Source organism: Miniopterus natalensis, chromosome X (assembly GCF_054644295.1).
Source record: "Miniopterus natalensis isolate mMinNat1 chromosome X, mMinNat1.hap1, whole genome shotgun sequence".
In the NCBI taxonomy this organism is placed as follows: Eukaryota; Metazoa; Chordata; class Mammalia; order Chiroptera; family Miniopteridae; genus Miniopterus; species Miniopterus natalensis.
The window spans coordinates 70,824,691-70,968,869 of record NC_142103.1 but is presented as its reverse complement, the minus strand read 5'-3'; the positions used below and the strand labels follow the sequence as shown (position 1 = coordinate 70,968,869).

The following is a 144,179-nucleotide window of genomic DNA, read 5'->3' as shown; positions in this document are numbered from 1 at the left end:
TAATTTATATACATATATGGATAACTCATGAACACAGACAATAGTGTGGTGAAGGCCTGGGGCAGAGAGTGGGTGTGGGGTAAAAAGGGTTAATGGGGAAAAAAGGGGACATCTGTAGTATTTTCAACAATAAAGATAAATTTAAAATAATAACTAGAGTGTTTTAACATATTTCTCTCAGTAACTAATGAAACAATTAGTTAAGAAATATATAATGATATAGGATATTTGAATAACAACATTATGCAGTTTGACCTAAGTTATATCTATAGAACACTACCTCAAATGATAGCAGAATATACATTCTTTCTTGTTTTCCTTCGTTTGTTTATTTATTAATTAGAGTTTATATTCAATATTATTCTGTGTTAGTTTCACATGTACATCATAGAGGTTAGATGATCATGTACTTACAGAGTGGTCTCCCTGATATTTCAAGTACCCAACTGACCCCGTACATAGTTATTACAATATTATTGACTATATTCCCTATGCTGTTATTTACATCTCTGTAACTAATCTGTAACTATCAATTTGTATTTCTTAATACCTTCATCTTTTTCACCCAGCCTCCGCAACTTCCCTTTGGCAATCATCAATTTTTTCTCTGTATCTATGATTTTGTTTCTATTTTGATTGTTTCTTTATTTTGTTCTTTAGATTCTAAATATAAGTGAAATCATACGGTATTTGCCTTTCTCTGACTTATTTCACTTAACATAATACCCCCCAGGTCCATCCATGCTGTCGCAAAAGGTAAGATTTCATTCTTTTTTATGGCTGAGTAGTGTTCCAGTGTGTGTATGTACCACAACTTTCTTATCTACTTGTTTATTGATGGGTATTTGGGTTGATTCCATATCTTGGCTATTGTAAATAATGCTGCAATGAACATGGAGGTGCATATATTCTTTCAAATAAAATGTTTTGAGTTTCTTCAAATATATTCTCAGAAGTGGAATCACTGGGTCATAAGGCATTTTCTTTTTTAAAAAATATATCTTTATTGATTTCAGAGAGGAAAGGAGAGGGAGAGAGAGAGACAGAAACATCAATGATGAGAGAGTCACTGATCAAGCCTGCAAGCCGGGCATGTGCCCTGACCTGGAATTGAACCCTGATTGCCTGGATCCTAGGTCGACGCTTAACCACTGAGCCACTCCCGGCCGGGCGGCATTTTTATTTTTTGAAGAATCTCCACACTGTTTTCCATAGTGGTTACTCCAATCTGCATTCCCACCAACAGTGCATAAGGGTTCCCAGTTCTCCACATCCTCATCAATAGTTGTTTGAGGATTTATTGATGATAGCCATTCTGACAGAAGTTAGTGATATCTCATTGTGGTTTTAATTTGTAGCTATCTATGACTAATGACATTGAGTATCTTTTCATATGTCTATTGACCATTTATATGTCCTCTTTGGAGAAGTGTCCATTCAGGTCCTTTGCCCATTTTTTTAATTGGATTGTTTGTAGTTTTAGTATTGAGTTGTCAGACTTCTTTATAAATTTTGGATATTAACCCCTTATCAGATGTGTCATTGATGACTATCTTCTTCCATTAATTAGGTTGTATTTTCATTTTGTTGATGGTTGTCCTTGTGCAGAAACTTTGCAGTTTGATGTAGTCCCATTTGTTTATATTTATATTTTTTTAATTTATTGGGGTGACATTGGTTAAAAATATTATATAGTTTCAGGTGTAAAATTCTATAATATATCATCTGTATATTGTATTGTGTATTCACCATCCCAAGTCAAGTCTCCTTCCATCTTATTTATATTTCTTTTGTTTCCCATGCTCAAAGAGATATGTTAGAAAAAAAAATTACTAAGAGAAATGTCAGAGAATTTACTGCCTATGTTTTCTTCTAGAAAGTTATAGTTTCATGTCTTACACTTAAGACTTTATTTCATTTTGAGTTTGTTCCTGTATGTGGTGTAAGAAGGTGGTCTAGTGTCATTTTTTTGCCTGTATCCATTTAATTTTCCCAACACCATTTATTCAATAGACTGTCTTTACCCCACTGTATGTTCTTGCTTCCCGTCATAGACTAATTGGCCATATAAGCGTGTGTTGATCTCTGGGCTCTCTATTTGGTTCCATTGATCTATGTGTCTGTTTTTATGCCAGTACCATGTTGTTTTGATTACTATATCCTTATAGTATAGTTTGATATCAGGTAGTGTGATACCTCCCACTTTGTTCTTCTTTTTCAGGATTGCTATTTCTATTTGGGGTTTTGTGTTTCTATACAAAATTTCAGATTATTTGTTCTAGTTCTGTGAAATACATAGTTGATATTTTGATAGGAATTGTGTTGAATCTGTAGATTGCTTTGGGTAGTATGGACATTTTAATGATGTTAATTCTTCCTATCCAAGAGCACAGTATATGCTTACATTTATTGGTAGCTTCTTCTATTCCTTTCTTCAGTGTCTTATAATTTTCTGAGTACAGGTGTTTTACCTTCTTGGCCAAATTTTTTCCTGGGTATTTTATTTTTGTGATACAATTGTAAACGGGACTTTTTTCTTTAGTATGACTTTCTGATAGTTCATTATGGTGGGGGAAAAAATGCAACCAATTTCTGAATATTTACAGGGGTGGGCAAAAGTAGGTTTAGAGTTGTGAGAATGTGAAACACAGAATTTATTCTGGTATTATTATTTATTTATTCATTATTGTATTTATTATTATTAAACTAATTTTGCCCACCCCTGTATTTTGTATCGTGCTACTATGCTGAATTCAGTTATCAGTTCTAGTAGTTTTTGGTGGACTATTTAGGGTTACTATATACAGTATCATGTCATCTGCAAATAATGACAGTTTTATCTCTTCCTTTCCAATTTGAATACATTTTATTTCTTCTTCTTGTCTGATTGCTGTGGCTAGGACTTCCAATACTATGTTGAATAAGAGTGGTGAAAGTGAACATCCCTGTCTTGTTTCTGATCTTCAGGGAAACTCTTTTAGTTTTCCCCCACTGAGTATGATGTTGGCCGTGGGTTTGTCATATATGGCTTTTATTGTGTTATGTCCCCTCTATTGCCACTTTACTGAGAGTTTTTATCATAAATGGGTGCTGGATTTTGTCAAAAGCTTTTTCTGCATCTATTGATATGGTCATATGATTTTTATCTTTCATTTTGTTTATGTGGTGGATCACATTCATTGATTTGTGGATATTAAACTATCCTTGCAGTGTATGATTTTTTAAAATGTATTGCTGAATTTAGCTTGCTAATATTTTGTTGAGGATTTTTGCATCAGGAATATTGGACTATAATTGTCTTTCTTTTTAATGTCTTTATCTGCTTTGGGAATTAGGATTATGCTGGTCTTGTAAAATGAGCTTGGGAGTCTTTACTCCTCTTGTATTTACTGGAATAGTTTGAAAAGTATAGGTGTTAATTCTTCTTGAATTTTTGGTAAAATTCAGTTCTGAAGGCATCCATTCCCCGACTTTTGTTTGTTGAGAGATTTTGATTACTGCTTTTATTTTGTTGGATACAATTGGTCTGTTCAGATTTTCTGATTTCCCTTGACTTAGTCTTGGGAGCTTCTATGTTTCTAAGAATTTGTCCATTTCTTGCAGATTTTCCAATTTGGTGGCATATTATTTTTCATAGTATTTTCTCATAATCCTTTGTATTTATGTGGTGTCAGTTGTTACTTTTCCTCTTTCATTTCTGAGTTTATTTATTTGGGTTCTTTTTCTCTTTTTCTGGATGAGTTTGGTTAAAGGTTTATCAAACTTGCATATCTTTTCAAAGAACCAGCTCTTCTTTTCATTGATCTTTAGTATTTTTTAGATTCTACTCCATGAATTTCTGCTCTGATGTTAATTATTTCCTTCCTTCTACTCCCTTTGGTCTTTGTTCTTTTTAAACTTCCTTTAGGTGAAAGGTTAGACTGTCAATGTGAGGTTTTTCTTGTTTCTTGAGGTTAGCCCGTATTGCTCTGAATTTCCCTCTTACTGTGTTCCCTAGATTTCGGGATGTTGTGTTTTCATTTTCAGTTGTCTCATGGTATTTTTTATTTCTTTCTTGATCTCATTGTTAACTCCTTCATTGTTTACTATCATGTTACTTAGCTTCCATATGTTTGTGTGCTTTTCAGTTTTTCTTGTAATTGATTTCTAATTTAATAACATTGTGGTTGGAGAAGATGCTTGAAATGATTCCAGTCTTCTTAAATTCAATGTGGCTTGTTTTATGGCCTAATATGCTGCCTATCCTGTAAAAAGTTCCATGTGTACTTGAAAAATATATATATCCTGTTTTCGGGTATAATTCTCTGAAAATATCAATAAATCCATTTGGTCCAATGTATCCTTTAAGGCGAATGTTTCCTTGTAGATTTTTTTTTTTTTGGTCTGGAAGATCTATACATTGATGTCAATGGGCTATTAAAGTCCCCTGCTATGATTGTATTACTGTTAGTCTCTCCCTTTATGTCCATGAGTATTTGCTTTATATATTTATGTGCTCCTATGTTGGGTGCATAATTGTTTACAAGGGTTATTACCTGTTGTTAAATTGATCCCTGTATTAGTATGTAATGACCTACATTGCCTCTTGTTTTAAATAACCATTGTTTTAAAGTCTATTTTTGTTTCATTTGCATGAAATACTTTTTTCCATCCCTTTACTTTCAGTCTGTGTGTGTCTTTTGTTCTGAGATGGGTGTCTTGTAGACAAGACACTCATATATATGAATCTAGTTTTCTTATCCATTCAGCTACCCTTTTTTTTTTTTAAATAGGAGCATTAGATTCATTTACATTTAAAGTGTTTATTGATAGATACATGTTCATTGCTATTTTATTCTTTATAATTATGTTCCTTTCTTTTTTTCTTTTTCTTCTTATAGAAGCCCCTTTAACATTTCTTGTAATTCTGCTTTGTTGGTAATGAACTCTTCTAGCTTGTTCTTGTCTGGGGAGCCCTTTATTTCTCCTTCAATTTTAAATGATAGCTTGCTGGGTCGGGTAGTTTTGGTTGTAGGTCCTTGTTTTTCATCACTTTGAATATATCATGCCAGTGTCTCTGGCACAAAATGTTTCTGTTGAGAAATCAGGTGACAGTCTTATGGAAGCTCCCATGTAGGTAACTAACTGTCTTTCTCTTGCTACTTTTGAGATTCTTTCTTTATATTTAACCTTTGCCATTTTAATTATGATGTGTCTGCTGTGGGCCTCTTTGGATTTATCTTGTTTGGGACTCTCTGCACTTCTTGGACTTGTGTGTCTTTTTCTTTCACCAGGTTAAAGAAGTTTTCTGTCATTATTTCTTCCAATATGTTCTCAGTCCCTTGCTCTTTCTCTTGATCTTGTTTCAGAGGTCCCTTAGACTTCCCTTATTTAAAAAAATTTTTTTCTTCTTCCTGTTCTGATTGAGTGTTTTTTTGCCACCTTGCCATCTAAATTGCAGATTTGATCCTTTGCTTCATCTAACCTGCTGTAGATTCCTTCTAGTGTATTTTTCATTGCACAGATTGTATTCTTCATTTCTGAGTGGTTCTTTCTTATGGTTTCTATTTTCTTTTTTATGCTTGTAGTCTCTTTGTTGAAGTTTTCATGCATTCATTCATTCTTCCTCTAACTTCCCTGAGCACCCTTACAACCATTTTTTTTTTTTTTTAACTCTGTATCTTGTGTCTTGGTTGCCTCTATTTCATTTAGTTTTTTTCCTGAGGATTTCTCTTATCCATCCATTTGGGGCACATTTTTTGTCTCCTCATTTTGGCTGCTTCTTTGTATTTTTTTCTGTGTATTAAGTAGGTCTGCTATGTCTCCCAATCTTGGTATGTAGGGCCTATGTAGTATGTGTCTTGTGGGGTTCAGTGGTGCATTCTCACTGGTTACCTGAGCCACGTGCTCCAGGATTGTCCCTTATGTGTGTTATGTCAGCCCTCCTGTTGTAGTTGAGTCTTGATTGCTGTTAGCTCATTGTCAGTGGAGTTGACTCTCAGGCTGGCTAACTATGAGGACTGACCTTAACCACAGTGTACTATTTGCTGTGAGGGGGTTGACACCCTGAAGTGGAATTGGCCCCAGCAGGGTCTGGTGCCTGTGGGGATCTTTCTTTGGATGTGCCTCTTGTGTGGTGAATTAGGTTGTGCTCTGGTGTGCTCTGAAGCTTGCCACTAGTTGTATTGGTTCTGGGGCCTCTTAGGAGGGATTTCAGTGCAGGTTAATGTTAGACACTGCCTGTAACCAGCCTCAGGCTTCCTGTCTGGAGCTACCAAGCAATCTGCATTTATGGCTGCCTCTGTTGGGTCTGGGTGCATGTGGAAGCACCCAGCTGTGTACCAAAGTTGGCTTCCACTAGCTCCAAGCTTGCAATATCTTCTACAAGGCATGAGCTCAGCAGCATGATGCCACTGGGATTCGTGAGGACAGGAATAATGGATCTCCTGTGGGGCAGGAGGGCTGGTTAAGCATGCAGGGAGTGAAATGGTCTCTGTTTCAGAGCCAAACAACTCATTCTCTTCTGGATCAGTCTCTGAAAATCCCTGAGACTGCCCTGATCTCCTCAGGTGCTCCCTAAGAAAGATCATGCCATGAGCTCAAGAAGGGTGCAGCTAGCAGACTTTTCTGCAGGGCAGGAGCTCAGCAAGGTGGGGACACCTGGAGTCAGAAGGATGGGGTTAGTGCACTACCTCACGCTGATGTTGTATGGAGAGGGGTGCTCAGCCCAGGGAAGACGGTGTCTCTGGTCAATGTAGGATAGGGACTAAGCATAGGGACCTTGGCAGCTGACCGTGCAGTTCTATCCTTGGGGCTACACAACCCAGTTTTTCTCTGTATGGTTCCAGTTTGCTCTGAGTTGTATTCCATCTTTTGGCGCCTCAGGCAAATGGCTGAGAATGAGAGTTTGTGCACTGACCCTTTAAGAGGGTGCCTGGGTTTCTAGCAGACTCCTATCTCTCCCTGGCAGACAGAATCCCTGCTGATTTTCACAGTCAGATACTATGTGGGCTCTTCTTCCTGGCTCTGGTGCTCTGGGCTGGAGATCCTGGTGTGGGGCTGAGACCACTTGCTTTTAAGGGGGAACGTTTGCAGTTGAGATAGCCCTTTGGATTCTCAACCATTGCATGTGGGTGCAGGGCCAGCCTTTTCTGCATCTCTGCCCTTCTAACCAGTCTCTGTGAGACTTCTTCTGTAAATCGTTGGTTATAAGATATCTGTTCAGCTAGTCTTCAGTTGGTTATTCAGGTTGATTAAGCTATAATTTAGTTGTAATTCTCATTCGGCACTGGGAAGAGGTGAATGTAGCTTCCACTTACTCTGACACCATCTTGAATTTATTTTTTAAATATGTTTTATTGATTTTTAGAAAGAAAGGAAGAGGGAGAGAGATATAAAAACATCAATGATTAGAGTCATTGATTGGCTGCTTCCTGCATGCCCTCTGCCAGGGATTGAGCCTACAACCTGGGCATGTGCCCTGACCAGGAATCCAACCGTGATTCCCTGGATGTTAGGTCAACACTCAACCACTGAGCCACATCCGGCTCGGCCACCATCTTGGATTTTTTCCCAGCATACACATTCTACCAAAAGAGATAGCATTCTGGGATATGCTGTGTGTGTTTTTTAATTTTAAAAATGCACAATGCAATCATGAGATACAGTACACATTAAAATGTCTTAAAAAAGAAAAACACAGTTCATAATACTAAGTACTGGTGAGGCTACAAAACAAGAGAAACTCTCATATATTGTTCATGTGAATACAAAATATTATAGCCACTATGGAGAGTGGTTTGGGAGTTTCATATTAATTTAGAAATAAACTTTCCCTATAAGCCAGAAATGATATTCTTAAGATATTTTTTCCAGTGGAAAACAAAACTTAAATTCAGAAAAAAATTTGTGAAGGAATGTTTTCAGTAACTCTGTTCATAATTACCTATTAAAAGAAAACAACTCAAATGTCCTTCAACTGGTGAATGGTTAAATAAACAGTAGTACATTCCTCTAATGGAATGGCAGGTATTTACCCTAGAGAAATGAAAACTCATGTTCACGTGAAAACCTGTGAACATATATAGCAGGTTTATTCATAATTGCCAAAACCAGGATAAAACTCCAGTGTCTTTCAATTGGTGTATAAATAAATCAGCTATGATACAGCCATACAATAGAATATTACTCAATAACAAAAAGAAACAAACTACTAATACATGCAGCAACATTGATGAATCTCCAGTGTGCCATGCTAAAAGAAAAAGTTACATGTTAAAAAGGATAACTACTGTATTACTCCAAACATATGAGTTTGTGGAAAAGGCAGCATTATTGACAAACAGATCTGTTGTTGTCAGGATCTGAGAGGGGTGGAAAAGTTGATTTCAGTACAAGAGAGTGCTTTGAAGTGATGGAATTGTTCTGTATCCTTGTTTTGAGTTACATTACCATAGGTATCAAAGTTATAAAATTATACATTAAAAATAGTAACTTTTAACTAATTCTAATAAGGTAAGTAAATAAAAAGTACTCATTATGAACAACTTTATGCTGGTAGAACTTGGAACTTCAATGAAATGATCAAATTTCTTAAAAAATAGAATTTACCAAAAATCAGATTAAATTAAAGGTGTGAATAACCCTTTGTATGTTAAATAAATTGAATGTTTAACTGAATCCTTTTCTATCAAAAAAACTCAGATGTAGGTGGATGCACTGGTAAATTCTTTAAAACATTTAAGAAAAAATTATTTACCTATGTTACATAAACTCAGAGAATACAATAAAAATTAAACATCTTCCAATTTTAAAAAATATATCTTTATTGATTTTAGAGAGAGGAAGGGAGAGGGAGAGAGAGAAAGAAACATCAATGATGAGAGAGTCATTGATCGACTGCCTCCTGCACACCCACTACTGGGGATTGAGCCTGCAACCGGGTTTGTGCCCTGACCAGGAATTGAACTGCCATCTCCTGGATCCTAGGTCGATGCTCAACCACTGAGCCACACCTAGCCAGGCTCCAAATTGTTTTATAAGGCAAACTTACTCTGATACCAGAACATGAGGTTATTAACTGTTATGAACAAGCAAAAATTATAAATAAACTTTGCACATTGAATTCCATGATATATGGAAAAGATAATACATTATGACCAAGAGAATTTTATTCCAAGAATGCAAGTTAAGGAAACAATCAACAGAGTGAAGAGACAACCTACAAAATGTGAGAAAATATTTGCAAATCTTATGGGATTAACATCCAAAATATACAAGGAACTCCCACAACTCAACAGTAAAACACCTTAAAAACCCAATTAAAAATGATCTAAGAAATTAAATAGACATTTTTCCAAAGAAGACATCAAATGAGCAATAAACATATGAAAAAATGCTCAATATCACTAGTCATCAGGGAAACACAAATCAAAACCACAATGAGGTGTTACCTTACACTTGTCAGGCTGCCTATTATATGCATACACAAAAAGACAAGTGTTGGCTAAGATGTGGAGAAATCGAAACCTCTGTATAGTGTTGTTGGGAACACAAAATTGTGCAGCTGCTATGAAAAACAGTACAGAGATTCCTCAAAAATGAAAAATAGAACTAACATTTGATCCAGCAATCCCACTTCTGGGTATCTATTTGAAAAAATATCTACACTCTCATGTTCATTGCAACACTACTATGCACAATGATCATATTGGTATATACACACAATGGAATAATATTCAGTCTTAAAAGGAAGGAAATTCTGAAATATGTGACAACATGGATGAAACCTGAGGACGTTATGCTATTGAAATAAGCAGATTGCAAAAAGACAACTGCTGCATGATTTCACTTATATAAGTTATCTAAAATAGTCAAAAGTCATAGAATCAGAAAGTGGAATGGTGTTTGATAAGGGCTGGGGTCAAGGGGAACTGTGGAGTTACTAATCAAAGGGCATAAAGTTTCAGGTAAGCAAGATTAATAAGCTCTAGAGATCTGAGCTGTACAATATTGTATCTATAGTCAACAATAATGTATTGCACACTTACAAATTTCTTAAAAAGATAGATTTCTTGTTAAGTGTTCCTACCACAATAAAATACAAATTTTAAAATAATAATTGTTTAAAGACATTATAAAAAATGGAACTAAAAGAAGTAGAAAATATGTATACCTTATGTCTACTAAAAACTGAATTCATAATAAAATATCAAAGCCCAAAGAAAACTCCTGGCTTAGATATATTCATTGGTAAAATGATCAAACACTTAAGGTAGAAATAATACCAAACCTGCACAAACTTCAGAAAATCAGAAGAAGGAAATATTTCCAATTCATTTTATGAAGGTAACATTACAAAACTACATTAGAAAGTAGAGACTAATATTCCTCATTAACACTGACACAAAAATTCTTAATAAAACATTAAACATAATCTAGCAATATATAAAAATACCATGTCAATTCAAATGGGTTTTATCCCAACAATGTAAGTTTGGTTTAACATTCAAATTTGAACAATGTAATTTACTATATTAATATACTAAAAGCAAAAAAAATATGATCTTTTCAATAGATGCAGAAAAAGAACTTGTCAAAGTTCACCACTCATTCATGATGAAAATGTTCAACAAGCTAGGAATTTCCTCAACCTGATAAAGAATATCTACAATAAACTTACAGGTGACACCATACTTGACAGTAAAAAAACAGAATGTATTTTCCCTAAGATTAGAAACAAATTAAGGCTCTCCACTCTCATCACTTCTACTTAACATTGTTATATAAAACAAGAAAAATATGTACAAGTTATACAGCTTGGAATGTAAGAAATAACATTGTTCAGTCAAAGGTGAAAAGCTTATATATATACAGTCTTAAAAGAATATACAAAAAGCAACTAGAACTAATAAGTGAAATTTGCAATGTGGCAAGAAACCATATAACATACAAAATAAACTATTTCTATATACTAGCAAAAAGCCATTTAAAAACAAAATTTGAAAATACCATTTAGAACAACACCTTAAAACATGTTATTTATAGGGATAAATTTAACAAATACAGAAATATACCATGCTCATTGATTGAAAGCCTCAATGACAACTCTCCAAAAACTAATACATAGTTAAAATGACAACTCTCCAAAAACTAATACATAGATTTGATGCAGATTTAGTCAAAATTTCATTAGGCCTTTTAATAGAAATTGATAAACCTATTAAAATTTTATATGGAAATGCAAGACTCAGAACAATTTTGAAAAAGAACAAAGATGAAGAATTTACACTACATAATTTCAAAACTTAAGATAATCAAGTTACTATGTTATTCATGTATACATACAGATCAATTTGATTAGAATAGAATATTCCAAAATTAGATCCACACATATATATCATCAATTGATTTTCAAGAAAACCTCCAAGATAATTCAATTGGGGGAATAAGGAGGAATATTAGTCTCTAAAATATGGTTTCAGAACAACTGGATATCCACTTGGTAAAAAACAAACCTAGATCTTTATTTCGCTCTATCTACTGCACTGAACTTGAAGTGAATCACAGATTTAAAGGTAAAAGCTAAAATTCTAAAACATCTGTGCAGAAAGCACAAAAGAAAATCCTCAAGAACTTTGAGTAGACAAATGTTTATCAATACAAAAACAAAGCATGAATCATAAAAGGTAAACTTTATGAATGGACTTCATCAATATTACTAAGCTCTGTTCTTTGAACGACACTATTAATAAAATAAAAAGGCAAACCAGAGACTGGGAGGATATACTTGCAATATATATTGGATGAAAGATAGGTTCAGAATATATTTTTAAAAACTTTTTAAAAGCAAGAATAAGAAAACACAGAATCAATTAACATTTGGGATAAGCAATAATAAGTAAAGAATCCAGGCCCCAAGTCATACAATATGATATTTTCAGAAAACGAAACTATAGGATGAAGGACAGATTAGGGGTTGTTCAGGATTAATGGTGTGTGAAGGGTTTGATTGCAAAGGCATAGTATGAGAACATTTTTTTGGTTATGGAACTGTTCTGTATCTTGATCATGGGGGTGGTCATATGAATCTATGTTAAAATCCATAGATCTGTATACCAAAAAACAAAAATTTCCACATGTAAATTAAAAATAAGTAAAAAATTAGGCTAAATATTTGAACAAACCATTCACAAAAGAAGATGTACCAGTGTTCAGTAAGTATGTGAAAAACATTTAACATCACTACTTATCAGGTAAATAAAAATTAAAGCCACATTAATTAACCACTACACAACCACTGGATGAATAAAGTTAAAAGACTGAACATTCCAAGTGTTGGTGAGGATGTAGTGAAACTCTCATACATTGCTAGTGGTAGTGTAAAATGTTATAGCTACTCTTGCAAACAGTTTGGAAATATTTTAAGTTTAAACATACAGTTACCATATGACCCAACAACCTCCTTCTTAGGTAGTTACTCAAAAGAAATAAATACATATCCTCAAATGATGTGTAAATAGATGTTTATAGAAGCTTTATTCACAATGGCCCCCAAATTGGAAACAAGCCTAATACTTATTGACAGGTGAATGAATAGGCATATTATATTTATATAATGTTATATTACTAGGCAAGAAACAGAATGAACTTATGTGTGCAAAATCATGGAGAAATTGCAAATACATTATGATGAGTTTCAAAATCCACTCTCAAAAAAATGGATTAATTATCCACTCAAAAGAGTGTGTGATTCTATCTAAATGAAATTCTAGAAAAGACAAAAATAATCTTTTCTGAAAGAAAGCAGAAAAATTGTTGTTTAGGGCTTTGAGCTGGGGGGTTTGTCTGCTAAAATGCATGAAGAAACTTTTTTGGGTAATGGGAATATTAAATATCTTGGTGGTGGCTCTTTCATGGGTGAAATAAAAAAAAACTTATTAAACTGTAAATGTAAAATGGGTGCATTATTCTGTATGTAAATTACACCTCAAAGTTAATCTTAAGAACTAAATTCTTAAAATTACCAGAAAAAAGCAAAAATGGCAGTCTCAATAGATGCACCAAAAGCATTGATAAAGTTCAATACCAGTTCAGGATTAAAACTCTTGGCAAACTTATTTCAATCTGATAAAGGGTATACACAAACAACCTACAGATGATATCTTAATTTCTCACTTTGATTTCTTTCATCAGAGTATTGTAGTTATCTTCATATTTTGCACATATTTTGTTAAATTTATAGCTAAGTATTTCATTTATTTTGGTGCTAAGGTAAGTTATGTGTGCATTTAATTTCAAATTCCAGTTGTTTATTACAGGTATATAGGAAAGCAATTGACTTTTGTACATTAACCATGTATCCTGCAACCTTACTATAATAATTTATTATTTCTAGGAGAGTATTTTTGTTTATTCTTTGGGATTTTTTACATAGAGAGTTGTGCCACCAGCAAAAACAACAAACAAATTTAATTTAGACCTTTCATTCCAATATGTATACATTTATTTACTTGTCTTGTCTTATTGTATTATCTAGGACTTTCAGTATAATGTTATAGAGGAGTTGTGAGTGAAGACATTTTTGCCATGTTTCTGATTTTAGGGGGAAAGCATCTAATTTCTCATGGTTAAATATGATGTTAACTGTAGGTTAATTGAATTCCTTGGGGTAACATTGGCTCACAAAACCATACATGTTTCATGTGCACAACTCAACAAAACATCATCTGTACATTGCATCATGCACCCATTGCCCCAAGCAAAGTCTCCTTCTGTCCACATTCCACCCACCCCCCTTTGCCTACCTCCACCTACTCCCCAACCCCACTTTCCTCTGGCTATCACCACAGTGTTGTCTGTGTCTATGGGTTATACATATGTTAGTTTTTATCCAGCCCCTCAACTACCCTCCACTCTGACATCTGTCAGTCTGTTCCATGCATTCATGCCTCTGTTTCTATGTTCTTCGCTTTGTTTTGTTCATTAGATTCCACATATAAGTGAGATCATATGGTATTTTTCTTTCTCTGACTGTCTTATTTCACTTAGCATAATAATCTCCAGGTCCATCCATGGTGTCACAAAAGGTAAGAGTTCCTTCTTTTTTATGGCTGCATAGTATTCCATTATGTAAATGTATCACAGCTTTTTTTTTAATCCTCACCCAAGGATATTTTTTCCATTGATTTTTAGAGAGAATGGAAGGAAGAGAGGGAGGGAGGGAGAGAGAGAGAGAGAGAGAGAGATCAAGGTGAAAGGGATACATAGATTAGTTGCCTCCCAAACGAGCCCAACCAGGGCAGGGGATAAAACCTGCAATTCAGGTATCTGCCCTTGACTGAGAATCAAACCCAAGACCTTTTGTTTTGCAGCCCAATGCTCTAACCACTAGGCAAAACTGGCAAGGGCTACCACAGCTTTTAAATCCACATATTGGTGCACAGTTGAGCTGTTTCCAGATCTTGGCTATTTCAACTGAGTTTCCAATTTCCTCCTTTAAACAGGAGGAATCAGCTTAGCCTTTACCACATTTTAACCTGTCTGGGGCTATGTAAAGGACTGTTCTCTATTTTGCCCAACTTTGTTCTCAGGCAGGAGAAGCAGTCAGAACACCCTGGGAAAGCTGCAGGGACACTGAGAGTGGAGACACAAAAACCATCAAAGTCTTCAAGGAAAGACTCCTTCAGAAATTATAATATTTAAGAGCAACTGAGTATTTGGAGAAATTCAAAAAGCCACACAAATGCTCAGGCAAGACATGCTCAAAAGAGGCCTCAGATGATGATAAGCTTTCTCCTCATGCAGATCCTGAGGCTCAGAAACAAGGCCCAGCTAATTAGGACTTCCCCAGTACAGGGCCAGTGTGCAAAGAATAAGACAGTTGACAGTTTTTTCATATTCCCAATTTTCAACAACAACAAAATCACAAGGTATACAAAGAAACAGGAAAAACAGCTCATTCTAAGGGAGAAAATAAAGTGACTGAAACCATCCCTGATGACACACAGATATCAGACTGAGTAGGAAAAAAACTGACTTAAATATGTTCCAAAAGCTAAATAAAACAAAGACAAATAACTAAAGAAATCAGAACAATAATATATGATCAAAATAAGAATATCAACAAAGAACTAGAAATTACAAAACAGAAACAAACAAAAGTTTGGTGTTGAAAGAAATTAAATAACTGAATTTAAAAATCACTACAGAAGTTAACAGCAGACTTGAGCAGATAAAAGAGTCAGTGAACTTGAAAATAGGATATTTGAAATTAGTGAGTCTGAAGAGCAAAGATTAAACAGAATAAAAACAAGTGAAGAGAGTCCAAGGTACATATGGCACACAATAAGTAGGCCAATATATGACTTATGGGGGCCCAGAAGGGGAAGAGAGAGACAAAGAGATTATTTGAAGAAATAATAGCTAAAGTTTTGCCAAATTTGAGGAAAAGACATGACCCTAGAAATCCAAGAAGCTCAACAAACTTTTAAGTAGGATAAACACAAAGAAATCTATACCACAAAATATTTATAATTGAGTTGAGAGGTAAAGACAAAGAGAGAATTTTGAAAGTAGCAAGAGAAAAGAATTTCATCATATACAAGGAGTAATCAATAATATTATCAGCTGATTTCTCAGCAGAAACCTTGCAGATGAAAAGATAGTGCAATGACATGTTTAAAGTGCTGGAAAAAAAACCCCACCTGTCAACCGAGAATACTTTCTTTTCAGCTTTATTGAGGTAAAATTGACAAATGAAACTGTATATATTTAAAGTATACGACATGATGATCCACCGCCTTTAGAGGTAAAGGCCAACCTAGAAGATGCCTGAGTTGGCTACACCTCCTTGGACATTGATTTGGACATCTCACCAACCCCTGAAGGGGCCAGTCTTTCAACCTGATTAGTTCTCTACTTGTTCCCAGAGTCCTTCTCTCCCCCGCCAGATTGCTGCTGGAGCCTGGCAGCCAAATTGTTGACATTTCTTTTCTCCTATGCACCAGTTTTGCATAGTTGTCATTTTTCTTTAAAAATTGCAGCAGTCCCACAGATGTGTGCATTTGGACGAAAATACTAAAAACAAAACAAACAAAAACAGGCACTCAGCCCAGCTTCTCAATACTACCTGGAAAATGAACTTGCATTCTTATCAATAAATATCAAGCACTACGAAAAAAAAAGTATACAACATGATGAATTGATTTACATACATTGCAAAATGATTAACACAATCATGTTAATTAACACATCTATCACCTTTTTTTGTGATGTGAACACTTAAGATCTACTCTCTTGGTAAAATTTAAGTATGCAATACAATATTATTAACTATAGTCAACATGCTGTACATTAGATACCAGAACTTAGTACTTTTATAACTGAAAGCTTGTATCCATTGACTAGCATTCCCCATTTCCCAGGCCATCCAGCCCCTGATAATCATCATTCTACTCTCTGTTTCTCTGAATTTGACCTTTTTTTAAAAAAAAAAATTCTGCCTATAAATGAAGTCATACAGTATTTGTCTTTCTCTGGTTTATTTCACTTAGCATAATATGCTCCAGGTTCATCGATGTTGTCACAAATGGCAGAATTTCTTTCTTTCCCATGATTAAGATTCCAATATATATATATTTCACATCTTTATCCATTTACTTATTGATGAACACTTGTGTTGTTTCCATATCATGTCTATCATGAAAGATGCAGCAATTAATAACAGAGTGCAGATATCTTTTTGGGATAGTAATTTTGTTTCCTTTGAACATATACTTAGAAGTGGGATTGCTGGGTCATGTAGTAGTTCTATTTTTAATTTTTTGAGGAACCTCCAAACTATTTTCCATAATGGCTGTACTAATTTACATTCCAAGTGCATAAGGGTTCCCCTGTTTTCCACATCCTTGCCAACACTTATTATCTTTTGTCTTTTTGATAGAAGACATCCTAAGAGATGTGAGGTAATATCACCTTTTATTACCATCATCTTTGGAGGTTAGATTTCAATATATAAATTTTAGAGGGACACAAACATTCAGACCATAGCTCTCTCCATGCTACCTCACCCCACCCATACAGATGAGGTTGACTTACCGCATTCCATCAGGATTGACAAAGGAGAAACCTGTATCTGTATCATCTTCTACCCATCCCTGTGAGGCCAATCTGCTTAGGCCTCATGGCAGACTTCATGGTTCAATATAATGAGGTTATGGAGGATATCACTAGATGTGTATAGATCAGGGACCCAGAGAAGTAGAAAGAGCATGGGCTTTGGAGTTGATACCTGTTCTTCTATTTCCTAGCTGTGTAAGAGTAGCTCAGTTCCCGTATCTCCTTAAGTCTCAGTTTACTCTGATAATTGACTTCTTGTTAAGATGTTTGACTGAGTTGATGTGGGAAGCCCTCCTCTTGCACCCCCTTACATACTTCTGTGAGAAACTCTGGATATTTTCCTGTTCCCTAATCTTACAAGTAAATGGAGCACATAACATAAAAAGAAAGCATACACACGCATACACACATTAGACAGAGTAAAATTTAAACTTAAATTTACTAAATAAGATAAAGATGGTCATCAATAATAACACGTCATATTTTCTGAAGGAATCATAGCAATATAGGAGCTAAATAACTACCACCAAGATTAGTAGAGTGGGAAATGGAAACATACATTTATAGTACAGATTACAATTGTCTTATTTCAAAATTGGAGCATGTCTAGTAGAAAAATGTTAAAAGACATAAAACAATTAAGTAAAACCTTCTAAAATTGAATATGCGTATATATTTATACATCTTTCAGATAGAGGATACTGATTTTTTTCTCCATCTATACATGAAACTCATCATCAAATAGTTCCCAAGCTTTCATATTCTGTGTCTGCCCTCTGCTTTCTAATTTTGGGACTCCAAGTTTAGTCAGACCTACCTTCATGCCTTGTATGGGTTAAAAGTCCTACTAGGAAGCAGATATGTGAACAAATAACAGAACTTGGTCTATGTGACATGTAGACATATCTACCAAATTATTGGAACACAAATAAAGAAGAGGTTATTTTTACCTGTGTTGAGGGTGAGGGATCAGAGATGGGGGGACAAAAAAGGCTTTGTAGAGAAAGGAATATTTGAGTTGAAACATAAAACATAAATGAGACCATAAAAGGTGGACAAGATGCAGGGAAATATCGTGACAGCCAGAGGGGATGGTATGTGTGGAAATATGGGAATATGAAACATCATGACATGTAGGAAGAAAGCATTTCATCCATGCAAAACTGGAGGGAGCTTCTGCTCTAGAGTACACTGCCATCAGGTGGCAATAGGAGCCTTATTCTTGCATTCTGAGGCATAAATGTGGTTAGTTAAGGGAGAAATTTGTTAGATTTTCCCACTTATAACTGTTTCTAAACTTAACTATATTAATAGTGTAAACTAAGTCTACCAACTTAAGGGTGTAAGAAATTTTGCTTTTTTCTCTAACACTGATCTTTTCTTTTCTTTTTTAAAATTTCCATCATACCAGAATGTGGAAACTTAATTTCAGCTATTTAAGGACTCTTTTCCCTTTGACCCTCCACTTTTCACCAGGGTTGTATTTATATTCTGGAGGGAGGATACAATTAGGGTTTTAATACTCTGTGCTCTTATATATCCATGTTGGCATCACTTAGATATTTTCTTGTGTAACCTTTGGTCATTTGTGGATGCCAGTCACTGATACATCTTTCTTGTTCTAATCACAGAGTCACTTTGGTTTTCTTACCTGGGAAATGTTCCATTGTTCCTTTGCTGCTCTTGACCACAGCAAATAATGGGCTAGCCTACTTTCCTAGATACAACACAGCATTTCTTCTTTATTCTTGTATACTGTGATAAACTAGAAAACTCTGGGACCTTTGTCAGGTACCTGTCCTCTACACTAGGGAGGGAAAACAACATTTAATTCTTCTTTATATTCATATGAATGTGGGAGTTCTGGAGTCTTAGCCTCAGCTTTAGCAGGCTATCGGCTCCCATTTCAGAGTCCACAGTGTAATCCAAGCTGTCTTTGCTTGTCTTTGCGATTTCCCTCTTCTTCTTTTTTTTACTTTATTTTTATTGTTGACACTATTATAGATGTCCCCATCCCCTTTCCTTTGGGTTATGCATATACAGTATGTTCTTTGGCTAATCTCTTCCCCTTTTTTCATCCAGTCCCCCCTGCCCCTCCCCTCTGACAGCTGTCAATCTGTTCCATGCATCCAGGCCTCTGTTTCTATTTTGTTCATCAATTTATTTGTTTATTAGATTCCACATATAAGTGAGATCATATGGTTTTGTCTTTCTCTGACTGGCTTATTTCACTTAGCATAATAATCTCCAGGTCCACCCGTGCTGTCGCAAAGGGTAGATTTCAGTTGTTTTTTGTTTGTTTGGTGTTTTTTGTTTGTTTGTTTGTTTTTTATGGCTGAGTAGTATTCCACTGTGTAAATGTCCCACAGCTTTTTTATCCACTCATCTACTGGTGGACACGTGGGTTGTTTCCAGATCTTGGCTATTATAAATAGTGCTTTAGTGAACATAGGGGTGCATATATTCTTTCCAATTAGTGTTTCAGATTTCTTCAGATGTATTCCCAAAAGTGTGATTGCTGGGTCAAAAGGCAGTAATAAAAAAACTCCCAGCAAACAAAAGCCCTGGACCAGACGGCTTCACAGGTGAATTTTACAAAACAAAGAAGAACTAACACCTATCCTTCTCAAACTATTCCAAAAATTTCCAGAGGAGGGAAGACTTTCAAGCTCTTTTTAGGAGGGCAGCATTATCCAAAATTCAAGCTGACTGGAAACCAGGTCCTCAAACAGCAGATTTTAAAGTATGCGAATATACCTCTTTCAGGGGAAGACTGGGAGATGGGCATTTCTGTCTGCACCCTCTTCACTGAACCCTTGAATGATAGCCAGCTAAGAACTGTTTCTTTCTTTGCTACAGTCTTATTGAACTTGTGAATATGAGCTCCACTGGCCACCAGAGCCTGGCAACTAAGGGGATTCCCCTGGGTGACTGCCACAAAAACTGTCATCATACATAAAAACCAGGGTATAAGATGTGTGTACAATCTACCCATTGGGAGTTACTAGTGTTATAGAGCATGGCAGGGAAAGAGTATTAAGATAGTTACCACCCTCTGTGGTCTTTGGAGAGGATTACGGTTGGCCCTTACATGTGTGTTTAATCAGGCTGCAGCTATGAGAATAAGCTAATAGATTTCTTACACAATAGACTGGGTGCCTCAGACTGTTGGCTTTCTTCTGTGCCCTAGGGGTGGTAGCTGATTGAAGACTCTTTCTGAGAGTGACATCAGCATTATGGCAGAATGAGAAGGCTTCTTTGTATCTCTCTTTAAATCTACAAGTTAGACATCTATAACCCAACAAAGGTTTCTCTGTTTAACATACTAGCACAACTAATAGATCCACAAATTGGAAGTGTGCATAATGGAATACACAGGAGAGGCAGGAAGGGGGAAGGACAGAGACAGTGTCTGCAGATGTGGTTCCCAGCTCACAACAGCTGAGACCATGACACCAGCTAATGTGACAGCAGTGAAGAATTCAGGGTATGGACCTCTTACCACTGCCCAGTGGAGGGTTACAGGGGCAGAAGCAGCATTAGCACGTGAGAATCTGGCTCCCTCTCCCCACTTAGGCAGTGGTAACAGCAGTGGGGAAGTTTCTGTGGCCTCTCAGCTACAATGCAGCAGCCATAATGAACAACTAAACAGTACAGTGAGCTCACAAACCCAGCCTCCTCCCCCATATGTCACCTCCCCACCACCACCACAATGGTGGTGCCCCATGACTCAGGTGACCTGGACACCTACCATCCAAGTCATCCAGGCATTGACTCTCACTACCTTTCTGATGCCCCCCACCCCCAACACTGCAACCACAGTGGTGCACGTAGAAAAGGTAAGAGAAAACAAAACGAGCACTGTAGCACAATTTACTGGAAAACAAAAAGAAGGACCTCTAACTATCAACCTACTGAATTGTTAAAATCAAATGGGTATCAAAATAAGAAAAGTGTTCACTACTTCAAATGCTTCAACAGAGGAACGATACATCAAGCTCTATGAACAATCAAGGTAATATGGTAACACAGAATGAAAATGACAGTTCTCCAAAAACCAAACTCAAAGTCATGGAAGATTGTGATCCATGATAGAAAATTCTAAATAGCAGTCATAAAAAAACCCAACAAGAGAGAAGAAAACTCAGAAAGGAAGTTCAATGAGATTGAGGATAAAGTTAATGAACAGGAGGAGTACTTTACTAAAGAGATTGAAATTATTATTCAGGTTCTTCTCTATTCTATTTGTTCTATCAGTTATTGAGAAAGGAATGTTGAAGTCTCCAACTATTATTGTTGATTTATCTTTTTTTTTTTCCCAATTACATAAATCTTGTCTTATATTTTTGAAGCTATGTTGTTTGCATACACATTTCAGATTGTTATATCTTTTTGAAGAATTAATTTTTTACCATTATATAACATTCTTCTTTATCCCTGATAATATTCTAGTTCTGAACTCTGCTTTGCACCATTGTTCCAGCACCATTTGTTAAATAGGCTTCCTTTCTCTATTGAATTGTCTTTGTATCTTTGTCAAAAATTAATCGACCATAAATGTGTGGGTTAATTTATGGACTCTATTCTGTTTTATTAATTTATATTTTCTTTTTATTCCCCCAAATTTAAAACTATGGTGACTATTTTAGCTTCTTTTTTCCCCTTAAATATTTTTTATTGTTGACACTATTACAGATGTCGCCATTCCCCCTCTCTTTGCCCTCCCACCTCCACCCAGCCCCCAAACTCCTTCCCTCTGGCCATCACCACATTGTTGTCTGTGTCTATGGGTTATGCATATATGTTCTTTGGTTAATCCCTTCACCTTCTTTCATCCAGTTACTTTAGCTTCTTAGTAAGTCTTAAAACCAAGTTGCCTTCTGGTCCAATATGTAAGGATCTTGAAAATCATCACAATGACATCAAAGGAATGGAGGTGTGAAAGATCCTCTTGGTCTCTTCCCCTGAAATTTCAAAAAGTTGAACAGATATAACTCAACAAAGGATTCCATGCTCAACATACAGGCACACCTGAGAGATTTTCACATTGAAGCGTCTAAAAGGGAACAAATGGGAACAAACAGGGGAGGCGAGAAGGGAGGAGAGCTCAGACTGGCCACAAACGCAGTCCTGCAGCAGGGGGCTCACAGCAGGCTCAGCCCAGAGAAGGGAGGAAGCCTGCTGTAGCTGGTGCTTCCTTCAGCCAGGAAGAGCAGAGACTCAGTGGGCACTCCTGCAGGAGTGAGCAGTACAAACTGTGGCTGAGTTGAGAGACCTAGGAATAAACTTAACAAAGGATGTGAAAGACCTATATACTGAAAACTAGAAAGCATTATTAAAAGAAATTGAAAAAGACACAATGAAATGGAAAGATATTCCCTGTCTATGGATTGAAAGAATCAGCATAGTTAAAATGGCCAGATTACTCAAAGCAATATACAGATTTAATGCAATTCCCATCAAAATCCCAAAGTCATTTTTTAAAGAAATAGGACAAAAGTAATCAGATTGTATGGAACCACAAAAGATCTTGAATAGCCAAAGCAATCCTGATAAAAAAGAACTAATCCAGAGGTATCACCTTACCTGACTTTAAATTATATCTTGGAGCTATGATAACCAAAACAGCATGGTATTGGCAGATAAACAGACACACATGATCAATGGAACAGAACTGAGAGCCCAGAAATAAAACCACATGCATATGGGCAGATAATTTTCGACAAAAGAACCAGAAACACACAATAGAGAAAGCCTCTTCAATAAATGGTGCTGGGAAAATTGGAAAGCCACATGCAAAAGAATGAAACTATATTACAATTTGTCCCCGTGTACAAAGATTACTAAAAATATGGATCAAAGACCTAAATATAAGATCTGAAACATGTAACCCTTTTCTCCCACACATGCTCAGCCTCCTCCCATCCTCCACCACAATGGTATATTTGTTACAATTGATGATCCTACACGGGCATATTACAATCACCCAAAATCTACTGTTTACATTGCTGTTAATTCTTGATGTTGCACATTGTATGGGTTTGGAAAAATGCATAATGACATATTTCCACCATTGTAGGATCTGCCCTAAATATTTGTACTGATTTTTATTTAATTTGCTGAGGTTTTTTTTTTTTCATTCACTTGGTCTAGAGCCCAGGTGCAAGGAGAAAATACTGCAATAGGGTATGGTTTTCTCTTGGCTGTACTTTGAGATTTTACACAGTACAGGTGCTTAAAACTTAGTACCTTAATAAGTAAATTTTTTACATTGAATATTATTTTGTATTAGCTTCAGGTGTACGACATAGTGGTTAGATAATCATATACTTAAAGTAGAAGAAAACATAGGTACTAAACTTATCAACCTTGATCGTAGAGAACATTTTATGAATTTGACCCCAAAAGCAAGGGAAGTAAAGGCAAAAATAAATGAATGGGACTATATCAAACTAAAAAGCTTCTGCACAGCAAAAGAAAACCCCCAAAATAAAAAAGGTAACTGACTGAAAGGAGATGATATTTGCAAACAATAGCTCTGATAAAGGTTTAATATCCAAAATATATGAAGAACCCATAAAACTCAACACCAAACAAACAAACAAACAAACAAACAATCCAATTAAAAAATGGTTTGAGGACATGAACAGATACCTCTCACAAGAAGACATAAAATCAGCCAACAGATACATGAAAAGATGCTCAACTTCACTTGCTATTAGGGAAATGCAAATCAAAACTACAAAGTGATACCACCTCACACCTATTAGAGCGGCTGTTAGCAACAAGACAAGGAATAGCTAGTGTTGGAGAGGTTGTGGAGAAAAGGGAACCCTCATTCACTGTTGGTGGGAATGTAGACTAGTACAGTCACTATGGAAAACAGTTTGACGATTCCTCAAAAAATTAAGAATAGAGTTACCATACGACCCAGCAATCCCTCTTCTGGATATATACCCAAAAAACTAAAAACCATGGATTCACAAAGATATATGCACCCCTAAGTTTATTGCAGCATTATTTAGTGTGGCCAAGACTCAGAAACAACTGAAGTGTCCTATGATAGAGGACTGGCTAAAGGATATGTGGTACATGTACACAAGGGAATACTACTCAGCCATAAGAAAGGAGGAAATACTGCCATTTGTGACACTATGGATGGACCTTGAGAATATTATGCTAAGTGAAATAAGTCAGTCAGAAAAAGCTAAGAACCATATGATTTCACTCATAAGTGGGATATAAAACTGAAACTTGTGGACATGGAGAGCAGTGTGGTAATTACCAGAGGGAAGGGGGGGGGAGGTGGTGGGGATTGGAGGGGGCCTAATATATGGTGACAGAAGATGGTTTGACTTTGGGTGGTGGGCACACAGTGCAATACACAGATCCTGTATCATAGAAATTTATACCAGAAACTTATATGATCCTATTAACCAATGCCACCCCAATAAACTTAATTTAAAAATTTTTAAAAAAGAAATTGTCAGAGTTTCCATCAGAGTTTTAGCTACCTGTGCTGCTTCAATCCATGAGTGGGACACAATTTCATTGCAAGGCTGAGAAAGAAAAAAACCTGGATAAGTTACACTCAGGCAGGTGACTTGTCTATGTTTTAACTTTCCTCCATTACCTGCCTGCTTTTGGTCACTTCTCGGAGTCCTCAGGTAGAATTTATCTTTTTAAAATTTTGTTCCAAGTTTATAGGTGTAATTAATGGAGAAGGTTGTCTGTTGGAGGTTTACACTGCCGTTGCAAAATGCAGTCTCCCAAGGGCACTGTATTTTAAATCTCATTCTATTTCTTACTCTTTCATTTAACATTATGTTGCTAACTCTCCGTTATTATATGTAGATTTAATTGATTCTCTCTTTCCATTGCATAGAATTCTATCAAATGTTCATATAATATTTTACATATATATTCCATGATCATACATTCCTAGGTTGCCCTAACTTTTTGTCACCACAAATAATACTGTAATAAACATACAGTACATGTTACTTGGTAAGCCTGAGAGAGTGTCTCTGGAGTAGCACTGCTCAATTATAGTGTGAATGGATTCTACATTTCATTTAATACTGCCAGAGTGCTCTCTGAGATGATTTCACTGGTATACATTCTCAACTGAAGTAACTGAGGGTTCCCATTTCCCCATATCCTCACCATCAGCTGACATTATCTGATTTGGTAATTTTCCCCATTTGATAGATGTTGACAGAAGTCTTATTTTTTAAAATTTGTATTTATCTGATTACCAGTGATAATGGGTATTTTTTCATATACTTATTAACTATTAGGTTATACACTTTTGTGAAATGTCTATCGATAGTTCTAACTTATTTTCTACTCGATTTTTCTAGCAGAAAAAAAGATTTTGTGCGTCTTTTTTTGCTGATTTTCAAGAATTCTTTACATATTCTAGATAGCAGTCATTTTTTAGAGACTTTGTAATTTTCTGCCAGTCTTGTACCTATCTGCTTTACTTTGTCTCTTTCCACTGAAAATATTGAATTTTGATGCATTTTCATACATTTTATCGTAACGGGTTGTGCTGTTTGTGTCTTGTTTAACAAATTCTTTCCCACCTCAAAAATCACTAATATATGTTCTATTATAAAGAGATCCTCAAAGCCTTGATAGTTGTATATTCTCATGTAAGTGTTTAAAACTTAAAAATTTTGTATACAGTGAAAGGTAGAGATAAAAAGGTTTTTGTTTTTACTGTACTAACAAGCATGAGGCAAGCTCTTTTTACCGTGATTAATGTGTGCTCTTTGCTTTCAGGCATTTGTGACAGCAGCGGTATGGATGCTCATGGAATAGAAAATCAAACGACTTTGAATTTTAATAAATTTTTATAAACCGTCAAAAAAATGTATTTTTTACATATTTAGAGGCCAATTTTCCCAGCACCGTTTCTTTTCTTTTCTTTTTTTTTAAGTGAAACACGGAGTTTATTCTTGTATTATTATTTATTACTGTATTCCTTTTACTTTTTTTGAGACAGAAGTTTCAGTTTTATTTCATTCACTTTTGTAGCCCCGTAGCTCTATACATGTTAGCACTCGTTAAATAGTTACTGAACAAATTAATGAAATAGATAAATACATGTTGCTTTCACAGCTCCCAACCATTCATTAGAATACCTCAGGGCCTTTGTAGAAACACAGATTAATATAGTTTGTGTCTGGAATTCAGATAAGTAGGAATTTTTATTTTTTAAAATTTATTTTATTGTTGAGAGCATTACAGATGTCCCCCATTTTCCCCCCTTTGTCCCCTCCCCCTGTCTCCCCTCCCCCAGGCCTTTGCCTCTCTATTGTCTGTGTCCATGGGCTATGAATATATGCTTGTAAGTCCTTACATAATCTATCAACCCCTCAGTGATTTATCTCTACCATATGTCAAGTATCCCTATAACATGAATGTTTCTGGATTATCTATTCTGTTCCAATGATATATTATTGATTTGTTACTGTGTTACTAGCACACTTAAAAAAAAACCCCAAAACCTATGTGTTTTCAGGATTCTTTATATCTCCTAAGGAGATTCCATCTTTTTTGCTTTTTTTCAAGTTTGTTTTAGCTATGTGTATCATTATCCTACTAAATATATTTTAGAATTAGTTTGTCTAGTTGCCCTTTCAAAAAATTCATGCTGGAATTTTAGCTGAGATGGCACTCAACTTACAGATAAATTTGGGAGATATTGAAATGTTTATAGTGTTAAATCATTCTATCCATAGATGTGATACATCTTTTCATGTACTCAGGTCACCTTTTATGTCTCTTAATAGAATTTTAGGTTTTATTGTGAAATATGTAATACTTATGATGCATTAATGTACAGATTATAACATAGTGAACACTTGTTAACACATTATCCATACCTATCAAAACTTAACACTTTTAAGGTTTGTTTCCAGAGGTGATATTCAAAATAGTTAAAGACCAGTATGGCATAAACATTGACTAATAAGAATGATCCCTGGCTACCATTTTCTACCAGCCCAATGCCTATGAAGCTCTGCTTGATTTATATATTTTTAAATATAGAGAATATTTTAGATAGAATTAAAGGTACTTTTGTATCTCTTTACAAATTCAATTTTCCTTTCCATTTCTGTGCATTTTTTTCATACTATTACTATAAATGTCTGTATCCATAAGTAATGTATAATGTAGTTTTGCATATTTTCACACTTTGTATAAATGGTATCATACTGAATATATAAGTAGGTAAATGTCCATTTTGATGCATATTTTAACTGTTGTATAGTATCCTATTGAATGAATATGCCACAATTTACTTAACAAATTGCCAGTTTCTTTTCTTTTTAAAATTTTGAGCAGCCTTCTAATTCTGTTCTAGTACAAATAATTGTGCAATAAACATTCATCTTCATGGATCCTTAGGAACAAGTTTCTCTTGTATACAACATAGTAGTGGAATTTTAGGTTCTAGGTTATATTCATCTTTAATTTTGTCAGATAATGTAGTTAGACAAATGCATACCAGGAGAAATACTCAATGAGATACTCATACTCTCCCCAACACTACGTATTATTAATATTTCTTTTTTTAGATTTTAAGGTGTTTTTTTAGTTTTTACTAATTAGATAAAAATATTTTATGCTAATTTGCATTTCCATAATTATATGGTAATTGATTTCCACTTTGGCTAGTCTCAGATGCAGCTTGTTATTTTTGTAGAACCTTTTTTGAGGAAACCTAGATGTACCAAACATACTCTCATACTCCATACTTTTCTAACTTGTGTCCTCTGTTGCAGTCCCTACCTGAAACAACTTGGTACATTCACTGTGCAGGTATGGTTTTGGCTGCACTTAAGAGAAAATCCAACCCCAAACCAACTTCAAAGAAGTGGGGCTTGTATTATGTACTAGGAAAGTTCAGGGATAGAACTGGATTTTGGGACAGCTTAATGAGAAAAACAAAAACAAAAAAATACATTGGGAGAAAGGAGGACAGAAAGGATAAATAGCAGAGGAGGAAACAAAGAAGACGAGGTAATGTAATGTTTCCTTCATTCAACCAATAAACACTTTCTGATGCCCACGCCCTGAAGCAGGACGAGCTTTGGGGGGTCTCAGAAATGAACCAGATCTGCGTGATAAGGCTCTCAAAGAGCTCAGAATCCACCAGGTAGGACAGAGAGTAAACCAGTAAACAGAGAGCTCTCACCCAGTTTGTTAAGTGCTCCGACAGCACCATGCAAAAGAGTAAGGGGGAAGGAAAGACTAGTTAACCTGGGGTGACCTGAGGCTTCTTGCAGAAAGCAGCATTTGAATTAATCCTCTCAGGAGGGCAGGCCTTTTACAGGTGGGCGTGGGGAACAAAGACATTCCAGGTAGAGGAACAGCTTGAGCAAAGGTATGGCAATGACAGAAGGCAGGACATGTTTGGGAGAAGGTGAGCAGTCCACTGTGACAGGAAGTCCTTGAACAACAGGCTGAGGAGCTTGGATTTAAGCCTGCAGGCCAGAGGTCCCTTGGGGGCTGTAGGTATGGTCAGCTTTGTGCTTTGAAATATGGCTGTGAGAGCCTCTGTGAGAATGGAGTGGAGTGGAGCAGGCACACTAGGGCAGAGACCCATCCACGTCTGAGTCACGTGCCCCTACACTCAGAAGGGGCTCCTCTGAGCCTGCAGGCCTCCAGGACTGCTCCTTCTCCCCTTCCCTTCTGCAAATGTCCGTCTCCCACAGCACTCAGCTCAAACATACCTCATCTGGAAGCTTCCAGTGCCTTCCTGTCTGTAACTTCCTCGGTGAGGCCCTCAGTACCCTGACCTGGGATTCCTAGGTGACATGAAGTACTGTTATGCATCCCAACCACACGGAGGACTCTTCAAGCACAGGGTACAAATCTCATCCGTTTTTGCATCTCCAGTGCCTAGCACGGGTTTCGGCACATGGAAAAGCACTGGGAAACCCTTCACTAGGGAGTCAGAGAAAGTACATGAAGGGAAAGAAGAAATGGGCGAAAAAGGGGAGGAAACTCGGGGGGGGGGGGGGGGGAGGAGCGCAGATAAATAGGGTGTTGGGATGGGCCAGAGAAAGGAGAGGAAGAGAGTGGAGAAAAGGGGAGTACAGGGCCAATGTGGGCTTCTTTTCCCTTCCCACGAGCAGAGCCAAGCATGAGCCCTGGCACAGTGAGCGTCAGCCTTTGGAATCATGTGAATGTGGGTTCATATCCTGGTTCTGTCACTCATTGCCCATGTGCCTTTCCACAGGGCACTTCACCTCCCAGGCATTAATTTCATCAGCTGTGAAAGGATAACAATAGTTCCTCCTTCCTGGGGTCTTGGAAACTTGAGACTAGATGTGAGTTCTTTGAGGACAGGAATCCTCCCTCACTTGTCCCTGTTAGCCTAACATCCAACAGGGCCTGGGCACAGCTGTGTGCTCACAGGTAACTAATGCTTCAGTGAGTCAATGATGCCTAGGAGACCTGGAGAGCCGTCTAACCACTTGCCTGGTCTACAAGTAAGGGAGGACCATGGCCCCAATAAGAAATTTCAGCTGTGTTGATTTTCCTTGAAAGCACCAGCATAGCCATCAGGGACTCAGTGGAAACCTTCGGCAGGCTCTCTAACATGTACGGTTTGTATTCTGAATTGCGTATGCTGTGGGGCACCCTACCTTTCAGTCTTTCTTCAATCTTGTCATCCTTGAGACAGAAATAGATGTGACCTAGTGCCCTGTGCCCCAGAGGAGGTCCCGGGGAGAGACCCCGGCGCCCCCCCCCCCCCCCCGTGGAATCCGCGTTGGCACCGACAGGGCTGTTGCAGGCTGTGTGGGAGCCCAGAGGAGCTCGCTGCTCTGCGTGGGAACAGAGGAGTCAAGCGGGATCCCGCATACACGCCGGGGGACGGAGACATCAACTGCAGAGCCGGGAAACTGATGGCTGAATAGGGCAGTCAGCAGAAAAGAGCACACGGAGGAGAACGTGAAGAGGGACGTGGGGAGCGGGAGGGGGGTGCCGGCGGCGAGGGAGACCCCTCCGCAGGCGGAAAGAGGCAGGACCACTTCCGGCCCGGGAGGGGAGCGGGCGGCTCAGACCTCAGGACAGGCTGGGAGGGAGCAGACGCCTTCTGGACTCGGAGGGACGAGGTGAGCTAAGGTGCCGAGCTTTAGTAAAAACTGGGGCGCCCTGCGCTCTGCAGTTTTCACCTGCTTCACTCCTCAGGCCCCTAGTTTTCAAGAAAACCTGCTAGCGTTCGGAAGCTAACCGCATGGAAGTTGTTGGATTTAGAGGTACCTGGATCCGGTTCGCAAGGGAGAAAGGAGGGGGCAGAATCTCCTTTGGGCCACAGAATGGAGAGATTTGGACTCGGTCCTGGCCACAGGATGGAGGGATGTAGACCCCTTTGGTACTGCAGAAAGCAGAGACAGAGAAACCGTTCAGGCGGCAGAAGGGAAGGAGCAGAACCCAGTTCTGGAAGGAGATAGTCATGGCAGAAATCCTTAAGCCTGGAGGAGGGTATCGGGACCTGATCTGAACCACAGAGAGTAGGAATCAGGACATGGAGAAAGGGTGAAGCACAGTGCCATTTGAACAACTGCAGTGACCTGGCTCAGACGGGAGAAAAGAGGGGCTCGTGCCTGGTAGACTGTGGTTTGAAAAGGGAAGGGACAGAACTTGGTAGGTTTTGGGAACAAGGAACATACAAAAGCATAATACGGTGGATGAGGAGTCCATGTCGCAGAAAGGATGGGACTGATCACTTGTAGATGTGGATGTGAGGGAGCGGTTTTGGGGAAAGGGTGGTGCAGGGACTTACTGCAGGGAGGCGGGAGGGGGCGTATTGAAGGGAAGGGGAAGTGCGGAGAAGTACTGCAGGGCGGAGGGAGGGGGCGCATCGGGAAGGGGCTTTGAGTGGCGGTGCTGCGGAGGAGAGGTGGGCGGTATTAGGCATGGGGCGGTGCAAGGACATACTGCAGAGCGGAAGGAGGGCGTCGATGTCGGGGGGAAAGGTGCACTGAGATGTGATGCAGTGAGAAAGAGCGAGCCGAGATGCTAAAAAGGCAGGGAGGGAGATTGTGTGGGAGTGAGGCAGTCAGATTGTCCTGTCCACCGAAGCCTCTCGTGCGCTGAGGTCCTGAGATGGGCGGGGCTCTCTGTTGCGCAGACGCAGTATTGAATTGCGGTAGACTTGTGCAGGTTAAGGGGGCGGAGTGGTAGAACTGACTTGTGGTTTCTTAGAGGCAAAGGGAAGTAAGGTTTAGAAACCAGATGGCCTGGGTTTCTAGGTATGAGAAGCCAGTAGTTGAAGGGTTTGGGGCCCAAGGTTAGATGAGGTTTCCCCCTCCTTTGGAAAGCCTGATGAATCACCTCTTCCTTCTCATTCTCCCCTAACTCAGACCCCTTCCCCTCAGGTTCAGCTGTTACATGACTTCCCAGAAAAATGAATAGGAGAAATGACTGCGGTTATAGGATGCCCCCGGTCCAGGTGAGGCCTCTCTGCACTCTTGCCAGGCCAGCTTCCCATCTTGAGTTCACTTCCTGCTTCGAGCCCCCTACCATTCTGTAGTTGCATAATTTTCTGCCTAGCCCATCTCAGTCCTCCCTGCATGGTGGAGGAGGAGGACAAAAATGTAACGCCCGACTCTTTCTTTTGCTCTCTTCCTTTTCCCTCACTCTTCAGTCACTGCTTAGAGGAAGGGGAGACATTCATGGAAAGGGTGGGCTGTAGGAAGGTCAGATGGATCAGCAGATCATTATCCTAAATGTATAGGGTCCTCTGCCTCCCCCTGGGAGCTTGGGACTTCACTTCCTCCAGATGTACAAGCTGAGACCACTGAAGAGGACAGTGTCTTGCTGATTCATACCCTCTTGGCAGCAACAAAGGACCCCCTGGCTATGGACCCAACAGTTGCAAACCGGCCTAAGAAAAGCAAGACCAAGAAGGACCCTATTAAGTCACTTACTAAGACAATATTTGTTGCCCACCCACCCCAGTCCCATCATCCACTGTGATTACCATCAACAAGCCTAAAATACCTTTGCAGGCTTTAAAACTGCCAATCATCCCCCAGATAACCGGGCTTCAACTACCACCAAGGCAGCCAATATTCAGGCTTCTTCAGTCACCACTCAGCCTAAGAAAGCCAACAAGACAAAGAGAGTTACTGCTAAGGCAGCCCAAGGCCCCCAGTCTCCAACTGGCAGTGAGAGTGTCACTATACAGATCAAGTCACTCTTCTAAGCCCTAAACCTAACAGTCATCCCACAGACTATCCAGGCTCCACTTGCCAGTGAGTCAGCCAATTCCCAGACCTTAGTAGCCACCATGAAGCCTAAGAAAGCTTCCAAGGCTAAGAAGGCTGCCAGTAAGGCCACATATAGTGCCACTGAGATCTCACTGGCTTCAAACACCACCCACACAGCTATCATCCAAGGTCAGATTACCAGTGAGACAACCAATACTCAGGCAATAGCAGCCTCCATTCGAACTAAGAAAGCCTCCAAAGACAAGAAGGAAACTGTTAAAGGCACAAATACTGACACTCTCCTAGGGACCCCAAATACCACTGAGAGAGATATCAGGCAGATTGAGGCCTTAGCAGCAGCTATCCGGCCCAAAAAATCCAAAGGCAAGAAGGCTGCCAATAAGGGCATACATTTTGCCTATGAGGTCTCTGAGGCCCCACCTGCCATTCAAATGGTCACAAACCAAGATCTAGGGTCAAGAGAGGGTCCAGGGCTTGGAAGACTCCCAGTAAGGGCTGGGCAACTGAAACCCAGACTCAAATTGTTCACCAAGGAGCTCAGGCCAAGATGGCCAGCTCTCAGACCAACATAAGTACCCTTGAGACTCAGGTTGCTGCTGCTGTCCAGGCCCTGGCAGATGACTACCTGGCTCAGTTGAGTCTGGAGCCCGCAACCAGGACCCAGGGCAAGAGGAACCGAAAGGTGAGACCTCTGACATTACATCCTTAAATTTTCACTTGGTTTTCATTCCTATCCTCTTTGCTTGTTCATTTATTCTATAAAATTTTACTGAGCCTTTTTACTCTGAGACAGTCTCTGCGTTCAGATAGGCTGTGAGGAATGTTGAGAAGAATGTGATGTAGTTCCTACTCCCTGGCACTTCACAGATTGGTGGGGGAAATAAGACATCCATACATTTAGCTACAAACTGAATATAATACAACATGTATTTACCTAGTAGTTACCATGTGCCAGGCTTTGTGTTGGGTACAGTCACACAGGTTATGTTTTTATGTTTTGAAAGTAACTCTTACCAGCTAGGGATTATATGTCCCAGTTTTACAGATATGAAAATTGAGTCCCAGAGACATGAAGACACTTATCCAAGGGGTACAGCTTGCAGAATTAGTGGTGGCCAAAAGAAGAGGAACCCCAGGCCCTGACCTTGGGTTGCTCCTTTCCAGCAGGGAAATGAAACTCCTGCCTGGAAGACAGTGAAAGACAAGTCTAGGACTCAGGGGGACCAAAAGTAAGGCCAGGAACCCACTACAAGGAGGGTTTAAGGGACTTTCAGGAAGAGGCAGGGTAAGGAGACAGAGCCATCTCTTTCACTTGGTGACTCCGGTCCTTCCTTCTTTCTGATGATGCAGTTCAAGCATCTGAATGGGGATGAGAGAGGTGGCCGTAATTACAGGTGGATCCCGTGGGGCCAGAGGCCTCCACCACCCCGAGATGTGGCCATTTTGCAAGAAAGGGTAAGAATCCTATGCTGCCCAGTCTTTTCTTCACCTGCCCTCTTCTCTGTCATTCTTCCAAGTTTTCTGAAACATATTGAGATTTCCCCATGTGTTCCTCCTCTCCCAGGCAAATAAGTTGGTGAAATACCTGTTGGTTAAGGACCAGACAAAGATCCCCATCAAGCGCTCAGGTAGAGTCATACCAACCCTCCTCCCTTAGCTCTCTCCACTCACCTTTCCCCCATGCCCTGGGGGTAATCATTTACATTTATGGCCTACTCATTCTCTCATATGCCCTCCCCTGCTCTCTTCACGCTGTGTTAATGGCATCTCCCATTAAACATAGCTTAGGACTCAGACTCTACTGACCCCACAGGGCTAGCAAAAAGGCTGAAGCTTTGTGGCCCCTGCTCAGCCAAGTTGCTCTCACCTCTCCCCTCCTGCAGACATGCTGAAGGATGTCATCCAAGAATATGATGAATATTTCCCAGAGATCATTGAACGAGCAAGCTACGCTCTGGAGAAGGTGAAGGGGCAGCCTTGGGGGATGGATACAATGGCGAAACCTTGAATCAAACAAAGGTGTACTTGTCCCTTCTGGGGAGACCACAGAGACTCAGTAAGCCAGCCCCATCACTGTGCAGATGGGTAGACAGTGGCCTAGGGAGGTGCATAGATTTGCCAAGGGTCACATAAGTCAGTGGTAAAAGCACAGCTATGACTCAAGCCACCCAACTTATTCCTGGCTTCTGACTGCTGCTACACAGTTCCTGGAAAGTATTTCAGATGCTCACCTCTTCCTCCTACTCCCCATTCTCTGTCTGCTTAGATTCCCCCTAATCACAAGGGTGATATTGATAACAATAGCACATTTGTTGCCTGTTTGCTGTGTGCTGGCCTCACAGCTAAGTGCTTTACATTCATTTTTCTCACTGAGTTCACACACACACACACACACACACACACACACACACACACACACTCACACTGGCCCCTAGGTACAAGGGGAGCTGTGGGGTGCTCAGGAAGCTCATCGATGCCTAGGCTGAATTTTGTAATCTCACAGGTTATTTTTTTACTTGGCAGATGTTTCGAGTCAATCTGAAGGAAATTGATAAGCAAAGTAGCTTGTATATTCTCCTCAGCACTCAGGAATCCTCCGCAGGCATACTGGGAACGTAAGCTGGGAAAAGGCTGGGGTGGGAGGGAGGCTTCTGCCTTTGTCCATGGTACTTCCCCATCCCTGTCCTCTCTCCCCAAACCCACTTGGAGAGTCAGGAAAGATGGGGTCTAAAAAGCCCCTGTTCCAGCTTCCGCATGTAGCTGGAACCCTGCCCACAAAAGTGGTGCCTGATTATAATTGACTGAAGTGTGTAGAAGCCTGGGGTGGGGCATTTGTACTGTCAGGTTGTCTGTTTGTCCAGAAGCTCCCCAGGAAAGCAGACCTGTCATTGTTTGTCTCTTCCTACTGGTCTTGATAGAGTGGTTCTCAAGGGAGGACTTCCTAGTGTGGGTGGATCATGATGCTCAAGGGCAGGAGGGTCAGTGGGCTGTGAATTCTCTCGTGGCTGAGGGTTCTGAGAGAGAAATAAGGACTCACATTGACTGAGTGCCTGGGTTGAACCCTGTTGCCAGGACTTCTTCCATCCTCTCAGCAACCTGGGGAGAGGAGGATGTGATTTTTCCCGTTTTACTGAATAGGAGGCTGAGGCTCAGGGGTCTAAGTGTCTTGCCCAGGGTCACATAGAGCTTGAAGCATAGACTGGGCAGAATCTCCCATATCTGAGGAATCTGGGAGAGGCTAGCCTAGTGAGCTGGCTGGTGTGTTTTTTGCAGATGGCTGTGGGACATAAACATTCTCTCTGTCCTATTGTTCCTCTAGGACCAAGGACACACCCAAACTAGGTCTTCTCATGGTGATTCTGAGTGTCATTTTTATGAATGGCAACAAGGCCAATGAGGGTGAGTGGCTGAGCATGCAGCTGAATGGGTGACCATGGTCAGAATTCCACATGTTCACTTGCTGTCCCTGTCTCCTCTTGCCTCCCCTTGCAGCTGTCATCTGGGAGGTGCTGCGCAAGTTGGGGCTGCGCCCTGGGTATGATTGGGCTCTCTCAGTGCTTGCTGTCCGTGTTGTCCTTTGGCAAGAGAGGATGGTCCCAGGATTGCATCAGCCTGGTGGTCTGGTGGAGTGGGCTGGGGTGCTGGACTGGGTAGAGGACCCATGGCTCTGACCTGGGTGGATGGGGAAATGGTCCTGAGCTCCCTGCTCCCTCTCTCCTCTATGCCCCTTATCTGTTCTAAGATGAGATATAAGATAGATCTTCACGGTATCCCTGACAAAGAACCATTTGGTCTCAACTGCCTACTTCTAGTGGTCATCTATGTGTTTACTACTTTTCTGGTTTCATTAAGATGGCCACATGTGCTAGAAAGGTCTCTTTCATGTTGGGGAATGCCTCTGCTCTCATCTGAGAAGTTCTGATTTCTGTTCATGGGTTATTTTTCCCATTGTCAGGGTGAGGCACTCGCTCTTTGGGGAAGTGAGGAAACTCATCACAGAGGAGTTTGTGAAGCAGAAGTAAGTGGTGTTTGGGGGCCTTATGAGGCCCCAAAGTGTTCTGGGTATGCTGGTCTGGTTCAGAAAGACTTGATTAGCCCTTTTCTTACACTAGCTTTAGAGGTATCAGCATTCTGTGCCCTAAATCTGAGTCTTGTCTACAATTCCCACGGGTGGACCATTCCAAGGCTGGACCAGATTAAACGAGAGGCCCTTATTATGGGGTGTGCTCAGAGCAGGGTGTCTGAAGAATGGCTCCTCTGTTTACAACACACCCAACAGGAACTTGGGTTTACTCCTCACAGGTGGCAGGATACTTTGGCCTTCTTGTGACATCATACCCTACACATGCCTCCCCTGCAGCACCATGTGACTTCTTTGCACAGAGCCAATGGGAAATGGCTTAATGTTGGAGGTCAAGACAGTGAACTGTGTTTGGGTGTGAGTCTGGGGAAGGATGGTCTTGGAAACCTTCTCCAGGAGCTGAGTTTAGTATGTGTTTGAAGGAGGTTGCCACCTGGTCCTAGTGGTTAGACAACAGATTTGTTTGTTTAGAAGCAAGTTTCATTTCCTTTCTCCAAGGTACCTGGAGTACAAGAGGGTCCCCAACAGCAGACCACCTGAATATGAGTTCTTCTGGGGCTTGCGCTCCTACCATGAGACTAGCAAGATGAAAGTCCTCAAGTTTGCCTGCAAGGTAATAGGAGACCTGCCCTGACTTGGCATATTAAGGGTACGGGTTGCCCCTGATTGGGGCAGGCTGTGTGCAGGGATGGGCAGGTACAGGGCAGCCTGCAGTTCATATGTAAACATATGGAACTTCATTTTGTCCTAGGATGCTGCTCAACACAAAGTTTATATTGTTACATTGTTTCATTCATTCTTCATATTTTGTATTAGTATGCTGAGAATGCTATAACAAAATACCATTGACTGGGTGGCTTAAACGACAGAAATTTATTTTCTCATAGTCCTGGAGGCTAGAAGTCCCAGATCAAGGTCCAGTAGTGTTAGTTTCTGGTGAGGACTCTTTTCCTGGCTGGCAGATGGATGCCTTCTTACTATGTCTTCACTGGTGGAGAGAGAGCCTCTTCTCATGGGGGACACTAATCCTAGTGGATCAGAGCCCTTCCATTATGACTTCATTTAACTTTACCTCCATAAAAGTCCTATTTCTAAATATAATCACATTGGGGGTTGGTGCTTCAACATATGAATTTTGGGGGGGGGCACAGCATTTAATCCATAACATATTTACTCTCTTATCATTTCCCATATTACAGATGAAGACACTTGGGCTCAGTGAGGTTAAGTAACTTATCCAAGGTCACACAGCACCTAAGTTATTACAGCTGAAATTGGATCTTAAGACTGACCAATGATAGAGGCTCAGTAGCTAAGAACTTAAAAAAAATACTACTATTGGCTTTATACAAAGCCCATAATATGTACTTAATACATGATTATAATGCTATTTTCCTTTTAATGATCATCATTCCCATTTCAGGTGCAGAAGAAAGACCTCAAGGACTGGGCTGCTCAGTACCGGGAGGCAGTGGAGATGGAAGTTCAGGCTGCAGCAGTGGCTGTGGCTGAGGCTGAGGCCAGGGCTGAGGCAAGAGCCCAAATGGGAATTGGAGAGGAAGCTGTGGCTGGGCCCTGGAATTGGGATGACATGGATATCGACTGCCTAACAAGGGAAGAGTTAGGCGATGATGCTCAGGCCTGGAGCAGATTTTCATTTGAAATTGAGGCCAGAGCCCAAGAAAATGCAGATGCCAGCACCAACATCGACTTCAGCAGAGGAGCTAGCACCAATGGTGCTAGTATTAGCTTCAGTGGTGCACCCAGTCCCAGTGGTGGCTTTGGTGGCAGAGCTGGCATTAGCTTTGGTGGCACACCCAGCACCAGTGCCAGCTTCAACAGTGTAACCAGTGTTAGCTTTGATGGCACACCTTGTACCAGTGCCAGCTTCGGTGGTGGGGTCAGCTCTAGTTTCAGTGGCCCACTCATCACCAGTACCAGTTTCAGTGGTGGAGCCGGCTCTGGCTTTGGAGGCACACTCAGCACCACTGCAGGCTTCAGTGGTGCGCTTATTACCAGCACCAGCTTTGGCAGTGCACCCAGCACCAGTGCAGTCTTTAGCGGTGCACTTAGCACCAGCACTGGCTTTGGTGGCACACTCAGTACTAGTGTCTGCTTTGGTGGCTCTCCCAGCTCTGGTGCCAGCTTTGGTGGCACACTCAGTACTAGTATCTACTTCGGTGGCTCTCCTAGCACCAGCACTGGGTTTGATAGCATACTCAGCACCAGTGTCTCCTTCAGTGGCTCTTCTAGCACCATCGCTGACTTTGGTGGTACACTGAGCACCAGCATCTGCTTCAGTGGCTCTTCCAATACTAGTGCCAGCTTTGGTGGTGCAATCAGCACCAGTCTTGGCTTTGGTGGTGCCCTCAACACCGGTGCTGGTTTCAGCAGTGCTGTCAGCAGCAGCACCGGCTTTAGTGGTGCACCCATCACCAACTCTGGCTTTGGCGGTATGTTCAGCACTAGTGCTGACTTCACTGGGGCACTTAGCACCACTACTGACTATGCAAGTGCTCCCAGCACCAGCATTGGCTTTGGTGGAGATCCCAGCACCAGCCTCTGCTTTGGTAATGTGTCTAATACCAACCTATGTTTTGGTGGCCCTCCTAGCACCAGCACCTGCTTTAGTGGAGCTACTAGTGCCAGTTTTGGTAATGGGCTTAGTACCAGTGTGGGCTTTAACTTTGGCAATGGGTTAAGTACCGGCACTGGATTTGGTGGCGGACTGAGCACCAGCACTAGCTTCAATGGTGGACTAGGCACCAGTGCTGGCTTCAGTGATGGACTGAGCTCCAGTGCTGGCTTTGGTGGCGGACTGATCTCCAGCGATGGCTTTGGTGGTGGATTGGGCACCAATGCTGGTTTTGGCAGCACACTTGGCACCAGTGCTGGCTTTAGTGGTAGCCTCAACATCAGTGATGGCTTTGGTGGTGGGCCTAATACCAGCTTCGACGGAGGACTGAGTACCATCATTGGCTTTGGCAGTGGTTCCAACACCAGCATTGGCTTTACTGGCGAACCCAGCACCGGCATTGGCTTCAATGGTGGACCCAGTTCTATCGTTGGCTTCGGCAGTGGACTGAACACCGGTGCTGGCTTCAGCGGTGGACCGAGCAACGGTGCTACCTTTGGTGGTGGAGCCACCAGCCTTGGTGCCTGTAGCTTCTCCTATGGCTAGTGAGGTTTCAGGTAATTACAGCATTTCCACAGCCAAAGCCCACTTATGGATATAAGTGCTGGGAGATGTTATAAGAAACCCCGAGGTGGGAGGGCAGGGTGGGAAGATGAAGACAATGGAGGAAGTATAAGAAAACAGTGTATTTGGTGCTAAAATATGTTCCTTTTTGGTGTTTTGTTTTCAGGTTTATTTCCCATATTTACGGATACCACTAATGAGTTGCAGCAGTCCTTCCTTCCCATGGAGCCAAGGTACATCCTTGGAATATTTGTCCACCCAGCAGTCTAAGCAGTGCTACCAATCAGCTGAGGTTGACATGCTATGAAAAATCTGGTTGGCAATCCTGCTTTATTGTTTGCTTTCTGTGTGCTGTCGTATTTTGGTATCAGAGTTACATTAAAATTTGCAAAATGAATTGGAGTTTTTTTTCTTTCTTTTATTGTATTTAGGTTGTTGTGAGTGACATTTTGGGTTCATAGAAGAGCTAGAGATCAACATAGCTCTTTGGGGAAGGTGGAGTTTAGTTTTAGGCTAGTACACTGCTGGTGAGAGTGCAGACTGGTGCAGCCACTACAGAAACAGTATGGAGGTTCCTCAAAAAATTAAAAATGGAACTGCCATTTGACCCAGTGATCCCACTTTTAGGAATATATCCTAAGAAACTTAAAACACCATTTAGAAAGAATATATGCACCCCTATATGCATAGCAGCGCAATTTACAATAGCTAAGATCTGGAAACAGCCCAGGTATCCATCAGTAGATGAGTGGATAAAAAAGCTGTGGGACATTTACACCATGGAATACTATGCAGCTATTAAAAAAGAAGGATCCTTTACCCTTTGAGACAGCATGGAGGGACCTGGAGAGTATTATGCTTAGTGAAATAAGCCAGTCAGAGAAAGACAAGTATCACATGATCTCACTCATGTGGAATCTAAAGAACACACTGATGAACAAAACAGATACAGAGACACTGAAGCATGCAAAAGACTGATGACTCTCAGAGGGAAGAGGGGAGGGTGGGAAGAGGTTAATCAAAGAACTTATATGCATAGCCCATGGACAAATGATAGTGTGGGGAAGGCCTGTGGGGGCGGGAGCAGGGTGGAGAGGGCCAATGGGGAGAAAAGGAGGGGACATCTGTAACACTTTCAACAATAAAGATAAAGCTTATTAAAAAAAAAAGAAAGCATGACTTCAGTGGGATAGAGACCTAGAGAAAGCATGGAAGGCAAAGGGATAATAGCTTGAACAAAGATAGGAGGGGGAAAGCCTGGAACAGAATGCAGAGGGAGAAGGTTCTGGACGGTAATTATAGATTCATTTTTGAGATGTTTGTGTAAGAATGGAGGGACAAAGAGGGAGGTAACTAGAGGGGAACACAGGAATAAGAGAGGGTTTTATTAGGATAGGAGAGAGACCTGACCATGTTGCATAGACCATGGGGGCAAAACCCAATAGAAAAGGACAGGAGATAGAAAAGGAATAGTCAGGAATTGACTGAAGTAGGCCATCCCTGAGAAGGTGGGATGGGATAGAGTACCAGAAAGTAGTGTATGAGTTTGTCTTTTCAGCACTGGGTTGCTGGTACCTGCCCAGAAATACTACATGTATGTGCCTACTCTGCAGGAGACGTGCTGCTACGGATCCTGTGCATGACACAGAAAGTTGTAAGGACTAGGGGTCAGTGGCCAGATAGTGGGATGCTTGTATTTAAGAAGTCAGACTGGGGAGAAGTCTACATGATGCCATTGTCCATGGAGTGGGTGATGAGTGGAGTTGACGGGGACTGGAAGGCCAGGGTATTGTTTGGATTACTTATATGGACAGTGACAACACTCAGAATGGCAGCAAGAGTTGGAGAAGAGAGGAGCACTGCGGTCCAAGTACATCTCTGAGTATAGGGATGATAGTGTCTTGTGTCCAGCCACACTGTCCACCAAAGAAAAAGGCCTATAGGCAATCACAGAGACCCATCTCCTCCCTCACTTTTGGAGGTGCTACTCCAGAAGTCTTTTCTCCAGGAAGCTCTCAGCCATTCCACACCCCCACAGTGCCAGAGCCACTTCACAGGGTCAATATCTTAAGATCCTGTGGGAGATGCCTCACAATGACCATCTCTCTTCTCTTAGAGGCAGAAGTTTTCATTGATCAGGGAATAAAAATAAAGAAAAAAAGTTTTGTCCAGAGCTAGACAGCTCCTTGGTTGTAGCTAGAAATCTAATGACACCTGTTTTGGAACGGTTGAGGGCTTCTTCCCTGGAAGCAGGGCTCTCCCAGTGAGGCCAAATCCAGAGTCTTCTCAGTGTAGAAGAGCAAGGATAGAAGCTCCTAAAGGTGGAAGACAGTCAGGAAAGAGGTAGTTTGACCTCCTGGAAAGGGCTCAGTAGTGGGCAGGGACGGTGTCCAGGGCTTCCTCAGGTTCTCGGGTGATGTCCACATTCTGAGAGAAGAAAGCCCATGATTAATAGGAAGAAGACAGCAGTGTGGAGCCCGCAGCCCCTCCCCTGTCTGTTGTCCTCACTACCAGGCTCTCCTTCTTCAGCCAGGCCTGGATCCTGATCCTTTTCTCAGGAAAGCCTGGAGGAATTTCAGCCTGAGGCCTTTTTGACAGGGTTTGCTCTAGCCCTGCATCTCCATGATGCCTTAGTCTGGGCCGTGATTCCAGCATTTCTAGGTGCTGGCTATCTACTTGGTGATGCGAAACACCCAAGGTCTGTGGCACTGGAGTGGCCTTTCAGTGGGGGAGGGTGCTTTCACCATGTTCCTGCTTAGGACACAGAGTCCTCACCTACCTCAGGCTTCTCCCGATGTGTGTTTACAGCCTCCACATTCAGGTAGATGGACTCCACTTTGCAGCCTCAAAAAGAATAAATTGTCCATACAAGGAGCCCATAGGTCTTCCCTGAGGTGTCATTCCCCAACGCCCCCATTGCTACCCACATCCCCAGCTCCAACCTGTGTGCAGTTGTGACTTCCCTGTAGGGAGGGGAATTTAGACCAGCTCTGTGATGTGTGGGAAGACACCAGGCCTAAGGGGCAGCCTCACAGCTTTTCCCCAAATAGTCCCAGTGTTCCCTGAGCCTCAGTTGCCCAATTGTCAACGGGAAGATGAGAAGAGATGATCTCTGGGGCCTCCCCTAATGCTTGTGTTCTGTGAGGCAGCAATCTAACCTATACAATAATGATGGAACTCTGCAGGTCCTCTGAGCTGTGTCAGGTGGTGAAGTGGTGGAAGAGTCCTGGGGCCACTCCCTTGGGACCATCAGTTCCAGGTAAAGTTTACTTAGAGGACAATGGTTATGGCAACATCTGAGGTATGGAAGGTCACAGGGAGTTTGGGGGAGCTTGAAGAAGGAGGATGGTGGTATCACCAGGGCCTGGGGCTGGCAGAGGAGGCCCAATGCCTGTGGAAACCCCCTTAGCTCCGTCTCTGGATTGCAGTCTACCCTAGGCTTCAGTACACCAACTGCCTGTTCACAGTCCAGAAAAGATTTGAGTCTGTCTCTTCCCTGCTCATGAACATTTCACAGCTAACTAATGCCCCAAGAGAGAGTCTAGATTGCCTAGGCTAGCCTTTGAGCCCTTTCTTCAGTTTGACTCCAGCATACACTTACTTGTTCCTCTTGTCCCCTTTGGAGACACCTCCCCCCACCCCACCGCTATAGCTTGGTGTTCTATGCTCAGTGCACAGGGAGAGGCAGAGAAAGTTGGGGCTAGGTTTCAGTTTAGAGGCCGTCCCAGTTTCCCCCCATTCTTATCCTGCCACCACCAGTCCCTCCTCTACCAGGACAACCAAATATCCACCCAAGGAACTGCCCCCAGGACTCTACTGGGCAAATGGAGGCATGCTCATGGCCTTTATGTGCCTTTCCCCAGATGAAGGTGGGGGCTCTCACCATAAGCCACAGGTGTGAGTTTGAGCACTGTGTGCAGAGGGCACTTGAGATATGGCAGCTCATCTGGAAAGGAGGAGAAAGCAGCCATCAGAGACAGGGTGCTAGGGAGGTCCCCAAGTCCCCAGGCCTGCAGGTTTACAGCACTCTCCCCTGTCCACACCCCTTCCCCATGGTCTTCCTCCCCAGGGGCCCACTCCTCTGCACCCTGCAAGGTGGCCAGGGAGGAGGAGAGCAGAGGGGAGACAGGAGGGCCCTGGGGAATGCAGCCAGACTGTGGGTCCCCCAGGATTGTCAGGATGGTCACCTTGGAGGTGAACTACCTCCTCACTCACAGGGCAACCATGGCACCAAGGCAGGCCTCCCCGCCCCCAGCCCCCGCCCCAGCCACAGTTCCTCCACAGGCTCCCCAGCCACAGAGGCCCACAGTGCATCTCCCCATGTGTTTCCTGAGACCCTACTGTGCACCAGGCCCTCGGATGAGGTGTGCGGGTTCCTGGGAGGCTCCCACAGCTTTTTCCCCACCCAGGCCTGCGCCCTCTGACTCCTCTCACTCTGGTTGATGGACAAGCACTCCTCGATTCACCGATTCGGGTTGTTGACTATTATGCATAAAGTTCCCTGAATGTCCACTTACCATTTCTTGTGTGGGCCTAGGTTTTATTTACCGGACAGCCCTCAGGGTCATGCCCATTGCACGGATGAGGAAAGCGAGGCTCTCAGAGTGAAGACACTCATCCTAAGGCACACAGCCAGGGAGTGGCAGCGCTGGGCCTGGAACCCAGAACCCTCTTAGTTCAAATGTGTGCTCTGCCCACTGCAGTCTGCCGTCACTGCCTTCGAGGGGCTCACAGTGTTTTGGGGGCAACACCCCACCTCTCAGCACTCTCTGATCACACCCACCTGCCCACCCACCTGGATTGCCCAGACACTCCTCGTCTCCCTTCATTGAGCCAGAACCTAACCCCTCGCGGCTTCCCACGCTGGAGGTTCCTCCTACACTTCTAAGGGGCCAGCCAATGCCCTGACAGCCCCCTGAGACATCTGTTTTGGCAATGTCCTGGGCGTCCATCCTGCTCCTCCTCCTCGCCTTGGTCAGCATCACCGTCAGGCCCTGGGTCCGGCACTTTGGTGCACTATCTGCTTCCAGCCTCGCTGATGCTCTGCGGGAGTTACTGTTCCTCGTGGCACAGGTGACCGAAGAGACTCCCAGCAGGGAACCCAGTTGCCTGAGGTCTGGCACCCCGCTCTGCCACCGCCTCCACAAGTGGCCTGGCCCTGCTTTTTCTCCCTTTGGCCCTTAGGGTTCCCATCTCTCACAGCATAGGGTTGGACTAGATGTCTTCCGAGGGTGCCCCAGCTCTGAGGTCCCCTGGGCCTGCATCCTTAGTCGCGTTATCTCTCGGCCTCTGTTTCCTCACCTGAGTAATAGGGGTAGGAGCATGTGCTCAGCCTGCCTGGCTCAGCTCCCAGGGCAGCTGTGAGCAGGTGGTGTGGCCTGTGCATGGGGGCAGGTAGGAAGTGGGTAGTGTGCAAAAAGGACACGCGCTTGCTACCCACACACTCCATGCATGTGTGTGTGTGGGGGGGGGCTGCTGGAATGCAGATGGGATCCATGTCCCTCCAGCCCCTCTGAGCCCCGTGACCTAGGTGGGGAGTCACTTCACTCTCAGAGCCCCCATTTCCTCACCTGCACAGTCAGGTTACTGTGCCCGCCTCGCCGTCTCAGACAGCACCGAGCAGTAGGTATGTGGACAGTATCAGAAATCCAGTAGCACGGGAACCCCCACCCCAATCCCTACCACCTTTTTTTCAGTAAGGAAATTGAGGAAATGATTTGTCCAATGTCAAGTTCTCATGTTCCCCAGGTTCCAATTCTGGATGACTCCATACTACAAGTGCCCTTGATTTTAAACTTAACAATATAGAAACCATACAAATCGGCAAACGTTGCCCACTTCAAATATGGCTTTGCGCTGTCCTCACACACCCTCACAGTGTCCTGGAGATGCCAACACTTCAGCATCCACGTAGCAAGTGGACTCTACACCTGAAGGTGGCACAACAGTCCCTTGCCAGGCCACCTGCCCTAGTTTGCAATTCAGTATATGTAGTCAGTATATAAATACTCTATAAATGACAATGCCTAGATATTTTTTAAAAAAGAAATGATTTAAATTTTAAAAAATGAAAACACTATCTTGAGAAAATCATCTCTACAGCAAATATAGAAACCTGTCATCAGTATCATGAGGGCATGAAAGGTCCATTCCCACCTGATGACAGCAAGCTTCAGAGAAATACTAGTTTTGCTTTTCCAGATTGAGGCAGATTGTTAAGGCTGGCTCTGAAGACATTAGCTCAGAATGGTAGGAATACTAACGGTAGCACCTAACACTTATGCAGCTCACACTATGTGTCATGAACTGTTCTAAGCTCTTTACATATGTTGATTTATTTAAACTTCATCATTATTGTCCCCGCTTTACAGATGAGGAAACTGAGGCCAGAGAGGTTAAAGTAATTTGCCAAAGGTAGTATGTGATAGAGAAAGAACTTGAATTCAGGCATCTCTGTTCTAGATACTGTGCTCTTAACTAATATATAAACCACCAGCTGCTAGTGCCAGGGTCTCGAATCCACCCATGCCAGGAACGGAGAGGATAATAGTACCTGAGCTCTTATCCAAGAAGTAGGCCAGGAGGCACCGCATGACAGCCTGGTGGCAGATCACCAGAACATTTTCCTGCCGTTCTAGTTCCATTATAACTGGCTCCAGACGCTGAACCAGATCCTCATAGGACTAAAAATAAGAAAAACATTTGGGTAAGAAAGGGAGATGAGGTACATTTGCCCAGAGGAGAGGAACTCTAGACTAAGGATCAGGAAAACTTAGATGTGGTGCCACTTGAGTTGTTGACCCAGCAGTATGACCTTAGGCAACTCACTTCCCTCTTAGGGTCTTGGTTTCCCATCTATTAAATGGGGAGCAATCAATATATTCAACTAGATATCAATAACAATAATAAAACTTCCCACTACAAAAAATTACTCGAAAAGTTAGATAAAATAAATGCCTGCATTGCTGACTTTTCAAGAAAATAAGGGAAACATTATAAATATAGGGTTCCAAAATGAAGAAAACCTTCGTAAAAAAGAGTGATAAGTGGATGTAGAGGCCACAACTGCCCTGGGGATATTTGTCAATCACATTATCCAAAAGACTTGAGTTTTTAAAACCTTATAGAGACAGAAGACAAGGCCTTAGGTATGCACGAGGTAGGGAGTTGGGACTGAAATTCTCAAATAAACCTGAGACCCTCAAAGGGCTACACCTTCAACAGAAGTATGAACTAGAAAAAAGTATATATAAGCAAAAGGAAACAATAAAAACCTATATCTGTCTCTGTTTGACTCTTAGTACAAAAAATTAGAAAATGCCTCCTACAAGAATGTACAACCATAAGTCTACCCTCAATGGATTTGAGGTTCAGAATTACACTACCCATGTGTTTCAGGAAATGCTAAGCTGAGAGTTTAATGAAAAGTGATTTCAAGTTGTTAGCTCCTAGGAGTGTCTAGAAGAAGCAAATAAAAATTTTCTCTGGATTTTCTCAACTCAGACTGCATGGGATTGTCACAGATAAATTTTTGCCAAACTGAGGCTAATATAATATGCAAGGAAAATAAACTATCATGAGTGAAAATAAGCAGGAAAAAAACCCTGAGAGGAGAACCTTAAAAACTTAAGATAAATAATCCAGAATATAAAACAAATATGTTTAAAATTTTTAAAGAAATAAAAGATGGAGTAAAAAATGGAAGGAAGAAATAAGATGCTAGTAAATACATGATGTAGATTTGAAACAGAACTAAATAGAATTCTAGAAACAAAAAATATATATTCATTAAAACTGAAGTCTCAACGGATGGAGTAAACAGAAGTTTAGATACAACTGAAGAAATCAAAATTTGGAAGACAAAGCTGAAGAAATTTCTCCAACTGCAGCAAAGAGATCAAAAACAAGGGGAAAAAGTTAGGAGACCTACAGAATAGAGACAGGACAAATACACATCTAATTGTATTTCCAGAAGGAGATAGTAGAGAACATATGAGAGAGAAATAGTTAAAGATATAATGTCTAAGAGTTTTTCTAGAATTGATAAAGAATTCCAATTCTCAGATTCAGGAGTCCAACCCAGCAATATAAATAAAAAGAAATTAATATTTAGACATATCAGAGTGGAACTCAAAAGCAATAAAAATGTGACGACCCTAAAAATAGCCAGAGAGAAAAGAAATATCAATTAGACTGATAGGAGACTTCTTAGCCACATTAAAAGTCAGAAGACAATGGGGGTAATATCTTCAAAGTGTTGAGAGAAAACAACTATGAACCTAGAGTTTTATACCAAAAGTATCATTTAGGACTGACCTCCTCCCACCCCAAGACCTTTTTAGACAAAAATGGTGAGTTTATTACCAACAGATCCTCCTAAACAAACCTCTAGAGGAAAATGGAAACTGAACCCAGAGGGAAAACTTGAGATGCAAGGAGAAAAATTGACCGAGGGATTGATAAACATGTGGTTAACTACAAACAAACTGTATACGATAATAAAATTAATAATAATAATATGAATTCATTTGAAGATTAAGACACAAGGTTGGACTAAAATACAAAACAATAGATTTATTCCAGGGATGCAAGGCTGGTATAACATCCGCAAATCAATAAATATGATATATCACATAAACAAAATGAAGGACAAAAATCATATGATCATATTAATAGATGCAGAAAAAACATTCGACAAAATCCAGCACCCATTTCTGATAAAAACTCTCAGCGAAGTGGGAATAGAGGGATCATATCTCAACATAATAAAGGCCATATATGACAAACCTACAGTCAACATCATACTCAATGGGCAAAAACTAAAACCATTTCCCTTAAAAACAGGAACAAGACAGGGGTGTCCACTTTCACCACTCTTATTCAACATAGTACTGGAAGTCCTCGCCACAGCCATCAGACAGGAAGAAAACATAAAAGGTATCCAAGTTGGAAAGGAGGAAGTAAAACTTTCATTATTTGCAGATGACAGGATATGGTACATAGAAAACCCTAAAGACTCCATCAAAGTACTACGAGATTTGATAAACGAATTTGGCAAGGTAGCTGGAAACAAAATCAACATCCAGAAATCGGTGGCATTCTTATACACCAACAATGAACTTTCAGAGAGAGAAACTAAAAAAACAATCCCATTTACCATTGCAACTAAAAAAATAAGATACCTAGGAATAAACTTAACCAAGGATGTAAAAGGATGTACTTGGAAAACTACGTGACACTGGAAAAAGAGAAGATATTAACTAGTGGAAGAATATATCATGCTCAGAGATTGGAAGAATTAATATCATTAAAATGTCCATACTACCCAAAGCAATTTATAGATTCAATGCAATTCCTATTAAAATACCAACAGCATATTTCACAGATCTAGAACAAACATTTCAAAAATTTATTTGGAACCAGAAAAGACCTCGAATAGCTGCAGCCATCTTGAGAAAAAAGAACAGAGTGGGAATGATCACTTTACTGAATATCAAACTGTACTACAAAGCCATTGTAATCAAAACACTCTGGTATTGGTACAACACTAGACATACAGATCAATGGAACAGAACAGAGTCCCCAGAAATAGACCCACCCCATTATGGTCTGTTAATATTTGACAAAGGAGGCAAGAGCACCCAATGGAGTAAGGACAGTCTCTTCAATAAATGGTGCTGGGAAAATTGGACAACTACATGCAAAAAAATGAAACTAGGCCACCAACTTTCACCATACACAAAAATAAACTCAAAATGGATAAAAGACTTAAATGTTAAGTTGCGAAACTATAAAAATCCTGGAAGAAAACATAGGCAGTAAAGTCACAGACACCTCACATAGGGGAATTTTCACTGGTACATCTCTTAGGGCAAGAGAAATAAAAGAAAAAATAAACATATGGGACTACATCAAATTAAAAAGCTCTGCACAGCAAAAAACAGCCTCAAAATACAAAGGAACCCCATGGTCTGGGAAAACATATTTGCCAAGGATGCATCTGATAAGGGGCTAATTTCCAAAGTGTACAAAGAACTCATACAAGAGGAATATAAGCAACCCAATTAAAAAATGGGAAAAGGACCTGAATAGACACTTCTCCAAAGAGGACGGACATACAGATGGCTAAGAGACACATGAGAAAATGCTCAATGTTGCTAATCATCAGAGAGATGCAAATGAAAGCACAATGAGGTATCACTTCACACCTCTCAGGATGGCTACCATCAACAAATCAACAAACGACATGTGCTGGCGAGGGTGTGGAGAAAGGGGAACCCTGGTACACTGCTGGTGGGAATGCAGACTGGTGCAGCCACTATGGGAAACAGTATGGAGGTTCCTCAAAAAATTAAAAATGGAGCTGCCTTTTGACCCAGTGAGCCCACTTCTAGGAATATATCTTAAGAATCCTGAAACATTAATCAGAAAGAATATATGCACCCCAATGTTTATAGCAGCACAATTTACAATAGCTAAGATCTTGAAACAGCCCAAGTGCCCATCAGTAGATGAGTGGATAAAAAAGCTGTGGGACATTTACACCATGGAATACTATGCAGCTCTAAAGAAGAAGGATCTTGTACCCTTTGGGACAGTATGGATGGACCTGGAGAATATTATGCTAAGTGAAATAAGCCAGGCAGAGAAAGACAAACATCACATGATCTAATTTATATGTGGAATCTAAACAACTTAATAAACTGATGAACAGAAATGATTCAATGACATGGAAGCATGGATCAGACTGACGAATCTCAGAGGGATAGAGGATGGTGCATGGGTGGAGGGGGAGAGATTAACCAAAGAATTTATATGCATATATGTGTTACCCAAGGACATGGACAATGGTGTGGAGAGGAATTGGGGGGGGGGTGCGGGGTGGAATGGGTCATTGGGGAGAAAAAGGGACATCTGTAATATTTTGAACAAAAATAAACAAACAAAATAAATAAATGAATAAATAAATAAAATTTAAAATAAAAAATAAAAATAAACAAAACAGTAATAAACATGTAAGTTATGAGACAGAGTGACTAGGATTTAAAATTCTTATTTTAATTTAGGAAAATGTGGAAATATTCATTTTAGATTTTGCTAATCATGAATATTAAAATGTTGAGCAACCTCTAAAAGAGTGGAAACAGATTATATAATTCAAATATAGATTTAAAAACTCTACCAATTCTAAAGGAAGGAGGAAAAGAGAAAAAATAAACAAAGCATAGAGAGCTCCAAATGAGAAAACAGAAGTAAGCTGAAATAAATCAGTAATGACAGTAAAAGTAAATGCACCAAATCTACCATTCAATAGACATATATTTTCAGTCTGTATTAAAAATCAACCAAAGCCAACTATGTTCTGTTTACAATAGACACAAAATAAAAATATAAAAAGAAGCACAAAATAATGAGTAGATACAGATGAACTAGGCAAGTACTAACTATACAAAATCTTATGTAGTTATATTAATATTAAATGAAATACACTTTTAGGTAAAAAGCATTTTTAAGAGAAAAGAGGTTTTCTCACTATATAATAATAAAATGTACAATTTACTAAGAAGATATAATTGCTTTAAATATATCTACCTCTAATAACAGAAGCTCAAAATATATAAAGGAAAATGAGGGCAAGCTCAGGCAGACTTTGTAATGTCATTTCTGGGGATGAAGATGAAAATGTGAGAGTGCTTTGCAACACAGGAGAGCTACTGTTTTATCTTCCCTGATGTTGGCTTTTCTGATAACTGTTCTTAGGAATTTGTATCAGAAATGGAGTATGACTAATAAATACTCTAAAATGTAGAATTGGCTAAATGGAGGCTGAGTAGAAAGGAATGAGGATGCACCTCATACAGGGATAGAGAACTGATGGTCTGGTTCATGTGGTGGCAAAGAAGTAGGTTAAAATATTAGCCATTGTCCATTTGGATTCCAACCCACTGCTCAGAGAGGCTGGAGCTTTAGACCACTTGACAATAAAACGCCAGGAAATTAGAGTATGCTGAAGTACCTCAAGTGCCTTTAGTGAAAGTATACCAGAGACAAAGTCTAGGATAAAGGGAGTCCTCCTGAAAGCAGAGAGGAAATAGTGGGCAAAATGTAGCCTTTATTTTTATTTTTTATTTTTTTGTTAACTCTCACCTGAGGATATTTTTTTCCATTGATTTTTAGAGAGAGGGAGGGAGAGAGGGAGGGATGGAGAGAGAGAGTAAGAAAGAAAGAGAGAGAGAAAGAAACATGAATGCGAAAGAGGAACCCTGACGGGTGTGGATGAACCCGCAGTGCAGGTATGTGCAGGGAATCCAACACACAACCCTTCAGTGAGCTGGCCGACACTCTAACCACTGAGCAACACCGGCCAGGGCAAATATGTAGCTTTTGAAACAGAAGAATCTGTTGCTCATAGCCAAGAATCTGAGACAGCCCCAGGCCAGATAATCATGTACCTTGTGGGATGGCAGTTGCTGCAAAATATGCTTTATCCTGTTTCTAAAGCAACCTAGGAAACTATGGAACCTAGCAGTTGGAATGGAGACACTGGGGAGGAGTTCTAGGAATCAGTCCAACCTTCAAAGCTTACCTCTCCCTTGGGATAGCGGTAGCGATATTTATCTTGGTCCCGTAGTGCAAATTCTTCAGGGTAATGTTCCTGGATTTCTTCATAGGTCATCTCCTCACAGACACCCTGAGAAAAATTATTTGGGGACAAAAGTATTTAGAAGGTGAAATCCACACAGCCTTTACCACAGTTTTGAGGCCAAATGATTGTAGAACAGTAACACCTAGGTGTTTGTAAACACAGCTCTAGGTTTGTGCTGTTGCCTGAGTGTATATGTGTGTGTGCGCGCACAAGGTATGTGGCTGTGCAGATGTGAGAGTGAGTGCATGTGTATAGATATGTTCAGCATGAGTGTATGGTGGGTCTCTGTTGTGTTTCTATATGATTGTCCCAATAAGTTTGTAGGTGTACATTGTCTATATATATGTACGTATTTTTATAAATATGTGGGTTTAAGGATTTGTGACTTTGCATGTGTGTGTGCAGTATGCTTATGATGTATACCTGTGGCATGTTTAGGGATCTATACTTTGCGTTTGTATGTTTATCTCATCATATGTAGTGTGCCTGTGTGATTGTGTGTGTACAGGGTGTCTGAGCATCTGAAAATGTGCCTGTATGAATGTTTGTGTGATCTGTCTTTGGCATGTGTATCTGTGAGTGTGTATGTGCCTGATTATGTTTCTGGTGGATATGTGTGAACACATGTATGCCTATGTCTGAGGTCTGTGTGAATTTGTAGTAATATGCTTGAGGCTGTATGATGTACCGTGTATGTGTCCATGGTATGCCTCTGTGTTCATGTGATGTAGAAATAAGCAAAGACTGCATGTGTGTCTATGGTGACTGTGATTGTGTCTATATGTATCTCTAGGTGTGTCTAAGTGTGCGTGTGTGTGTATGGTGTAGATGTTTTGGTAGATGTGTCTGTCAGAGAGCCTGTGTCTGACTAGTGGGCCCATGTGTAAAGTAAGGGTCTGTGGCTGTAAGCATACTTGTGGTGGGTGTCTGTGACTATGGATGCAAGTTTATGCACATCTACAGCAGGGTTCTCCTATTAGATAGCATTTCTCATCCCTCCTGCCCTACCTCTGCTCCAGAAGCTCTGGCAGATAAAGAAACAGCTATCCACAGACATCTCAGAAGGCAAGAATTAATAAATTCCTAATGGTTTCAGAGTGGGCCTAGGGGAGATACACTCTCCTTACCCAAAAAAGAAATTGAGAGTTCAGACACTGTCCCTCAGGAGCATATGAGAGATCCAAGTCCACTGAGAAATTCCAAGAGTGAGGTGGCTGTTGGTAGGGTAGGGAAGTGATGTTGAGTTTATATGTTTTCCTTCTGGTTGTGTGGATTCCAAGGATTAGAGCTTCCTGTAGGGGAAGCAGCAGGCTCTGGTTGCCGTCTTTTGAGCAATCTACCAGGTTTCCCTTACGGGTGAGGTTCACCTCCGCCCCAGCCCACAAACAGCTCTGCATTGTCAAACTTCTCCAACTGACACTGCCCATGGGAGAAAGTGCACCCTACAGGATGCACACAGTCCTTCCAGATTGGCTTTGACTCTCTATTCTGAGGCATTATGAGAACCTGTTGCCTGTGGAAATGGTCACTGATTCCCTGTTGACTTCAGAAAAATTGCCTAACCTCTCTGAATTTTATTTTCCTCATTTGCAAAATGAGAATTACAATTAGCCTCCAAAAACGTTTTGAATATTAGAGGTAATATGTGCAAAAGGGCCTAGTACAGGATGTACAAGGCACATTTTAAAGACTCAATCAATGGAATGAATTATTAATATATTATTGATCATGGAAAACACACCAGAAATTTAGGCATCATTCTAAATTCTTGCTTCATCCTCACCCACAGCCTCATTACCGAGTGCTGAGACTTGACCTTCTAAATTCCTCTCAGATCTATCCCCTTCTTCCCTCTTAGTCCCCACTGCTACAGCCTTAGCAGCTGTACACACACACACACACACACACACACACACACACACACACACACTACCCTCTTTGCTTAAGCTATTCTCTGCTTGGCACACCACTCCAGATCTTCTCTGCCTGGCTCCTTATTAACCCTCCAAGTTGACACTGACATCGCTTCCTCCAGGCAGATCCTGGCTGGGCCAGATGCCCTGCCCCAATGTCTGCCACCCACAGTCTAGCCTATCAGAGCCTGTATTGCACACCCTCTTTGGTACTCCTCTGTTTATTCCTCTGTTTAACCTGTTTAGCTGGAAAATCCAGTGAAGACAGGAACCAATCTCCATCTCCAGCAAAATCTGTTTCAGAGATTTTGTGAAACAAAGTAGATATCAAATAAATGTTTACATCACATGTGTGCCAGAAACAAACCATAACTGAACTCTTAGGATGAAGAATTTACATATTTTCTTGCATGTATTTTATAGCAAATACCTGTGATATGTAGAACAATGCTATATATCTCTTTTGTAAGTATGTGCATCGCTGTGCACCTGTAGTTAAGTACATATGCATGTATGTATACACACACATACTTTTCTGTATTTATAGAGGTACATTTAGTAGGCAAGCAAGTTAACCTACCTACATTCGAGTTATCTACACCTGTGGTGAAGCTTTTACTTTGGGGTCTAATGATCATAACCTGTGTGCTGCTACCTGATGTCAGTGATCTATAGTGCAGGTGACACAATGGAGAGGAAACAGTGCTTTTTCAAAGAGCTCACGGGAAACCCTGACCCTGAAGAGAGATTGCCATGTCATGAGGGTCAAATGACATATTTTTCAAGTTCCTCGTTCCAAATCCAGTGCCACTACTCTGGTCCATCACACCCTCACCTCTTGCTTGGACTAATGCAGCCATCTCCATACTAGTCTACATGCTCATTCTGGCCCTCTTCCTACCTAGTGTCTACACATGACCAGAGTGGCCTCTTTATTTTAAAAAATGAGAATCGCATTCAAGCCACTCCTCCTTGACTTAGACCACATCAATGACTCCTCATTTACAGGTCAGCATCCAAATCCCGCAACACGATATTAAAGCCCTATGAGCTGCCTTCCTTCCCAGCCTTATCTCCCTTATCTCCAGACTTCATGATCACTGTCCCAGCCTCTCTGCTATTCTATCCTCAGTTCTCTGAACATGCCATGCTCTCTTCTCACCTCTAGGCCTTCACATGAGCTGCTCCTTGCCACCAAAATCAAATTTCTTCCCTCACTCCCAGTCTGTTTCACCTGTTTCTTTTCTTTTCTCACCTCTACCTTCATCTAGCTTTCCTTGTAAATCTCCTACCACCAAGTGTTGTCAGGAGTACCCTCATCTTCTGAGCCTCCATAGTCCCTTGTATTTCCCTTCTTACAACACTTTGTCACATGACATGTAGTGTCTTATTTACTGTCTGCACTTGGGCTCCATGAGGGTAGAGAACTTGTCTGTTCTGGCCTTCACTGGATCCTCAACACACAGAATAGTGTCTGGCACATGGCTGGTTGTGGAGAAATGTTTATTGAATTAATTAGGTTACCAAAGGAGCAAGAGCAGAGGCAACCCAGGGTATAAGCTCAAAGACAAGCCCCACCACCCGTCAGGAAACCCATTCCCCTACATCTCACCGCATCAATCTCATTCAGGGCCTTCCACTGCTCATAGGGGACGCCCAAGGCCTCGGCTGTCTGGATAGTCCTCTTCATGTGGCTGGTCCACACTTTCAGGGAGCTGATGCCCTGGGACTGAATGAAGTTGGCCAGGGCATAAGCATACTGAAAATTGGGGAGTACAGGTGAAGAGAAGAGGGGAGAAAGAAAGAGATGAAAGAAGACAGGGTAGCCATGAGAATAAGGTCAGATCTGTCACAAATGGTAAAATGATGATGAACAAACAAGAATATAATTTAAATGTTTCCAATTTATAAAAAGTCATATTCTTTCTCATGTGACTAAGGATCAAGGGAATATAGTATGTGTGTTTGTGTGTGTATATGTGCATGTTTCTTCACTGAAGCTTGCTCACTGAACCCCCTACACAGTTACTCATTCACTCAAACAGTCCACCTCTAACATTTGTGGAGACTGGGACAAGAGTACCTATGGAGGCACTCGGCCCACACTCCACCTCCCTTCTCTTCATGCTTCCATCCTTCACTCATAGATGGCTTGAGGGGATAAGCCAGTCACATGACCAAGTTCTGTCCACTTCGTATCTTCACAGATGCCCCTGATCCACAAAGAGTGACCCTTTGGCCACCTCTTCACCTAGGGGTGAACATTCCTGTGATGTGGCCTGTTCTTAGGTGGACAGACTCTGGGATAGGGCCACACAGGCACTGGAAACAGACGCTAGACCACAACGGCAGGGATTTCTAGGGTTCTGGGTACTCAGAATATGGTCTAGATGTGGAGTGGTGGGATTTGGGGAATATTTCTTTGAATCTGAATTCTTATTGCTTTAGTAGTGGTGCTGGTACCCAGGTTCTAAGGGGATTCAAACATGTACCAAGTGCATGTGGACCTGTACTGAGTACCAGGGTGTCCTGTTCTCAAGACACAGCCAGTCCAGTGAGGGAAACAATGACAGCACCGAGAGAAACCACGAAGGGCTGTGGGAGCCCAGATGAGCAAGTGATTCACTGTCCTTCAGTGTATAGGCATGCTATTAGTCACGGATGGTGTGTGAGGAACACCTGCACAAGTGCACAGATACAGGCACACATTGATATGTACAAATAAGGGCACTGTGTACACACATTCTAGTTACGGCTTCTGAGTCAGCAGCAGTCAGTGTGCTCTGGTGGAAGGAGCCCTGGACTGGGAGGTAAGTGATGGGGGTTAGACTGCTCCAGCTTCCTCACACAGTCTCCATGTGCCTGGGGACATGTCCCTGACCCTCTCTGGCCTGGGATCTCCTGCCTGTAAGATGTGAACAGCACTAGCTCACCCAGCCTGGTCTCTGCGAGGGCAGATTAGATAATGGATGGGGAGCACCCAGAGCACTCCCTGGCACACAGTAGGTGAGAGCTACTGTAATTGACGTGAGTGACAGTGGATGGGAAAGTGCAGGGTGCACTGTGCCCATGACTGTGAAGGCTGAGGCCAGGCAGGGGCGTGTCCATGCTCACATTTGTGTGGAGGGAAGCATGCGTGTGGAGATGACCACGTGTCCAAACTGGGTGCTGAGCTATGAGGGCAAGGCCGAGGCCAGCCCAACCAAAGAGACCTCTGGCTGCAGGTGGTGCCTGGAGGTGGGAGTGATGCCTCCGGTGGCCTCTGACTCTTCTCTGAGGAGTGAGAGAGGTGGGAGCCAGAGGTCAGAGTCCACCTTGAGAGGAGGTTGCCAGTGTGAAGGCAACAGAAAGAGAGCCATGAGGACGTGCCTTCTGGTGAGGTGACTTGCCTGTGACACTGCCACCGCCACAGTGGGGATGCTAAGGGGCAGGCAGGAAGGCCTGGTTTTCAGTCCTGGCTCCTGCTGTGTGTGTGTGACCTGGGACCACTCTCTGCTCCTGTGTGGGCTTCAGCTTTGTCATCCCTAGGCTGGTGACAGTAATGCCCACCCCACAGAGCTGCTGTGAAGATTAAATGAGGCCACAGGCATGGAAGCAGATGGTGTCATGGCTGTGCAGTGTCTAATGAAAGAGGGTGCTCTTTCCTTCTTGCACCCCACTTCCCACTTTCCCATCCCCAAGAGATTCCCCCCAGCAAGCTGTGCTAACAAGCCCAGGCACAGGGCTGAACACTCAGGAAAACGTGTCCCTTTATTGAGCTGGCACCCAAAATGTGCAGGTCACTCTGCTTGGCTGGATAGAAGGGACTTGTGCCATAGTCAGAGATGGGCTAGTAGTGGGATAGATGGAGGCCAGGGCATGGTGACCTGCCTGGGGGCTGGAGGGACAGGGGAGGGCTTCCTAGACCAGACCAAGGAGCAGGAACTGGACCCTGGAAGGGGGTGTGGAAGGTAGGGCAGGAAAGAAGCACTAACTGGTGGGAAATAAGTGCTGATAGTGTGATGACCCGCAGTGGGGTGGAGGCGGTATAGCATCAGCCCTGAGTAAGGGAGAAGATGGATTCAAGGGTGGGGCACCTCAGGGTCCCTGTCTGTGCAAGTGATAGTCACCAGCTTACAGAGGAAGGCAGCATAGGTGGGGAAACTGCACAATTGAAGGCACAGAATTGTGAAAAAGGTGAGAGGCCCAGTCAGGCAGGGGTCAAGAGTGCTCTTAATGCAGGGGCTGGAGAAGCAGCTAGATCTGGGCAGGCCTGGAGTGCCAGGTCCAAGCTCTCAGATTTGCAGCTCTTGTGGGCACATGATAGCCATTGGAAGATGGCTCAAGACCGAGTGGCTGACAGGGCAGAAGAGTGGGAGTGACCAAACCCTGCTTCTACCCTGTAACTGAGACCCCCAATCCTCAAAACCCAGGCAGTGGTCACTCTACCCCCCTGTGGCCCCCCTGGTCCAGCTCAACCAATGCCTCTGGGTACATGGGGCCCTCCCTACCTGCTTGCCCCGAGCTGAGAGGCCAGAGTCACCTCCGATGCGGCCTCTGAGATTGAGTTCACTCTCACCATGCCGGCATAGGTAGATGGAGCGGGGTGTGACGTGGATGTTCATAAGATAGTAAACTGTGCGGCTCTGGATGTGGTCCTGCACTCTGTTCACCATGTAGCGCGTGCCCACGTCGAAGATCTTAATGTAGGACAGGTGGCTGGGCCAATCCAAGCAAGAGCAAGTGCAATTCAGGGACTGGTGGTGGAGAGGCTAATCCCAAGAGAAACCCCAACCACACACCCTGCCTTCAAGCCTCCTCCACAACCCAGGTCTCATCTACCTTTCCTCTAACAAGATGCCATGCCTTGTCTTGTTCTAGGTGCCTGTTCTAGAGACTTGGTTCCTGGCCACCTTCAGAAGCTCCCTGCCTGCTACCATTTCTGTCTGTGTCCTTTTCTCAGTCTCAACTTGAGTCAGACTGTCTTTTCACCTTCACTTATCATACTGCAGGCATCTGGGGTTCTCCCTTCTGTGGTTCACACTCCTGACATACTTGGAGAAAAGCAGTAATCCTCTGTGTCCCTGGATACCTCCAACATCTCACTGGCAGCTCCAGACTGGTCCACTCCTTCACCCTTTCAAATCATGAGCTGAGGTCTGCCTCTCTGTTCTTTGAACTTCTGCTATGATATATTGTACTTGACACTATAGGCAGTTACCAGATTGTGTCTGTGTGTGCTTGTGCCTCTGTATGTCTCTTTCCTTACTCAAAAAGGGGAGGGAGTTGGGTCTTTTCCCTATCTGCCATGCAGTCAACAAACACACCCCTGTCTGTTCTAAGCATTGTGCTTGGGCCGAGGAGTCAGCATTTACTCTTTGGGGGCTCATAGGCCAGTTAGGAATATATACTTAGAAATGCATGATCAATGCTCATCACCCATTCCACAGTCACTAGTCACTTACTCTAAGGTGTGCCAAGTGCCGGGGTGTGGAAATACAGAGGTGGTTCAGAACATCAATGGGGAACTTGTGGTCCTTGCTTAAAGCCCCCTTTTAATCCCCTCAATTCTATGCTTTGTTATAAACTAATAACTATAAACAGAATGATAATCAAATTACTCAATAACCTCTTTGCAGAGGAACTCGAAATGGGGGACTTTGACTAACCAAAAGACTAGAACCATGGAGCAAGACTTCTGAGGCACCTGCTGTGCCAGGCATTAATTCCTACGTTGTTTTATTATAAGGAGTTCAGGGTGATCCCTGGAAAGAGGTGGGGGAGGCTGGGGCAATGGGGTGACACACCAGCAACCCTGTGTGCACAGTAAAACCAAGTGAATGGAATTAACTGCACTAACCCAAGGCAGGTAAGGTAGTTACTGATGAGTTGGGTTTCAGAAAGCCTCTCTGATATTCCTAAAGAAAGCCTTTCTATCTGCACCATACTCATCATGCCCATCCCTGTCACTCATGTCCAACGGTTCCCATAGGACATTCATTTTTGTTGAACATGTTGGGGGCTTCTGGCAGGGAATGTAGACTTCAAAGTGCATGAATCCTCATAACAATCCCAGGAAGCAGAGATTATTATCTCTGTTTTATGGGTGAGGAAACTGAAACAGAGAGAGGAAGTGATTTGCCTAAGGTCAATTTCTCCAAGGACTCTCAGAGCTTAGGGGTAGAAAATACATGACACAGCACTATTGTCTGCTTACTGTCTGTTCCTGACACTGGATTCTTGGTGGCTCTAAGAGAATTTCCAAATTCCTCAGCTTAATCTGACATTCTAGGTGCCTTCACACACTGGTCCCACTTGGCCTCGCCTTACTGTCCCATGCCTGTGCTCAACCTCTCTGTTTCACTCTAGCCTTCACGCCATTGCTGGAATATTCTCCGTACTCTTCTACTCTTATTCAAATTTAACTAGGCCATTACAAAGTGCTGTTCTCCTTGCTTGAAAATGTGTTCATTGCCTGGTCTCCAAAGTTGAGCTCCTATGCATCCATCCTTCAAGAGCTAGTACATTCACTCTCTCTAGGAAGACCTCTTTGAGCCCAGGATCATGTGAACTCATTTGGAGGTGCTTCACACTGAAAGTATTATAGTAGCTAATACCCATCCCCACCATGTATAATTTAAAATAAAAATTATAAACTATATTACAGTATAAGGAGGTCCTACCAAGTTCTGGTTTTATTTTTTCTATTTTGACTACCTTGATGCTGGAAATATAAAATATTAAAAGATTTCAAGATTTATTTCTTCTTTTTTTGGTAGCCTCTGCCTTGCTGGTGCCCTAAACACATGTATAGTCTATCTACTGGGTAAATCTGCTCTTCTAGACCTCTTCCTCCAAGCTGGGCTGGGTCTCCTTCTCTGGGTTCCTCCAGTCCACTTGTTTTACCATCCTCACTACTCTGATCAACTGCATACTCATTGTCTTCCCCAACCAAATGGTCATTCTATCAGAGCAGGGACAGACCTTCCCTCTTTGGGTCCCTAGGGCACAGCTTAGGGCTGGGCCCTGAGGCATGGACTATAAATGTCTGTTCATGGAAAAATGATTAAATAAAGCCAAGCTTCATGCCCAAACTGATTCATCAAATACTAACCAAGCACCTGCAGGAGTATAAATTGAAGGCTAAGGGCTTTCTCGGTGCCATTCTTTCACTTCAGCTCCTCCCCTTCAAATTTCTTTCACTGTATGCTGCTAGCCCCTATGCTGCCTTTGTGGAAATTTGAAAAGTTACACTTTCCTCAGGGCAAAAACAGCCCCACTCTAGCACACATGTTGGTGAGAAAAGCAAGGATACCCTTGACTTAAATGTCCTTGCACAGTGAACAATCTTCACAATTGTACATAAGGTCCTGCCCCTTGTACTGAGTATCTAAGCTTCATGTGACACTTTTTATGACCTAGGGATGTGAGAAGGGAAGAACCAGGCTGGAAGTTTGAAGATAAGGGTTTGAGTATATATTCTGCTGCTGGTTAAATATGTGGCATTGGGTTAGCCCTTGCCCTGCTCTGGGTCTCTGTTTCCCTATCTGAGGAGTGAGGCAGTAACAACGCTCACCTCTTAGGACTTTGGTTAGACAAAACTGAAAGGATGTTCTTTAAACTTCTTAGGGTAGTATTCACTGTTTGAAATCTCCTTACCCTTCTCACTTGGGTTTCAAAGAGTCTCAGTGACTCTGAGAGTCTCTTCTCATCACAACTCATTTTGCCAAAAGGTTGGACTCTGGGAACACCCTATATCTAAAATTTACGAGTTCCCTGTACTGCCACCTAACACCTCTATCTTTATCTAGTATTATGAATAAAAGTTTCAAAACTTTCATGTATCTTCCCATACTTCAAGGCACTATGGAAGCTACCTGAGGATAGAATTCACCTCTCTTGACCTTATTTACACTCCCTATGTACACCACAGCCCAGAGGGACCAAATACTTATTCATTGATGAGGTATACGTGGGCATTGTAAGAAGAGACATGGCTAGGAGATAGAATATGTGGTTAGAATCCTAGCTCTACCATTGACTTACGGTGGGAGCTTGGGCAAGTGGTTTCAGCTCTCTAAGACTCAATTTCTTCTTCTTGAAAATTTATGGTGTAAGACCTATTTCATTCTCCTTTACAGGGGTGCTGAGGGGATTCAATGAAACAAAGAAGGTGAACATGTTTGGAAACTGAAATACCATCCATGGGTAAAGAACACATTTAAAAAGTAATAGCAACAAAGACAGGAGGGAGGCTTTCTGCTCCCCCCGCCAAGAGAGCAGGTCCCTGATCTGTCCATATTGCTCAGGAAAGCACTACTTCAATCCTCTTGTAAACACCTTACACATAAATTAATAATTAGAGATAGGAGGGCCCTTGAAAACAAATCAAGTCCAGCTTCCTAATGTTACAGATAGAGAAGTTGAGGCCCAGAGTGGGAAGAAATTTCCCTAGGTCCTACAGGATATCAAACAGGGCTAAGGATCCAGACCTGGACTTTGGGGTTCTTGGCTCTTACCTGTCCAGTTCGTCATCCAAGGGTTGGTAATTGAGCTCATAGCATTCAATTCTTTTTAGAAAGTCTTCCAGAACCTTTTCTCGGTCACAGTCTATGTAATCAGGGCTGCCGAGTTTCACTTGCTGGGAGAAGGGAGAAGGACAGAGGGACCGTGGGAGACAGAGACTCTGACAGTGCCCTTGGGAAGGGCCTTTAGAGATCACTGAGTACTACATCTCTTATAATAAAGATGGCAAAATTGAGACTTGAAGAAAGGGTCTTGCTCAAGTTTATGAAATGAGTCAGTTGAAGAAAATCTAGACTGTGTGATTCTTTATTACTTATATCTCTGTGTGGTCAAACAAGATATGTTACATTATATTCAATTCTAGAGCACACACTTTTAGAAGGTTTATAAGAGGACTGGAAATTGTAATGTGAGAAATGGTTGAAGAAGAGGAACAGGAGATCTTGGCCAGGGATTAATGGCTTGCATGTATCTAGTGTTTACTGGGAGAATATGGCATGTTGGCTTTAGATTTCTGAAGGGCTAGCATCTCCAATTCCCTTAATACCTACCTTCTCTGCCCATCTCAGTGATCACTATCATCCACTCAGTCATCTGAGCCTAAAAGGAATCTGGGAGGCATCCTAGATGTGTTCCCTTCTAAGATTCCCCACCTCTCAGCAGGCACCAAAATCCTCTCCATTTTATCTTCTAAATATCTCTTCAATTGGCCTTAATTTTCTCTTGTCTGAATGTTCATGATACATTTGTGACTTATCACTGTCTAAAATCTTGTTACTTTTGATGTATTCCCCATACTAGTAGCCAGAAGGGTATTTCTAACATGCACGTCTGACCATGGAATTCCCTTGCTTAAAACCTTTCACCATTTCCTCATATAATTTAGGACAAAGTATGAAATATTTTAGTGGCTTGCCCTGATTGGGCACCAAATGATTTTTTCATCTTCGTCTCCCATTACTCCCCTATTCCTCCACACACTTTGCTTTAGCCAACCTAAGCTATTTACAGTTCCCTGGAGATGCCACACTTGGTATATGCTATTCACTTATTTCCCATTCTTTGCCTGCCAAACTCCTATGCATTCTTCAAGATTCAGGTCAGCTATTACCTTCATTGAGAAGCCTTCCTGATATACCCTTCCCCTCCCATGCAAAGTTAGATCCTCAGCACTGTGCTCCCACAGCCTCCTTTATTCCCTCCTCTTAGCATTGATCTCACAGAATCATGTCTCTTTCACTAGACTGTGAGCACAAGAGCAAGACTCTTCTCCACCCATTTCTGTCTCTAATACCCAGAATGGCTCAGCGCAAGTATATGGATTCATTTTCTGTTGAATCAATAAATGGGTGGGTAGATGGATAGATATAGAGGAAAAAGAGGGATTGGACATGTTCTGTGCCCTAGAGGCAAAAAGAGGACCAAATGAGTGGAAATTACAAGGAGGCGGATTTCAGCTTGACTGGGCTGCATTTGATGAAGGCAATGAACCTCTTGTCACTGGAGGTATGGAGAAAAAGCCTAGACAAACATTTAGCTGAGATTCCAAGTATCTGATGGAGGGTTGAAGGAGATGACTTTTAAGGTCTCGTGTGTCCCTGAGCTCCAATAATTTGATGAAATAAGAAACAATAAGATGTGATAAGTGATCTAGTTCTAGACCACATGCCTAGAATCTAAGAGCAGTGATAGCTGTGATATGATTTGTGGGGCAGAATAAGGAGCTTTTAAGGCAGATAGCCAAGTCTGAGGTCTAGTCCCAGTTCTACCTCTTTCTGGCTGTATAAACCCCTGACAAGTCACTTCTCCTCTTGGAACCTCAGTTTCTCGTTTCCAACACTGAAGCAATTCCTGACATACAGGTTTGTTGTGAAAATAAACAATGAAAGCTTGGAGACTAGTGCATATTAATAACTCTATATATGTTGGCTTCATTTAATTTCATAGGAAAATTGTAGGCCACAATTGTCAGAGAATGTTTCCTATATGAAGTGGGAGGAGAATATTGGGGGAAAATGCCTCCTTTAATCTTATAGAGCTATTTTTAGGCATGATCCAAGCCTAAGGCTAAGTAAGGAGGAAAGGTAGCTGGGGCTCCTTACCCTGATGTTCTCTGCAATGATGCCAGGGTCATTACAGATGGACTCAATAAAAAACACCTATAAGAGAAACAGAAGAGAGATTTCCAGCAGGGAATTGTTTGATAGGAGCTTGACCCCTTCTCAGTGGCTCTGAGTCATCCCTAGAGGCATGTATGACAACATAATTTCATACAGTGGTGCTTTTAGGATTTAGAGTTTTAGGAGGCAGATTGGCTCTAAATTGAATGGCTCCAGATTGTTGCTTTGCATTTTTACTGTCTTTTAAAAAGTGGGATCCTATAAGTAATGTCTACAAAATAAATTAGGTTCTTAGAAAGACATAATGCTCCAAGAGGGATAGACAGTCTTTTGTAAGTAGCATGCTAAGGTAGTGATGGGGATTTAGTTCACCTGATACCATTTCATCTGAATTCACTTCTTCTGATGCCAATTCATCTAATTAATTCACTTAAAATGGTCATTTTCTGGAGCAGCTCTGTTCTTTCTTTCATTGCATAGAAAATTTTTAAAAATTCCCCTTCACTGTTTACACCCATCTCCCCAACCCCTCTCCCCTCTGGCAATCAACAGTTTGTTCTCTGTATCTAGGGGTCTGTTTCTGTTTTACTTATTCATTTTTTTAGCTTCTACAAATAAGTGAAATCATATGGTATTCATCTTTTTTGTCTGACTTATTTCACTTAGTATAATACCCTCTAGGTTCATCCATGTTGTCACAAATGACACTATTTCATTCTTTTAATTGTTGAGTAATATTCTGCTGTGTATGTGTATATATGTATATACACATTCCTCTTGGAGCATCATGTCTTTCTAAGAACCCAGTTGCTCTCTATATACCATTGATGGACAACTAGGTTGCTTTCATATCTTGGTTATTATAAATAATGCTGCAATAAACATAAGGATGCATATATCTTTTTGATTTAGTGTTTTTGTTTTCTTTGGATAAATAGACAGAAGTGACATTGCTAGGTCACATGGCAATTCTGTTTTCAATTTTTTGAGGAACCTCCATACTGTTTTTCATAGTGGCTGCACCAATTTACAGTCCCACCCACAATGCATGAAAGTTCACTTTTCTCCACATCCTCACCAACATTTGTTATTTGTTGGCTTTAAATTTTTTTAAATTGATATGAGGTGGGGAGAAAGAGAGAGAGAGAAACATTGGTGTGAGAGAGAAACATCGATCTGCTGCCTCCCTCACATGCCCCCATCAGGTATCGAACCAGCAATCCGGGTATGTACCCTGACCAGAAATCGAACCCACCACCTTTTGGTGTACAGAACCACACTCCAGCCAACTGAGCCACACCAGCCAGGACTTCTTGGCTTTTTTATGATAGCCATTCTAATTGGTGTGAAATGATATTCATTATGGTTTTGATTTGCATTTCTCTGATGATTAGTGATGTTGAGCATCTTTTAACATGTCTGTCTGTCATCTGTATGTCTCCTATGGAGAAATATATATTCAGGTCCACTACCCCCTTTTTTAATTGGATTATTTGTTTTCTTGATATTGAGTTGTATGGATTCCTTATATTTTGGATATTAACCCCTTATCAAATATATCACAACTGTCTTCTCCCATTCAGCAGGTTGTTTTTTATTCCCCTTTTGTTAATGGTTTCCTCTGCTGTGTCTACTGGTTTTTAGTTCTTATATATGCTTTTTGTAGTGGTTCTATCTCCTTTTTCCTCACTGCCTCCCCCCCCCCCCCCCCCGTGTCAGCCTGTCAGAAATCATCTTCGTTGCTAACAAGGCACCTCTCCTTTCCTGTTCTGTTCTGTTTTGCTGCTTCTAACCATGATCTGGAAAGCCAGCTTAACCAAATTAAAATGTTGAGTCTATGGTAGCTGAGTTGGGATCTATGAGTCCTCTGGTTTGCCTTTCTTTGGGATTTGTGCTGGATCAGTAGGCTCTAGATAAGAGTGGCAGTGTTACTGTACCTTGTAACCATGTTCCTTAGCAAACTGCAAAATCAGTGACCGTCGTTCTCTAGTAGTGTTGGTGGCATCAAAAACCTAGAGGCAGATGATGAGATTGGTTTACTGTGAGTATGGTGCTGATAGAATGCCTACTCTTTGACCATCCCTGTGTTTAGCTAAGTGAAGTGCTACCAGGAGGGGGTAGAACTTGGACTGGGTGATGAAAGATAGGAAGGATTTGGAACTGGCCTATACCAATTTTTCAAGTACTCACTGAGCCCCGCTATGTACCCCAACATGTAGCAGACTCTGTAGGTATAATAAGACAAGAGACAAATTGTAGGTTTTTATTAGGGTTATTATACATGGGAAGTAGCTGAGCCTTAGAGGGAGGATTTGCCTTAACCAAGGTCACCAAGAGTTGCTGACAACAGAGCTAGAACTGGTTTCTCAACTCCTAGGTGAGGATTCTTCCTTCCCTATCACTTTGGAGCTTTTTAAGAATAGGAAGCAACTCCCTATCCCCAGCACCTTAGATGGGACAATTTGCATATTTGAGGATCTTTTCTCCTTTTAGAACTTGCAAATCCTATCTCAAAAGTCTATGAGATTAAATTTACTAAGATGTTTAGGTAAATCTCAGAACTCAAAAATGTTTAACTGTAGTTTTAAATTCTAGTTGAGTGGTAGGTATAGTAGTTAACAGTGTAGATTCAGGAGATACACAACCTGGATTTCAGTTCTGTCCTGACACATTATATACTGTGCCATTTTGGGAAATTATTTAATCTCTCTATGTGTCATTCTTCTAGGATATAAAATGGGGCATAATAACAATACTCATCTCATGAGGTAAGGTGGAATTAAATTAATATGTACAAAGCACTTAGAATAATGTGTATGAGCTGTTCTCCATCCCAGCAGAAACCCTAGGGAACAATGCAGATCTTTACCGCAACATGACCTTCCCCATGGCTGAGATAATCATGGACATCCTTCAGGGCTGCCAGAGCAAACCTCCTGGAAAAGATGGAGAAAGAAATAGAAAAGGCCTATCCTCAAGATTGGTTCCTCTCATTTTTTTTTTCTGTAGTATCTTTTGCACCATCTCTCAGATGTCCTAGATTAAATTATTCACCTATTAAACATCTACACAAGATATCCTATGTTCTAGGCATCATGACAAGCATAGGTGAAAACAACTCTGTGTGTACATCTTAGGGGCAGGAATAAAGTGGCATACCCAAAATTGTATAATGACAGAAGCCATAATATTAAATAAAGGTTCCAACCCTTGAGCTAATAGAGCTCAAGCTGAACTGGTTCTTGAACCCAATTAAAGTCTGAGTATATGGTTCGTGAAGTAGAAGGCATTACTGACATGGGTAACAGTGCAAAGCACAGGTATGACATTGGCAATGTATTTATGGTTTTGGTAAAAATCTATTTAGTGATTACTCTTTTCAAGGTTCTATTATGAGGGCATGGATCAGTAAATGAGACACAGGCTCTCTTCTGAATGTGCTCAGTCTTGCAGAGGAGACTTTGAGGTTGAATAAATGAGTTGGGAGAGACTGAAGTATGCCAAAGTATTGAGACTCTTGTCTCAAATGCTAGACTGAGAAGTTTCCATTCTTTCCTGTTAGAAGTAAGAGCCTGTTTAAAGTTCTTAAGCAGGGGATGGCTATGACTAGAAACAGGCTTTGGGTAACATAGTAAAAGGGCTGTCTGAACCATCCTTTGAAAGTCTAGAGGGCCTCCTTGCTAACCCTAGTGGCTCTGTCTCAGTCCCTCATCATCTGAACAAAGCCTTCCCTCAGCCAGGGGGCAGCACAGTTCCCTAAAATATTAGGTACTTACTTCCTGATAAGTTGGGCCTCCATATTGTCTGGGAGAAAGAATTCGTAGTTCTTGTAGCTCACTGCCTCTCGTCGATACTGACCTAAATTAAATACTGAAAGCAGGGAACATTGGTGAAGAATTTGGGAAGTTCTCAGTAACAAAAAAACATGTCCTTCCTGGGAGAGATTTTAGAGGTAGAAGAAGGTATAATTTGTACCTACATAATGTGCTTATAAACATTCAAATTTTGGCTACCAGATCATTTACTGTTTGCAACAATCCTGCAAAGTGGAAATCACCATTTCCATTTTACAAATGAGGAAACTGAAGGTCAAAGATAGTAAGTAACTTTTACAGTTAATTAGTGGGGAGCTAGGATTTAAACCCAGGGCTGTTTGGCTCCTAAGCTGGTTTTCTTTCCACTATTTTATTTTATTATAAACTCCAACACTTTTCCTGCCCCACTCCACTGAAGAGATAAAGAAACTGAGATCCAGGGAGTAAAACCAATCACTAAGAGTCAAACAGTGAGTCAGAACTAGTATGGGCTTGCTGAATCGTAGTCCAATGTTATTACATTTTTCTGTATCCCGACAAAGAATCTAAATTTATGCCTTCTCTAGGCCATATTTCCCATTTGTGAAGGTGAAAAACCAGAGAGGAGGGAGGGAAAGGAAAGGGGGATAATAGGCAAAGAGGTAATGCAATGTTTCGTTCATTCAACTAATAAACATTTCCTGATGCTCACGCCGTGAAGCAGGACGAGCTTTGGGGTCTCAGAAATGAACCAGATCTGCGTGATAAGGCTCTCAAAGAGCTCAGAATCCACCAGGTAGGACAGAGAGTAAACCAGTAAACAGAGAGCTCTCACCCAGTTTGTTAAGTGCTCCGACAGCACCATGCAAAAGAGTAAGGGGGAAGGAAAGACTAGTTAACGTGGGGTGACCTGAGGCTTCTTGCAGAAAGCAGCATTTGAATTAATCCTCTCAGGAGGGCAGGCCTTTTACAGGTGGGCGTGGGGAACAAAGACATTCCAGGTAGAGGAACAGCTTGAGCAAAGGTATGGCAATGACAGAAGGCAGGACATGTTTGGGAGAAGGTGAGACAGTCCACTGTGACAGTCCTTGAACAACAGCTCCCTGCTAACACATTTCTTGAGGCTGTAGGATTGCCTGAGGCTTGAGGTCTGCTGTTGTTGAAAGCTATGGCTTTGATTAGCCTCTGTGAGAATGGAGTGGAGTGGAGCAGGCACACTAGGGCAGAGACCCATCCACGTCTGAGTCACGTGCCCCTACACTCAGAAGGGGCTCCTCTGAGCCTGCAGGCCTCCAGGACTGCTCCTTCTCCCCTTCCCTTCTGCAAATGTCCGTCTCCCACAGCACTCAGCTCAACCATACCTCATCTGGAAGCTTCCACTGCCTTCCTGTCTGTAACTTCCTCGGTGAGGCCCTCAGTACCCTGACCTGGGATTCCTAGGTGACATGAAGTACTGTTATGCATCCCAACCACACGGAGGACTCTTCAAGCACAGGGTACAAATCTCATCCGTTTTTGCATCTCCAGTGCCTAGCACGGGTTTCGGCACATGGAAAAGCACTGGGAAACCCTTCACTAGGGAGTCAGAGAAAGTACATGAAGGGAAAGAAGAAATGGGCGAAAAAGGGGAGGAAACTCGGGGGGGGGGGGAGGAGCGCAGATAAATAGGGTGTTGGGATGGGCCAGAGAAAGGAGAGGAAGAGAGTGGAGAAAAGGGGAGTACAGGGCCAATGTGGGCTTCTTTTCCCTTCCCACGAGCAGAGCCAAGCATGAGCCCTGGCACAGTGAGCGTCAGCCTTTGGAATCATGTGAATGTGGGTTCATATCCTGGTTCTGTCACTCATTGCCCATGTGCCTTTCCACAGGGCACTTCACCTCCCAGGCATTAATTTCATCAGCTGTGAAAGGATAACAATAGTTCCTCCTTCCTGGGGTCTTGGAAACTTGAGACTAGATGTGAGTTCTTTGAGGACAGGAATCCTCCCTCACTTGTCCCTGTTAGCCTAACATCCAACAGGGCCTGGGCACAGCTGTGTGCTCACAGGTAACTAATGCTTCAGTGAGTCAATGATGCCTAGGAGACCTGGAGAGCCGTCTAACCACTTGCCTGGTCTACAAGTAAGGGAGGACCATGGCCCCAATAAGAAATTTCAGCTGTGTTGATTTTCCTTGAAAGCACCAGCATAGCCATCAGGGACTCAGTGGAAACCTTCGGCAGGCTCTCTAACATGTACGGTTTGTATTCTGAATTGCGTATGCTGTGGGGCACCCTACCTTTCAGTCTTTCTTCAATCTTGTCATCCTTGAGACAGAAATAGATGTGACCTAGTGCCCTGTGCCCCAGAGGAGGTCCCGGGGAGAGACCCCGGCGCCCCCCCCCCCCCCCCGTGGAATCCGCGTTGGCACCGACAGGGCTGTTGCAGGCTGTGTGGGAGCCCAGAGGAGCTCGCTGCTCTGCGTGGGAACAGAGGAGTCAAGCGGGATCCCGCATACACGCCGGGGGACGGAGACATCAACTGCAGAGCCGGGAAACTGATGGCTGAATAGGGCAGTCAGCAGAAAAGAGCACACCGAGGAGAACGTGAAGAGGGACGTGGGGAGCGGGAGGGGGGTGCCGGCGGCGAGGGAGACCCCTCCGCAGGCGGAAAGAGGCAGGACCACTTCCGGCCCGGGAGGGGAGCGGGCGGCTCAGACCTCAGGACAGGCTGGGAGGGAGCAGACGCCTTCTGGACTCGGAGGGACGAGGTGAGCTAAGGTGCCGAGCTTTAGTAAAAACTGGGGCGCCCTGCGCTCTGCAGTTTTCACCTGCTTCACTCCTCAGGCTACCTTCATCCAAGTGTGGGTCCCTTCCACCTGTAGCTTCGATGTGCTTGATTCCATATGCTGCTAAGTTTTGAAGAAAACCTTAAGGTTGTGATGAAATGCTAAAATAATAATAATAATAATGTGTAATAAAGAAATAGTGATAAAAATAGTCTGCGACTCATAGAGTTGTTTTGTGGTCTTGCCAAAATGGGTTCCTTTAGGAAAGAGTTTTAATCTTACTGGTTTTCCTGCCTAGCACCTAGCATGCGGTTGGGCACAGAGTATGTGCTCAAGAAATTTTAAAATTTATAAAAGTGTAGTTGTAGTGGTAGTGGTAGTAGTAATAGTAGTAGCAATAGCAGTAATAGTCCATATATTATTAATTATTGAGACTTTCCTAGTACTGAGGCATGCTACCTTACTCTGTTTTCAGCCACTAGCCTATAGGGGGCCTATATAACAAAAGGTTTAAGAGGCTTACCTTTAGTTGGTGTTCCTATCCAGTTCAGATATCGGGTGAGCTTCGAAGAGATGTAAGTCTTTCCTCGAGCGGGTAAACCCACCATAATCACCATTGTGGGGGAATTGGTAAACTGGGGTATGGTTGCTGGAAGACAAACAGAGCCTCAAAAGCTTATCCCCAGATTCACACAATCTCCTGGTATCAGCTCAGGGATGTAGAATTGGAAGGACCTTCTCTCCCACCTTTATAACTACATAAAACCCCCTGGAAATTGCTACTTGACTACTCTTGAATTCATCAGAATACTGAGATTGCAGTGCAAACAGCTAACCCAAAATCTGTAGAGTCAAGCATCTGCAGGGAGCAACAGTGCCCAGATATTTATCTTTCATAGATACAACTGAACAACATATAAACTCATAAGAAATTCAGCTAAAATGGTTAAGGAATTGCTAAATGTTAGCTGTGGGCTAGTGTAAGAATGTGTAGACCCTGGGGTGCAGACATAGGTGGTTTTGCATAGTCTTGTAGACTTCCCTTAGGAATTCCACCAAGTGCTGACAGGGAAGACTGAGAAGAACCCGAGAAAGATATCCTGTTCTGGCTTGGGTTGGGAAACAAAACTACAGCCATTGCTGAACTTTTCCCCAGCCCATTCTCCCTACATACCCTATGGAACAAAAAGTCTTAATCATCACAGGGAAAGTCAATAAAACCGTAGCTTGAGAGCACTGGTGGAAATTCAGTGAAGCTGGTAGAGAGGAGTGGCCAACACCACTGAAACTCTGCCCAGACCAAACTTCTCTATCTCTGCTAAGGAAAATAAGCCTCAATCTTCAGAGGGAAGGGCAACACGAACTGAGGGCACTGGTGGAAACTCAATACAGCTGGAGAAGAAAAATGGGAAAAATTTTCTAATCTAGGAAGAGTAGGAATACGTAGTAAGCCCACCATTATATTTAGAGGGGGGGCAGGAACACTTGGGAAGGTTACACTTCCAAGACTTAGGACAAGCCTGTCTAAGACTTAGGCTTAATCGGAATAGCATAGAATGTCCTTAGTCCCCTATTACCCACTACCAGGCTAAAAAATCAAGTAAAATAATAATGGACTATATCTTTAAAGGATGCAAGAAATAAATTGTCTCCAGAGAAAAGCACAAAGGGAAGAATCAAGGCAAGAAGATAACAAATCTTCTGAAGATACAAATCATCAGGACCAGACTGATTTATAACACACATGTTGGAATTATCAGGGAATTTAAAATAGCTATGACTACTATGTTAAAGGCTTTATTGGAAAGGTAGACAACATGCAAGATCAGAAAGGTAATTTCATTAGGGGAATGAAAAGTATAAGAAAGAATTAAATGTAAATGCAAGAGAAAAAAGAGATATGAATGCCTTTAATGTGCTCATCAGTGGACTTGATACAGCTAAGAAATCAGCGAACTTGATAGATCAATAGAAATTATACAAACTGAAATGCAAAGAGGAAATAAAGAGTAAAAAACCCCAAGACATCCAAGATCTTTGGGACACTATTAAACAGTGTAATATATGTGTAGAGTATCAGAAGGGGAATGGGGAAGAACAAATATTTGAAGAAATAATTGCCAAAATCTTCCAAAATTAGTGATGGAAACCAAACCATAGAACCAAGTATCTCAGATAACACCAAGCAGGGTAAATAAAATTGTTAAAAGAATCACATATCAAATTCAAACTGCAGAAAATCAGGCAAAAATAAAATACTGAAGGCAGCAAGGAAAAAGGGGTGGGGGGGATATCTTAAAACTGAAAAGTACAATAACAAAAAAACCCTCACTGAATGGATTCAATGACAGAAGAGAAATGATAGAGAAAGGAGTCAGTAAACTCAAAGATCCATTAATAGGAATCATCTAATATGAACAGAGAAATAAAATATTGAAAAAAAGAAGAGATTCATGGGCCTGTGTAGAAAAAAAAGACTAATGTTCATGTTACTGGTGTTCCAGATGGAGAGGAGAAAGAGAAGGGCCTATAAAAGTATTTGAGAAATTATGACCGAAAGATTCCAAAGTTAATGAAAAATATAAACTCGGAGATTCAAGAGGCTGAGTAAACCCTAAATAGGATAAAACCATAAAATCCATTCAGACACAAAATAATCAAATTGCTAAAAACCATGAAAAAGTAATCTTGAAGGTAAATGGAAAAAAATGACACATTATTATAAGGGAACAATAATAATTCAAACGACAGCAGATTTGTTAGTACAAACCATAAAGGCCAAAACAAAGTGGCACAAAATTTTTTAAGTACTGAAATAAAAGAGTTGTCAACCTAGAACTCTATATCCAGCTAAAATATCCATTATCCAAGACCGTGAAATAAAAACTTTCTCAGTGAAGAAAAACTAAGAATTCATAGCTGTCAGACCTTCACTAAGAGAAATGCTAAAAGATTTCTTCAGATAGGAAAGAAATGATACCAGAACAAAGCTAAGAATGCCGGGAATGAAGGAAGTGCAACAGAAATGGTAATTATCTGGGTAAATATAATAGGTTTTTCTGCATTTTTGAGTCATTTAGAACATGCTGGATCCTAGAAAGCAAAAAATAGAACATTGTATAACATTGTAAGATGACAAAATTCAACATCCATTCCTGATGAAAACTCTCAGCAAACTAAGAATATAAGGGAACTTCTTCAACCAGATAAAATATATTTTCAAAAAGGAAAAACTCCTACAGTTAACATATTTTATTTTGATAGACTGAATGATTTCCTAATATCAGGAACAAGGCAAGGATGTCCACTCTCACCATTCCTATTCAACATAGTACTGGAACTCCTAGTCAATATTGTAAGAGGAAAAAAAGGAAATAAAATGCATATGGATTGCAAGGGAAGAAATCAAACTGTTCCTGTTCACAGACAACATGATTGTCTAAGTACAAAATCCCAGGAAATCTACAAAATTCCTCCTAGAACTAATGAGTGCATTTATCAAATTTAAAGGAGACAATGTCAACACACACAAGACAATCATATTTCTATAAACAAGCAATGAACAATTCAAAACTAAAATAAAAAGTAAACATTTATAATAGTTCTAAAAAGATAAAACATTTAGGTATAATACTAAAAACAAACCTGTATAAGATCTATATGCTGAAAACTAGAAAATTCTGCTGAAAGAAATCAGAGAACTAAATATACTGTGTCCATGGACTGGAAGACTAAACATAGTAAATACACTCATTCTCTCCAAATGGATCTATAGATTAAACACAATACCAATAAAAACATCTCATCAGGATTTTTTGAAGATAAAGACAAGCTGATTCTAAAATTAATACAGGAGGGCAAAGGAACTAAAGTGGCTAAAATAATTGGCAACATAAAAACATTTTGGAGGAAATTCCCTACCCGATACTATAAAGCTACAGTACAGTAGTCCTCCCTTATCTGTGGTTTTGCTATTTGTGGTTTCAGTTCCTTGAAGTCAACTGTGGTCCAGAAATATTTAATGGAAAATTCCAGAAATAGTTCTGGCCAGTGTTTCTCAGTGGTTAGAGCATCGCCCGCACACCGAAGGGTCTTGGGTTCAATTCCCTGTCAAGGGCACATACATGGGTTTCAGGTTTGATACCCACCCCAGTTGGGACACATGTGGGAGGCAATCAATAGATGTGTCTCTCTCACATCAATGTTTTTCTCTCTTGTCCCTCCCTCTCCCTTCCACTCTCTCTGAAAAGCAATGGGAAAAATATCCTTGGGTGAGGATTAACAAAAAAAGAGAGAGAGAGAGAGAGAGGGAGGGAGGGAGGGAGGGAGGGGGGGGAGGAAGGGAGGAAGGGGAAGGGGAAGGGGAAGGGGAAGGGGAAGGGGAAGGGGAAGGGGAAGGGGAAGGGGAAGGGGAAGGGGAAGGGAGGGAGGGAGGGAAGGAAGGAAGGAAGGAAGGAAGGAAGGAAGGAAGGAAGGAAGGAAGGAAGGAAGGAAGGAAGGAAGGAAGGAAGGAAGGGGAAAGAAAAAAAGAAAGGAAGAAAGAAAGGACGAAAGAAAGAAAGAAAGAAAGAAAGAAAGAAAGAAAGAAAGAAAGAAAGAAAGAAAGAAAGAAAGAAAGAAAGAAAGAAAGAAGAAAGAAAGAGAAAGAAAGAAGAAAGAAAGAAAGAAAGAAAGAGAAGAAGAAAGAAAGAAAGAAAGAAAGAAAGAAAGAAAGAAAGAAAGAAAGAAAGAAAGAAAGAAAGAAAGAAAGAAAGAAAGAAAGAAAAAGAAAGAGAAAGATTCATAAACAATTCATAAGTTTTAAATTTCGCGTCTTTCTGAGTAGGGTAATAAAATCTCATACCATCCTACTCTGTCCAGCCTGGGACATAAATCATCCCTTTGTCTAGCAAATCCATGCTGTATACACTACCCACCCATATCCATCATCGTTATCAGATTGACAAAATATAGTATCATAGTGCTTGTGTTCAAGTAACCCTTATTTTATTTAATAATGGCTCCAGAGCACAAGAGTAGTTAGTGATGCTGGCAATTCAGACATGCCAAAGAGAAGCCATAAAGTGCTTTCTTTAAGAAGGAGACGACCACTTCCAGTTACAATGTTCTTCCAAAAGGTTTTGGTAAAACAAGGATCAAGGATCCCCAACCATCCACATCATCTGCTTTTGATGTAATGATCCAGGATCACCCCAAGTAGAAGATTCTCCTTCTGACATGTGGTCAGAAGGTCAATATTAGCCTAATGCTATGTCACAATGCCTATGTTATTCACCTCACTTTATCTCATAATATAGGCATTGTATCATCTCACATCATCACAAGAAAAAGAAGGGTGAATACAGTATAATAAGATATTCTGAGATTGAGAGAAAAACCATATTCACATAACTTTTATTACAGTATATTGTTATAATTGTTCTATTTTATTATTGTTGTTGATATTCTCTTCTTGTGCCTAATTTATAAGTTAAACTTTATCATAAGCATGTATGTATAGGAAAAAAACATATTATCTATAGGGATCAGTATTATCTGCAGTTTCAGGAGCCTACTGGGGGTCTTAGAATGTGTCCCCTGCAGATAAGGGGGGACTGCTGTTCTCAAGACAGTGTGGTATTGGCAAAAGGGTAGACAAATACATAAATGGAATAAAACAGAGAACCCAAAAATAGACCCACTCAAATATAGTCAACAGATTTTGGACAAAGGCAGTTCATTGGAAAAAATAGAGTCTTCAACAAATGGTGCTAGAACAATTGGAAGTCCATATGCAACAAATGAACATCATCACATACCTTTTATCTTATGCAAAAAGTAACTCAAAGTGGATTATTGGGCTAAATATAAAATATTAATCTAGAAAACTTCTAAAAGTAAACATAGGATAAAATTTGCATGATATTGGGTTTGGCAATGAGTTGCTAGTTACATTACAAAAAGCACCATCTGAGGGAAGATGGTAGCCTGTGAGAAGCAGCAGAGCGCCCCTGGTCCCAGCCACAAACTCGATTTACTCTTAAAATCCTACGTGGCCAGCTTGGAAAAACCAGAGAAACATACCTGAGTGGACGGAGTGCGAGCGGGGAGCACCGAAGAAGCATCACAGAGTCCGGTAAGAGGGGGGTCGTAGGAAGGGGGAGTCCCCCTGAAGCCTGTGTTGGGCTCCGAGCCCTGAGGCTTGGAGGATGCAAAGCTCCCTCCCCTCGGGAGTGCGGATGGCAGTCAAAAGCGGGGATCCCACACCCCGAGAGACTAGAGGGGAAGGAGCGCCCCGCGCACAGGGCAGAGGGACCCAGGGGAGCTGTGAGCCCCGGAGGGATCAGCGCCTTCCTAGGAAACAAAGCCTCTAATTGCAGGCGCCGCCTTCCTAGCGAGACAAAGCTTCTAGTAGCGACTGGCATCTAATGGTCAGGGCTAATGGTCAGGGCGCTGACAATAGGAAAGTTTGTCCTAAAGTGTGTGGCACCCGAGTAGTAAGGGACCAGAGTACTGCACTGAGCAGCCACACAAGGGACCCTCTGCCTCCCTGTGGGGCATTGTGTTGAGCCCCAGAAAGCACTGAATCTGCATGGCGTGGGGAGGGGAGGAGCCCTCCTGCCCTGAGCTCCCGGGTTCGGAGAGTCTGGGATCTGTGACCAGCCCTGAGGGGTGCCATGGTGGCGCATGGAGCAGCTGCAGCTTTGCTGAGACCAGCGGTGCAGGGAGCTGACTTTGGGTCCCCTCCCACTGGGGGCCTTGGTGCATGGGCTGTGGGACTTTGCAGGGCAGACGCTGCCTTTGTGTTGCTTTGTGTGTTTTTGAATTCTGATCACGGAAATGACTCCCACCTTCCCGACCTGCACTGCAGATAGACCAGTGGAAGCTGGGATTGGGGTCTGCACACTAGAGGGTCTGAGGGGCGGGCCTGGTGCGACCAGCCAACCAGAGCTGAGCAGGGAGGGGCAGAGCCCGCCTGCCTCTCCTGCAGCCAGGAGCGCCACCCCCAATAGGAAAGGGGCGGGTTCCAGCTCACTGAGGTCCCAGAGACACCCTCAGGGCACAGTCCTGAGGGAGAAGGGAGAACAGCTCACAGGAGGACTGTACAAGAATAAGACTCTCAGGGACTGTTGTTTGGGAACTGGAGGAAACACTGAAAACCCCTACTGGGGGATGGGCAGGCAAAGGGCTCACCAGAATGTTCTTTAATCGAACCCACTGAGCCCAGGCTGCTAAAACGGCCCATACAGAAAAGGCAACAGGCTGAGATCAATCTGAAACTCCAGCAGGCCAGAGCCTGGGGAGCTAGAATCAGAGGACAGGGTAGGGACTGAGGAGCTGGCTATGGAGCAGAGACTAACTCCCGCACAGTGAGTGCCTGACAGCGAAACCTCTAAGTAAGGGGAGTGATACCCTGAGCTACACTAGCCACCCTGCACCCTAAAGACTTTACAGAAGACTCTGGAGTAAGACCAGGCAACTACAAGGTTGCAAAATAGCTGACAAGAGGAGGTGGTCCACGGAGAGCCTCATATCAACCATCTACCTAAGGACACCAGAGCCCAACCTAGACGGCTCCTCACATTGGCTGATACACAAATACCTCCCAGGAGAATGGAGAGCAGCCCACAAAACAGTGTGCCTCAGACAACATAAGCTACCCAGAAGAAACCCACCTGATTGGCTTTTTTTTTTTCTCTGTTGTTTTTGTTTGTTTTGTTTTGTTTTGGGGTTTTTAAAAATTTTTTTGCATGTTTGTTTGTTTGTTCTCTTTTTCCTTTAGGAAGAAGACAAAGGGGGAATAATTATTTTTTATTCTTTTTAAATTTTATAATAATTAAAAAAAAATTTTTTTTTTTAAATATTTTTTAACTAAATTTTTCCGCTTTTTTTATAAAAGAATTTTGTTTTGCTTAGCTTGTTTTTAGTTTTCTTTCTCTTGTTTTGTTTATTTGCTTTGTTTTGTTTTATCCTTGCTTCAACTATCAAGACTTTCTTGATATCCCTGCTTAATGACTGAGACTTGATCATTATAACCAAGTTTACTGCTTTCCTTTATAGTTTCCCCCAAATCTCTTATCAGACTCCCTCTCTGCCCAGGCTTTATCTCTCTCTCCCCTCTCGATCCATTGGCATAACTTTTTTCTTTTCCTTCCTTTTCTTTTCTTTTCTTTTCTTTTCTTCTTTTCTTTTCTTTTCTTTTCTTCTTTTCTTTTCTTTTCTTTTCTTTTCTTTTCTTTTATTCTTTTCTTTTCTTTTCTTTTCTTTTCTTTTCTTTTTTCCCTTTGTGTTCTTCTTCTTTTCTTTCATTCTTTTCTTATCCTCCATTCTGTCTTCCTGTCTTTCTGTTCAGTTGTTAGTTTCTCTTCTTTTTATTTTTTATGTTATTTTCTCATTTTCAACTATTATCCTATTCCTATTCTCTCCCCCAATTTTTTCCTGGACCTTCTTTCAGAATCTTTTCTCTGCCTCTATTATCTTCCAGTAGCTTCTTTATTTTATATATTCTAGTTTATTATTATTGTTTTCTAAATATTCACCACTGTTAAAAACAATTACTTCTCTCTCTCTCGGCATTACTTTTCTTTCTCTCTTTTTTTTAAGTTGTGTGTGTGTGTGTGTGTGTGTGTGTGTGTGTGTTCTCCCTTCACTCTCCAAGTTCTATTTTCCCTTGGGTTGTTTTCATTGTGACTATCAAGATATTTTGTAAGATACTCTGTGTTTTCTGGAAGTTTAGTTATGTATTGTCCTGCCTTGCCAGTACCCATACAACAGCTTACACGACGAGGTTGGGGCTGAGACACACAGTTAGCCAACCTGAGAGGAGAGTCCTCCCAAGGACTGGTCAAAGACAAGCTAGACACAACCACAACAGGAGAACATAAAGAAACCACAAAAGGGACACCCACAAAAGGGACATGCCTAGAGCAAAGAGCTCAGAAGTATAACGAAAACACAACTCTGGGCTCCACTGGACTCAAAAGACAAAATCTCACCCCACAAGACTGGGAGACAGCAAATATATCTAATATATAAATACAAACACTAAGACCTACCAAAGTGGGGAGACAAAGAAACAACCCCCAAATTAAAGGAAATATCGCCAGAAAAGGTCAATGATGAGATGGAGTTAAGCAAGCTATCAGAAACAGAGTTCAGAGTATCGATTATGAAGATGTTCAAGGAACTTAATGAGAAAAACAAGGCAATAGAGGATAAAACTGAGGATTTTAGGGAAAACATGAAAAAATAGATACATAACATAAAAATCAGACAGACATAAAGAATGCTGTATCTGATATCAAGAATACACTGTAAGGAAATAAAAGCAGGCTCAATGAAGTAGAGGATATAATAAATGACTCAGAAGATAAGGTAGAAAAAAATCACTCAATCAGAGCAGCAAAAAGAAAACAGACTTGAAAAGCATGAGGACAGTCTAATGGAACCTTGGGAAAACATGAAACAAAACAATATTCGCATTATAGGAGTGCCAGAGGGGGAGGAAAGAGAGCAAGGGATAGAGAACTTGGTGGAGGAAATAATGACAGAAAACTTCCCTATGCTGGTGAGGGAGAAAGCCACACAAGTTCAAGAAGCACAGAGGATTCCAAACAAGAGGGACCCAAAGAGACCCACTCCAAGACACATCATAATTAAAATGGCAAATGTCAAGGACAAAGAGAAAATATTAAGGGCTACAAGAGAGAGACAAGCAGTGATTTACAAGGGACCCCCATAAGGCTAACAGCTGACTTTTCAACAGAAACTCTTCAGGCCAGAAGGGAGTGGCATGAAGTTCTCAATGTAATGAAAAGTAAGAACATGCAACCAAGATTGCTTTATCCAGCAAGGCTATCATTTAAAATTGAAGGTGAAATAAAGGACTTCCCAGACAAAAAAAGGCTAAAGAAGTTCAGTACCACCAAACCAGCATTGCAAGAAATGCTAAAAGGACTTCTCTAAGAAAAAGACGGAATAGAGACAGAAAGGTACATTAGCATAAAGAGGAAAAATGACAGTGAATACATTTATATTAATAGTAACCTTAAATGTAAACAGAATAAATGGCCCAATCAAGAGACATAGAGTAGCTGAATGGATAAGAAAACAGGACCCAAATATATGCTGTCTACAGGAGACCCACCTGAGAGCAAAAGATTTACACAGGCTAAAAGTGAAGGGATGGAATAAAATATGCCATGCAAATGGAAAGGAAAAGAAAGCTGGAGTAGCAATACTTACTTCTGATAAAACAGACTTCAAAATAAAGACCATAACAAGAGACAGAGATGGTCACTACATAATACTAAAGGGATCAATCCAACAGGAGGAAATAACCCTTATAAACACTTATGCACCCAATATAGGAGCACCTAAATATATAAAAAATTTCTTGGGGGACTTTAAGGGGGAGAATGAGAGCAACACAATCATAGGGGGGGACTTCAACATCCCACTGTCAGCATTGGACAGATCATCAAGACAAAAAATGAGCAGGGAAACACAGACCTTAAATGACTCACTAGACCTAATGGATTTAATTGACATTTACAGAACATTTCATCCCAAAGCAGCAGAATACACATTCTTCTCAAGTGCACAAGGAACATTCTCAAATATAGACCACATGTTAGGGTACAAGGCAAGTCTCTACAAATATAAGAAGATTGAAATCATATCAAGCATCTTCTTGGATCACAATGCTATGAAACTAGAAATCAACCGCTATAAAAAAACTTAAAAATATTCAAACACATGGAGGCTAAATAGCATGTTATTAAACAATGAATGGGTTACCAATGAGATCAAGGAAGAAATCAAACACTTCATGGAAAATAACAAAAATGACCAGGCAACAACCCAAAATCTATGGGACACAGCAAAAGCAGTCCTGAGAGGAAAATTTATAGCATTACAGGCCTATCTCAAGAAACAAGAAAAAGATCTAATGAACCATCTAACACAACAACTAAAAGAACTAGAACGAGAACAGCAAGAAAAGCCCTGAGGAAGTAGAAGGAAGGAAATAATAAAGATCAGAGCAGAAATGAATGACATAGACTAAAAATGCAATACAAAAAAATCAATGAAACCAAGAGCTGGTTCTTTGAATAGATAAATACGATTGATGCTCCTTTAGCCAGACTCACTAACAAAGAGAGAGGACCCAAATAAATAAAATCAGAAATGAAAGAGGCGATATCACAACTGACCCAACAGAAATACAAAGAATTGTAAGAATATACTATGAGCAACTATATGCCAACAAATTGGACAACATGGAGGAAATGGACAAATTCCTAGAAGCATACAGCCTTCCAAAGCTGAATCAAGAAGAGGCAGGAAACCTGAATAGGCAGATTGCCGCGGTCCAGCCGCAGCGGGAGTCAGGGGTGCTGAAGGTGGGCAAGGCGTCGGCGCTGGGAGACAGCAGACTACACGACTTGGAGGTGGTGTGACACTGTTTCACTTTATTGAGAATCAACATAATCTTTTATAGTTTCTTTTTTGGCTATGATTACATTTTTTCGGTTAGCAAGCAAGAAATATTATTCACAGGTTAAACAATACAAGTTTCGATTTCATCAGAACGGAACAATTTTTACTTTTATTTTTTAGAATAGAGGAGAAAGGAAAAATCAGTGACCTATACAGTGATAGATGTGGCTTTGTTTGCAGCAGTAATATATTAGTTTGTGAGACAGAAATTTTATATAATGTTTGCCTGTGGTTACTACTTCTTCCGATTATATTTTAACTATGGACCTATTCTTAAGCTATTATATTCTTCTTGCCATTTTCTTCTACGAACAGAGTGCCTTTTGCCATAGCTATTGATTAACTGCTTAAGAATGCTTTTCTTTTGTTTCTTTGGGAGCAAGCACCAGCGTGGCCGCTGCCTTGCCAAGCATTTCATGAAGGGCAAGTTCTCATACTGAACATGCCTTCCATTTACATTAACTGTTCTGATACCGTTCTCATTGTAAGCACCTGTCTAAGGCGGAGGAGGGTCTGGTAGCCTTTTCATACTGTTAGTCCTTTTTAGGGGGATGCCGTAATCTGCCATTTATTCTATGTGCTACCCAGGGTGGTCCTTGTGCAGTAGGCAAGGGGCGATGGCCTTTTTCTTGTCCTCGACTAATCTTGCAATCACAGGCGGAGGCACTTGAGGATAGGTGGCTGCATGAGCTCAGCTTTCTCTAGTTCCTCCATGAATTCCTTATTGGGGGCGCCAGGGGGAGTTTTCCTAGCTTCTTCTAATAACAATTTGTTAAAGCATCCGGCACATGTGATAGTGACTGGACTTGGGGAAATCGGTATTTCTTCAGAAGTGAGAACATTGTTTACCATTCCCAGGTTAGCTATTGATTTTACGACCCAAAATCCCCCTCCAAGGAGGAGAAGAGATAGTCCCATTAAGCCAATTACTCCCACCCACATGCCATGTTCTCTCCTCAGAAGACGCCTTCCTTGAAGCTTCCCCTCCACGTCCGGATTTTGTCAGACGACATGGTTGGGAGAGGACGCGGCAGCAGATAACAGCTAATGAAATCAAAGTAGTAAAAAAACTCCCAGCAGTTCCATTTTAAATTTTTTGAGGAACCTCCATACTGTTTTCCATACTGGTTGCACCAGTCTGCATTCCCACCAGCAGTGTACTAGGGCTCCCCTTTCTCCACACCCTCTCCAGCATTTGTCATTCGTTTTGTTGGTAGCCATTCTGACAGGTGTGAAGTGATACCTCATTGTGCTTTCATTTGCATGTCTCTGATGATTAGCAACGTTGAGCATTTTCTCATATGTCTCTTGGCCATCTGTATGTCCTCTTTGGAGAAGTGTCTATTCAGGTCCTTTGCCCATTTTTTAATTGGATTATTTGTCTTCCTCTTGCTGAGTAGCGTGAGTTCTTTGTACACTTTGGAAATTAGCCCCTTATCAGGTGTATCCTTGGCAAATATATTTTCCCAGACCATGGGGTTCCTTTGTATTTTGAGGCTGTTTTCTTTTGCTGTGCAGAGCTTTTTAGTTTGATGTAGTCCCATATGTTTATTTTTTCTTTTATTTCTCTTTCCCTAAGAGATGTATCAGTAAAAATTCCACTACGTGGGATGTCTGTGACTTTACTGCTCTGTTTTCTTCCAGGATTTTTATGGTTTTGTGACTTACATTTAAGTCTTTTATCCATTTTGAGTTTATTTTAGTGTGTGATGAAATTTGGTGGTCAAGTTTTATTTTTTTGGCATGTAGCTGTCCAATTTTCCCAGCACTACTTATTGAAGAGACTTTCTTTACTCCACTGTATGTTCTTGCCTCTTTTGTCAAATATTAACTCTCCATGATGGCATGGGTCCATTTCTGGGGTCTCTGTTCTGTTCTATTGATCTATATGTCTGGTGTTGTAGCAATACCAGGCTGTTTTGATTAAAATGTCTTTGTAGCACAGTTTGATATCCGGTAATGTGATCTCTCCCACTTTGTTCTTTTTTCTCAAGATGGCTGCAGCTATTCCGGCTTTTTTTGGTTCCATATAAATTTTTGAATTGTTTGTTCTAGATCTGTGAAATATACTGTTAGTATTTTAATAGGAATTGCATTGAATCTATAAATTGCTTTGGGTAGTATGGACATTTTAATGATATTAATTCTTCCAATCCTTGACCATGGTATATTCCACTTGTTTAAATCTTCCTCTATTACTTTTTTCAATGTCACATAGTTTTCCGAGTACAGGTCTTTTACATCCTTGGTTAAGTTTATTCCTAGGTATCTTATTTTTTTAGTTGCAATGGTAAATGGGATTTTTTTTTTAGTTCCTTTCTCTGAAAGTTCATTGTTGGTGTATAAGAATGTCATTGATTCCCAGATGTTGATTTTGTATCCAGCTAACTTGCCAAATTCGTTTATCAAATCTCGTAGTACTTTGATGGAGTCTTTAGGGTTTTGTATGTACAATATCATGTCATCTGCAAATAATGACAGTTTTACTTCCTCCTTTCCAATTTGGATACCTTTTATGTTTTCTTCCTGTCTGATGGCTGTGGCGAGGACTTCCAGTACTATGTTGAATAAGAGTGGTGAAAGTGAACATCCCTGTCTTGTTCCTGTTTTTAATGGAAATGGTTTTAGTTTTTGCCCATTGAGTATGATGTTGGCTGTAGGTTTGTCATATATGGCCCTTATTATGTTGAGGTATGATCCCTCTATTCCTACTTTGCTGAGAGTTTTTATCATAAATGGGTGATGGATTTTGTCAAATGCTTTATCTGCATCTATTGATATGATCATATGATTTTTGTCCTTCATTTTGTTTATGTGATGTATCACATTTATTGATTTGCGGATGTTGTACCAGCCCTGCATCCCTGGAATAAATCCCACTTGGTCATGGTGTATGATCATTTTAATGTATTGCTGGGTCTGATTTGCTAGTATTTTAGCATCTATGTTCATCAAGGATATTGGCCTGTAATTTTCTTTCTTTGTAGTGTCTTTATCTGGTTTTGGGATTAGGATGATTCTGGCCTCATAAAAAGAGTTTGGGAGTTTTCCCTCCTCTTGATTTTTCTGGAATCGTTTGAATAGAATAGGTGTTCATTCTTCTTTGAATGTTTGGTAAAACTCGCCTGTAAATCCATCTGGTCCAGGCCTTTTGTTTGCTGGGAGTTTTTTGCTTACTGCTTCAATTTCATTAGCTGTTATCTGCCTCTTCAGGTTTTCTGCCTCTTCTTGATTCAGCTTTGGAAGGCTGTATGCTTCTAGGAATTTGTCCATTTCACCCAGGTAATTTTAAGTAGTACAATATTTTACACAGGTTTTCATATAGTAAAAAATATCCAGGAATATTTTCATTTCTGGCATTATTTTAGACTAGATTTTAAAGAACCCTTCTTAGTACAAAACACCCAGAAAATACTGAATTTAAAACAAATTAAACATGGCTGAGCTGGTATTGAAAGTAATGGAAATCCTCAGAGGCCAGAAATGAGAAAAAAGTACAGATCTGAGAGATAAACTAGCACTGAAATCTATGTTTACTTTGGTCGCCTGGAGCAATGTTTTACAAACTATGGATCATAAACCCATCATAGGCCATGAAATCAATGTAGCAAGTCCAATAGGCAGCATATACTATAGACTCTAATGACTCTGTGCCTCTTGTTATTCATGGCATTGTGTAGCCACTTCCCCTGGAGTGTGGGCTAAATCTAAGGACTTGTTTTTAACTGATGCAATACTACAAATGGGATGGGATATCACTTCTGAAATTTTATCACAGACTCTGGCCTATATCTTGTTGGTGCTATCTTACTCTCTCACGTGTTTTCTCAGATGGAAGCCAGCTGTGTGTATGGTGGTTACCAGAGGGGAGTGGAGGGAGGATGAAGTGGGTAAAGGGGTAAATTATGTTGAGGGAAGGAGACTAGTCTTTGGGTGGTGAGCACATAGTGCCATATATAGATGATGTATTATAAATCTGTACACCTAAAGTTTATATATTATTAACCAATGTTACTCCAATAAATTTAATTAAACTGATAGAGCTGAAAAGAGATATAGACAAATCCACAAGTATATTTTAGGGCTCCAACACACTCTCAGCAATTAATAGAATTATTAGAGAATCATCAAGAAATATAGAAGAGGGGAGATTAAAGATCGTGGCAGACTAAGTGGAAGCTACACTGACACTCCCAGGACCAAACTGGAATTACAACTAAAATATAGAAAAACCATCCTGAATAATCAACTGCAACTGAAGATGAGCTGGAGAGCACCCTCATAACTAAGGAGGAAAAGTGAAGACTGCATAGAGACCGGTAGTAAGTGTGCAGGCGTGAGAGGGATGGCTGGGCTCCCAAAGGCAGCAGCTGATGGTCCGGAGAGATATCTCAGCTGTGGGGGGGGGGGCTTCCCACTGAGAACTCTGGGGTCTAAACCCCAAGCTGGGCTCCCCACCCAAGAGCACCAGAACTGAGAAAGGTGCCCACATAACATTTGGCTGTGTAAAGCAGCAGGGTTTCTGTCTGCTAGAGAGAGGCAGCTGGAAATGCAGGCACCTTTTTAAAGAATCAATGCACAAAGTTTTGTGTGCAGCCACTGACCTTGGGCTCCAGCAGAGGGAGGGCAGTGTGGACTGGACATGTGTGAGGAGAATCTAGGTTTGTGGGCTCTGGAGATTACGATCAGAAGGCACCCACCTGGATTCCTGTGCCAAGTCAATGCCCCTTACTGCAGAGGACATCTTTCTCAGGCTGACAATTAGCTGCTTTTGCCTGGGAGGGGGGGGGGAGCAATTGGCCCACCCTGCTGGAAAACCTCTCACCCTACCCAGAGGAGTTTCTGCAGCCTCAGGCTCATTAAGAGAATCAGATTAATCAGCCTGCAGGCAGAGGCAGGTCTCAGAGTGCTTTGAGTTTTTTGCCTGATATGCTTCTGGACCTGGGCCTTGGAAAAGCAGACTTTTGGGTGCTTCTTGGTCCTGTCCAACTGCACCCAGCCACAGCAGAGGAGACCTCAAGCTGAGGGTTGTTGATAGCTCCAAACAGGGTACTCAGGGCTAGTCACAAACTGCGTCTGACATTGGCCTGCATCAGAGACCCTCCAAAAAGACTGAGAGTCCTAGCATATCTGCTTAATACAAACCCAAACAGGCAGCCAAAATGGGGAGACAAAAAACAAGCCCCAAATGAAAGAACAAAAGGAGTCTCCAGGAAAAGAGCTAAATGAAATGAAAATAAGCAATCTATCAGATATAGAGTTAAGAACACTGATTGTAGGGATGCTCAACAGCATGAGAAAAGATACGGAAACTATGAAGGAAATGAAGAATGACATAGCAGAAATAAAGGATACACTGGAAGAAATAAAAAACAGATTAGAGGAAGCTGAGGATTGGATCAGTGAATTCGAAGACAGGATAGAAAAAAATCAATCAGAGACCCAAAAGGAAAACACAATTAAAAAACAGGAGGACAGTCTAAGGGAGCTATGGGACAAGATGTCAAAAGTAAGCAAAGGTTAGAGAACATGTTTGAAGAAATAATGGCAGAAAAATTCCCTAACCTGGTCAAGGAAAAAGTCACACAAGTTCAGGAAGCACAGAGAGTCCCAGCGAAGAAGAATCAAGAGATCCACACCCAGACACATCATAATTAAAATTCCAAGAATTCAAGACAAAGAATCTTAAAGGAAGCTAGAGAAAAGCAATTTGTTACCTACCAAGGAGCTCCCATAAGGCTGTCAGCTGACTTCTCATCAGAAACTCTACAAGCCACAGGGGAATGGCATGAAGTATTCAAGGTAATGCAAAACAAGGATCTGAAACCAAGACTACTCTATCCAGCAAGGCTGTCACTCAAAATAGATGGTGAAATAAAGAGATTCCCAGCCCAGCTGGGCATGGCTCAGAGGCTGAGCATTCACCTAAAATCCACAAGATTCCTGGTCAGGGTGTATACCTGGGTTGCAGGCTTGATCCCCAGTCAGGAGAGTGCAGGAGGCAGCCGATCAATGACGACTCTCTCATCATTGATGTTTCTATCTCTCCCTCTCCCTCTCCCTTCCTCTCTCTGAAATCAATACAGATATTTTTTTTTAAAAAAGAGCTTCCCAGACAAAAAAGGACTAAAGGAGTTTATCACCACCAAACCAGCATTGCAGGAAATGTTAAAGGGCCTGCTGTAATTAGAAATAGAAATAGAGAGAAAGCGAAATATAGGCATAAAGAATTAAAATGGCAAGAGATAAATATCTATCAATAATAACCTTACATGTAAATAGATTAAATGCTCCAATAAAAAGATATAGGGTGGCTGAATGGATAAGAAAACATGACCCAAATATATGCTGTTTACAAGACACCCATCTCAAAACAAAAGACTCACTCAGGATGAGAATGAAGGGATGGAAAATTTTCCAGGAAATAGAAATGAAAAAAAAAAGCTGGGATAGCAATACGCATGAATAGACAAAATAGACTTCAAAATGAAGACCATAACGAGAGACAAGAAAGGTCATTATATAATACTAACGGGAACAATTCAACAAGAGGATATAACCCAGGTAAACATATATGTACCCAATATAGGAGCACCTAAATTTATAAAAAACTTCTAGAGGACTTTAAGGGAGAGATCAACAGCAATACAGTCCTACTAGGGTTCTTTAACACCCCATTGATTTCACTGGATAAGTCTTCTAAACAAAAAAATCAAGGAAACAGTGACCCTAAATGACACACTATATCAGATGGATTTAATTGACATTTACAGAACATTCCACCCCAAAGCTGAAGAATATACATTCTTCTCAAGTGCACATCAGTAGTTGAATGGATAAAAAAGCTGTGGTACATTTACACCATGGAATACTATGCAGCTGTAAAAAAGAAGGATCAGTTATCCTTTAGGACAGCATGGAGGGAACTGGAGAGTATTATGCTTAGCAAAATAAGCCAGTCAGAGAAAAACAGGTATCACATGATCTCACTCATATGTGGAATGTAACAAACAAAATAAACTGATGAACAAAATAGATCCAGAGACATAGAAGCATGGAACAAACTGAGGGATCTCAGAGGGAAGGTGGGGAGTGGGGGAGTGGGTGGGGAGAGAGTAATCCAAGAATTTATATGTCACAGACATTGGACGCAGATATTATTATGGGGAAGGCCTGGGAATGGGGTGGATGTGAGTTGGAAGGGATCAATGGGGGGGGAAAAGGGGACATCTGTACTACTTTCAACAATAAAGATAAATTAAAAAAAAGAAATATATAAGAACTAAACACAATCACTTAGCAGAATCTAACTGATACGTATAAAACACTACACACATAAACACCAGAATAAATATTTTGTTCAAGTGCCCATGGTACATTTACGATGTTCTGAAACATTAAACAATACTCAAGTCTCTAAACACTTGAAAATTAAAGAGCATACTTCTAAATAATCCATGATTGAAAAAAGAAGTCTCAAAAGGAAATTTTACAATATGCATAAAGCTGATTGAAAGTAAAAATACAACTCAAAAATATGAGAAATGCAGCTGAAGCAGTACTTACAGGGGAATTTATAGCACTAAATATTTATCTTGGAAACAAGAAAAAAGTCTCAAATCAATAATCAAAGTTCCCACTGCAAAAAACTGAAAAATAAAAGTAAAATAAACAAAAGCAAGCAGAAGGAAGGTAATAATAGATAAGAGCAGAAATCAATGACATCGAAGTAAATAAATAAATAAATAAATAAAAAGCTGATTCCTTAAAAAATGAAATGTATAAACCTCTAGCAAGACTGACAAATAAAAAAAGAGGACACATATCATAAATGAAATAAAGAATATCACTATATATCCTGAAGTCATTAAAATGCCAATAAGGGAATGCTACATACAATTTTACACTTATACATTTGACTACTTAAAACATATGAACCAATTCCTTGAAAACCACAACCTCCCACAACTTAACCAAGATCAAATAGACAATTTGAACAGTCCTATAACCATTAAAGTAATTGGATTAAAAACAAAATCTCCAGAAATAGAAATCTCAAGGCCCAGATGTATTTGTTTGAGAAGTCTACCACACATTTAAAAAGGAATTAATGCAATTTTTATACAATATCTTCAAGAAAACAAGAAGGCGGCGGTACATTCCCAGGTACTTTTATGAGGTCATAGTTACCCTGGCCTCTGGTAACCAGAATTTCTAGAGATACCAAAACAAGACAAAAAAATACCAAAAAGCCCTATAGTCCAGCCTCTCTCATAAACTTAAATGCAAAAATCCTCAAGAAAATATTGGCAAATAGAGTCCAGCATCACATCAAAAGAATCATAGTGGAATTCTGTCCAAGTATGCAAGGTTAGATGACATGTTCAAAAGCATCAATCAACATGATCCATGATATTAACAAACTAAAGAAGAAAAATATATCAATTCATAAAGAAAAAACACTTCATTGATGATAAAATTTATTGGCAAGTTAAGAATAGAGGTGAATTACTTAAACTTGATAAGGAACTTCTATAACAAAAACCTATCATTATCATTAGCCTTAAATGTGAAAGACTAAATGCTTCTCCCCTAAGATCAGAAACAAATAAGGATGTCCACTCTACACTCTTTTGACATAGTACTGAAAATTCTGACCAGAGCAATGAAGCAGTAAAAGGAAATAAAAGGTGTATAATTTGAAAAAGAATAAATAAAATATTCCCTGTATGCAGATGTCATGATGATATACATTAGAAATTCCCCCAAACTATAAAAAATCCTAGAATTAACAAGTGAGTTCAGCAAGGTTGCAGGATCCAAGGTCAATGCACAAAAATCAATTGTGAGACTTTCACTTCTATAATTAGGAGCTACATGCACCTACTCCCCAGTGAAACAAGCAAAGCTGGCAAACATAAGAAAACAACTTTTTTGTTTAAAAATAAAATTAGAGCAATCAGTTAGTAAGTAGTGGAGCCTAGAGCATAATAGCAGTTGAGACTGACAGTTTAATAGACAGATCAGGCCTGGAAAGAGAGTCAAAATGAGCCCAATGGCTCCAAAAGCAACACCACAGGGAAATAGACCTCATTAAAATATCCTAACCAAGTCACAGAGCAAAGAGTTATACAGATATGTATTGCTCAACAGTGGGGATATGCTCTGAGCAATGTGTCATCGGTCAATTCTGTCACTGTGTGAACATCATAGAGTGCACTTATACAACCTAGATGGTATAGCACACACCTAGGCTATATGGTATAGTCTATTGCTCCTAGGCTACAAACCTGTACAGCATGTTAGTGTACTGAATACTGTAGGCAATTATACCCCAATGGTACATATTTGTGTATCTAAACATAGAAAAGAAACATATGTAAAAATTAACTCAAAATGGACCAAAGACCTAAATATAAGAGCTAAAACTATACAACTCTTAGAAGAAAACCTGAACATAAATCTTTGTGATTTTGGATTAGATGTTTTTTATAACACCTAAATCAAAAGCAACAAAAGAAACAATACGTAAATTGCACTTCATTAAAATGAAAACTTTGTGCTTCAAAAGATACTGTCAAGAACATGAAAAGACAACCCACAGAATGGTAGTAAATATTTGCAATTCATGTATCTGATAAGAGCTTAGTTTCCGGAGTATATAAAGAATTCTTACAAATCAATACAAATAAAAAGACAAATAATTTAATTTTTAAAAAATGGGCAAAGTATTTGAATAGATGTTTCTCCAAAGAAGATAAAGAAATGGCCAATAAGTACAACAAAAAATGCTCATCATTAGTCATTAATGAAATGCAAATGAGAATAACAATGAGAAATTTCATATCCACTTAGAATCGCTATAATAAAAAAGGACAACAAGTGTTAGTGAAGATATAGAGAAATTGGAACTCTCATATTTTGCTTTTGGGGATGTAAAATGGTGAAACTACTTTGAAAAATAGTTTGGCAGTGTCTCAAAGTATTATATAATAGTCCCTACTTATCCTGGGTATCGCTTTCTGTGGTTTCAGTTACCCAAGCTCAACCACCATCTGAAAATATTAAATGGAAAATTCCAATAATAAACAATTCATAAGCTTAAAATTGCACACCATTTTGAGTAGCATAATGAAATGTCACACCATCCAGCTCCGTCCTGCCCAAGACATAAATCATCCCTTTGTCCAGCATATCCATGCTGTGTACATCACCAGTCTGTTAGTCACATAGTGTCCTTCTCAGTTATCGGACCAACGTCATGGTATCAAACTGCTAGTGTTCAAATAAACCTTTTTTTACTTAATAATGGACCCAAAGCACAAGAATAGTGTTGCCGGCAATTTGGATATGCCAAAAGGAGCTGTAAAGTGAAAAGGTGAGTATAGTACCATATGATATTTTGTGAGAGAGAAACTAAATTCACATAACCTTTATTACAATATGTTATAATTATTTTATTTTCATTGTTAATCTCTTACTGAAATTAATTTGTAAATTAACCGTTATCGTAAGTATGTGTGTGTAGGGAAAACAATAGTATATATAGGTTTCAATACTATCTGTAGTTTCAGGCACCCGCTAATGCTGAGGGTATTAGAATCCCCTGTGGCTAAGGGAGGACTGCTGTAGATAGAGTTACCACATTACTCAGCAATTCCATTCCTAGGTATACAAAAACTTGTACAAGAATGTTCATGGCAGTATTATTCATAACAACCCATCAATTCATGAATGGATAAACAAAATGTGGTATATACATACAATGGAATATAATTGAGCTATAAAAAAGGATGAAGAATCTATATATATTACTACATGAATTAACTTAAAAATATTATGCCCAATGAAAGAAGCCAGATACAAAAGGCAACATATTGTTTGATTCCATTTATATGAAATGTCCAGACTAGGCAAATCTGCAGAGATAATATTAGTGGTTGCCAGGGGCTGAGGGGAGAGGGGAATCTGGAATAATTCTAAAGGGTATGTGGTTTCTTTTGGGGGTGATGAAATGTTCTGGAATTAGTGGGGATGCTATACAACCATGTGAATATACTAACCACCACTAAGTTGTACATTTTAAAATGGTGAACTTTATGGTATGTGAATTATATCTCTATTAAAAACAATTTTTTAAAAAGTATAGGAAAAGATATACCAGGCAAATATTAATATAAATAAAACTAATATGTATATTAATATCAGAAAAAATTGATTGCAGAACAAAATGCCAGTGATACCAGATCAATACTAGATTACCAGAAATAAATAAGCTCCTTACAGATCAATAAAATGTTCAAGTCACCAGGAAGATATAGCAATTCTAAAGTTGTTTATAACTATTTACAAAGCTTCAATAGTGACACAGTTACAAGGAAACTTTAACAAAATTTGCATATCAATAAGCAGCCAAAACTCCAGAAAAAATATAGAGCATTTAGCCAGATAAACAAACAAGACTTAAGTATATAGTACACTGAACCCAACTGTAAAATGTACATTTTTTTCAAGTGCTCATAGAACATTCACCAAAACCTTTCATATGTTACACTATAAAGAAAATCTCAGTAGATTTCAAAGAACTGAAATCATACAAAGTTTGTTTTGTGAAGAGAATGAAATCAGACTGGAAATAGCAAGGGCACTGATCTGTTAAACAGAAACTTGCCCTAGCCCAAGGTCTGGCAGGGATTAAGGGATGCCTCCTGCTGTGCCAGGCATTAACCCTTTAGTTGCAAGATGATAATTAGTAGGTCCCAGCAATCCTGGAAAAGGGACTGAGATGGTCAGGACAAGTGGGTAAGTGTCGGAGAAACTAAGAAACCTTGAGCAGTGCTTACTTACCCAATTTTCTGGAAATATTTTACAAATTCATATGTCCTTACAATTGTGCATCTGTGGAATATCAGCCCTGTTTAATAGGCCAATTATAGCATTAGAAGCTTATATTTTAAAAAGTCTGAAAATTAATGAACTGAGCATCCAACTCCAGAAGTTAAAAAAGAACAGCAGAATAAATTCAAAGAAAATGAAAGAAATAGGATAATAAGAAAAATAGTTGACTAGAAAACAAAAACATACAGAAAGAATAAAAAAGCCAAAGGTCGATTATTTTTAAAACCTCATAAAAGTAACAAACTTCTGGAAAGATTGATCAAGAGGAAAAAAGATATGGTAAAAATAAACAATATTAGAACAAAAGAGAGGATATATGTGCAAATGCAATAGAGATTTTTAAAATATAAAGATAGGAACTTTATGCAAATAAATTTGAAAATTGATGTGAAATAGAAAAAATTCTAGAAAGCCATAACTTAACAAAACCGACAAGTAGAAATAGCAAACTGGAGTGATTCAATAATTATTCAACAGATTGTATCAGTTAAAATATTTCTTACGAAGAAGATACCAGGCCCCAATGTTTTTACATAAAATTGTGCCAGATATTTAAAGAACAGATAGTTCCTTGGACCACCTATGTCATAAAATAGAATAAAAGAAAATAGCTCCCACTTCATTTTATAACACCAAAACCAAATAAGGAAATAGAGAACGAAAAAAATTACAGGCTGATCTCATTTATGGACAAAATTCTAAATTCCTAAACAAAATATTAATGAACTAAATCCAAGCAGTTTTTATTTGTCATGGTACTGCAAGATTGGTTCAACACAATAAAAAATCTCTAATGTAATTTACTTTAACAAATTAGAGTATAAAATGAGCATGTTGCCCAGCCGGGTGAGGTTCAGCGGTTGAGCATCAAACTAGGATCCAGGAGATCTTGGTTCGATTCCCGGTCAGGGCTGGGGGCTCGATCCCCAGTCCGGGGCGTGCAGGAGGCAGCCAATCAATGACTCTGTCTCATCATTGATGTTTCTCTCTCTCTCTCTCCCTCTCCCTTCCTCTCTCTGAAATCAATAGACATATTTTTAAAAAAATCTGCATGTCATCTCAGTGGATCCAGAAAACACCTTTAATAAAATTCAACATCTTCTCACTTGAAAATAATCCTATTGGCAAATTAAGAATAAACTGAACTTCCTTAGCCTGTTAAATGGTATCTACAAAAAAACTACAGCAAACTTACTCAATAGTGAAACTTTAAAAGCATTCCCTTTAAAATTAGGATCAACATAATGTACACTATAAACATTTCTATTCAACGTTGTACTGAAAATGATGTGTGTATATTGAAGTGCAGTAATAGAAGAAAAAGTGACTAAAAAAATAAGGATTGTAGGGGAATAAAGAAAACTCATTTACATACAAATTATCAAAATTAGCCCTTGGCCAAGTGGCTCACTTGGTTGGAGCATCATCTCGTACACCAAAAAGGTTGTGGGTTCGATTCCCTGTCAGGGCACATGCCTAAGGTTTCAGTTTTGGGTTTGATCCTGGTCTAGGTACGTACAGACGGCAACCGATGGATATCTGTCTGTCTCTCTCTCCCCCTTCCTCTCTAAAATAAATAACATACTCAGGTGAGGATTTTTAAAAAAGTAATGATTTGGTCAGGTTTGCTAGTTACAAATGCAATATAAAACAAACTAATTATATCTGTATACATTAACAATAAACTGCTATAAAATGTAATTTTCTAAAAAGGTATTTAAAATATCAACAAAAATAATTTAAAAATTTTCTTCTGATGATGTGCAAGCCCTTTTAAATTACAAAACTTTACTCAAATGACATGAAAATAATCTAAATAGATGGAGAGACATACCATGTTTACAGAAGACTCAATATTGCAAAGATGTTAACTCTCCTTAAATTGATCTACAGATTGAATGTAATTCCAATCAAAATTCCCAAAGGTATTTCTCTGTGTGTGTGTAACTTGGTGTAACTTGAAAAGCTGATTCCAGAATTTATGGGGACAACTTTTTCATTTTATTTAATTGCATTTTATAACCCCAAACTAGAAACTAGCTAAATACTCATGAACATCAACATGAATAAATACACCGTGGGATAGTCACAAAATGTAATATTACACAGCAAGGACAATAAACAAGCTACAATTGCATGCAACAATAATATAGATGGCCAGAAAAACAGCGGTGAATGAGAGAAACAAGTCACAGATTAATATACACAACTGTTCAAGCACTTTATACATGTTAATGCATTTAACCCTCAGAACAACCTCATTAAGTGATTGTATGCCTCCCCTCCCCAGCCACCCCCTTTGAGGCCAGGCAGGTCCTCTAGAGAGGATGCTCCAAGCAAAAGATTTAGATATTTCTGGGGTAAATAACCTGGCCTCCCCAGCAAAAAAGGTGAGGCAGACATTGCCCAGGCAGCATGTGGCAAACGTCATCTAAGTTTATTGCATCTGTGATCTTACATAATTCAATCAATCACGTAGTCTTTCACACAAACAGCTCCTTGCTTGGCTATGGTGAGTAGTAGAGTGGAAGTAACACAGAGGGACCATTTGCTGAGCACCTCTATATGCCATGCTCTGTGCTTGATGCTAGGTATATGATGGGGGAAAGACCACACACCCACCTTCCCGTTTAAATAATATTTATTAAGTGTTTACTATAAACGGGACACTTTTCTAAGCATTTTATGTGCTTTAGCTCTCTAATCTTCACAACACTATTACTACTTTCTTTTTATAGATGAGAAAATGAAAGCACAAAGAAGTTAAGAGACTTGTCCAAGGTCACAGAGGCAGGAGCTGGGACTGAAACCTAGGTAGTCTAAATCCAGAACCTCTGAATCACTGAATCGCCCAACAATATGGGGAGGTAGGTATTGATCCTGTTTTACAGCTGAGGAAAGAGCAGCTCGGTACTAAAGTGAGCACATATTTATTTTGTACCCTTTATGTGACAGAGACTATATTAGGTGATGGATGTATATTATTTCTCCAACCTAAAAGGAAGTTCCCAGGAATATAAGGGTCCTAACTCTGGAGAACCCAGGTATGCACAGAGTGGCTTGTCTGCATGCCAGCTAAACCCAACAGCCCCTTAGAAAAGATCAAGAGTGACTGAGTGGGTTACAGTGAGATGCAATTCTGTCTCATCCAGGTTCCTAGATCTCCAAATGAGTTTGTGAAACTGCTGGTGGGAAGGAGGAGAAAGGAGAACATAAAGCTGGGTTTCCCCCACTCTTTCTCTTCTTCCTACATCTACACCCTATATCCTACATACTGTATTTACCATCCTACATCTTCCTGGATCCTCTAAGCAACTACCTCTCCCCCCACACTAGCCTTGACCCTGGACCTCCTGTAGCATTAGCATAGTGGGAGCTTTGTCAGCTGATCCTTGAGCTGTCTTGGTCTCACAGTCCACAGCTGTCTTATCTCTGCCCACCTTATGGCTCCTCAGGCCATAATCCTTGAGCTAGAGGCACCTTGGTCCACAACTGTCCCTTATTATTTATGGGAAATGGTATGCTCCAGTTTTTTAAAAATTGTTTTACGGGTTTCATTTGCTTCTCCTTCACCCTTCCGTTTTCTTAAATTTCAAAGTGAACATTACACCAACAGGCTGTCCCTGAGAAGACTGAGTGTCTTCTTCTTCTCTCTGAGGAGAGCAGTAAAAGTGTCCATATGTGCCAAGAAGGCAATGTAGGAGACAGAACACCCAGCCCTTCCCAACTCAGTGAAGTATAGATTTATTAGAAGAGGCTTGAGAAAGGGGAGGAGCAAAACTGACCAATGATATGGTTGTGTACCCAGCACCTGTCCCCTGAGAAACTATTCTAGGCACCATCACCTTATTTCACCCAAGCACTATCAGACAGGACCAATTTTTAGACATTTCACTGAGGTCATCAAAATGAAATATTCTCAGCTAAGCACTGAACAGCTCCAAACTAGAAAAGTCAAATTTCAAACAAGAAGCATTCCAAATAAGCTCAAGATGAGAAAGAAAAGTTCCTAGTCAAAAACGCCTCTGATTAAATGGTCTTGACCCAATCAACCCTCATTCCTTCTGTCTTTATCTCTTTTTGTCTTTCTCTGTCTCTTTCTCTACCTTTTCTGACATTACCCTCTTGTTATGTTATAGTTACTTCATCCAGCTGTTCATCTATTCCAGCTTCCAGGGTGGGGTATGGGTGGAAGGGGGAAGCATGTCCTTTGCTCTTCTTCTACACCCACTTTACCACCACCACCACCTTGAAGCCCACAGAAGCAAACCCCACTTACAGCCCCGCCTCCGTTGCAGCCCACTGCTGTCGTTGCTGTGTGGAATCCAGATCTTCTGTAACCTGGTTTGGGTAAGCTCTTCCATCTCTTGAGACATCTTAGGTGTCACAGCTAATGACACTACTGTCCACAAGGTACCGGGCCTCACTTCCTGTCTTGCTAACTGTCTCTTCTGTTGATGTGGCCACAGCAGCAGGTGGACAGTGTTGGGACAGGGAAGTGAGCTGGGCTTCTGAGCCCTCTGGCAGCCTGTCTCCAGCCTCCTCTCCTTTTTCCTAGTCCTTGCCTGTCTTTGCTCCTGTATGTACCAGTGGGGGCTTGGGTGCAGAGGGAGAGGTTGGGCAGAGGTCAGCAGAGGCCTCTGAACTCCAAGAGCTGTGTACATAGGAGATAAGTTCCTTCCAGCAAAGGAGGGCAGCCAGCAAGACAGCCCAGGTCTGGCCAGTAACTTCCCTCCAATGAAGACAGGACTAGTAGAGTATGCAAATAAAAGACCAAAGATCATGTGCTTACATCCTGTGTAAGGTGGGGAGGCAAAGGTGATGGAGGCAGGTCCCAGCAGCTTTCACAGCTTTGAAATAAAATATGGGCCCAAGTAGAATGTCAAGGTTCAACCCGGAAACAGAGATACACATCAGAAAAGAAAGTTTCCCAAGTACGAACACACATAGCCGGTACTGAAGAATGCAATGTTTTGATCTAGCAATCAAAGGCCCAAACTGGAAGTGCGAGGTTCACTACCTTGCTACCCCACCCTCTTCTACAAAATGGCATTGCAACACTTGTGTTCCCCAGAATTCTGCTCCCTTTCCTATTGCAGGGCCTCTCCTCCTAAAATGTGCTGCCTGGGGCAGTCTTGGAGAGATGAGCACTATCTAATCGTCTTTATGCTCTCTCCAGCCAAAGCTAAATAAATCAGAGTAAACCTGATACCTCTGGGAAGAGGAATGAATGCAGCCATTGCTGGGGGAGAGATGGCAAGCACTACCCACCCACATGGCTGCCAGCAGCCATTGGATGCCCCAGGGAGAAAGGCAATGTGATCTGACTCAAAACCTGGCTAAAGTTTCTCATGCCAAGCCATAGCAATGAAGGTTTAGGGTGGAGGCTGCAGCAGGCTGAGTGTGGGGAGCAGGGAGCAATGGACTCAAAGTAGGACATCCTACCCAGATGTCTCCACTTTACCCTCCCTCTCTCCCTGGTTGTATTGAGACTTTTGTGTAGAACTCATCTAAAGACACAGCTTACCTGGAAGGTGTCCAAGTGTGCTCTTACTTCATTATTTTGCAACCTTCCCACCCCCTGATGAACCTCCAGTGATTGGCTACAAGGAAGCTCAACTTTCTTCCACTCAGCTGGGCTATGCAGGGGCAATCTCTTGGGGATAGAAATCTCCAACCCCTGCCCTCCAATGCTCTTAGCTCCACTTTGCCTTTTAAGAAGTTCCCTAAAGTACATTCTCAGTGTCCTAGTCTATATGGGTTAGATTCCCTCCAGTTGTTGATAAATCATATCAAACTTTCAATACATTTCGTAGCCTGCACATGTAAATGAATCTACTGAGGCAGTGGATCACAGTGGTGAAGGGCAATGGGCTCCTGGAACCAGCTCTGCCTCTTGTTATGAGACCCAGGGCGGAAGACAACTTCTCAGTGCTTCAGTTTTTTCATCTGGTAAGAGTCCCTACTCCCTTATGGTTGATGAAGATTCAACATGTTAATACATGTAAAGCAACCTGGGAAATGCTCAATGTATATCACCTAACACTGTGATTCCCTTTGTGAAGTAAATGATCAATCATCTCTTTGGCAAATGTAATGCTTAGCAGACAGGAAACAGTTGGTAAAGGAAATTTACATTATGACAAAGGGTTCACATTTATCATAAATAAAGAGCTCCTGCCAATCAACTAGAAAGATGAATTCACTTTTACTTTTTTGGCTTTGTGAAGTCCGCTAGAAATTGTTTCATCCAACTCTCTCAGGTAAGAAAATGGAGGCCTAGAGAGGGAAGCGTTTTCCTAAGGCCCTGTAGCAAATAAGTCACCAAGTCAGAAGTAGAACACTGGGCACCAGATTTCTCCCAGTCCAGGGCTTTTCTTTGGTTAATTGATCAATCTAGCTTGATTTAAGAGTATGTTCTACACTAGCTCAGAACCTTTAAAGCAGGGGTGGGAAACCTTCTTTTTGCCAAGGGCCATTTGGATATTTATAACATCATTCACGGGCCATACAAAATTATAAACTTAAAAATTAGCTATGAAAAAAGCGCCCAGATTTATTGAATTTCAAGTCCCGCCTACAGTTGCCTTGGTAGGGCCAGACCTATACAGCCTGTGGGTCGGATGTTCTTCACCCTTGCTTTAGAGTCTCAGAACTAGATTTTGAAAGATATATAACTCTCTTAATCCTAATAAGCCTCTTAATAAATATCACTCTGCTAATGCTAATAATCTTAATAACTCTTTACATGTATGTTTTTCATGGCCCACAAAGCAGCAACATATTCCTTATCCTAGTTGCTCCTTACAAACATTTTCACTAGCCTCACAGGGAAACTGAGGTCTAGGGGAGGGAAGGGGCTTGTCCAAGGTAATCGAGCCAGTAACATGAACCCTCTTCTGTTTACAATTTTGTCCTCATGATACTGCCAAGAGGCAGAAAGATAATTTTAGCAGTAGGAAATCTGATATAGGAGGCCAGCAGGCTTTTGGCAAGGTGTAAAATGGTAAACTTAGGGTCCAATCTTGAAAATCCAACTTAAAACTACCTGGAATTAGCTATTTATTTATTCTTTACCACTGTTATCAATTCTGGTCCCAGAAGCAGAACTAAACAAGCTTATGGAAAGGGCTCAGACTAGCTTTTGTCAATCAAGCCCCAACCTACCTCCCCACTCATGTATCTGTTTAGACCCTTATGCTTAAAGTACACTGGCAGACTCACTGGGCCTCAAAACATACCATGTACTTTTTTTTGGCCTCTGGGCCTTTGCTTACCCTGGAATGCCTTCTCTTCCCTTCCATTCTCAACAAAATACAACTCACTCTTCAAGCCCTGGTTCAATGTTTGCCTCTTTGGGAAACTTTCCCTGTATCCTTGGGACAGATTTTGTCTTTGGTTATCATATTAACTATATGCTTCCATGTATCTGAGCAAGTATCCCTACTAGACTGTGAAATCCTTGAGAATGGAAACTGGATCTCAGCTATTTGTGATGTATCTGTCCAGCTTCCAGTTAAGGCCTTGGCACTTGCTCAATGAGTGTTTGTACAATCTACATCTCTTTGCCCTAGATGAGATGAACATGTTGAATAATCCCCATTCAACAAGATAATGTTATACAGAGAGCTATGCAGGACCCTGGGTGGAGAAACTAACTTGGTCTGAAGACAGAAAGTGGCATCCAGAAAGTTTCTCAACCTTGAATGGGGCAGAACAGAATAAATAAAAGAAGGAACTCCTCCCTAAAAAGGTCCAGTTAACTGGTTAAAGAACAAGGGTTCACTCAGTACCAGAGACTCACCCAAGACCAAAAGCTGAGCCACAAATTCTAAAATGGGGTAAACTCTGGAGAGGAAAAGCCTACAATGTGACTTCCTGAGGCCCACAGATCCTGATCATCCTCCCAAAGTATGAGGTATGTTAGTGAATCCCATTAAAAGCAGTATCAAGATAGGACGGATGGGTAATAAAATCACCAGTGGGGTTTCCCTACTGGTAATTCTTGGAGTGTGTGGGTGTGAATGCATTTGTGAGGGGTTAGGGTGCAGACGGGAGGTTGGCCACATGCTTACAGGTCAGGTGCCTATATATAAATATCAGGTCTTCCAATGCAGCAGCCTAGGATCTACTTCTTTCTTAGCTACTGCCTTGGCCCACCATCCCCCACTATTTTCAGCCCCATGCATTGGGCCCAAGGCTCACTGCATCCTAATTCTAGGACTGGCTCTTCACAGACCATAGTCACTCAGGGAGAAGAGCAGCTAGAGGGTTGTGGGTGGCATTGCCTGTCAAAGCTACATAAAAAGCAGGATAACCAATGTCAGACAGAACATAGAAGTCCTGAAATATCTCTAAAGAGCTTTGGTTCCTGTCCTTCCACTCCTCTTCACCTAGAGACAGTCCTCTAAGGGAAGTAGGCTAAATACTTCAATTTCCATTTTAGTAAGGAGGCTATTGAAGCCCAGAGAACTAAAAAGCCTTGTTCAAAGTGCCATAGCAAACCAGCCCTACCTCATACACTGGGGGAAGTAAAAGACATAATCTCTATCACCCACTTCATTCAAAACTGAAGTAGACCAAGTTAGAGAGACTTCTAAAGGCACTAGGGAACTACCCTTTGGGCCAGTGTCCCACAAAGACAGGTCAGAAGGATGATAGATAGCTAGATAGATAATTAGATATAGATATCATCTTTTCCCCAACTCTCCCACACCCTTTAATGCACACTCCAAGTGACCACCTATGCAAATAAAAAATCACAACACTTTCCAGACAGCCTAAAGAATGGATTTGGATTTGTGTAACTCCTTTTTCCTCTGTTTCACCTACCTGTTCTCTTAGAGGTTTTTTCTTCCATTGCTAATTATCCGACACGCAGTCCTCTTCTACTTAGACCCCCCAGACAGGTCCAGTGGGTGGCGTCAAAGAGGGAGCCTGGAGCCTTCCGTTGGTTCCCTGGGAAGGCTGGGGAAGCACCCTTGGTAAGAGGGGTGTGTGTGTGCTCTGTTGAAATATCAGCTGTTGTAGTTGCCAAAGAAGTTCCTGAGCCACCCAGAGCCTTTTCTCTTCAGGCTAACCATGTGTTCACCTTGCCCCAAAGGTCAGAACTAATATTAACAAGCCACTGCAGAATGGGAAAATTAAAACCAGCAACTGAGACAGGCGAGATCTGTATGTATTTCCTTGGGGCTAAATTTCAGATTGTTCCTCAGTGTAAGTGGGCATGATCCCTTACTGGAAAGTGATTTGGCAATCTGAAGCAAGAGCAATAAAAAGGTTCATTTCCTTTGTCCTCGTTATCCCACTCCTGGGACTCAATCCTGAACCAAAATCACCAAAGCATGAAAAAGTTCAAAGCACCACATTTTAAATTTTAATTGCAGAGCTGTTTTTCTGATGGCAACAACTGGAAGGTAACCTTTAAGTCCTCCAGGAGGAAAAGCAGCTCTTCGAGTATTTTCTGCAGACATTGAGGATGCTATCGAATTCTGGGGGGGAAATAATTATGCTGCAGTTCTGGGTGAGGAACCTAAGGATGCAAAGTTATGCTTTTCCCTGTCTATTATTTCTCTTTTTGTGTTCTCAAAAACCAGTCACTTAACCTATTGGTGTTCTTGCTATTGTTCTTTGCTTTTAATTCATTCAACAAATATTGACTCCTCTAATATGTGTTATCCCCCATATTAGGGGATGGAACTAACAAGACGAATCAGAAATGTTTATTGCTCTCAAGTTGCTGACAGTCTAGTGCTGTGGAGGCCTGGAGGAAAAGATATAACTGGGGAGGTGAGTGGTTAGGGAAAACTTACTCCAGAAAGTATTCCTTGAGCTGATTAAGATAGGGTTTGAATCATGACTCTATCACTTCTCTGGGAATGGAGTGAATTCACTCAACTTCTCTTACTTAGCCGCAATGTCCCTTAAAGGGTTGTCCTGAGAATGAAATGAGATAATGCATAGGAAGAGCCGTGGGCTACACTGAGAGACAGTGCTGTTTTGGAGCTTGAGTAGCCCACTTAAATTCTCTGGGCCTCAATTTTACTCATCTGAGAAATGGAGCCTAGAGAATGTATGTCAAGCCATGTCCTTAAGGATGTTTTAAGGCTCGAGATAAATAATGGCTACATGGCAGGCTTGAGACGGCGTCCTCCGGCCTCTCCCCGCCCAATAAAGCCGGAGGCCCTCTTCTAAGTCCAATTCTAGTAGAGCGCTTCCCAGCGCTTCCTCCACCTGCGGCGAAGTTCCATTCGCTCACGCCCCCTCCCACGGAGGCGCAGTTACGTCAGCTACTCCCAGGGCGCCAGCGCCACAGCTATCTGTTGATTGGCGGGGCGGACTGTCACATTGAGGGAGGGGCTTCGGTGGCTGTACGGTTCCGCTCAAGGTTCCTCTGCTTAGAAAGTGGAGAAATTCCATTAGTAAGTAATCGGAGGTATCAAAAGGGCTTTTGAGCAAAGCTGAGACGCAGTCAGACTAGGGTGAGTGGGCTAAAGTGCTGCGGGAGAAGCAGAAGCCCAACCGGAGGCCTTTTTCCCGCCATTCATTCTTCCTAGGCGTCTGCACCGCCCCCTTCAGCTTCCTCTCCTCCAGTCAATGGGAACTGAGGGGTTTGAAGCCCCGCCCCACGTGCACCCTACACTTCCGTCGCACGTAGTAGAGCGCCTGCGCAAATGCGCGCGGAAGGCCGGGCCTCGCCGGCCCGCGGGAGTCCAGCCGCTCCGTTTCCCCTAGGTTGGGCGCGGGTGGGCGGCATTAGCGCTTTGTCAGAATGTTGCGCCTGGTGAGCTGGAACATTAATGGGATCCGGAGCCCTCTGCAAGCGGTGGTACAGGAGCCCAACAACTGTACCGCCAAGTCCATGGCGCGCATTTTGGACAAGCTGGATGCCGACATCCTCTGTCTTCAGGAAACCAAAGTTACCAGTGAGTGCTCAAGAATCCAGGACCCCAACCATACTTTCCCCTTTCCATTAACCTTTACCCGCTACTCCATCTCATTTCATTCTTCCATGTCTATGTCTTTAGAGTCCTGCCCCTTAGACCTTCAGAATCCTGGCCCCCTCCTTTTTAAACCCCTATTTATTAATTCAGCTAGATCTCCTAATTCCCAGTTCATCTCCTGTCCTCAGCAGAACCTTAATTCCCTCCCCCTTGCAACCTCCATCCTCCCTCTGGTCCTCTAATTTCCCACTTATTCTCCTGCCCAGGCTCAGCCCCCATCATTTTCTCCCTTCCAAGCCAGACTCCCCAATTTCCTCCTTTTTACATCTTCAAATTTGATCCCTAGCTCCCCTTATCTATACTCCCATCTCTCTTCCCCAGCTCAGCCTTTCATCATTTCTACCTCATGTCCCATCCCAAGCTTAGTCCTAATTCCCTCTCCTTCCCATCCATCTCCCAGCCCCAGCTCACTCTCTTGATCCCCACCCCCACTCCCTTCTGAGATTCCCTAACTGCTTTTCCTTCCATCTCCAGTTCAGATCCTCTAATTCCCTCCCCTACCTCCTACCCCTAGCTCAGATTTCCAGTTCCCTCTGCAATAACCCAATTTCCCACCCCCAGCTCCCTCCTGTAATTTAGTCACCTCCCTCCTCTCACCTAATTCTCCACCTCCCATTCGATATTTCCCTCCTTCTAATTCCAATATCAATTCTCCCTCTAGTCCCCACCTTGCTAGTTCTTTCTCTAATCATAGATACTTCATTTTCTTTCCCAGCTCTGACTCTGATGTGTGCAAGGAATTAGTTACAACTGTAATTCCAGGCCTTTGTGTGTCCTGGGTCTTAGTTTTATCTCTGACATAATCTTACATCTTTTTTCAGGGGATGTGCTGACAGAGCCCCTGGCTATCATTGAGGGCTATAACTCCTATTTCAGCTTCAGCCGCAACCGTAGTGGCTATTCTGGTAAATGGGGGTTTCTGGGGACTTTAAATTAGTCAGACTTTAAATTAGTGATGAAAGCAGATAGGGGAAAAGGGTTTCCAATATTTGATGAGAAGGTAATAAGAAATTTAGGCTTTTAGTCCAGAGAGCTAAAGCCACATAAAATTATGTATAAAATTATCCTATTGGACCTCAGAAGCACAATAGTGTGGTGGTTAATTGTATGAGCTCTGGAGTCAGACTGCCTGGATTTAAATCCTAGCTCATTTCCTAGCTGTGTACCATCTGGCTAGTTACTTAACTTCTTTATGCCTCAGCTGGAAAATGGCGATAATGCATGCCTCCTCAGGCAGTATACGGATTATACAAATAAGTCCATGTGATAATGATAACAGCTAACACTTGTTGAACACTTACCTTGCATTCCTGTACAACACTTAGAATATTAGCTGTTGTAGATAAAGGAATTGAAGCTTCAGGATTTGAGTAGAGCTTCCCTAGGGAGCCTCAGTGGCCTTTGAGTTGGGAAAGGCATCAATACAGCCACACTTGATGAAGATGACTCAGGTGACTTGTGTGCGGGCAGCAGGGTGTTGGCTGCCAGGCCTGCTTAGAGCGCCCTGTCTGTCTCCAGGTGTAGCCACCTTCTGTAAGGACAGTGCTACCCCAGTGGCTGCTGAAGAAGGCCTGAGTGGTCTACTTGCCATGCAGAAAGGGGACGTGGGTTGCTATGGAAACATGGATGAGTTCACCCAAGAGGAGCTTCGGGCTCTGGATAATGAGGGCCGGGCCCTCCTCACACAGCACAAGATCCGGTAAGAGCCCACCTCCCCCTGTCACTGAACAGTGTTCTACTGTGTGAATGTGGTGATTCTGAGGCTAGCCTTTATAAATATGGATTCAGCATAGAAAACTTCCCAAACTTGCCTTTCCTGGACTCTAGTCCTAGCTGTGTCACTCACTATGTGACCCTGGGAAAATCATGTCCCCTCTGAGCCTGAGTTCCCCATCTCTACAGTGGGGGCATGGCTGGGAGGTCCAGCTCTCTTATTTATACAGGCACAAACAAAAGCAACTTAGCCTAGGCTGAACTCATTGCCCCAAGAATCTCTCTTTCTGTGTGTCCTGTCTTTGTCAGTGGTAGTACTATCACCTGGTTTACCTGGGTGTCATCCTAGATGGCCCTTGCTGCATCCATAGTCAGTCCCCAAGTCCTGTGCATGCCAGCTCATTCATGCCTTTCTTCCCCTTTCTTTGCACCCATCCCACGGAAAGGCTTGAAAATGACTCTTTCTTGGGGGGTTTTTTTCTCCCCAGTACGTGGGAAGGGAAGGAGAAGATCCTGACCCTAATCAATGTGTACTGCCCCCACGCTGGGAAGCCTGAGCGGCTGGCCTTTAAGATGCGCTTCTATCACTTGCTGCAGATCCGAGCAGAAGCCCTCCTGGCGGCTGGCAGGTACTGTAAGCCTGGGCAGCAAGGCTTCTTTGAGTTTGTGTCTTGTGCCCAGCTCTATGTCAAGCTCCACTGGAAGGGATATGGGATCTTTGTCTTTTGAGTTTTTTCACAGCCTAGTTGGAGACACCAGCATGCCTGTCTGAATGGGCCATGCTCTTTAAGCTGTGAGGACCAGGTAAAATGACATAAATATGGGTTTTGTACTCAGATACCTCTGACTACCTAACCTGGCACCTCCTTTTACTCACTGTGATCCCCAATAGCCCTGCCTCCATTTTCTCTTTTGTCAAATGAATGTATGAATCCTTATCTCAGAATAGTTTTGAGGATGAAATAAGATGAGGAATATAAAGTTCCTGGGAGCAAATAATGTTATCCCAGGGAGGGTCAGGAAGTGAGGGTGGGTTAGAGTAATCAAGGGATGCTTCATAGAAGAAGTGGTATCTGAGCTCAACTTTGAAGGACCAGAAAAATACTATTAGGTGGATATCAGTCAGTCATGTTAGATGGAAAAGTGTCACTTTTAGGGGTCAGAATTGGGTTGGTCAGGAGTAAAGGGCAGCAAGGCTATGATCAGATTGGAGAGGTAGGCTGCTATGAGTTGCTGTTGGCTCTCACCTTGGCCTCAGTTTGGGAGGTGGCCTATCTGAGCTCTTGAGCCCAGGAGAAAGTAGACAGGCCAAGACTACTGCTCCCTCTCTTGAATATCCAGTTGACAATCCCACTGCTGTGTTTTTCAGCCATGTGATCATTCTGGGTGACCTGAATACAGCCCACCGCCCCATTGACCACTGTGATGCAGTCAATCTGGTAAGGCTCCCTCTAGGCCCCTGACCTCACTCCTGACTGGTTCTGTTCACCCAGCCAACCAATGCTGTTTTTTTGGCCCGCGGACAATTTCATTCATGGAAAAGCAGAACTTAGTTTGAAATACTGTTCTCATAGCACTGAGGATTGTTTATTCATTCAATAGACATTACTGACCCTATCCTTGTCCTGCCCTGAGTTACATGCTGGGGACCCGGTTCTGGCTCTCAGCCCTTCGGAGCTCTCAGCGTGGTGGTAGGCTGTGGACACATGACCAGCCAATTATAGAATGTTGTCTTCAGGGCTGAGGCAAAGATGGCAGCTTAGGCAGCTAGGGAGCTCAGAAATGGGATTCCTGGGCCAGCCTGGACATCAGGGGAGGCATCTGAAAATGTCTGAATCTTAAAAGATGAATAGAGTAAAGCTTTAGGTGAGGGCAGCAAAGCATTCTAGCATGAGAAAAGGTTGCAGGTTGAGAATTTGCCTGGTGTGTAGAGGAAACTTGCAAGTCCCGTTCTTATTGGGGGGTGACAGGAAGGGAGGTGAGTGGCAGGAGATGGGGCTCCTTTGGGAGCCAGATTTCAAGGGCCTTGAACGTCACATTGCCTTGTTCATCTCTCTATGTCTCCTATTCGTGAACCTTCAGTACCTCCCTATTACCTCTGTGATGCTAAGAAAACATCTAGGCCTGGCTTTCAAGGTTCTTTCTGGTCTCTATATCTTCAGTACCCCTACACACTCTCCACTCTAGCCAGGTTGTCTTCTCTCTGCCCATTGAAAAGTCATTCTGATTCTGGCTTTTCTCACTAAACCCTGAATTGGTCGACATCCCTTCTGTCTTTTTTCTTATATGAACCTCTCATTTCTGAATCCCTCTAGGCCAATGGTTATCAACACCTGACAGCACATTAGAACAAGGAGCTTTTGCAAAAATATCAATAACTTGACCAATTAAATCAGAAACTGTTGGGTGTAGGGCCAGGGTAGCAGAATGTTTTAAAAGCTCCCAAGCTGATTTTATTGTACAGTCAGGTTTGAGAACCACTGTCCTGCAACCTACAAGCCAGTTCCCCTCTTGCCTTATGAGTGTGGAGATCAGTAACTCATGCTGGCACAGTTCAGCTCAGCACTGGGCTTGACTCAGAGAAGGAGCTGTAGGAAGATTCCTTGATTTAGTTTGCAGAAGAGGCACGGAAACATATATGTGGCTCCAAGCTTATGAAAGGAGCCAAAATGAGATAATAGTGTTGGTGTGGTGAGGAAGGGTGTGTACACTACAAGGTAAGCCTTCTGTTCCTCCCTACCTTATTCCTCAGCAGGCATTTACTCAGCCTCTTGTCTCTGCTTCCTGTGATAGTGTCCTACCTTTGTGCCTTCTCTCCTCATTTCAGAACTATCCTAGATCTAAGTGTACCTCCTACCTTCTTTCTTCCAGCAAAAGACAACTAATAGTACCAGGTCACATGACAAACAGTGTCCAAAGTAGCAGAATATGTCTGCTTCCCACAAGACCAGCTCTTCTAGTCTTCTCATCTCTCAAAATGGTACCATCATGCCCTTGGTTGCTCGTACCAGAAGCCTGGGAATTGTGTTAGTATTGTCCTTCCCTCCCCCACCCTTCCCACATTCAGTTGGTCAGCAACTACTGTAGAGTCTAGTTCCAAATCATCTCTTAATTCCATTTTTCTCTGTCTCCTCTGGTACTACCCTAGTCTAAGTGACCATCGTCTCTTGCTTGCATGAACTACAGTAGTCATCTGCTGGTATTCTGGCCCTCAGTTTGGTCTCCCCTCAGGTGTTTGGGCATTCTGTCCCCTCCACAGGCCCGTCACAGAGGCTGTTCTCTCAATTCTTAATACCCTCTTCCTGGGTTACTCCTGCTCAGCCTTTACTTTTTAGCTCCAGATCACTTCCTAAAAGTCTCATTGGTCCCCAGAACGAGATCAGGTTCCCACTTTGTCCCTAGCATCATATCTGGCACATAATCAGTGTTCTTTGTACATTTGTTGCACTGAATGAATAAGTGGGTGGATGGACAAATTAGGAAGCAGAATCAAAAGAAGTGTTCAGGCATGGCTCCCCGGAGCTCCTCAGCTCTGGAATGAAGAGTGGTCAGTGAGGGCTTTGACATAGATATGCAAATAGTGCCAGAGGGTTTAAATAAAAAGGCAGCAGTCTTAACTCTTAGCCTCCCCCCTACTTTCTAGAGGCAGCCACTTTTAGCTTCCTGTTTTGCATTCTTTTGGTGAGCAATTCGAAGAACTGCTTTGATTAAGCAAACAACAAATCAGTAAGGATGGAAATTGAATCCCAGCTCTGCCAGTGCTGGACTGTGTGACCTTGAACAGTAGCCTTTGGAACAACCACATTTTCTTGTCTGTAAAATGAAGCAGTCAGTCTAAGTCCCTTCCTGTTCCAGGCATCTAGTTCTGCCTCTCTCTTCATCCCTCTTCCCCTTCCCCAGGAATGCTTTGAAGAGGACCCAGGACGCAAGTGGATGGACGGCTTGCTCAGTAATCTGGATTGCCAGGGTGGGTCCCCCGTAGGGACCTTTACTGATAGCTTCCGCTGCTTCCATCCAAAGCAGGAGGGGGCGTTTACCTGCTGGTCGACAGTCACTGGTGCCCGCCGTCTGAACTATGGCTCCCGGATTGACTATGTGCTGGGGGACAGGACCCTGGTCATGGACACCTTCCAGGACTCCTTCCTGCTGCCTGAAGTGATGGGCTCTGACCATTGCCCTGTGGGTGCAGTTTTAAGCGTGTCTCCTGTGCCCGCAAAACAATGCCCACCTCTTTGTACCCGCTTCCTCCCTGAGTTTTCAGGCACCCAGCTCAAGATCCTTCACTTCCTAGTTCATCACAAACAAGATCGTGTGTCCAAGCAGTCAGCGCTGCAGCTCAGCACTCAAACCCAGGTACAGATGCGCCAAAACAAAGCCCGAGTGCGTTCAACCAGGCTTCGACCAAGTCAGGCTGGCTCCAACAGAGGGCAAAAAAAATTGATAAACTACTTCCAGCCATCCTCCAGCTGTTCCCAAGCTCCTAATTTGGAGCTTCCTAGCTTGGGTACCCTTGTGACCCCAAAGACCCCAGAAGACAAGGTGATGGTCAAAGTGATGGAGGGGCAGACCAAGGCTTCAGAGGCCAAGGATGAGAAGGAGGTACGGACCTCATTCTGGAAGTCTGTGCTGGGGGGTCCCTTGCCCATGCCCCTCTGCAGGGGCCATGGGGAACCATGTGTGATGCGAACTGTGAAGAAGCCAGGACCCAACCAGGGCCGCCACTTCTACATGTGTTCCAGGCCCCGGGGTCCTTCTACTGACCCCTCTTCCCGCTGCAACTTCTTCCTCTGGAGCAGGCCCAGCTGATGTGTTCCAGGCCCCGGGGTCCTTCCACTGACCCCTCTTCCCGCTGCAACTTCTTCCTCTGGAGCAGGCCCAGCTGAGCCAGCCCAGGCCTAGGGATGTCTGGCCTGGTCAGTCCTGTACATGATCGGAGGCAAGCACCTTCCTAAGCTGCCACCTCCTCCCCCAAGGCTTCCTTCCCCTCCTCCTCCTCCCTCACCTTCCTCAAGGACCCTTCTGTTTCTTCTCTCTTCTTCCTCCAGGGCGTCTCTTCCTCTGTCTAGCTCCTCATTGGGGAGCTTCCTGTGCCTTAATGCTGCAACCCAGTCCTCCACCCCACTTCCCACTTTCCTGTAAGAAGTACACAGGAACCAGTTGCTCCAGGAAATTTAAAAACCCTTCCTTTCCTTGTTAGGAAATGTATCTGTGCCTAAATAAAGTCTGTGTCTTTGTTTTAGTGCACCATGTCATTTAAAGATTTTGGATATGCTCTATGAAATGTTACCAATACTGGGTTTGCCAGCTGCCTATAGCCTGATGATATAACTCTCAGGAAGAGGGGAGGAAGGAGGAGTGGTGCTCACCATAAAGGGCTCTGCTGAGCTGTCGGGGTTCCCTGCACTGCTGAGGTTGTCTAAGCAAGGGAGGTGGGTGTGGTGTGACAGAAAGCTCAGGTGGGCTGTGAGCTGTAAACACTTCACAACCGGTGTGCCCAACAGCTGCCATAAATGGATTATAGGGTGGAAAGGCATAGATTTCTCAGCTCTAATGTTGCCAGGCAGGGTCAAGAATTGCACAAGTGTCAGGAAAGATTGTCTCCTAGGCAAGTACAATTAGTTTATTCAAGTGTGCTGTGCAGATTGTTTTCTGTGTTCTGTGAACTGGAAAGGTTGGGAGCATTGCCTTAAACAAATTGCTTGTTATAGTCAAGACTTTCTCACCTGGTAAGTCCTGTTCTGTAAGGTGTGGAAAGGAAAGAGGATAGCGGATTGAGGAGGACTGTCATTCTTTCTGCTGGAAAATATAACTTCAGAGTTTTAGGGAACTACTCTCCAGGCAGTTTGGTTTGAACTGACTACCTCCGGGCTTCATGAAGCCCAGGCTTCCTCGCCTACCAGTGAAGAGTCAATCTCTGGATTTTTGTTGAAACCATTAGGTAAGAGTCATTTCAAATAAGCCTGCCAAGTGTCTCAGCTCTTTGCTCAACTTACTGTGTAGTCTCCTTTCTGGATTCAGTTTCCCTAACAGTAAAATAGGGTAGTCAGATCAACAAGCGACCTGTGGTTTCCTGCTGACTGCCACTTGTCTTAGGGAGTTAGGTATAGTGCTGTCCAGCAGAGGGCTCCAAATGCTGCAGTTTGCTCTTTATTTGTTTTCAGACTCAAGTCAACTAGAGGCACACAACAAAGCAGAGGACTGGAAGCAGCCCAGTCCCAAGCGAAGTATAGGTGGGGTGGGGATCTGAGGCAGCTGGCTTCTCATGCATAGGTGGTGACATACTGGGGCCCCATGTTCCCAAAGTAGGAGCGTTCCCACTCACTCATGAGCTCGAAGTGCACAGGGCGGCGACAGAAATTGCAGGCAGCCACAGACACATCCTGGAGGGGCAGCCCCACCTCAGTCCAGGCTACCAGCAGCTTCTCTGAAGGTGGTGAGAGGAGAGGAGGGAAAGAATTGGTTAGACTAGGTTTTCTTAATCCTTCTGTCACAGTACAAATGTGCCAAGATATAGATCCCTTCAGCCCTTGAGATGTCTTAGAACCAGAAGTAGCTCCTGGTTTGCTCCATTGTATATTATGAGTGTTACTGTTTGTGTATGGGGCTGTAATGTATAAAAGATTGGGAAGCACCTATTTGACACAATTTATAGTTCTACTGGCCTGGCCTGGATCACACCCAAAGTACAGGACATGCTGTGGCCCAAGAAATGAATCCATCTACTTGGGAACTCCTGGCCTGGGGAGGAAAATGACACTGACAGTAACCACACAGTCATTGTTGTGACATGGGAACCTGGGGTGGGGAGTGTTCCTGGAGGGGGTGGGAGCACAGGAAAGAACCTAACCCCACTGTCAGAAATGCTTCAGGTGTGTGCCAGGGCTCTGTCTGTGGCTTTTTAAGTGATCACTACCTGGGTGATCTCATCCTGTCTCATGGCTTTAAACACCATCTTTATGCTGATGATTCTGAAATTTTCATCTCGAGTCCAGACCACTCCTGAATTCTAGACTTGTATATTCAATTGCCTTTATCTCCAATTTCAAAGAGGCATCTATAACTTAACATGGACACAACTGAGCTACTGATCCCCCTTACCCTCCACCAAAGCCTATTCTACTTTCAGCCTTACCCATCTCAGTTGATGGCAATTCCAATTGCTCAGTCCGTACATTTTAGAGCCATCCTTTATTTTTCTCTTCTACACATCCAATCTATCAGCAAATATCATTGGCTCCACCTTCAAAATCTGACTACAAATCAAGATTGAGCCACCATTGCCTTTTACTTGGAATATTCTAGTAGCCCCCTGTTGGATCACCCTGCTTTTACTCTCTCCCTTTCAGTCTATTCTCAACATAGAAGTTGGAGCAATTCTATTAAAACCTGAGTTAGATATGTCACTCTTCTGGTCAAATCCTTCAAAAGGCTATCCATTTCTGAGTTAAAGCCAAAATCCTTCCAATGGCCTACGATACCCTACACAGTCTGGGCCCATATTGCCCCTCTGTCCTCAATTTTCTCTCTCCCTCTTGCTTACACTACTCCATCTACACTCATCTTAATGTTACTCAAATATAAAAGGAATACTCCTGTTAGGCTCTCCCCTGCCTTTTGCCCTTTCCTCTGCTTGTCATGAACTCCCCTTAGATATCTGTCCAGCTAACTCCTTCACCTCCTTCATATCTTTGCTCAGGTGTCATCTCAATGATTTCTACCCTTAACTCCATTCATTGCTACAACCCCCCTCCAATCTAGCCCCTCCTATCCCCCCTACCATTAACACTTCCTACCCCTTTTATCCTGCTTTATTTTTTTCATAGTGCTTAGAACTACCAGGCTATATACTGTTGAAACTTGAACAATGTGGGGGTTAGTGGCACTGAACCCCACACAGTCAAAACTCCACATGTAACTTTTGACTCCCCCAAGACTTATTTATAGTTCCTCATTATCCATAGGGAATTTGTTCCAGGACCTCCTGTGGATACCAAAATCCATGGATGCTCACGTCCCTTACATAAAATGGTGTAGAATAATGCACACAGCACTCCACATCCTCGGATTCCCAACCACTAATCAAAAATACTGTTTTTGATCCGTGGTTGGTTGAGTCCATGGGTGTGAAACCTGGAGATACAGAGAACCAACTATATTTATTGAAAAAATCCTCATATAAGGGGACCCACACAATTCTAACCTGTGTTGTTTAAGGGTCAATTGTAATTTGCTTATTTTTAAAATGTCTTTTGACTGCCCTGGCTAGTATGGCTCAGTTGGTTGGAGCATTGTGCTGTACACCGAAAGGTTGTAAGTTCAGTTCTGGGTTAGGGCACATGCCCAGGTTGCGGGTTCAGTTCCCTGTTAGAGCAGGTACAGGAGGCAACCAGTCAATGTTTCTCACATCTCTCAAATCAATAAACATAAAAAATGTTAAAATGTTTTTTGACTATCTCCTACCACTAGAATGTAAGCTCCAGAAGGATAGGGATTTTGCATCTGTTTTGTTTGCTACTGAATCCCCAGCACCTAGAACAGTGTCTAGTATACAATAGACTCAATAAATATTTGTCGAGAGAATGAAAGAATGTCTGGTTAAGTCTAGAAGATGAAAGAAAAGGAAGTAAGCCAGAGGAAGGATTTGAGGGAAGGCGTTCCAATTAGAAGGGAGCATTAATTAGCAAAGTCCCAGAGGTAAGGGAATAGAGCAAAATGAGGGAACTACAAGTCATTCAGTGTAGCTGTAGAAATAAAATGAATGAGAGAAGAGGTAAGGATATAGAGATCACCATGTTGAAGGCATTGAATGCCATGCCAAGGAGCTTTGACTGGTCTATGGACCAGTAGTCTCCAAGTTTTGGACTATACATTCTATCAGTACAAACATTTTAGCATGTACTTCCAATCCATCTATGTTTGTTTAAATACTCTATACATGTATCATTGTCAGTCTATAAAGATCAATATTAGTAATGCTTAGTTCCCAATTTTTAAGATAAAAAGTAAACATAAAATTCCAGATGTGTTATGTAATTTCCTGCTTTTGCAAGTAATAAACCTGTATCTTAAAAAAATTATAATAAATTCCCTCATCTTGCACACCTCACCTTGGAGGCCACTGCTGTAGTCTGGAGAATAAAGAAACATGAAGAGGTTTAAGCAAGGGAGCTATATGGTCAGATTTTTAGAAGAATCCCTCTAGTGGTCAGTATGGAGAAGGGATTAGAAGGAAGCAAGAGAGAAGTAGAAAAATTAGGGAGAAATTGCATTGATGTGGATTTGTAAAGTATCAATGGAGGAAAGAAAACAGATTTAAGAGATTATAGAGACCATTTGCAAGATTTCAGGATGGTTTGGCTATAGGTTTGAAGGACTGGTGGAGTCATGGTGGGTACCACTCATATTTCTTTCTTGCAAAAGCCTAGCATAAATCGACACTCAGTGGACTGAGGGTGCCTAGAGCTCTATAACTGAAGCCCAGAGCAACTGAGAAGACTGAGCTAAAGTTCCAGAAGTCTGGATCATCAGCTCAGAGAGGCAGTAGACAGAGTGGTTATGACCATGGTAGTAGAGACAAACTCCCCAGTTCAAATATAGTAGCTTTGACTGGTCTATGGACCAGTAGTCTCTATGTGACTTGGACCAGTTAATATATCTATATCTATATATCTATATATCTATATATAGATACATATATTAATTGATTTTAGAGAGAGGTAGGAAGAGAGAGGGAGAGAAACATCAGTAAGTTGTTCCACTTATGCATTCAAGCATTCATTGGCTGATTTTTTTTTTTTTTTTAATATATATTGATTTCAGAGAGAGGAAGGGAGAGGGAGAGAGAGAGAGATAGAAACATCAACGATGAGAGAGTCATTGATCGGCTGCAGCCCGCAACCCGGGCATGTGCCCTGACCGGGAATCGAAGCCCGATTGCCTGGATCCTAGGTCGATGCTCAACCGCTGAGCCACACCCGGCCAGGGTTGATTCTTATATATGCCCTGACCAGGGACTGAACCGCAAACTTGGCATATCAGGATGACGCTCTAGTCAATGGAGCTACCCGGCTAGGGCTTTCTATATATTCTGAATGCCTCAATTTCCACATATGTAAAATGGAAATACTAATAATAGCATCTCTACCCCATGAGGATTAGATGAGTTAATACAGGTAAAGTGTTTAGAATGGTGCTTGGCACGTGATAAATACTTAATTAAATGTTGGCTAGCATTATTTGATGTTTTTTAGTCAATGAATGAGTGAATGGCACCTACCTATCTTGTCTTCCTTGAACTCTCATACTGTCTATGCTCTAGTCTAGACAAACACAATGACTCTTGCCAATGCATGCCCTCTGTTTTCCTGTCTCCTGGTCCTTGCTGATGGAACTCCCTTATTCTGGAATGTCCTTATACAATACAAAAATGCACTTCAAGATGCTGCACAAGGACTTCCTCGTGCACAAAGCCTCCCTGATTTCACCCTTCCTGCCCTCTCTGGCCACAGTGCTCTTCCTCGAGCCCCCAGAGCACTGTAGCTCATCACACTGGACCAGTACCGTCCATGTCTATGCCTGTCTCCTCTGCTGGATCATCAACTAGCTACACATCTTTTACCCAACAGACCTGGAATGAGTACCTTCTCTTTGCCAGGCCCTGCGCTAAAAACTGCACACTACAGGAATCCAATAAGCTTTAGGTGAATTGACTAAACTGCCATCTTTCAGGATAAAAACCAAGCTATTCAGTTAGCACTATAAGTCTCTCAATACAGTCCCTGTTTTGTGTTGTCTTTGTAGATTCATAGGTTGACACTCTCCTCTCCCACTCCATTCCTACTATCCTACATTCCTGTAACATCTGCTTGTTTTTCTTGATATATCCAAGACTGCTTCTTACTCCCTCCTCTTTGCCTTTCTTTATGCTCTTCCCGCTGCTGGGAATACCCCTCCGTACCCTCTTTCTTCTCTTGGTCCAATACCATTCACCTTGAAAGACTCAGTTCAGGTGTCATCTCCACTAGGAAGCCAGTCTTGAATGCCATATGTTGGGTCAGGCCCCTCTTCTCTGCTCCCACTTCCACATGCACTGTCTTTGTTGAACTTTCACCCCTTGAAGTCAGTGTGTTTGCTATGGGATCCTCAACCAAACTGGTCTAGGGACTGTTTCTCATTCCTTTATGACCCTAGTATAGAGTCTGGCACACAATAGATGTTTCAGAAATATATTTTTTAAGTGAACAGCTTACATTCTCTCAACTTCTTCAGATCCTGGGGCCAAAAGTAGGGAGAGTGCTATAGGCAACCATGTTGAGGACTTACCCACAAAGTCTTCCATCATCTGAGGGCTGTGATGGGGGGAGGGTGCCAGGCGCAGCAGCTCCTCACCCCGGGGGACAGTTGGGTAGTTGATGGCCTGCACATAGATGCTATGTTTGGAGAGCAGGAGATCACAGATCTTGGTGTTCAGTGCTGCATCACCCACCTGGGCTCAGGAGAAAAGCCTGTCAATATCTGCCACCCTGGCCCTACTATCACTAGCTCCATTAGGCAAATGGAGGGAACCAGATAAAGGAACAACACTGAGTTTTTAGCCAGATTTTTTTCATAAGAGCCTTAGTCAGTGGCAGCTCCAGAATATCTATCCAGGAGTTGCTCAAAGGCACCAATCAAATTTTAAGGAGTGGGGTGGAGGTGGTGCTAGGGAACTTGCCTTGAAGCTGTATGCAGAGCAAGCATACTGGTTTTACTTAGCTAGTATGTTAATTTGAGGTGCTTCTGGATAAGCAGATAAATAAATCCCTTAAGGCCCCCTCTGGGATGCTGCCACTGGGTTAATTCAAAATACAGATATTTATAAAATCAAGCTTTCAAGGGAATATTGGGTTGGTCCAAGGAGCAGTGACTATTTCTTTTTCATCCATGAAACAGTTACATAAAAGTATCCTCCCTACACCCCTACTTACCGACACACACAAATAGATGTTATTTAAGAAAGAACAACATATATGCATATATGAACGGCCCAGGGACACAGACAATAGAGTGATAAAGGCCTGGGGTGGGGCTGGGGCTGGGTGTAGGGGGACAAAGGGAGGGGGAATTGGGAGACATCTGTAATACTGTCAACAATAAAAAACCAATAAATTTTTTAAAAAATCACAGTTAATTTTTAAAGGCAGTGAACACTCAAACATAGTTGAAGATCCAGAATAGCAGCTAGTCCCATGGCTTTTGATTTTATATTGATTTTATATTTTCTGACTTCATTTCTCAGTAAGAAATACATTTTATATCATGACCATACTATACTCATACACATACTACATGCATGTGCATATATTCGTATACAAAATGAAACAAATTTCCCATAAAATGAAACCCTTGCTATATATGATGTACTCCAACATGTTCTTTGTTGTTGTTTTTTTTGTAAACAACTATATTAACAGCCATGATACTGTAGATGTTGTAAGCAAGCCAATGGCCATTCCTTAATAAAATACAAGGATTTTCATCATGCATAGTTTACACGCTCCTTAGAGGCGGTCTCTTTAAGAAGCTGGATATTCAAGAAAGATTTGTTGCCCAGCTGGGCGTGGCTCAGCAGTTGAGCGTCGACCTAGGATCTAGGAGATCGCAGTTCAATTCCTGATCAGGTCACATGCCCGGGTTGTGGGCTTGATCCCGTTGGGGACATGCAGGAGGCAGCTGATCAATGACGACTCTCATCACTGATGTTTCTATCTCTCTCTCTCCCTCTCCCTTCCTCTCTTTGAAATCAATAAAGAAATATTTAAAAAAGAAAGATTTGTTAATGCTCATCATAACCTATTAAGATGATGTTATGGTCCAATAATGGTCTTGATGCACAGTTTGAAAAACACTGAATTATATATAGGTCATGGATACTCAATGTTGTGAGGGTCAGGACAGTCTAATAAGGATGACATAATAGCTAATGCAAAAAACTAAAGAAAGGAAAGACTGGTTAATCTAGAATGGCTGAAACTTTTCAAAAATGGTTAACAGGAAAGCAGAGTTGATGACAGGAGCAGGTGTCAGTTTGCTAGGTGTGAGAAGGCTCCCAGAAGAGATAGGAAGGGAGAGCAATGGGCAGTGTGAGGCTCTCACCCGGATGGGTATGATGTGGCTGGGACAGGGAATAACAGGAAAGCCCCTGTCCATTAGTAGCTGGCGCATGTGCTTGACATTGCGCTGGTGGGCCCTCCTCAGGGCTTGGCCTTCCTCTCCCTTGAGCAGCCGCACAGATTCGAGAGCCCCAGAGAGCACCATGGGAGGCAGTGAAGTGGTGAAGATGAAGCCAGCAGCATAGGAGCGCACCATGTCCACCAACTCGCGGGTGCTGGCGATGTAGCCGCCCACACATCCAAAGGCCTTGCCTGGAGACAGGGAGGATGAAGATACGCAGAGACCCCATTATCATTCCCCAGAAGAATAGGATCGTATCCCAGATAACGAGGATGTGCACCAGAAGTGGGAGCGCCAGACTCCCTTCCCGAGGCCTCTGCTCATTTCTCCTGTCTGTGGCAGGAGAATTATTGTCAGCAAGAGCTGATCATTCTGCTGCTTTGAGATAGGACTTTCAAGCCCTGCCATATGCAATGTCTAGATAGGCAGGAGATGGGTGGGGATCTTGAGCTGGTTAGGCCCAAAAGTGGAGCTAAGATGAAGCTTGGGGCTGGGGTGGGAAAGGAGATTAGAACAACTCTCCACTTACTGAGTAGAACCTGGTTATTTGGCCCAGTACAGGGGTCTTCTCAAAAAACCCAGATTTTTTTCAGCAACTTTGTGGTGAGGAGGGAGTGGAAGGAGGGAATCCAGGAGTTCCACAGCCTGAGACTATGAATTCTACCCAAATAGCTCCTGTAGCTTTGGTGAAGAGGAAGAGAAGGATCTTTCAGGGGCCTCCTTTCTGGACTGTATGTAAGGGTAGTCCAAGACATTCACTCACCAAGAGTTCCAGAAATGATGTCAATCTTGTGCATAATTCCATCACGCTCCCCAATCCCAGCACCCCGGGAACCATACAGTCCTACAGCATGAACTTCATCCACAAAGGTCAGTGCTCCATACTGGTGGGCCACATCACACAACTCCTCGAGGGGGCAGATGGCACCTGAGCAAAGCCAAGGAATAGAGGTAGGAGATCATGACCCTTTCCCAGCTCCATCTCCAGTGTGGAATTTGTGACCCACAACTATGGGACTGTTTCAAACCTCTTTATGTGTATTGACTGCCTTCATCTCACTCCCACCCAAGCTCATGCATGTTCTCTTTCTCCCTCCCTCTCCCTCTGCCTCCCTCTTTCCTCCCCCTCCATGTGTGTGTGTGTGTGTGTGTGTGTGTGTGTGTGTGTGTGTGTGTGTCCAGACTATGATCAAGGCTTGCCTCTCTTTCTATTTTTACTTCATTCTGACAATATATGTTCTCTTGTTTATGCCATTTTCCAGCCTCTCTTTACTTTCTTTTTTCCTCCTACAAGTCTGTGTATTTCCATTTAAGGTTGGCACTAGCCTATGTGATACCTTTGTTTAAATAAATTGAAAGAGGTCTCTTTTTTCTCCTGGTTAATGTCATCCTGATTTCAGATACCACTCATATCCTCAGGAAGGTGCTGTTGGCAGCCCTGGCAATATATTTATTCTTCACTGGTCCTGTTTCTATCTTTCTGGCTTTCTGTCACTATCTCTCTTTTTGTGACCATTTCCATCTTTGTTTCTATATCTCTATTTTTCTGACTCTGCCTTATGTTTTTCTCTCTCCCCTCCCATTGCTTCCTCCTTCTTTGTCTTTCTTCCTCCCTCCTTCACTTCTTTCTCATTGTGTCCCTTTCTGTCTACCTCTCTATCTCTCTGCTTTAGACTTTCTTTCTCTGTACCTTTGTGTCCCTTTCTGTGTTTCTTTGTGCCTCTGTCTCTTTGTATTTCCTGTGTCTCTGTGAGAGTGTGTTTCTCATCTCTGTCAATGTTGTGATATGAGGGCACCTCCCCCCACATAGGCTTAGTCTCAGTCTATTGAATGAAAGCGAATTAGAAGTGATCTGTAGGCTCCTCTCCCTTTCCACACAGATTGCAGTTTTTTCTATGTTATTCTAAACATCTTCTATGCTTATGGTTTTTCTAAGGTCTTCAAGTGGCTGTGAATCCCATATGTAGACTTTTCAGCCACTTGGCATATACAGGAATCCACACCTTCTCTATCCCTGGAAACTTCTAAGGTGCAGAGTTTTGTCATACAGAAGAAACTTCAGGTGGGAGCAGGGACTCCAGGCCAGGATTAAAGAATGTGAGCGACTGCCCAGCTGGTGTGGCTCAGTGGTTGAGTGTTGACCCATGACCCATGAACCAAGAGGTCACCGGTTCGATTCCCGGTCAGGGCACATGCCCAGGTTTCGGGCTTGATTCCCAGTAGGGGGTGTGCAGGAGGCAGCCAATCAATGACTCTCATCATTAATGTTTCTGCCTCCCTCTCCCTCTCCCTTCCTCCCTCTGAAATCAGTAAAAACATATATTTTTAAAAAAGAATGTGAGCAACTAGTGGGGACAGCCACAGGGGATGGAGCCCAAGACAAAGGGGACAGATGATAACTCAAGCATCATTTCAATGGGAGAAATTCTGCCCTACAATTGACGGTTTAGGTAGAGTTTCCATAAAAAAAATAAGGAACCATATGCTTGCAAATGTAAAGAAGTAGGATGGTCCTAACATGATTTGTACCAGAGAAATAATAAATTAGAGTAGTTTCAGTAGTAGGAATATAATCATGGGACAGTTTTACTTTATTGCTAGTTGTAGAAATGTGGGAGTGGGCACAACAGTAATTTCTTTACACGTATTAACTCATTTAATTCTCATAGCTACTCTGTTATCACCTCCATTTTTCAAAGAAGGCAACTGAGACACAGAGCAATTAAGAAACTTGCTCAAGCTAAGTAAGTTGTCATGCTGGGATTTGAAAATGGATAGTCTGGTTCCACAGCCTGTGCATTACCATTACATGATGCTTATGTCACATATGTTGGCTAAAACAGGGAATACTATGGACTCTTCTTTGTTTCAATTGGAAAAGTGACAAATTGAAATGAAGTGAGGACCTTTCCCTTCAATAAATTCAGGAGGTGAGGTCTAAATCACATGATTTCTGCTCAAGAAGGGCAGCAATAAAATGATTTGAGCATTGTTTCAGTTGAAGGGAAAAGAGGTAGGAAGGTAATGGTCATTTTTTCTACTTAGATCATAATAAATGGGATGACTTTCATTATCTCTAATTCTTCCAACCAGATATTTTACCTTGGGGGAAACTGAGGCTCAGAGAGTTAAAGAGTTATCTAAAGTCATAGAGCCCGTAAGTGCCAGGGATGGAATTTGAACCCAGATCTGTCTGATTTCAAAACCTGTTTTGATTCCAGTGCTTCATACTGGACCTTGAAAAAACTTCCAAGCAATAATTTGTGAAATTTTCCATTGCAGAAACTGGACACTGATATCATTGATATGTACATCATTTATCAAGAAGGGAGCCTGGTATGAAGGAATTGGAATCATACGTCCTAGGACGCAAATACTCACTTTGGCACCAATTTACTGCATTACCCAAGATAAATGGGGAGCTGTCTCTGAACTTGAATTTCTTAATCTGTAACACTGTAATAGCTGCCTCCATCTTTTGGCATTTACTGGTTGTGTGATCTTAGGCAAATTACTTCACTTGTTTGTGTCTCACCTTCCTCATGTAAAGGAATAGGAATAATAATAGCACCTACCCCATAGAATTGTGACAATTCAGTAAATTAATATGCATAAAAATGAATAATTTTGCTTGGCATGAAATAAGCACTCTGTAAATGTTAACTGTTATTATCATCATGGTTTTTGTGAAACCAATGTCAGTAAATGTACATTCACACATATACATACCATCCATGGAATGAACAGTCTCAAAGGCCACAATTTTGGGTGTCTCAGGGTTGGACTTCTTTAGAAGTTTCTCCAGGTGGTCAGGGTCATTGTGCCTGAAGACAAACTTGGCTGCTCCACTGTTGCGGATACCTTGGATCATTGAAGCATGGTTACCTGCATCTGAGTAAATCTCGCACCCTGAGGAACCAGATGCATAATTCTTAAGCTTCTGTCCCAGTATTCCCACTTCAACCTCAGGACTGATCTGGCAGGGACAGAGGGCCAGCCTGCTCTGCTTCCTCCTCCTCTGGAAACCATGATACCTCTTGCTCCCTTGGAAGAACTTCCCTTTCCTGAAATTCTGACCCCTACACCTTTCCCTCCAGTCATTTCTAATCCTGGTCTGGCCTCTGACTATCTTGGAGTAGAGAGGAAATTTTAATTTCCCAAGAAGTTCTAGATTTCCTGAGGACAGGGCCTAGGTTTCTTCTCTTAAACACATAAGATCAAGCCTTGGCAAGGAGTTTATCCCAGATAATGCTTGTTGACTTGGACTGATGCTAGATTCTTCTTGATCCAGATAAAATTCCACCTATTTCAGGTAGCATCCCTGTGCTTATAGGGTGGATAATTATCAGACTTTCACAGTTTGAATCACAAGCTCATGGCATATCAGAGCTGGAAGGGCCATTAATGACCATGGAATCCAGCCCCTTTAATGTATAAGTGAGAAAGCTAAGGTCCAGAGAGGAGAAGACCTTTCTCTAGGACCTGAGGAATGCAGGTCTTTTGACTGGGCAATACTGGGAGTGCAGGTAGAGGTGGAAAATTGTTGGGGGGAGTTGATTCCTGGCTCCCCAAATTGCACTGAAATCAAGGAACTGTGGCCTTTAATTAGAGTAAGGGATCACTCCTACCAGAGGAAATCAGGCACGACTTCCTGGTTAACCTGCCATGAAGGGCAAGTAGACTGGAAGTTACTTAAGAGCAGATACCACATCTTTTTATTTCTGTTTCTGATACCCAGTGTAAGGCTAGGTACACAGTAGATGATAAATAAGCATTTCTTGAATAAATGAATGAATAAACAGAACTGATTTATGTGAGTGAATAAATATGTGAATGAATGTATTACTGAATGAAAGAGTGAGAAAAGGGGTATCAAAAAATGAGGCTTAAGAAGTAGGTAGAGGCCAGGTTATTTGGGGCCTTAGAAGCCATGATTAAGAATTTGGATTTGGTCCTAAGGGCAATGAGGATCTATTAAAGGGTTTTGGGCAGGGAAGTAACAAAAATATGTTTTCATTTAAAAAATGTCATTCTGCTTGGTGTGAAGAATAGATTGCAGGAGGGCAAAGGTGAAATAATATTATATTGGTCTAGGCTAGGATGGTTGCAGTGGAAATGGAAAGAAGTTGACTTGTAATGGTTGAGGAAGTGGTTTACTGAAAAAAAATTCCAAGGGTGTTGGATATAGTTGGGGTTATGTTTATAGTGTGCTAAAGAATCAGCAGGAAGTGAGGAAGTAGAGAGCAAGTATGGAGACTTCTCTCAAGCAGTTTGCCAGTTATTAGGATGAGAGATAGAGCAGTAGCTAGAGCATAATGAGGGGAAATGTTTTTTTGTGAGATGCAAGAGACTTCAATATGTTTAAAGAAAGGGAGAGGCTGAAGATACAGGAGAGAGGAAACTTCCTGAGGAGGTAGAGGGGAATGGGACACAGAGCACCAGTGGCAGGACTTGTCAACAAGAAAAAGAGCACCTCTTCCACTGTGACAGGAGAGAAGGAATGAGGAGAGAACATGTGGGGATGCTCATGTGGGTGTATGAGGGCTGAGGGAAAAGGGGATTGGCAAAGCTACCCTGGAGACTTGAAGAACTGACAGTGGAAACAGGATTGCCAGAGAGCATAAAGGAGCTGATAGAAATTGGGAGCCATAAACTTTTAGTGGCTCCCACCTGAGAAATTATATAAGCCCAGATTGACAGAGAAGGTGGAGAGTTATATTCATTCATGGTTGGGACTGTGATGGAAGAATGACAAGCATATAAGTTGAGGATATTTTTGGCTTGAGAGTGGGAGAGAAGGAAAGTGGGACGTTATTGATTAGACAGTGGGGAAGTGGGAAGGTGGGATCCAGATGGGATCCAGTGTACAAGGGAAGGGATTGGCTTTAGGCAGGAGAGATGCACCTTCACATTGTAAAAGGAAAGGATGAAACAAGAACTGTTGAACAATTAGATAAGTTTGTAGATTTGGTGGCTGTAAGTTAAAGGAGTTCCTGTCTGGTGATTTGTTTTTTTGGTGATGTAAGATGTGAAGTAATTTGCTGAGTGAAGGAGGAGGTAGTCACAGGTTTTAGAAGAGGGAAGAAAGTGTAAAAAAGTGGATGTGGGGACAAAAAAACACTGTTTATGAGTATTAAGAGCCTAGCTGAGTTGGGAGGCGACAAATTTATTGTTACTCTTCTGTGAAGTTAGGCAGTGTTCCTTAGTAGTGGTCTTCAGCCTATGCGTGGAAGGGGAGAAAGGAGGGGGATGTAGTCATCCAGTGTTGAGAATACACAAGGTGGGTAAGAAAGAAGGGCAATGGGAGCAAGTGAACTCAGAACAGAGGGAAGGAGTAATAAAGACAGTAAGACTGCATGCTGTATAAAGCTTAGACCTTAGGCTTACCTGGCAGGATCTTGGCCAAGGTGAAGAGAGTAGAGTCATTGGCCACAAAGCAGGAAGAGAAGAGCAGGGCTGAGTCCTTCTGGTGCAGCTCAGCCAGCTCTTGCTCTAGCTCCACATGAAACTTACTGGTACCAGAAATGTTGCGGGTGCCACCAGCTCCAACTCCATGACGCTGCAGGGTTTCCCTAGTCAGGAAAAAACAGAGGGGAGACAAGAGAAGAAACCCTTGTCAGACACTGAGGAACTGGGTAGGTTTCTCTTCCTTGATAGGGATCAGTGATGACTTAGTGATCCTGTGTGAGCTGTGTCCTAAGTGACCAAGTAGAAGGCAGGATGGGAATGGTGGAGAGACTTGGACCCTCCTTCTCAGGCTGAAGGCACTCGAGGATGGAGGGAGAAGCTAGGTTGAGCTTCAGCAGCTTGGAAGACTTTCTAGAGGAGGTCATATACCATATCTATCAATATTCATTCTGCAGCCAGCCAGAATGAGAGCTCATGGAGAGTGGGCTTGCTTGCTCTGCCATCCTCTCCTCCATAGCACTGGACACCCAAGAGTTTAGAAAACATGGTTTGTTGACTGATTTAGTTCACATCTGAGGATTAAATATGCTGGAGGACCTTGTACAACAGAGGTGGTGGGTGGAACCCAGGTTCCCGCTGCCAGCTCTGCCTTTTCCTCCCATGTGTGGCTTTGGCTTTTCTCTGGATTGTTCCCACAGCTCATAGCCCAGACCCTACTACTCACTGTGTGGCTTGCAAGACCCGAGGGTGTCGGCTCATGCCCAGGTAGTCATTACTGCACCAGACAGATACATCTTTTGAGGACATAGATGTTTCAGAGAAGTGTTGGGCAAAGGGGTATGCATCAGCCCAGCGGTTCACGGTCTTGAACACACGGTAGGTATGGTCCTGTTTCTTCTCCATGATCTTGTCCCTGAAAAACTGGTCATATCCAAAGACATGGTTTCCTGCAGGAGTAGAGATGGAGATGAAAAGAATTCATTTAAAAATCACTTCCTGCCTGGTCCACATTTTATTCATGCTGTTGATTTTGCCTTCTCTAATTTTCTTTCAATTTATTCATTTATTTGATTAGTCATTAACTTACTGGGCCACATTAACTCTCTACTACTTCATTCAACCATCCCTTTGCTTACTCACTCATTCGCTCATTAATTTATTCATACATTCACTTGGGCTTTCTACCCTTGGCATGGACTCATTTCTTCCCCTGTGGTTAGTATGGGAGACTCCTTACTGGAATCACTACTTCCAGTTTCAGTGGAAAGAGTATCGACAGATCTAGTTTCAAGTAACTACTTTGCCACTTTCTACATGTATGACCTTGAGAAAGTCATGAATCATCTCTCTTAGTTTCAATTTCCTCATCTGTAGAATGTGGCTAATAATACCTTCTTGAAGAGTTGTGAACATCTGACCACAAACAATGTAACACATCCAAACTAATATCTGGCACATATTAGTATTATTATGACTAAAGTAATAGTAGTAGTGGTTAATAATAATAACTAATATTTGATTACGTTATTATAGCCAATGTTTAATGACTGTCTATTACATGTAATGCCCTCTCTTATGAACTTTATAGCTATTATTTTATTTATTTCTCACAACAACCTTATGTGGAAAATTCTAATAGTATCTTCATTTTACAGATGAGGAAACCAAGGCATAAAGAAGTTAGGTAACTTGACCAAGGTCATACAGCAAGTAAGTGGCCTATAAGTAAGTGATCTAGAGTCCACTTCTTTAACTACTACCAATACAAAATGGGGCAACTGTATTTTCAGAATAAATTGAAATAACATATGTCAAAGGGTTTGTTAAACTCTAGAACTCTATACCTGAGATAGAAATCATGATTGTTGCCAATGGTAACTTATGAGGTAACGGTGTATACTGGTAACATTTTTGCTGGTGGGATGTTTGGAAATACATATAAAAAGTTTTTAAAATGCACAGATGACATACCTACAGAAGCTTTGTACCATATTTAAAAAATTATTGATATCTAGAATTTATTTTTTATAAACTGAAAGATTACTATGAAAAATTTTCAACCCTGTAGAAAAGTAGGTAAAGAATATAAACAGAGAATTCAATAAATGTAGAAAAAGATGCTTAATCAAGGAAAATCAAACTGCACCAACACATTTTCACCTATCAAATTCATAAAGATTTAAGTTTGATAATATCAAATGCTGGAGAGGGTGTGAGAATATGGATACTTTCTCTGATGACTGGTACATCACTTTGGAGGGCTAGTTGGCAATGTTTATTAATATTGAAAATGTACACACCCTTAGACCCTGAGAATTCCTACCTTAGTGTTTATCCTAGAGAAATGCTTACCAATGTGCATGAAGGGATGCATTCAACGATATTTGTTGCACTACTGTTTGTAATAGCAAAAATCGGAAGCAACCCAATAGAGGAGTAGATAAATTATCTCAAGTATATTCATACTAACTCTAAGATAATACTACATATTATATTTGGGTACATTTATATGTATGTAATATCAGCATACAATATAAACTGAAAGAATGTGCACAAAAAATTTGGAAACAATAACCTGAAATATAGGTGCTTGATTAACTGAATGATATTGCATCCATGCTACAGAACATAGTTCAACATTTAATAATTATCATGCAGCTCTATGTTTAGAGACATGGAATGGTGCCCATGACATATGGTTACGTGAACAAAGCAAAATAACAAACTCTGGGTAGAATAAGATCACATTCCTAATAAATATGTGTGTGGAGGAGAGTGTGGGAGGCATGTGTGTGCTTAGTCATAAAAAAATATCTGGAAGAAAACAACAAAAAAATAATGGTGGATAGTAGAACTCTGATTTTAAATTTCTCTCTTTATACTTTCCTGTATATGTTGGAAAATATTTTACAGTGAATCATTTTCCTTTTATATTAGGAAAATAAAATAAATTCCATTATGAAAATGAATATAAACACATACAAAAGAGGGAAAAGGCTCTCTGTAAAGGATGAGTGTTTCTGAGGGAAGCATGGAGAAGAAATACAATAAGAATAAACTTAAAGTTTAATGAGGCCTCATAACAAGCTAGAAACACATCCATAAATGTAATTTTATTTCCTCCTCATGATAACCTGTGGAAGCATGTATTAAAATCCCGCTGAAGGAAAGTGAAATACTTGCCAAAGCACACAGATCCAGCAAGTGCCAGAACTAAAATTTAAACTCAGACTCCCTTTGATTTCAAAGTGCTTCCTTGCCATTTTCCGTACTATGTCAGAAGCCCTTTCAACACTCCTTCCATATTTCTATTTCCTTTATTTCCACCTCAGCAAATTCACTAGCCATGTTGTTCTATATTAGGCATGTGACCTTCTCTGAATTTGCTCCGGCTCCTGGGGACTGGAGAATGGATTCCTCAAGCTGGTTGAGGCCAGGAAGCTGGGTAGGTCTGAGAGGGAGTGTGGAATTCATTGGCCATGAAGATGCAGGGGGAAGGAGGGGCGAAGAAAGCTTATGTTGTCCTTTTTAACTCAAAGAAAAATATGATAATTCAAGTTTACAAAGTAGGTAAGCATTCTGCAGGAAAAAAAAAAAATGTTCTTCAAAGTGAGCACCTATTCATCTCCCTGAGTGGAGATTCCTGTGTCAGGAGCCCTTACAGAAGGTGAATCACGCTTCTCTCCCCTAGAACTTTCCCTTGGGTGAGGTAACTGAGGCAGCCACCCTGGGTCTTGCACATGGGAGGTAGATGAAGCACAGTGTATCTTACTCTTCTTTCCTGAATATCATTAAATTCAATTTTGAAAATTTTACCCCTTAATGATATCCCAAAAGGGCCTATGAAAGATGTCAACAATGTGACCATCTCTCAAGTGTGATGACCTGGAGTGATCTGAAACATTTGAGTTGACCTAGGGCTCCATAATCTTGTATAGTATGTACCTGTTCCCAACACTTATTCTTTCATGAAAATCCAGATTGTCACAGAGCGGTATTGCTTAATGTGGGAGCCCAGCCTGTTGGGATACATTTAGCCACTTGGAAGAGAAAAGGCAGAACTCTAAAGGGCTCGTTTTAGACTAATGGCTAAAAGTTACAAGAGCCTCTGCATGTATATGTACTGGGGAAGGTGCATTTCAGTGCACAGTCTAAGCTATTGCCTAACATGGTTCCCCTGGAAAGACTGGACTCCCCATCATGGGATGCATACTAGCTGCCCTTGGATTAGCCTCGCTCAGGACTATAGTGAAGTGAGTTCAAATGTTAGGAGTAGAGGTTGGGTGAATGGAACTTGGCTCAAACCTGTCTTGAAAGTCTTCACATCCTCCTGGACTTCTGGGGCAGCCTTCTGCACAATCTTGCTCTTCCCATCCTGGAGTTCTGACAGCATGAAGGGACAGTGGCTCTTGGCCCAAGATGGAGAGTCTATGCAAAGGTAAGAGAGTAAGTGGCAGTGCATTTCTAACCATAAGTTCAATTTAACAATTATTACTGAAATCTACTATGTCCCAAAGTGCTGTCTCAGGTTGTGGTAGAGACACAGAGATGGATGAGTCTGGTCCCTATGCTAGGGAAGCTCCTAAACTGGCAGAAATGGCACACACTGAAGACACATTATGAACAGTGCTGGGATGGGAAGAGGACATACACTATGAAAGTCTAGAACAGGGAGGACACATGAGCCAGAATTGGAATTGGACAGGTTGGAAGTCTAGGCAGGCTTTGCAGAGGAGATGATGTCCAAGTTGTGTCTCGTGAGAAATATGAAATACTCTGGTAAAGGGTATGGAAGAGGATTGTTTGACAGGAGCGAAGGCACTGAAGCTTGAGATAAGAGTTGATCTTGGCAATTTTAAGTAGTTTCAGAATGACTGAAGTATATAGAATATGAGGGACATGAGAGTGAGACTCTTTAGAGATACTGGCAGAAGTCAGATCCCAGGCATATTTTTAGGCCAGCTCATTCTGCCTTAACACTTTTTACATAAACCTTACCAATTATTAGGCAATTATGAATAGTATGACTTAGAATCTTTTTTATAGGACCCAGACATTGTCCCCATTTTCCAGTAGCCTTTTCTTACCTCCTCCAGCGTTGGTTGCCTTGAGGTGGATTTGAGAGCAGCTTGGTCCTTGGGTGTCCAGGATGGGACAGCATCCACTACCAAAAAGGAACTGGTGAGTCTTAATCACCTTGCCCAGGGGGCCAGAGGGACCCCGGGCAAACACTGGACAGCGCTGTAGCAATACGACTGCTGCCACCATCTTGAGCCCGAAGTCCTGCAGAAGATGTGGAAGGGATGAGATCCCATCATGAAGGCCTGGCCAAAAGCCAAGGGTCTTTCCTGTGTTTGATTCTTTGTCTTTAGCTTCCCACCCAGTGCTTGCTCTTATTGTCCTTTCAGGGTAAGAACTTTCCCAGTGTTTAAATGTACCAATAGGGCATCAGAGAGGAAGAATTAGGAAACTGACTGTTAAGCAAAGAGATGAAGGAAAGAGTTCCAACTGGAGGTCAGAAAGCCTGAATTCTGGTTCAGACTTTGCCACTGATCCCCTCTGTGATGCAGAGGGTCATTGAAGTGTGATTGTTTGTGGCAGGATGGGAGTTGATAACCCACTAACCCTTTGAATCAACACTTTAGGCCAAGAATTTTTCTAAGAATATTGGTCTGAGCCAAGTGGAGATTCAGCCTGATAGTGCACAAAGATACTTTTGACCAGAGCTTCCTGAGCAGGCCCAGGCAGAAAGGGAGAAGGAGTTTGGGGCCACAGGTACAGGCTTAAGTATATTCAGGGATAAGGACAAAATGGCAGGCTCTAGGCCTTACAAACCATGTTCCCCAAGAATGGTATTTTGCTATTCTTGGACTTGCTTCTGTATTTTGGGAAAGCACAGATAGAGAAGTAGGTGCAAGCAAGACCCAAAGTGCCTGAGAAACAAGTCTATGGGTGAATAAAAGAGGTAGAGGCTAAGACAGAGGAGAGAAAGGGGACAGAGAGAACATAAAAAAGAAACTAAATATAAATAGTAGGTGCTCAATAAATATTTGTTGAATGTGGAAGCAAATTAATGAATGAACAGAGACTCAAATGGAGAAAAGAGTAGGGGAAGAGTCAGGAGAAAGAAAAATTAGGAAAGCTGAAAGAAGGAAAGTGAGAGAGAACAAAGATACAGTGATAGTACTGGAGTTAGAAGTACAAAAATTGTGAGAGAGAAAGAGATCAAAGCCAGAGGGAAAAGGGAAAGGGTGCAGATAAGAACAAGAAGAGGACTGCTCCAGAAAAACAGAGGACAAAAGGATGATGGGAAATACAGATGGGTAGGGAAAAAGACCAAGCTGAGAGAATGAAAGAGAGAATAGAGAGAGAGAGTGGGAGGGATGAATGGTGAGGGAGGGAGGGAAAGGAGGAGAGAGATATTAGTGAGAGAGAAAGCAGAGGTAGAGTCAGAGACAGAGACAGACAGAAGGACACAAAATGAGGACAGATCAAGGAGCATAGAGGAATATACAAAGGCTCAGAAAACTGAGAGTAGAAATGGATAGAATCTAGCAGGGGCAGAGAGTCAGTCAAGCACAAAAATAAAGAAGAAAAGCTGCCAGAGATTGTGGGGGTGAGGGAGAGCAACAAAGAAGAATTAAGGGAAGGTGAGCTTGGCCCTATTGAGGGAGATGAGACAGAGACCGAGTGACAGAAGGGAGTAAAGAGAAGATCAAATGATAGAGACAGAGAGGTGACTAAGGTGGGTTGGAGGTTGGGATGAAGGAGGGCTGAGAGATACACGGAGAAAGACAGCTAGAAACCAAGAGGGAGGAACAGGTTAAAAGAAAAAGGCCAAATTGGATATCCAACATCAGAGGATCAAAAAGCAAGATATGGAACAGGACAATAGTAGATATATCAAGGAATGTGGGCAGACTAAGGCCTTGGCACCACCAGGAGAGCTACTGAGTAGAATCTAATAGCACCTCTAGTGCTATTAGATATAGGGTCTTATGTTGTGAGGGACAAGTGAACAGAAGGAGCTCGTGACCCTGTTCTTATATGGCAACCTCCTTCACCTCTGACAAAACAACACCCCTCCCTTCCAGATCTCACAAAGCAGCTCCCTAACTCACAAAGCAATCTCTTCCCCTTGTTTCATCCCAGAGCATCCTCCTTCCAACTCTCACAGGCTGTCATAGGAGCAAAGGTTAGTATGTAGGGCATGGTGTAGGCCCTGAAATTGGGAAAGGCCAAGGGGTGTTTAAAGGAATAAATGAAACTCATCATGTTAAACCTGTAAGAAAAGACCTGGCACATAGTTTTCAATAAATGGTAGCTGTTCTTATTTCAATTCCAGCTCCCCAACTCCCTATTGGATATTCTTGAAAAGTCACTTCCCCTCTTGGTCTCAGCTTTCATCAGCTGTCAAAATAAGGTATTTATGCCTAACTCATATGGTAGGTAATGAATTGGATCCAGTGCCTACCTCATATCTGGAGATATACGTTTTCCTTCCCCTGCTTGCCTGCAAAGGCTAAAGCACTTGAAGCTGAGCCTGCAGACCACAGATAAAGCTCCCAGAGTTTATCACCACTGGGGTCTGACCACTCCCCAGATGAGACCAGGGTGTGGGAGAGAAGAGGAGCTCTTTTCTAGAATCACGTCTGAGCATCTGGCTGGGGCTGACTCTGGCTATTGGTGGTGAGGAAGGGTGGATAACCCAGGGAAAGGCGTGCAAAACAAATGGCTAGGTTCCAGGTTCCTAGAAACTCCTTTCTCTAATATCAACACTGAGAGTAATGACAACAACAGTGGGCATGTAATGGAAAGGAAAGCCCCAAAGATTGGAAGCAAAGTCAAGACCTGCTTTGGGATGATAGTGTATTAAAGTCTACTCCCATTCTCTTGTATAAAAATAGAAGAAGTATAATACACTCATCATCTCTAAGGGGTTTCTGGCCATGTTTTTCTCAGGGACCTAGAAAATTATAGACTACTTGGAATTTGTTAAATTATCAAGTTTTTTCAAGCTTCAGTTCCAATTTCTCTGTTCTCATAGTCCTTTCTTGGAATTTGCCCCTCCTCACTTTGCCTGTCCATCTTTATGACCTATCACTTTGCAGTCTATTTACCTCAGGTTCTATTTATATTCTTTCTCACTACCTGTCACGAAACTGGAGTAAAGTTGAATAAAATAAGTCTTTAGTGATTTAGGGCATTAAGAGTACAGCCTCTGGAGCTAGACTATTTGGGTTTGAATCCTGTCTCTACCACTTACTAGCTCTGGGACCTTAGAAAAGTCATGTATCTGCTCCGTGTCTTGTATCTGTAAAATGTAGATAGTAACAAGGACATTCTACTTCACAGGGATGTTGTGAAGATTCGGTAAGATAATCTCTATAAAGTATATAGAAGAGTGTCTATTCCATAGTAAATACTGAAAAAGTGTTAGCTGTTATTTTTATTTTTTACATTTTCGATGTAGGGAACATGAAGATACAGCCAAGAGAAGTTACATCCTGAATACACCAGACCAGGTCTCAAAAGTTGATTCTTGTCTCAATCCTGATTCTTGCCCTTATCCTGTTACAATTTACTATGTGAACTTGGGCCCTGTACTTTCTTTCCCTGGACCTCAGTTTCTCCACAGACACTGGACTAGATAACTTCGTAGATTCCATCAAATTCTAATAGGCAAACACTCACAGAGTACTAACTGTTGGAAATGCTTTACATGCATTGACTTATTTAATCCTTGTAACCCTGTGTGGTAGACACTAATATTGACTTTATTTCAAAGATGAGGGAACTGAGGCTCAAAAAGATCAAGTAACTTACCCAGGTCCCAGAGCTAGTAAGTAGGAGAACCAAGATTTGGGCAACCTGGTTCCAGAGCCTACTAAATTAACCACTGTGGATCTATGATTCAAATATGCCTACATATATTCTTGACTGAGAGCTCAACTCCAGAGGTTAATCTCCTCTGCTGCACTAACAGGCCCCTTTCTGGGATTTAATTTTGAATTGTGACCAATGCCTTTACAATGGAACAGATTTCTAACTGAAGTAGAATTTCAAGCACTGGTGAACATTCATTCATTCATTCATTCATTCACTCATTCATTCATTCTTCCACTTAACAATTTATACACCCATTGTGTGGCAAACCTTGCTTGGGGGTCTCCTTAAAACAAAGAGATAATGGTGCAATTTTAAGCCAAATAACAGATCATTACTAAAAAGTTTTCCCTGCACCTTAAAATCCTCCCTCATATCAGCAGCCAATCTGTAGCCCCAGATATCAAAAGGGTCAACCACAACTCTACCCCAGCAGAGAGCCAGAAAACACTAATTGCAGCATTCCTTGCCCCCTCTTTCCCCTTTGTGGCCTGCTTTGTAAGGATCAATTAGGTCTGGAGTAGATGTGGTCATTTCATTTCAGGAGTTGAAAGCATCTGGCTTTACTTCCCTTCCTAGCACCCTCTCCCTATCATAGAAGAATCATAGAGAATCTTAGATAACGGGAAGCAGAAATCAGAAATTCTTAGAAACAGAAAAAATTAGAAGACCACAAAATCAAAATTAAAAGAGGCTGTGGAAAAATCATAGGCCAAGCTCCATTTTCAGAGGGTATCACAATGAATTAGGGTGAGAATACAAACTTGACTTTCAGCATAGGGCCCTTTCAGTGACACAACATTCCTCTTTCACCTTTCTCCCTTACTTCTGCTAATCATCTCTCAGTTCCTCCTAATCTTTCCCTACCCAATTCATTATTCCCATCATCTCCACATGCCCTCAGTTTTCTCTTCCTACTTCTGCCCCCTACATCAGCTAAACGGAGAGAAAGAGTCAAAGTGAGGGAGGAATGGAGAATTGCTGCAAGTAATATCAGGACATCTTTCTGGGAGACAGAGAAGGAGAGGAAGAGAGAGACAGAAAGACAGAGACTGAGAGATACAGGATAGAAGAAAGAGATGGAGGGAGGGGGGGAAGAATACAGGCAGAACTCAGACAAAGGGAAAATAAGAGAAAGCTAAGAGGTGAACTGAAGTGAGTGACCTTGAAAGAAGAGGAAACAAGGGGGGAAAAAACAAAGAAAAGCTGAAAACAGGGGAAAGCAGAAAAATACATGGAGGGAAAGGGAGGGAGGAGAAAATGACAGGGAGACAGATTCTAAGAAACAAAGTCAGATCTAGCCAGGCCAGAGAGTCAGCATGCGCAGCCTTGAGGTGGACAGGCAGACCGGAAAGAGGACACCAGGCTGAAAATTACTCTTACCTGTTGCCCTGCACTGAGGACGAACGAACCACTGGGTGGGTGCTGTGGGTCAGGACCTGGCATTTATCCCTTCCTCTTTGGCTCAGCTCCACCCACCCCGCCTCCTGCTGGCCTGGCCCTGCATTGGCCTCAAAGGTGTCTTAGGCCCTTGTTAGAGATAAAACCCAATGTAGTCCCCTCTTGCCTCCCCCCTCACCCAGCACTGACTCTCTTCTCTCTGTTTTCTTTCTCTTCTCCCTCTGATGTGGTAAAATGAACTTCCTAGGCTTTGGAATCAGATCTTCCATATATAGCTAAGGCACCTTGAGCAAAGTTACCTCTCTGACCCTGTTTACTCAACTATAAAAAGTTAGGCAATAAAACTCAGATGCAACTGTACCACAAGAGGGAAGGGCTCTCTAGCAGTCAGCTTCCATAGGTGACATCTAGGTAGTTGTGACAATTCAATAGCATCATACACAGAAAACACTAAGCACGGTGCCTGGTCCAAAGACGTAACAGCTAATGTTAAGTGCTTATTATGCACCAGACCCTTCGTTAAGTGCTTTACATGGACTAATTTAGCCTATCCTCATAAGGACCTTACAAGATAGGTATTATTATCCCCATGTTACAGATGAAGAAACAGGCTCAGAAAGATGAGGTAACTAAATAATTAGCCAGCTATTGAACCCAACTATGAACCCAGGCAATTTGGTTTCATATCTACCCTCTCGTTTAATCCCTTCACCTTTTTTCACCTCAACGCCCCTCCCCTCTGACAGCTGTCAGCCTGTTCCATGCTTCCATGCCTCTGTTTCTATTTTGTTCATCACTTTATTTTGTTCATTAGATTCCACGTATAAGTGAGATCATATGGTATTTTTGTCTTTCTCTGACTGATTTATTTCACTTAGCAAAATAATCTCCAGATCCATCCATGCTGTTGCAAAAGGTAAGATTTCCTTCTTTATACGGCTAAGAAGTATGCCATTGTGTAAAAGTAGCACAGCTTTTTTATCCACTCATCTACTGATGGGCACTTGAATTGTTTCCAGATCTCAGCTATTGTAAGAACACAGGGGCGCATATATGCTTTCAAATTAGTGTTTTGGGTTTCTTCAAATATATTCCCAGAAATGGGATCACTGGGTGAAAGGCAGTTTGATTACAAGGGTTATATCCTCCTTTTGGATCGATTTCCTCCATATTATTTAGTGACCTTCTTTGTCTTTTTTTTTTTTTTTTAATTTATATCTTTATTGATCTCAGAGAGAGGAAAGGAGAAGAAGAGAGAGAGACAGAAACATCAATGATGAGAGAGTCACTGATCGAGCCCACAACCCAGGCATGTGCCCTGACCGGGAATCGAACCCCTATCACCTGGATCCTAGGTGAACGCTCAACCGCTGAGCCATGCCCGGCCGGGCTTCTTTGTCTTTTGTTATGGCTTTTGTTTTGAAGTTTATTTTGTCTAATGTAAGTATTGCTGCCTCAGCTTTGTTTGTTTGTTTGTTTCTATTTGCATGGAATATTTTTTCCATTCCTTTGCTTTTACTCTGTGTATCTTTTGTTCTGAGGTGAGTCTCTTGTAGATAGCATATATATGGGTCATGTTTTCTTATCCATTCAGTTGCCCTATGTCTTTTGATTGGAGCACTTAATTCATTCACATTTAAGGTTATTTTTGATAGGTGCTTATTTATTGCCATTTTATGATTTATACCTATGCTTCACTCTCTATTTCTCCTTCTTCTTAAAGCAGGCCTTTTAACATTTCTTTCAATACTGGTTTGGTGGTAATGAACTCCTTGAGGGTTTTTTATTTTATTTTATTTGGGAAGCTCTTTATTTCACCTTCAATTTTAAATGATAGTCTTGCCAGATAGAATAGTCTTGGTTGTAGATTCTTGCTTTTTATCACTTTGTATATTTTGTGCCAATCTCTTGGGCCGGAAGTGTTTCTGTTGAGAAATCAGCTGACAGCCCCATGGGAACTCCCTTGTAGGTAACTAAGTCTCTCTCTCTCTCTGCTTTTAAGATACTTTCTTTGCAATCCTGGATGAGTAACTCAGTTTGTTAGTCCCAAGGTTGTGGGTTCAATCCCTGATCAGGGCACATACCAGAGTCGACCAATGAATTCATAGATAAGTGCAAAAACAAATTGGTGTTTCTCTCTCTCTCTTTCCTTTCCTGTCTCTCTAAAATCAATAAATTTAAAAAAAAATTATAAGATTCTCTCTTTGTCTTTAACCTTTGCCATTTTAATTATGATATGTCTTGTTGTGGGCCTTTGGGGGTTCATCTTGATTAGGACTCTCTGTGCTTCCTGAACTTCTGTGGCTTTTTCCTTCACTTGGTTAAGGAAATTTTCAGCCGTTATTTCTTCAAACAGGTTCTCTGTCCTTTGCTCACTCTCTTTTCCTTCTGGTACTCTTATGATGCAGATGTTGTTAATGCTTGATGTTGTCCCATAGGTCTCTTACAGTTTCCTCATTTTTAAAAAATTCTCTTTTCTTTTTGATGTTCTGTTTGGGTGCTTATTCTTATCTTGTCCTCTTTTTTTTTTAAAACATATCTTTATTGATTTCAGAGAGAGGAAAGGAGGGGGAGAAAGAGAGATAGAAACATCAATGATGAGAGAGTCATTGATGAAGCCTGCAACCCGGGCATGTGACCTGACCGGGAATTGAACCCCGATCGCCTGGATCCTAGGTCGATGCTCAGCTGCTGAGCCACGCCCGGCGGGGGTATCTTGTCCTCTTAATCGCTGATTCGATCCTCTGTGTCATCTAACCTGCTGTTGATTCCTTCTAGTGTATTCTTCATTTCAGATGAAATTGTATTATTCAGTTCTAACTGGCTCATTTTTATGGTTTCTATATCCATTTCAAAGCTTATTATCTCTTTGTTTACATTCTAATTGAGATCATCCATTCTTCCCCTAATTTCTATGAGCATCCTTATAATCATTGTTTTAAACTGTGTTTCAGGTATCTTGGTTGCTTTCATTTCATTTAATTCTTTTTCTGGGGATTTCTCTTGTTGTTTTTTCCATTTGGGGTATATTTATTTGTCTCTCCATTTTGTCTATGTGTATTAAGAAGATCTGCATTGATTTCCAAACTTGTTATGGTGGCTTTGTGATGTAGGTGTCTTGTTGAGCTCAGTGACGTAATCTTACAGATCACCTGAGTTTGGTGCTGCAGGAATGTTTCTTGTGTGTTAGGTGCACCCTCCTGTTGTAGTTGTGTCTTGAATGCTATTGACTCTTATGGGTGGAGTTAACTATTCTGGCTGGCTGACTATAAGGGTAAACCTCTATCACTGTGTAAGAGCTACTGTGCAGGGACTGCCTCCTGAAGCAAAGTTGTTCCCAACAGGATCCGGTGCCTGCCAGAACTCCCCATTGGGTGTGCCATTTGTGTGGCTAGTTGAGTTGAGCTCTGGTGTCTTCTGATGCTCACCGCTGATTATGTTGGTTCTAGTTCCATTTGGGTGGGGTTCAGGTACAGGTCGATGTCAGGTGTTGTGTGTTACCAGCCTTGGGCTACCTGTCTGGAGATACCATGCAATTCACTGTTTGTGGCTGTGTCTACTGTGCCTGAGTGTGTGGGGGAGGGGCCAGTTTATGTTCAAGGGTTGGCTTCCTCCTGCTTAGAGCTGGGAACAAGTCTATAAAAGGTCCAAGGCTCCCTGAGGTCTGCCTTCACCTGTCAGCTACTCTACCTCCCCCAAAGGTTGCCTGGTCATCCTCCAGGGCCTTCTGAAGAAACACTGTAGAGTGGGCCCAAGGCGGCTCTGACACACAGACCATTCTATAGGTCACAATCTCAGTAGGGCAGGGTGACTGTGGTCAGGAGGATGGAGCTAGTGGGTCCCCTACTTGGGGGCTGTACAGTCAGGCACTCAATGTGAGTAAAGTGACTCCTACTCCAGAGCCAAACCACTCGGTCTCTGCCAGAGCCTCCAACTCTAGCTTACCCAGGAGGAGTGTGCCATGGGCTCAGGTTGGGTACAGCCAGAGGGCCCCTCTGCAGGGGCAAGCTCAACAGGGTGAAACCTCCAGGGCTCAGGAGAACAGATCAAAAGAGTCTTCTATTGGAGGTGGTGCAGTCTGAGCCCACACAATGGAGCCAAGAACTTCTTCCTGGTCTCAAACAATAGCCTTTGGGGGAGACACACTCCAAATGTCCCAGCTTCAAGCAGTACACACTTCCCCCTGTGGAACTGAGCTCAGCTGGGGGAGGTCATTAGTACTTGGAAGGGCTTATACAAACAGTCTCCCATTGGAAGTATTGCCATCAAACTTGTAGAAGGCATGTGGGCACTTCTTCCCCTTCCCAGGATAGTATGAGCTGAGCTCACGTGGAAGATAGTTTTCCTCCCTGTGATGTAGTCACACAATCCAGCATTGTGCATTTGTTTCCAGGACAAAAGCCTCCCAGGGAGATGTTCAGAAAGTCCCAGCTGTGTACAGCTCTCTGATTCCCCTGTGTGACTGAACCCAGCAGGTCAGAGCCACAGAGTGGCAGGGCAGGTCCAATGATTCAACAGGTAGGGGGTGGGGTAGGCATTGGCTATGTCCTCAAGGTGGGAAAGAATGGTCCCCTTTCCAAAGCTACACAGATCAATCACTGTCTGAGTCTCCGCCAAGAGCTTTTCCAGTAAAAGAGCCCTCCAAAGGTCCTTCCTGGGTGTAGCCAGCAAACCCCTCTACAGGACCAGAGCATGGCAGAGTGGTGTCGCCAGTAGTTGGAGGACCAGGTAATGCACTCTCCAGGCTGGTGCTGTAAAAATAATTGTGGTAGACCCTGGGAAAGTTGTGTCTGAGTCTCTAGCAGACTCCCTTCTCTCCCAGGCAGACTGACTCCCCACTGATTTTCAGCACCAGATGCTATGCAGCTCCTCTTCTTGTCTCTGTTGCTCTGGGTTGGAGATCCCTGTTTGGGGTTGAGACCCCTTGCTCCTGGGGGGAGGGAGTTTTGCAACCAAGATATCCCTTTGGCTTCTCAGCTGCTGCACGTGTGTGTGAAAGCCAGCCCTTTCCATGTCTCTGCCCTCTTTACCAGTCTCTATGTGGCTTCTATAAAACCTTGGCTATAATATTTAAGTTTAGCTAGCTTTCAGTTGGTCATTCAGGTTGATTGCTTTCTAATGTAGCTGTAAATCTGGTTTGGCACTGGGAGCAGTTAGTATTGCCATCTTGGAATCTCCAAATTTAGTTATTTTCTTATTTTTAAAATTTCTGAATAAAATAATTGTTTTGGTATATCAGAAAAAAATTAAAAATATTTAACAATTGACTATGACTGCTATTTAACAATTCACTACTATCGATATTTTCCCTACTGTCTATTTTGTTTTGTTTTACTCAAGTTTGCTTGTTGAACAATTTGGAAAATTTAGGTTTTGGGTTTTTTTTTTTAAAGTTTCTCTTTTTAAAAGACAAACAGTTCAAGATGAAAATTAGCCTGAGTATAGATTTGGATGATTTCTTTAGCTCTGGATGTATGTTTTTATTGATTCCAGTTCAAATTATCATGTAATTAGATTTTTAAAATTTCATCTTTACCCTATGATAATTTAGGAGAAGTTTGTTGTTGTTTTTAGTCTGTGAATATGGGTGAAGGTAGCTGGCATGGAGTGGAGTATAGAGTCTCAGCTCTAGCCTACAGCTGGGCCTCTGAGAGGAAGGCTAGGACCAGGACTTATATGAGTAGGGACACCTGAATCATTTGAAATAAAAGTAAAGTTGGGAACATATTCTCAGCTCTTCAAGCTCTTTCCTCACAATTTAAAGTCTGGTTGCCTCCTTTAAATTACTCTATTTTCTACAGGGAAAATACTGGCAGTAATATCCTTATCCTGCATCCCCTGCCCCTTGACACCCTGTGGGGGCAGGGACCAGTAAAGTTGGGGGTAAGAAAGGATAGGGAAGCATGGGAGAGAATTTGGACACCCTGATGTCCAGGCCCCTATAAGGGGTAGGAGTCTTTTAGGCCAAGGAAGAGAGGACTTGAGTGTACTCTTACACCCTGTTGCAACTAAAAAGTGGAATCCAGAAATGGGGAATCTTGAGACTAGGACTACAGAGCCAGTCTGAGGGCATGCATTTGGGACCTGCTAGCACTGAAGCTTATCCTAGATAGTTGAATTTCTAGGAAATCCCTTTAGGGTATGATAAGGACCACAAAATGGTTAATTATAGGAGAGTTCATGGTAGAGGTTGGGAATTAGAATGGTGGCATGGATGCCAATGGAGATAATTTAGAGTGAGAACTCTAAATTTGGACTGGAGAAGATGAAGGCAGATCTCAAGCGAAAAGCCTTTCTTTAGAATGCTATGTGGAGGCATGGATGGGAGTGACTGAGAGCCTCAGTTCTGGAATAGCTTGCCTCTTAGGGATTCCAGGAGTAGTGCTGGCCTCTGTCTGTTCTGTGTGTCAAACTTCTTCTCTGCCTTCACTCATTTCAGTAGACATAAGGGAATGGAATCGGAGAGCAATAAAGTATGGAGCCTTTTTCTATGATTAGTGATAAGAATCCAATTCTATATTTCAGAAAGCGAGACAGGAAGGAGTAGAAATAAAGATGTTTATTCTGCCAAGTGTTCTTAGTCTTAGGATGTCTTGTCAAGAAAACCTTAGATTTTATCCCAGATGGGTGAATTGACTAGTCCAGTACCAAATGATGCACAGATGAGGGCAAGGGAATTTGTGCTTTACATGTGGGATTAATCTCACTCAACCTCATTCATAGACTTGATTTATTTTGGGTGGGTAATGGCTAGAGCAGTAGAGAATTATTAGACTGTGGTTGGGTAAGGCAAGGGAGATAA

General features: G+C 41.8%; 4 protein-coding genes and 1 non-coding gene across 7 annotated transcripts; 3 read left to right on the top strand and 2 right to left on the bottom strand.

Annotated features, from left to right (window-relative positions):
* The first annotated feature begins 32,324 nt into the window (after window positions 1-32,324).
* Window positions 32,325-40,031, top strand: TRO (trophinin). Its single transcript, XM_016220601.2, has 11 exons — window positions 32,325-33,036; window positions 33,705-33,809; window positions 33,919-33,982; window positions 34,238-34,317; window positions 34,878-34,969; window positions 35,674-35,753; window positions 35,847-35,889; window positions 36,310-36,372; window positions 36,934-37,048; window positions 37,859-39,627; window positions 39,801-40,031. The coding sequence occupies exons 1-10, from the start codon at window positions 32,902-32,904 to the stop codon at window positions 39,614-39,616; spliced, it is 2,535 nt and encodes an 844-aa protein (XP_016076087.2). The 5' UTR covers window positions 32,325-32,901; the 3' UTR covers window positions 39,617-39,627; window positions 39,801-40,031.
* LOC148090557 (small nucleolar RNA SNORA11) lies at window positions 36,573-36,701 on the top strand. Its single transcript, XR_015713750.1, has one exon. It is a non-coding gene; the product is annotated as a small nucleolar RNA SNORA11 (small nucleolar RNA).
* PFKFB1 (6-phosphofructo-2-kinase/fructose-2,6-biphosphatase 1) lies at window positions 39,303-99,130 on the bottom strand. Of its 3 annotated transcripts, none has more exons than XM_016220610.2 (14): window positions 99,034-99,130; window positions 71,899-72,024; window positions 68,595-68,688; window positions 67,688-67,754; window positions 66,756-66,830; window positions 64,801-64,857; window positions 62,692-62,813; window positions 58,684-58,891; window positions 55,806-55,952; window positions 52,221-52,325; window positions 46,188-46,317; window positions 43,518-43,580; window positions 42,414-42,478; window positions 39,303-42,061 (listed from the first exon to the last, which is right to left on the bottom strand). In XM_016220610.2, the coding sequence occupies exons 1-14, from the start codon at window positions 99,128-99,130 to the stop codon at window positions 42,002-42,004; spliced, it is 1,416 nt and encodes a 471-aa protein (XP_016076096.2). In that variant the 3' UTR covers window positions 39,303-42,001. The 3 variants fall into 3 exon arrangements, with proteins under 3 accessions (XP_016076096.2, XP_016076092.2, XP_016076094.2); XM_016220606.2 differs by lacking the exon at window positions 99,034-99,130 and adding an exon at window positions 77,439-77,933; XM_016220608.2 differs by lacking the exons at window positions 42,414-42,478; window positions 99,034-99,130 and adding an exon at window positions 77,439-77,817.
* A 6,026-nt stretch (window positions 99,131-105,156) lies between these two features.
* On the top strand, window positions 105,157-112,850 carry APEX2 (apurinic/apyrimidinic endodeoxyribonuclease 2). The gene is made up of 6 exons (XM_016220604.2): window positions 105,157-105,679; window positions 106,579-106,662; window positions 107,276-107,456; window positions 107,959-108,099; window positions 108,840-108,909; window positions 111,371-112,850. The coding sequence occupies exons 1-6, from the start codon at window positions 105,526-105,528 to the stop codon at window positions 112,274-112,276; spliced, it is 1,536 nt and encodes a 511-aa protein (XP_016076090.2). The 5' UTR covers window positions 105,157-105,525; the 3' UTR covers window positions 112,277-112,850.
* Window positions 112,851-113,595: 745 nt separating this feature from the next.
* Window positions 113,596-137,422, bottom strand: ALAS2 (5'-aminolevulinate synthase 2). Its single transcript, XM_016220603.2, has 10 exons — window positions 137,360-137,422; window positions 132,178-132,373; window positions 131,396-131,518; window positions 127,815-128,037; window positions 127,070-127,254; window positions 124,412-124,591; window positions 121,446-121,610; window positions 120,605-120,873; window positions 118,793-118,955; window positions 113,596-113,894 (listed from the first exon to the last, which is right to left on the bottom strand). Exons 1-10 carry the CDS (start codon window positions 137,420-137,422, stop codon window positions 113,731-113,733), a joined length of 1,731 nt encoding a protein of 576 aa, XP_016076089.1. The 3' UTR covers window positions 113,596-113,730.
* Between the last annotated feature and the right edge of the window lie 6,757 nt (window positions 137,423-144,179).

Coding starts and splice junctions, on each gene's coding strand:
- TRO (XM_016220601.2), top strand. CDS start 32,902: ATGGCCAGCTCTCAGACCAACATAAGTACCCTTGAGACTCAGGTTGCT. Junction 34,970..35,673: donor TCCGCAGGCATACTGGGAAC/GTAAGCTGGGAA, acceptor TTGTTCCTCTAG/GACCAAGGACACACCCAAAC. Junction 35,890..36,309: donor AAGTTGGGGCTGCGCCCTGG/GTATGATTGGGC, acceptor TCCCATTGTCAG/GGTGAGGCACTCGCTCTTTG.
- PFKFB1 (XM_016220610.2), bottom strand. CDS start 99,130: ATGTCTCAAGAGATGGAAGAGCTTACCCAAACCAGGTTACAGAAGATC. Junction 66,831..67,687: donor ATGGGGAAGGTCATGTTGCG/GTAAAGATCTGC, acceptor ATCTGCCTCTAG/GTTTTTGATGCCACCAACAC. Junction 42,062..42,413: donor CACATCGGGAGAAGCCTGAG/GTAGGTGAGGAC, acceptor TTCTTCTCTCAG/AATGTGGACATCACCCGAGA.
- APEX2 (XM_016220604.2), top strand. CDS start 105,526: ATGTTGCGCCTGGTGAGCTGGAACATTAATGGGATCCGGAGCCCTCTG. Junction 105,680..106,578: donor TCAGGAAACCAAAGTTACCA/GTGAGTGCTCAA, acceptor ATCTTTTTTCAG/GGGATGTGCTGACAGAGCCC. Junction 108,910..111,370: donor ACTGTGATGCAGTCAATCTG/GTAAGGCTCCCT, acceptor CCCCTTCCCCAG/GAATGCTTTGAAGAGGACCC.
- ALAS2 (XM_016220603.2), bottom strand. CDS start 137,422: ATGCCAGGTCCTGACCCACAGCACCCACCCAGTGGTTCGTTCGTCCTC. Junction 120,874..121,445: donor CATCATTTCTGGAACTCTTG/GTGAGTGAATGT, acceptor CCCTGTCTCCAG/GCAAGGCCTTTGGATGTGTG. Junction 118,956..120,604: donor GCCACATCATACCCATCCGG/GTGAGAGCCTCA, acceptor TCCTGAGCCCAG/GTGGGTGATGCAGCACTGAA.